Here is a 121896-nt window from a genome sequence, read left to right as displayed (position 1 = left end):
CCTTGACCAGAATCAAACCTGGAACCCTTCAGTCCACAGCGACGCTCTATCCACTGAGCAAAACCAGCTAGGGCTATCATATCATTTTTTAAATGTCTAGTAACTTGCAATAATTTCTTATATCCACACAAATCAACTTAGTACTCTTGGGCAAAGCATTGCTTCTCATTATCTCCTCCCATCCTGGCTTCCTACTATGTACACCAGAGTGCGCTCTGTTGCAATCTTAGCATCCTGTGTGGGCGCCTGGTTTTGACTGTCTCTTTAAGGTACCTGTATTTGCATGCAACAGGAAGTAGGGTGTGGTTTGTTCCTGGGGGAGAAGAAAGTTGTGTGCAGAAAACAGTTTATCCTTTACCCAGAACTAGCGTTACTTTTAGAAGAAAAAAAAAAAAAGTCTTGTTTACAGTTAAAAGAAGGAAAGTTAAATAGCAATAGTGAATATAAACTTCAAATGCTTCTACTAATGATAATAGCTACTATTTATTGACAGCTAACTATGTAGTAAGCACTACACAAACATTACGTACCTTAATTCTGAAGTAGATCCCATTCCTATCCTTATTTCACAAATATGTTGCCCAAGGTCATACAGCTAGCAAGCCAAAACTGAAACCCAGGATGTTTGGCTTCATGCAGACTCATAACCACAAAACTGTAATAACCAAACCTAAATCCAGTGTCCACCCTGAAACCTGAGAAATGGCTGGTTTAGGAAATAAGAATGCTTTGGGCTTATGTGCTAGAAGAAATTCCCTCTATCTTCAAGGAAAACATTTTTTTCTGAAGCACATTTTCTATCATGAGCCCAAACCTGGCACAGGTAGACTGTCCCCTCACCACCCCTGCTTTCACTTTTGCTTAGCTCCTTCAGCTATTGTTCCGATGTTTCATTTCACAAATAAAACCCACAGTTTAGTGAGGGCAATGTTCTATCCCCAATCAGAATGTTTGCCTCAGTACTAAAATGTGAGAGTGTTGTGGGTGTTGTGGGATTACTTAAGAGTGGAGTCCATGCTGTGATCCACTGTGGGAGCCTCGTAACTAGACCCAATTTGACAATTTTAATGGTGCAAAAAATAACACAAGACATAAAGACAGCAGAATCAGCATCTTGCCATTTAGAAAAGAAGCTTGCAATAGCAATGTGACTGCAGTACACAAGTAGAGAACCCTACTAGGTGGTCAGCTGAACATAGGGAACGCCCGTGCCCAGAATTCAGACATAGAAATATGGTGTACAAGGGATATTGCCGCAGTTGCCTGTTGCAGTGTAACCAAGTCCTATAGGCTCACAGAGCCAATTGTGCACGCCTCTTTCCAGCCTTGAGTTCAGTGGCTTATGTTGGTAGCCTGAAATTGACTATGGTAGGAGTAGCTATACCATGGGCAAATGTAAACACTACAAATAAGGGCTGCCTCCCTTGCCCTGTGGTTTAACAATAGCATGCCACTGAAACTACCCCAACAGATGCTTAAAACAGCAGCTATGTATTATTTCTCACAATTCTGGGCTCTGCTCCATATGGTGAAATTGTGGTAAGTCATCTGGCTGCATTCAGCTAGGATAGGATTTTTCAACCTTGACACTACATTTGCTGCTGGATAATATATAGGATATCCCCAAAAATGTATACACACACTTTGAATAATTATAAAGGCAGTGTTTATTAAAATACATTTCATTTTCAAAATTGAGCTATTATCTGTTTAAGTGTGTATACATTTTTTGGGGACACCCTGTATTGTTGGGGAGGTTGTCCTGTGCATTGTATGATTTTAGCAACGTCCCTGACCTCAACTTACTAGATGCTAGTAGTGGCAACCAAAAATATCCCCAGGGGGCAGAAACACTGAGCTAGGAGCTTGGCTGAGACTAGAACATCGGAGATGGCTTCTCATCTTCCAGATGTTTGTAGTCCTTTGTTAAAAATAGTTTATTCTGTAAAAAAACTGAATATGCTTATGATGTACAAAGGCAAATGTTTTGATACATGTATACATTGTAAAATGACACTTGTTAATGACAGTAAGACAGATTTTGTTTAGGAAACTACTACAATGAGGTTCGTAATAGGGGAGAAAGATCAGGCTCAATTCTAAATACAACAAGGAAAAGTGGGAATTTATAGCCAGGGAGCAGGGTAGGGGTCAGTGGATGGAAAATTACTAAGAGGAAACATCAGGAGTAGAGAGATTTTGGTTAAACTGACTTGACAGGATTCTTGCTGAAGGCAGGCCAGGGTGGGAAGGTATCAAGAACGATCTGATGCCAAGAGTGTGTATTTTTGATAAACTGACTTAGAATTCTTGCTAAAATTGTACTAAGCAGACCAAGGACTGAGTCCAAGGTGAGGACCACATCAAAAAGAGGCTCAGCCCGGCCAGCATGGCTAGGTGGTTGAGTGTTGACCTGTGAACCAGGAGGTCACGGATCGATTCCCTGTCAGGTCACACGCCTGGGTTGCGGGCTCAATCCCCAGTGTGGGGCATGCAGGAGGCAGCCGATCAATGATTCTCTTTCATCATTAATGTTTCTCTCTCTCTCTCTCTCCTTCTCCTTTCCTCACTGAAATCAGTAAAATATATTTAAAAAAAAAGAGGACTCAGAAGAGCCTCATTCATGTTTGATCAAGGAGAGAGTCTCTGTCACCTTCTCCATATGGCCTCTCATTGTTCCATAGCCTAATTCATAGTCCTTCACAGCATGGTGGCTGTATTTCAGGGAGTAAAAGCAAAAGCTAGGATGGCAGCTGGAGCAATGGCCCTTTTGCTGCACTTCTGATTGGTCAAAGCAAATCACAAAGCCAGGTCAGATTCAAGGGGAGGGGAAAACCACTTGTCTTAAAGAGAGCAGTAGCAAGTTTGTGGCCATCTTTAATCTATGCAGTACCATATTTGCATACAAGGACTCCAGATCAATATTTTGCAGAAGGAAAGAAAATCTTGAGAGAATTCTATTCACAATCAATCAAAATTACCTCCAGAAACCGACATAACAGTCTTTATTACCGGACTTAAAGGTGAAACTGATTATTTATGTGATGCAAAGGAAAGAACCACATCATATTGAAAGGGTACAAGGCAATATATTTCTAGATTCTATAGTATTTATTATAACAAAGGTTCTAAAGAAGAGATGGAAGTTGTTTCTAGTTATAATATTGGTAAAGATGTCTTCACATTTAAAAAAAGTAGTACTCACTAGGTTGTTGACACTAATTTTTGTTCTTCAACAGAACAATGATAGCATAATTGATGTTTCTGCAATTGGAAGCAGTGTTGTGACTGTTCTACTGTTTTACATTATTTAGAATTAGTATTTATATCATTATAACAATTGGAGTTTATAGAGTTTTAAAGATATTTCCCAATGCATTTTCTTTCTTCCTTATTATTGATTTCAGAGAGGAATGGAGGGAAAGAAACATCAGTGATGAGAGATAATCATTGATCAGCTGCCTCCTGCATGCACCCACTGGGATTGAGCCCGCAACCAGGGTATGTGCCCTGACAGGGAATCTAACCGTGATCTCCAGGTTCACAGGTTGATAGTCAATCACTGAACCACACTGGCTAGGCCCCAAGGCATTTTCTAAAAAACTGGTTGTTTACAAGAGGGACCCACTGTCTGCCTTTTCACTTGAGTTTTCACCATTGCATCAACTCACTTGAATGTTAATGCTAAAAGTAGGTATTTTTTTTTTTTTTTGCATTAGGCACTGTCTCCACCCCCTCCCCAATATTTAGCAGAACTCTAGTTTCACAGATGTTAATTGATTTACATGTAAAGTAATTCACAGGTTGTATATACTTGGGAAATTCTAAGTTGGGAGTAAGCAGGTTTCTTGGGATCTTTACTATATTAATGTAAATTATGACTCATAAAAAACATAGTGTTTTCTAGACTCATTTAACCACAGAAATAGAGGCATGTCTTATATAACAAGTGTTCCTCAGGATACTCTTGGTAGAAATTGTTCTAAGTGGAAATAAAGGCGGAGGAGGAATTTTGAGAGAGAATTCTATTCAAGATCAATCAAAATTAACTCCAGAAATGTGGAGAGCAGCTACAACGTTTGGACAGGTTCAAGCCTTGGACTGATGAGAGGGCACGGTCCTCTTGTGGCAAAGCCACATACAAGTCCCAGCTTGGAGGGCAAAGCCCATCCCGAACAATTATAGCCAAAGGCTATGGTTGTAAGCTTGACCTTATAGTCTGAGCCTGTAGTCCTAGGTAGCTGAGGGATGTGGACTGCAGGAGGTGCAGCAAGTGCTGCCAAAACAAAGCTTGATAGAGTTCTCAGGTGCATGTAATTAAATAGATTTGAAACTTGCAAGAACATTGTAAACATCTTGACCACTCCCTTGTTTTGCTTTGTGTGATCTGACTATAAAATAAAGACTCCACTTACAGGCTGTGTCACTGTTTCCTCATCCAGGTGCAGTGATCCACCTGGCCCCAACTATATTCTCTTGCCTGTTTTCTTTAATCCTTCACCGCCCCTCCTCAGGTTCACCACTGGCTGTGTTGGATGCGGTTCATAGAAACAGGCATAGCAGTACCCTAAGCACTTAAAAAAAGGTGTCCTTGAAGCAGGTCATTGGATCCAATAACGTTTTATACTGTTGTGTTGGTTCTAAATGCCAATAGTTTTTTTTTTTTTTTAACATTGAGGACTGAAACAATTTAAATACAAATAATTTTGCTAAAGTTATTTTAAATTCATTTAATTTAATCACCCAACATCACCAAAGGTTTAGTTAAAACCACAACTTAGAAAACGTTGCTGTAGCCAGGTGGTGAGCATGTGCAAGTGTGAAGTAAAAGTGAGAGTATTGAGTGGAATGAATGCAGGGAAGTCTTTCTTGAAAAAGACTATACTTGATCTGTTTCTTAAAAGAAACATCCTGTTTGATTATTGGGGTCCAGAACAGTGTTGTTGGGGAATGAGACAACAGTCTGAGCAAAGAAGACACCGAGGTTGGAGTAAGCAGGAAGTTCAGGGGTCACTGAGGAAAGGATTTTTTAAATGACTGCATTTGTAGGTTATGGAAATAATGTAAAAGTCAAACTAAAGGCCTGATAAAAAAAGTTCCTAAGGGTACACATTTGAGAAAAATATTAATATTGATTATTGGGAATAGTGAAATGGCAGAGCAGATCTGTGGCATTTAATAAACCCTATTATTTTTGCATAAGTATTCCACTTTTGTCAAAGTTACTTATAATCACAATTATCACTATTTTTCAAAGTAAACCTGTGGGCACAGGAAAGGCTATTTCCAGAAAAAATCTGTACATAGAGATAACATACATTCCTCATGCTATATTTACCTGAAGTGACTTTAGCAGATCAGGCTAACTGTGGCCCAAATGACTAGCTGACCCCCCAACAGTTTAGAAGACAGGCAGACATGTCAAGTAAACAAAATGAACTGAACAAGAATACTGGAACAATGGCCACTTATTCTGACCCATCCCTGAGGATTAGCTTGTCCCTTTTCTCAAGGGTATAAATTATTTAACTTTGATGATCTATTTGTAGCTGTGTTTTATTTAATTTTGCAAAGACCTGTGTGATGGAGTGGGTGACGAATTCTGGGGGAAGGAAACCTTGGGTAGAGGTACAATTGTTTTGAAGTTCATTTCAGAACACACCAGTTGACCAGGGAAATGACAGAAAGAGAAGCCAAGTGTGGATACATAGACTATAGTGGTGTCCTTGGGTTCCTACAGCTCATCACATTTTCCTCTGGAAGCATGTGAGGGAAGAGCTTTCTGTCATCATTTTCCATCTTTCTCTTTAGGTAGTTCTCTCTCTCTCTCTCTCTCCCCTCTCCCCCCCCCCCCCCCCCCCCGCTCTCCTTTAGAAATGGGGGAGGGGCGGAAAGGAGGAAGATAAAGGGGTGAAATTCCACATGGTGTATGAAAGTAGGAAGTGGAATCCTTTAACACCACTTAAATCTTGTTTCTAACATCCTGATTTTAGGAATTTTTTTTTTTTTTTGTAACAATAAATCGGAACTTTTGACCAAGGCTAAAAATAGAATACATGGTTGAGCATGAAGAAGTGACCCAGCTTCTCCTTCTCCTTTCATTTTGTTTCAGTTTGAATGAGAAGGGGATAGCTCACACAATGAACAAGAACAGCAACTGTCTGTCTGTCTGTGAGCTTTGAGCCAATTATGATATTTTTGTGGGAAAGTTTCCAATTCGTAAGTCTCAGTTATGTAGAGGTGGGAGGCAGCTGGTGTGAATGTCTGTCTGCAGGGTACATGCACAATTACTCTGATCCAATATGGCATGACAGCAATGTGCTTATTCAAGAAAATAATTACCTCAATTTTCTTAACCTAAGCTTCTTCATCCTCACCACTTAAAAAAAAAAAAAAGACAAGTAAAACAAAAGAAGAAAGGCCAAAGCCAAAGTCATCAAAAGGTTTTAAGATCCCTCAGCTACCTCTAGTGAGGGATAGCAGTAATGAAATTAAGCTAAGTCTGAACTCATTATCTTTGTCCACAGTTCCTACTCATACTTCCCCCGCCCCCACCAAGTCTCCATTTAATTAACAACCATCATTTCCTCCAGTTTTCAGAATTTCTTGACTTCACTCTCTCTGTCATCTTTCATATTCAAGTGGCCACCAAATTCTGCTGCATCTACCTTCAAAGCATTGTCCATTTATTTAGTGATGTATTTGTCATGCATTTATTAAATACCTACTGTGTACCATGTGTGCTGTGCTAGGTACCAAGGATACAATGGCAACTGAGACAGACAGTTTCTGCCATCACCACACTTGTAGTCTAGTGGGAGCCCAGAGACAAGTAAATAGGCAATTTCGATACCATGTATGCAAGCTGGTGGGGAAGGTACAGGGTGCACATAGGGACAAATCTAGCTTTGGGATTTCAGAGACGACTTCCTAGAGAATCAATGATTTAGCTGAGACTTTAAGGTTTAGAAAAATGTAGCCCGAAGAAGAATGCTTCAAGCATTCTCCATTAAACAAAATTTCATTGGACACTTACTGTGGCTCCACAGTTGGTTAGAACAGTGGTCGGCAAACTCATTAGTCAACAGAGCCAAATATCAACAGTATAACGATTGAAATTTCTTTTGAGAGCCAAATTTTCTAAACTTAAACTTCTTCTAACGCCACTTCTTCAAAATAGACTCGTCCAGGCCGTGGTATTTTGTGGAAGAGCCACACTCAAGGGGCCAAAGAGCCGCATGTGGCTCGCGAGCCACGGTTTGCCGACCACTGGTTAGAAGGATAGATACCATCCTGGCTCTCCTAGTGCTTAGAGGATGTCAGGGGGAGCGGTGGGGGAGTAGACTTGAAAATATAGGCACAAAATATCCAACCAGCAATTGCTCCTGAGTATCCAGCACTCCTCCCTGCAGCTCCAGGCTCTGCTATGGACTCTGCAATGAATGCCTAGAGTTCCCTATTGGAATCCCTGCTTAGGTGAGCATGGATACTCTTCCCTGCCTGTCTCTATATGCTTTGGAACACAGTCACAGAGCCTTTACCGAAAAGTTGGGTTAATTAAAGATCCCACTATAGGTGGGGAAAACTGTACACTGTCAGCTAACATAGTTTTCCCTCCACAGTTCATGCGGAAAAAACCTAATGCATACATTCAACAAATATATGCTAGCTGTTTCATTGGGTGCTCGAGACAGAAAAAAATCTCCTACACTATGGAGCTTTCATTTGAGCGAGGAGATAGAAAGTAAGTAAACATATAAAATGACAGAATAATTAGAGATGGATGAGGGAAAAAAAGAAGGTGATACTTCTGATAGCTCTTCTCAGAAGGCTCCTCAGTTATATCACTCTGAAGGAAGTGACATGTTGGAGTTGGGACCCTGGGGGTGGGAAGGAGCTGATATGCAAAAAGCTGGAAAAGAGTTGCAGAAAAAGACCATGTGCAAGTCTTCCCAAGGGTCTCCTGCCCTTAGGTCATTGCCTCTCATCACAGGTGTCACCTTCTAATCTCTGCCTGCTCACAACGTGGCCACCTATCTCTCAGGACAGCTCAGTCCTATCCGCAGGCTTATTGGGTATCCCCCAAGCGGGGCCTGCTTCTAGGTCACAGGCAACATTTAGTTACATCCTGGGATGGTGAGTCCTGTGTGAATGACTATCACCACTCGTCTGTGATGGCTTCAGGGACCCTGCAGTTCACTGCCAGTGTCTAGAAATTCAACGCTATTTCTGCAAGTATTGAATCGAAGGCTGTTCCTGAAATGGCAACGCTTTTTAATGGATTATTAATCCAAAATCTGAAATCCTTTGTTTTCCGTTCCTGTTCTACCCACCCGCCTATTTTTCCGGACCACGGTTGTGCTAAGCTTCCATTACATGGAAGTCAGGAGGCCACCGAATACCTTCAGATGCCATCCGACTGGCGATCCGGGCCATTTCAGGAAGGGCGGTTCCCGGGCTCCCGGGAGCTGCGGGGGGCCAGGGCGGAGAGCGCCAGGATGACGTCACTTGAAGGTGGCCGACTCAGCGCGGGGCGTGATGTCACGCGGGCGGGCCGGTCCGCCGTGAGGTCACCTGCTGGGCGCGGCCAGGCCGAGTCCCCAGTGACGTCACGGGCGGGGCGGGGCCAGAGCGTGTCAGCGAAGCCGAATCAAAACAAGCCGGAGACCCGCCTTTTCCCTCCTGCCCGCGAGCGTCTCGCTCGTGCCCCGAACCCGCGGCGCCCGCGCGGCTGCGAGCCTTGGTGCCGCGCGCCGGCTCCGGGAAGCCGGGCAGGGCGCGGCGGCGGGATGGCGCGGCGCGGGCCGCGCGGTTAGACGGGTGCCGGGGGAGCCGCCGGCCCGCGCCCTCCATTCTCTCCGCCCCGGAGCCGTCAGCGCTCCGGGTCCCGAGCGGCCGCGCTGCGGGGAGCCGCCTTCGCTGGCCCCGGGCACCGGGACGCTCCCGAGATGCCCAACCCCAAAAACAGTAAAGGCGGACGCAAAAACAAACGCGCCAACAGCAGCGGGGACGAGCAGGAAAATGGAGCCGGAGCCCTGGCAGCGGCGGGCGCGGCGGGCGCGGCGGCCGGGGGGGCCCTGGCGGCGGCGGCGGGCTGCGGAGCGGCGGCGGCGGGCTCCCCGGGCACCGGAGGCGCGGCGGGCACCGGAGGCGCGGGGACTGGCGCCGCCAACGCCGCCGCCGCCGCCGCCGCCGCCAACGCCGCCGCGGGAGCTGCAGCCGCGGGCGACTGTAAGAACGGTAAGACGGGGCGACGGGGCGGGCGCCAACTTCCTCCCCGACGGGGACGGCGCGGTGGCGGGGCCGCGGGTGGCGCGGGCGCTGCGTGGACAATGCGAGAGTCAGGAAGTGCGCACCCCGCCCCTCCGCCCCGCCGCGGCGGCCCCTGCCCGGACCCCACGCCTGACGGCGGCGACGGGTCTGCGGCCCCGGCTCGCCGTCCGCGCCGCGCCCCCGGGTCGCGCGCCCTGGCAGCCTGCGCGCCCCGGACTGCGTGGGGCGCCCGGGTGCCCGTCTGCGGCAGCGCTACCCTCGGGCCCTGCTCCGTGGTGCCCGCGCTCGCCGAGCCGGGTGTGTGCGCCCGGGCCGGAGCGGGAGAGGGAGGGGGGAAGAGCGGCCCAAGTTGAGAAGAAGGATCCGATTGAAAACTTAGGCACCAGTGCGTTCTTCCCCGCGCTCCCCTCGCCCCCCCCGCCCGAGGGAAGAGCCCTAAAAATCCCAGCAAACCCGGGCTGGCTGTGCCGATGGCCACAGGTGAAGCGGCCACAGAGACATTTTTACTGTAGGGCGTGTGTGTGTGTGTGTGTGTGTGTGTGTGTGTGTTGCTCTTTAATCCTGTTGCTCGCTTGAGGAAGGAAGAGAATCTGAACTTGACTTCCGTTCTCAGCCCGGAGTGAAAAAAACAACAAAAAACATCCACTGTGTATTTAATTCTGCTTCGCGTTTTTAGAAGGAAGCCTGCCGCTCGGAGGTGGTGCCCGAGTGCACCTTTGGAGGGGCGCAGACAGAACCGTGCAGATGCGGCCGGGTTGCTGAGGTCACTGCACAGACAAGGTCTTGCCGGAGGGTGCGGGCGCTTCACTCGACTTGGACAGTCCCTGTGGAATGCCTGTGGTCAGCCAGGTTTTCGGGGAAGGGAAGATAGGTAGCTCGGAATGGAAGGAGATGAAGATCTTGATTGCTGGCGTTTGACTTGTAGCTTTCCGTTTTCGAATCCATTCTTTACGTGTACACCAGTCACTTCTTAAAACGGGGCACCTGCCCTTAGAAGGAACCCACAGGGCCGTGTTGCGGGTTAGACACAGACACGGTAGGCCTCCTGGGCTGTGTCTCTGCCATATGGACATAGGAAGTTTCCCCCGATTTAACCGCCTATGTGAATGTGTAGATACGACAGCATTTTGGCCAGGCTGTCTTCCCCATGCCCTGTTGTTTTCCTGGCTCTAAACCTCATTTTGGTTTTGATGTGACAGAGCGGGAGGAAGACAGACTCCTGGCTCAGCCATTTAGAACTTTTGTCATCTTGGGAAGGTCAGTCTTTCTGAACCTCAATTTCCTTGCCTGTAAAATTAAAAAAAAAAAAAAAAAAGAAGTATACTGATTATATTGTCCCCCCTCAGAGGCTTATTGTGAGGCTCAAAGTGTCCTTTCTCCACCCCACCCCTAGTTCTTGTCGTTTTAAAGGCTTGTTAACTTTGGTAAGAGCTGTAGTCGAGTTCCTCAAGAAAAGTAAGTGATAAACAATGATCGCAGTCATTCATTCGTTCAAAAAAGACTAAGCCCTTGCAGGTACAAGTGCCATGTTAAGTATTAAAGGAGATAGTGGTGATCAAGGGAGAGGGCCTCCTGGTCCTCGTGGAGCTTGCATTCCTATTCTGGGGGTGGTTGTGGCTTGTCTTTTTGCTGTTTTTGTCTTTTTGGAAGCTTCACATTAGCTATTTCCTTTTCTTTTTTTGTCCAAAAGTTTAGACCACTTTGTGGTGGTGTGAGGAAATTTTGTTCTTAGGCCGGTGGTATCTCCTCATTTGTAAACCATCTGGTTGTGATGTCCCTTTTAACTCTCCTCTGAAATGGCAGAAGCAGGTATATTTAGCAGTTCTGTATATATCTATGCGAAGGTATGTATTTCTGATTTGGAACTTGTTTTATTAATTGAGTAGGGGGGAAAAAGGGAAGAAATGGGCTAAACATTGCCACACTCAGGGTTAGAGAAGCGACAAACTTAACTTGTATTAGAACTGTCTGCTGAATTTTATGACCCCAGATTCTTGGTGCTGACACGGTGTGAGATCTCAGTGAATGATCCACCTTCATTCGAAGAACTCTTACTGCAGTTGATAAGAACTGAACTTGGATGCTGAGACCTGTGTGCAAAATGGATAAATAAGGAAATTGCAGATGCTTTTCATTTTACCATTTAAAGCTGTGCATTACAACGTAGGGGTGGGAGAAGTAGCATTGGTGAATTTTTAAAGGAAGGGGCAAAAAGGTATGTGCCAACTCTCAAAATCAACTGATAAGGCCCAATTATTTTGATTTTTAAAAGGATATTAATGGGACTATTTTTTAAGAGATATATTTTTATTGATTTCAGAGAGGAAGGAAGAGAGCAAGAATCATTCATTGATTGGCAGCTCCCCCACTGGGGATCGAGCTGGCAACCTGTGCCTGTGCCCTGACAGGGAATTGGAGCATGACCTCCTGGTTCATAGGTTGACGCTCAACCACTGAGCAATACTAGCCAGGCTAATGGGACTATTATGGAATTTCTAAGTAGCAATTTTTTTTACTTAACTGTGATTTATATTAGATTTTGTGATTATGAATATTACAAATCAAACAATTTTTCCAAGGGTGTAGTAAATCTGTATTCTATTAAACTTTAGAAGGTTTATTCTCACTGTTTGAGTCAGTTGTGATCTGCATTGCAAGCATACAGACTTAATGACTTCACTAGAAGTCAATAATATTTATTTGTAGTTGTTTAGAGTTTATAGAATGGTTTCATGTCTTCTTGGGCAGTGTGGCCACCAGGGCAGGGTAATATTAGTTACTCACTGTTTGTCAGTAGGTATAAATAACTACTTATCCTAGAAAAGCAGATTATTAGCTAGGGAAAGCTTAGGGAAGTTTGGTCTGGTTGTAGTTGAAGAAGTTGAACTGCTGCAATTTTCCATCTTGGGTAAGTTGAATATTAATAGTAAGGATTTTGTATCCCAATAAGAAATTTATTAATACATTTGTATTTATTTATTTTAATTCGCACGGGATGATATGTTTTCCTTGATTTCAGAGGGAGAAAAAGGGAGAGAGAGAGAGAGAACATCGATATAAGAAACATCAGTTGCCTTCCATATGCACCCCAACTGGGGATAGAGCCCACAACCCGGGTATGTGTCCTAACAGGGAATTGAACCCTCAACCCTTTGGTGTACTGGGCAACACTTCAACCAACTGAGCCATATAGGGCAGGGCTATTGGTACATTTTTAGATACTGTTCATTTATGTTTATGAAGCTTTTTGCAGGGATTGTAGTAAAAGATGTGGAAGCACTATCCTCCTTCTACATAGTAAACATCTGTCTGCACACACTTTGATTGTAGGTGGACAAGATTTGCCAATCATCATTTTTAGGATGTAGTAATCACACAGTTGATTACGACTATGCAGTTTCATTCTGGAATTCTAGTTCCATTAGACCTCCATTTTTTTTTTTTTTTTTTGCTTCAGGCCTAAAATTATATGAACCCTTGATCATAATATCCCATTTTCAGTGGGCCTGGATCCCAAGTCCTTTTAGAAGTTTCTGTTTTCTGAATGGCCATGGTTTACCACTCACTCCTGACTGCCACCATAAGCCCTGGCCTGCTGAGTCTGCCTCAACTCATTTAACCACTCTTTCTAGGAAATGGAATTAGTTTATATAGTGATTGGCTTTGCATTGGGTAGACCTAGATTCACATCCCGGCTCCTCAAATTACTTACCACGTGGTCTAGAATAAGTCATTTGACTTCTGTGAGCCTCAGTTTCTGCATATTTAAACTGGGATTATAGTACCTATCCATACTTATACAGTAAGATACCTATCTGTATTTACCTACTGTGTACGTAATACATATTACATACTTACATATAAGTATGTATGTTTATAAACAGTGTCTGAGTTATAAAATGAGCTTACTAAATGTTGGCTGTTTGTCTTAGGTCTTGGAAATAGTCTCTGAGATGGAGATTGACGTGCAGGAGGTTTCCTGCGGCTGCTCTTGGCATCATTACTAATGGCGGAGTGAGGGGAGCAGGGCGGGGGGAGGACTTGAACTGTGATGCAGTGATAATGGAGCTCTGGAGCTGGATGGCCCTGCAGAGCTATCTAACCTGGCGGCATGGGGGCAGGGCCTTCAAACCTCCCCTCCCCTACTGACTGGCTCTTTGGACCTGGGCAGCCCTAGGGAAGAGGGTCTGACCTGAAGAGGTCTCTTAGCTGGAGAGCCTCTGTGGAGAGGGACTGAATGGAGAGCCTCTCTTACTCCCCTAGCACTATGGGTTTCCTCACTTAGCGCCATTCGCCTGAAACACAGGTGTGGGGTGATTCCCACGACTAAATAGGCTTCATGGGCCAGGTTGGGAGTTACCAACCACCATAACATTGTTCTGATGGGAATATGTGTTCTGAATTCCATATATCTGTTTACAAATAGATTTTTAGAGCACCACCTGTCCCCTACAGACAATATTTGTGTTTTTGGCCTACGTAGGCCTGTATCTATTGAAAGGAAAATGAAGAATGTTTGCTTTCTGTTTATTTTCTAACCAAGGAATATTTATTGAGGATGTAAAGTATGTAGACCACCATTGTGGTCTTGGGAGACATTTTCTTGCCTTATCTGGAATTTACTTTTGTTGGATCTTGAAAATATCTGCTACTTTTAGATCTTGTCTTTGAAATCCACCTTTGTAATGGGCATTGGTAGAAAATATTGACTAATTCATCAAAGGTTCATCTTGTGCACTTTGTTGATTGTAGTAAGAACTATTCTGTGCTTTGCTAATGGTGTTTTATGCACAGCCCTTACTCTTTCTCTCTTTACTTGTTGCAGGACCTGAGCTTAAATTCTAGAAACTAAACCTTTGATGTTAGCTTTCCTTCAAGTCCAAGAATATATATTATCTGTAAAAAACTGAAAACAGGAGATAAAACTGGGAACTCTCTGCAGCTTAATCCTCCTCTGAGCAATTTAAAGGACTTGAAGGTACCGAAAGGAAAATTTTAGGGGGAAAGAACTGTCCTGATTGATTTTGATCAACAACTCTTTAATATTTTTAAGGGATTGATTCAATTAAAGATATTTTGTCATTTCATTATTTTATAAAATGGGCATTATAGAAGGAAATTAAAAAAAATAAAGAGGATAGGCAAAGTTCTTTTTTACTTTCTAGTCAAACACATAATCCCACCAGTTAGATCACCATTGTTAATGTTTTGATATATATTCTTGTAGCCTTAAAATTTTTGTTCTTACAGTTTTTGAAAAAAGAGGATCATATATTTTACTAGAGGCCTGGTGCACAGTGCACTGGTGGGGGCGTGGCCTGCGGGGATCAGCTCACTGTGGAGCGGAGTAGCAGCTCATCCTGGTTAGCTGAGCAGTGCTCCCACTGTGGGAGCGCACTGACCACCAGGGGGCAGCTCCTGTGTTGAGCGTCTGCCCCCTGGTGGTCAGTGTGTGTCATAGTGACTGGTTGACTGGTTGTTCTGGTCGTTCTGCTGTTCGGTCACTGGGCTTTTATTATATAGGGTAATCTGCTTTTTACACATACAATATTTTGTGGGCATTTTAGCAGAGCCAGAAATTTACTGGTGTGTCACCACTTTTTTTTTTCTTGTTAATCCTCACCTGAGGATATTTTTTCATTGATTTTTAGAGCGAGTGGAAGGGAGAGGGAGAGACACAGAGAGAGAAACATCGATGTGAGAGAAGCACATCGATTGGTAGCCTCTTGCACTCACCCACATGGAGCCTGCAACCGAGGTACATGCATAATGTGTCATCCTATGTCTGCATTTGATCATCCTGCTATTGTTTGATCTTTAGGTTCTGCTGTTGTTTGATCTCTGGGCATTATCCAATTACTTCCTTAGGATAAATTCTTACCTGTGGACTTGCTATGTCAAAGGTTATGCATATTATTATGACTTTTAATACATGCTGACAGATTGCCCTATAGAAAGGTTGTATCAGTTTGACCCTGCTGTGGTCAGAGTGCCCTTTGCTCATGGCCTCACTGATCCCTGGTTCTTACTGTTTTAAAGGCATGCTGGGGAATTGCTAGTACCCCAGAATGTCTCAGCAATAGGCGGGCCTCATTGGACCGACAGCCTGGAGCAGCTGCTGCCACACTTAGGGGGATTTTCCAAGCCTTTATTGATTTCTGCTGGGGACTTATGTGCTCCTTAGTGATTTGGTGGTTAACAGATTCAACAGAATATTTAATAATGCTGAATGATATTTTAGCAGGTGGTCTGAGTTAGTGAAGATAAAAGCATAGGCTTTGAAATCCTGTTTGTACCATTATTCTAATCTTCAGAAGTAAGGCTGAGCATTTTTAAAGTTTTAGTCAAAAAGCATGTGTCTTGAACTGACCTGGGTGTAAACCTTATTTATAAGTGCTACAACTTACTAGCAATGTTACTTTGGGGCAAGTTACTTGATCTTTTTTGGTTTCCATTTTCAAATGCAGCCTTTTGGAGTGCTTTTGAAGATTATGAAAAATATATGTGAAAAATCTTGGCACAGGGCCTGAAAGATATGGTTACTGTCAATAATAGATATATAAATTTTATGATTTTTTTCAACCTTATTCAATAACAAAGGCTGTTAAACTGTGATGCTCTTGAGAACCGACACAGACAATAAGGTGGTGGTGAAGGATCTGTGACTATTAGAGAAAAGGACTGGTATATACAGGTTTTTATTCAAGTACTGATTTAACTACAAATGACCTGTTCTTTCCTCGCTATCTTTCTCTGATCATAGTTTACCTGGAAAAATCAGATTTATTTAATTAAGAAAAGAAAAAGTAAAACGCAAAGTGTGAGAATGGTTACATCTTCACTTCTTCATTCAGTCACTTATCCATCTTGTATACGTTGAGCGCCTGCTATTTGTCAGGCACGTGTTAGGCTCTGGGGTTACAAGGACAAAAGAACTGGGCCTGGGGTTTTGGGCATCGTTGGGAGCCTGTATAGCAACAAGTGCAAGTAGGTAATTACATGTTCTACACAAGGGCAGCTATGAAATAAAGTGCAGGATCTTCTGAGGTGGTAAACTATTGGATTAAATGTGGGGGTTGGATTAAGTGTGAAGATGTGGAGAAGTGAAATGAGCACGTGGAGTTGAAAAGTAGCTGAGAGGAGTTAAGGAACTCTGTGTGTTCCTTAGGGATCCGCCAGAGCTTACTAATGCCCTCTCTTCTCCAGGCAACAGTTAGAATAATTCATTCACTGATTTACTTGTTCCTTTGTTTGCTTATTCATGGTTTTGTTCATCTGTGCACTCATCCATTTACTAAACATTTATTATGTGCTGACTATCTTCTGTGACTGGAAGGATAATGTTGAATTGTACTTGTGAGTATCAGAATCTGCACCCCCCGCAGGCTCTTGGTGAAGCTGGGATAGAGACATGTATGTAAACACCGGAGCCACAATAATGTGCTACGGGTGCCCAGTGGGAAAAAAATCATTCGTTTCCTGGCGGAGGGACAGTTGAGCTGAGTCTTGCAGGAAGAGAAGCAGTTAGCTCTGAAAACAGAGGAAGGATATTTCAATCAGGAGGGAGATGGGAAAGAGCTCTTGAGTTCTGGTTGCTGCCAGGAGTTTGTGGCTGGTTCAAGGTAGGACCCGAGGGTGGAAAGGGAGGGAGCCAGGCAGTCAACTCTGGATGTCCTGTAGCCAGTGCAGAACTACCTCAGGTATGTCAGCAGGGACGAGGTCAGAGGAATCCGCAAAAGGAAATAAGCATAGATTGTTGGCAAGCTAGTCAAGGATCGGCAGTCCAGCCTGCCGTGGGCCCTTGATTGTGGTTTTTCAGTAAAGCAGTGGGCAGGTTGCACATCCTGCTGTTTTTGCACAGCAGGGTGATCGTGTCTCCCAAGGCGGCTGTGTGCAAAGTGTGTCTTCATTGTGGGCACCAGCACCCCTGTGCTTCCCAGCCATAGGAGGTTAGCTAATTGAGGTTAACTTCAGAGAACCAAATGCCAAGGGCGGGGTTGGGGCCAGGAGCACAGAAAGGCTTTTCTCTGGGGGCGAGTAGGGCTGTCCCTGTGGTTTATTTTTCATACTTGGGTGCAAAGTGTATATCTCTGTGCCAGGTTGGACTAATTATCTTGGTTTGTCATTTTGCTTTTATCATCATCAAATCAGTTTTAAAACAATAAACTCTTATGAGGTGGTGGTGGTGGTGGGGAGGTTGTTTTGTACAAAGTGACTGTATGTGTGTTTTAATTCTGTGTTTCAGAACGCTTCCAGTTTTCAGTAATTGGTGAAATAGCAACTTGCTTTATTTAATCAACATGATGTTTTAGCTTGATTGTACTTGAGAGATTTTTATAAACTGACAAAAAGTGAGTAGCATTTGTATTACTTAATAATGGTATGTTCTGATTTATCAGGAGTAGAAAGGGAAAACAAATGATTTCTGCTAAATTATACTTGCGAGGATAATATTTGAAAACAGTTGTAGAAATTAAAGTTAGAAACAAGAAAGATTAAGAGGAAGTTTAAAGAAAAGTGAGGAAAGAGGAAGACATAAAGAGGAAGTGTTAAATGTTAATCATGTAATTGTTTAGACTGTAATCAATAAGAAAGTTAATATTATTCTCATATATACTCATAATACAGTGTATTTCACAGATTTAAATTGTCAGAGAAGAAAAACTTTTTCTCTACCCTTTTAGGTTCAGTATTTGGAGGCCTGTAAATTAAACTGACAAAAGATAGATTGCAGAGAGAAAAGTCAGATTTAATCACAGAAAAAAATGTGACTCATAGGGGCTAGGGGTTAGAATTTGCGGCTTATATACCATCTTCATAGGAGGAGGAGAGGGGAGAAGGGCACTTAACGGGGGTGGGGGGGGGGGGGGCAGGAAACAAATGACCTCATAATAGAAGGGGACGGAGAGAAAGGACACCTTTAGGAAAACAAATAACTTTTTGGAAAGACAAATGGTTCTAAGAGAATAGCTGGGAGATATGACAGTTTTGTGACAATGTGCGTTTCAGTGTGGTGTGGAGACTTATCTCTGGTGATAAGAGTCCGTCTCCCCTGGTTGCTTCTACGGAGGGGATTTATGACAGTTGAGTTCTTTTGAGAGGCCCTTCTTTTTGGCAGATAGAAGATTTCAGGAACTCAAATGCCTTCAGCTCAAAATAGCTTTTAGGCCACAGTGGCATACTCTGGACCCCATCAAAATATATTGCAACTCAAATCATGTTACCCCTATAATAGCAATTATAGATAGTCAGATAGCAAAAGATAGTATCATAGTTCAGGATTTCTATTTTTCATTTCATTGGAAATTTATTAGAAATAGAGAGCCTTAAGGCATATGACTTTATAAAGCTGATAAAGAGGATGAATTTAGACAAAAGTTAGTAGGATATCCAATTGCTCATATGAGTCAGGGAGATATTTGCTAAATTTAAAATGTATATTTTGCCCTAAGGGTAAGCCCAAGTTTGTTGATGCTTTACCTCATGTCTCTTCAAGTTAAAGCACTCAGGAGAATCTTTTGACATTGATGCTGAAACTGAATCACCATCTATTTTAGGTTTCTAAATCAGCATTCCTGAATGTAATGATTATTTCAGTATAAGTTTTAGTAGAACTCTGTTATAACACAATTTCTTATTATTAAAGTGACATTCTCCTTATCATGCCTGACAAAACTCAATGTCTGGGCAGAAATGGAAACAAACTGGGGAATGTACAGAAGCAAGTTCTGGCTATTTTTGATTGGCAGCAGGTGCAGTTTGTAATCTGAGACTGAGCCTGGGATGGTTGGTGACGGTTGTTAATGAACACATACAACGTGCCAGGAGCCATGGAGAGAGCCTGGCATTGAGAATAGGAAGTGTCCTCCAGTGGTAGAGGCAAGAACGTGCACGCCTCAGCTCCAAGAATGTTTCCAATTGGTTTCCAGCTCCTCAGATCTCTTCTTATCCGGCAGCACTTATACACTGCCGTAACGTTAGCCCTGTAGTGATGTGGTCCGACTCTATTAGGCCTTCAGTTTTAGAGGTCCAGGTGAGGTTTTGCAGTACAGAAGCCAAAGAGGTTAGATTCCTGGGTGGTAGGTGTGTTGGCGCTACACAACCCATAACATCAAAATAAAGAAGTGACCATTCCCAGTGATAGGAACGATGCTGGTACTACCATTGCCCTTTATTGAGAGCTTACTGAGGCCAGGTGTGACACCTAGCAGTCTGCAGTCTAGGTTTGAGGACGAGGACACTAAGCTCCCGAGACGGCCGCCTCTTCTGCAGTGAAGGCACATTGGGTCAGGGAGATGTGGCCCGATGCCACAGTTGGATCCTCTTTGATGTTGGATTCGTCTCGACTGACACGCACATGTGCATAAAATACGAAGTTTTTAAGTAGAGGACTTAAATTCAGTATAAAACAGCCAAGGAAGCAATAGAGCCATTTAATGTACTTTTAAAAGGTCTCATGCTTATCATTTTGACACTTGAACTGAAATTTAAATTTGTAAAACAAGAAAACACCTGAGCAGGGAAGCACTTTGCCCACACCTTGTATACTCATGATCTGATTCCTTCTCATGATAGGACTTCTGCTCTTGCAATGGCACTTTCTGTTCTGAACGGGTCACATTTCATAGCTGAGAACTGATTATCTTCATTAGGCTAAAGTCTAATGAAGTGGGACCGCTGATCACAAGGCCTGTGGTTTTTCAGGCTTGGCTGCACCTGGCCAGCCCATTCTCCAGAAGGGGTTTAACCTTTTTATGCTAACACTGGCCCAGCACGGAGTGCTCCTTTCTTCACTCTCCTCAGCATGGATTTTAACCGTTTCTGGATGGATGAAAAAATCCCCCTCCTATTGTTAATTTTATTTGTATCTGTGGGATTTTATGTATACTGCTCGTTTGCATTTTTTTCTGTTTGTGTTTTTTGCCCATTTCACTAATGGGATATTTGGGTTCTTACTGATCTGCATCAGTCTTTGTATATTCAGGATTCTTTTTGAGGTACATTTCCCCCTGTTTTATGGCTTGTCTTTTTGCTGTTTAAGATGTTTTCATTCATTAGAAATGTTACAGTTTTGTATGATCACAGAACATCCACATAGAGAGAGAACTTCAAGAGGAAGATAGGGGAGAGGGCGGCAGGTTGTCTGTGAAATTGCCTGTAGGAAAAGTGGTTGGGCATGGCATACCATTTATGACTGCATTCCCTTGGGCATCAGTGCACAGTAATGCTGTTACACTTGTGAGGGTCTGTTTCCTTTTTGTATTTAATTTTAGAGGCTCTTTCGCAGAGTTGGTTGCAACTCCTGCCACCCTCTCTGACCTCTTGACCCTCAGCTTCCCTGACCACTACTGACCAATTGACAGCCGAGCTTCAGTGCTCAACACCTATCACTTTCTGTACATTTCTAAAATCCCTTGAAGTTTTTATTCCAGCCACTTCCAAGGACTTTGAAACTTTTACATAAAGGCCCATTATTTCCTTATCACTTCTTCTCAACAGCCAAGCTGCAAACGGAGGCCTCTTGTAGGCTAACTTGCCCGTGACCTCCTTTTGATAGCAAACTTAAATGCTGAGTCACAAGAAAGTTCTAGTTTTTCTCATTCTGGCATTTGGATTGAAATTACATTTGTATGTTAATAAAATGAGAACATAGCACTCAGTTGAAACAAGAGTGTATTCCCACCCCGTACATCATGTTGATTTGGTAGCCCTTGTGCTTTTTCAGATGTCTGAGATTCGGAGATTCTACAGAGTGAGATTCGAGGTTTGGTTATAGCTTGAGATCTGCCATTTTGCAAGGCCAAGGAACCTTTCTGAGTTTAAATGTTCTTATCTTTAGAAAGTGGGGGTAACATGACATTGTTTGTGACTAAATCTTTACAAACTGTAGAGATGTTTGAAAAAGCAAATAGTCACGTCAAGATTTGGGGTTTTTAGTGTTTTCTGGTTGGGTTTTTGATTTTCAGTTTGTCGTGTGGTAGTGTGGCTGCTTCCCAGTTTGTAATGAAATGCACACTGTGATTAGCTGGAAGAACCCAGGCAGACCTTTGCTTTCCCCAGTGGAGTTTGCAGCCAATGCTCTCCTAAAACCCTTATTCGGCTTCCTGGGGGGAGCCTTTAGTTTCTCTTTAAGTTCAGATCTGGGAGTTCTTGCTGTGTGGCTTTTCCCAGAGACTTCAGTGCTTGCCTGCTGGCCTCAGGGTAAGTCCAGCTCCTGGAATGAGTTGAGCTTTTCTGGAGTTTCTGAAAAAGACCTTTCTGTCCCCAGCGGAGGGAAGGACTGTGGCAGCTGAAGCCTTGGGGAGGGTTCTTTTTACCCAGTGTAAGTATAGCTGACTTGGGGATTTTTTTGTTGTGATCTGTGAATCATTCTGTACCCAGGTTTCATTATAACAGCAGATTCCACTGTGATTGTAACCACTCGATTAACAGAGCCTTGCTTTTGGTCTATTGTACTACATGATTTTTGAGTAGGTGCCTGCCTGTATTTGTAATCATGACTCAACATAGTTCGCGTTTTGATTCACTTCAGGCCTGTCTGCCCTCTGCTCTTTACCTGCCACTAGGGCCTTATGGAGTGGCAGTTTAAGTATTATTGTAAAAGCATTAAAACGCTTACATATGACTTTAATTTGTTTCCTTACTTCCCTTTTAGATTTTGCATTTTAAATTAGGTTAACGAAAAATGAAAACGGAACAAAGAAGAAAGAAAACAAAACAAAACTAATTTATAGAGGCATACAACAGATTGGTGGTTACCAGAGGGGAAGCGGGTGGAGGGAGGGAGAAGTGAGTAAAGGGGGTCAGTTGTATGGTGACAGATGGAAACTAGACTTGGTAGCAGCATGATCTAGTTCATGCAGATGTCAGTTTATAATGTTGCACACCTGAAACTTTAATAATGTTATAAACCAATGGTTACCTCAAAAAAATAAATTAACAGAATTGTGAATATATCAAACTATTATGGAGTTATACATAGTAATTTGTATAGGCATGTGATACTTGGCATGTGTATATATATCAATGTGTTTATATTGAATCCTTGTTTTTCTTGGATTTGGTTGATTAAAAACAATTTGTAAGCGTCACCTTTAACATACTCATATTTGCAAAATTTCAGTTTGGAATAAATCAGTTTTCCTCATAACTTATTTTTTTTTAACATTCTATGAGCTATATAATCTAAGGAATACTTGGAAGAAGTTTTAAAATATATATATATTTTAGAGAGAGAGGGAGGGAGAGGAATAGAGAGGTAGAAACATCTATGAGAGAGAAACATCAATTGACTACCTCCTACATGCACATTGCTGGGAATCAAGCCCCAAACCCAGGCATGTGTCCTGACTGGGAATCGAACTGGAGACCTCCTGATTCATGGGTCAATGCTCAACTGCTGAGCCACATCAGGAAGAATTTTTAAAGAATTAATTTGAAATGTTTTTCTCTTGACAGATATAGAAATACTATTTAGAATTCATTTGAAATATAATCATATGTACATTTGTATATATTTACGTATGTTAATAGAATTTTATGTAATACTAGTAGCCCATCGCGCGATACCGTGCACAGTAGGCCGCCAGCTGCTTCCATGGGAGCCAGCAGGAACCACAGCGCACCCCCAGGAGCCGAGCTGCTTCCATGGGACCCGGGAGGGACCCCCGCCGATTCTGCAGGAGGTGGGGGGGACCTGCGCTGCCTCCGCAGGAGCCGGGCCCGCCATCTCCTCTCCGGGCCTGCGCTCTGTCGTGGAGGCTGCGGGCTGGCCCCCCCCCCCCCCCCCGTCCCTGTCCGTGTCTGCTCTGGCTCTGGGGGGTCGGCCTGAGCCGGGCGCAGCGACGAAGCAAGCATTCCGCCAGGCCACTCATGCTGCCTGCTGTCAGCAGCCACCCCCCCCCCCCCCCCCCCCCGGGACTGCTGAGACTGGGCGCCGCCATCTTGCGAATATGGGTGCCACTTTCTTTGTGACGGAGTGACAGTTAATTTGCATATTACCCTTTTATTAGATAGGATGGCAAATTCTCTTATGGCCAAATTTCTAGGTATTTCTGCTGTTTTATAAATGATATGTTACTTTTCCCCTCTAGTTTAGAAATGAGTAGTTTTGACTCTTTGGTGATCATACTGTAAAATTATATCTGTGTTCTGTAAGTTAGTAATTGGGAAAGGAATGAATGTCTAGTTAAAAGGACAATACCAGCACGTTGGCCGTTGTTGCTCACATGTTAGAGTGTCGGCCTGCACATGATAGGTCAAAGGTTTGCAGGTTTGGATCCTGGTCAAGGGCAAGTACCTGGGTGGCAGGTTCCAGTCCAGTTGGGTGTATTCGGGAGGCAACCAATCACTGTGTCTCTCTCACATGGATGTTTCTCTCTTTCCCTCCACCCTCCCTTCCATCACTCTAAAAATCAATGGGAAAAAACATCCTCTGATGAGGATTAACAAAAACCCCCACAAAAACAAAAAGCAAACCAAACAAACCAACCCACGACATCGCTGTCTTAATAATCTATCAGTGGGATCTAAACTTTGCAGTAGGAAATGTTATGAGATGCTCTCTTGGCAACAAGTCATATCATAACATGCTGTGTGAGTGTACTTAGATGATGCACTGCTAGGCCAGGACTTAAGACATGACTGGTTTGTGAGTCTAGTTTTCATTTTTACTGAGGTATGTATAAGACTTAGACACGCCTTCTCCTTTGACAAGTCTTTTCCTGTTGCAACAGATTCTGTAACTTGCTTGGTTGCCGAAGCACTGGCCTGCAGTGTGGCCCCCAGGCAAAAGCTTTGTTTTTCTGCCTAATCCCAGCCGAGTGACTCCTAGGGTGGGAGGGATCGCTATATAGCATTTTCTCAGGTTTATTTTGAAGGGAGGGCAGGGGAGCAGAAAGAGTATATTTTTCAGGGAGTTCAGCAGTGCAGTAAAGGTACATGGAAAACAAAGAGAGGGAAATGAATTGAGCACTTTGTGCTGGGGTTTTATTGGTTTAAGTACAGTAGTCTTAAAAATCATCCTGGGAGTTGGTACATTGACCCAGTTTGTTGACCAAACAGGTCCAGGAAAGGCAGGCTGAATTTTTGTTTCTCAATGTCAGTGCTTTTTCTGCTGTTCAATTTGATAGTCTCTGTACTGGTAGAATGCCTTTTCTTAATATTTTTTTACAAGGAAATTGCTTTATTCTTATTGATTGACAAGTAGAACCTTTGCTCATGACTTACTTTTCTTCAGTTTAGCAATTCTATTAGCTTGAGTAGATTTACTTCATTGTCTATCTTTGTTTTTAAAGAGTGCAAAGATTGAGGTCAGGAAATCTTTATATTGTAGTTGGGTTTAAGTACTTGCTTCTTTAACTTGGTTTTCCTTATATGTATTTTCCCTCAATACTCTGATAACGATATATCAGTATCGAAATATAAATATATCATTGTTGACTATAGAGTAGAAATTCTTCTTAACTAATGGAGGCATGTCAGGACCCAATAATATATATATATATTTTATTTTATTTTTTAAACATTTTAAATTTTTTTTTCTTTTTTTTAATTGTTTAAAGTATTACATAAGTAGTACATATATCTCTCTTTTTTTTTCCCCATTGTAAACTAAATATATTCAGTGAATGTTAAAAGCTCAAATTGTTAAATATAATTGAAGGGCTTTTTTTTTTTAAATGTGAAGCTTCCATGTTTATTTGGATAGGGTGGTTTGTCTGAGTAAAAGTCTTGTGTTTAAACCCTACTCTAAGCATAAAAACATGTTTAACTGATTGTAATCGCCATGTACTCAACTTGCTACCCATTTTGGAGCAGTCTTACATTACAATAACATTAGGGAGGATAAACTAAATCAGAGGTTAAGATAGATATGCTTAAGTGAGCTTACTATAGTTCCTATGCTAATTGAAGCAAGTTGAAAAAATATTTTTGTTTTAACTTCCCTTTATATGTCAGCTTTAGTGTCTTTTAAAAAATTTTAGTAGGAGAAGGTGTCTCAAAATATTTGACAAAATTTATTTAAAAGCCTCTTTAGTTTTCAGTTTAAAAGTATTCACCAGTTACTTAAGAAATGATTTTTAGGCACCTAGTAAATGGTGGTGTGGGGCACCAGTGGGATGCAGTTAGTCTTCTAACCAGTCTGTGTCCACTTCTTCTAACCCGCGTTGGATCACTGCTGAAGCTGAGGTTTTGCTTCTGAGCCTGGTGGGCAATCAGGTGGAAGGGAGGAGGCCTGATTATGGAGTTCCTTGGATGTATCCAAAGGACTTGGGACTTTAGTCTGGGGGTTTCTGAAGTGCCTGAATGTGTGTATGAGATAATCATAGTGTAATTTTCAGAAGGCTGATATGAAGGTGGTAGTCAGACATTTTGTTTTTTATCCCCTAAAAGAATTTGAAAATAGTCCTTCTTGCACATTTGATGTCACATCAGTTTTTGTAAAGGTTTACATAAATTTAGAGGGTATAGATTCCACTTAATTGTAAACATTTCCATTTAAATGTATTAAACAGAGTACAAATACATTAACTTGATAACCATTATCAGCTCTTTAAAAATAATGAGAAATTTTACATTTTTTTCTTCATTTTTATTCAGTTTCCCACCAGAATTTGATCCTAAAATAGAGTATTGTCCTGCTTGAACGACTTTTATTGATCATCCTATCATGTTTCTCTTTTAAAAATGTATATAAACTTAAATTTATATTGAGAAGCACTTCTGGAATGGCAGAATAAGGACTTCTAGAAGTCTGTTTCTCCATAAAGACGTTGAGAACACTGGCAAAAATGATCAAAATAACTTTTTCAGCAATCTAGAAATTAACCAATAACCCCAGGAGTGTTCATTCAAGGGAAATGACTGACTTCTTACAGAACAGAACAGTGAGTTTTGTGTATGTTAACTTGCTCTATTCCCACTCCTCCCCAGCTCCCAGTAGCTTTGAAACAAACAGTATAGGAGTCCTCGGAGGGGGAGGAATAGGTGAGGAGCTCCCCCAAAGCCCTAGACCTAGAGAACTGTCACTGTTTGACCTGCATGGAAGCTCCCAAGCCTCATTCAGAGGCTCTATTTGACCTGACTCAGAGATCACCCAGTGGTGAAAGTCCTATCCTTGGGTGTCTGTTGAAAACAATCAGCATCATTGTTTAATATGGCAACTGCCTGCAGCAGTGATACCAGTGGGGGCAAACCAGAGGTGGGCCAAAAACTTAAAGCAGTTACCGGTATATTGTGAGTGAGAGAGGTATATAGTGAGTGAGAGATTGTAGGGGCTTTGAAAAGCTCTGATATATTCCTGGTGCTTTGGAAGACCAGTGTGGGTACCCAGGAAAGACCTGAGGAGGCCCTCATTCTCTCTTCTGGCTGACCTTGAGGCTCTGCAGAAGTAGGAAAGTAATGGTTGAAACAGAGTTGTAAACTATTGAAGCACTGAAGGTGTGCCCCAACACATGCACAGAGCCCCTTGGCGAAGTCGGGGTGGGAGACTTACTGGGGTGGAGGCCTGGATGATCAGAGTACTTAATGCACCTAAAAGACATTTGGATTTACATTTCATGACAAAAAACCTTGTACTGGTTTAATAAGACACACTGCAGGCCAGACTTCCCCACTGGAATCTGATCTAGAGGAGTGTGTGGACCTCATCTATGAAATCTTTCTTAAAACTTGTTTCCCTCAGTAGAGCTTTTGGAAAGTATTGAACAGCAGTGAATTATGGCTTGTATTCTGTGACAGGTACCTGGTCTGCACATGACCCATGTTGCCAGCTAATCATGCAGCCATATGTTTTACCTGTTGGACAGACTAAGGAGGAGGTAAAGTCATTTGTCTTTTGAGCTGAGGCCATTGGGAATCAGAGGTAAGGGGAGGGGCCCACTCCACCATGGCCTTTGGTCTCCAGGTACCATTTGGGCCCACCAGGAGAGAGGAAGCAGGCCAGTGTTTTGGGGATGCTGTGCTGTAACTCAGGTGGTAAATAGGGATCACATATAAAAATATGATTTAGCAGTTTTTATTATAGCCAAGGCGAGGACGCTGACAAGGGTAATAAATCAAGTTCTGTCTTTTTTGGAGTCTTGAAAAATGGGAGAGTTTAACAATGGTCTGGACAGTTTCTCTGCAGTTACATATATGCACACATACATGCACACACCCATGCACATACACATATATTTATTCTGGAGTGCTTTTTCCCATTTTAAGACTCTGAGTTGGTTCTGAGAACTCTGGGTCCTACCCTTCCTTCAGGGTGAGTGCTGTATAGTTCTCTGTGATCCAGCACTCTCACTAAGCTGTGTAGACACTTCAGTGGTTGCCCATGGCTAAATAATACAGACTTTGCAGTATTAGTCTAGTTCAATTGCTACATAAACAACAGTACCAATAGTATATCCAGTGAGTCGAAGGAACTGATTTCCAGAGTTGCCATCTTATGTTATTAACCCTTTGCACTCGCTTGCTTTTTTCTCGATTCCTTTATTCTACTCGGGATTTAATTTTTTAAATACCCCAGATTTTACAAAGCGTGGCAGTAGAATAAAAAACTGGAGTTTCTTTTCATACAAACTTATTTATTTGGATTTTTTTATATTTCAAATTATTGCTACATTCAAAGAGTAATTTTAATCTCGACATCCGAGTACAAAAGGTTAAAGTGTCCAGTGTTCAACAAAATGTATAAGATACTCAAGGAAATAGGAACATAGTATGGCTTATGATCTTCGCCACCATTTCCATCCCCTATGCTAAACTCTGCACTCCGCCCTGGGCACATAACAGGTGTTCAAAAACATCACTTGAATCGTCTCACATTGATTGCTGGCTGTAATTGGCTGATTTTCAGATCCCATGTATTTATTTCTTCTGTAGTAAGTGTTGACAAACCCTGGTGTTTTGTTTTTTTATTTTTTTAAATTCTCACCCAAAGACATGTTTTTATTGGTTTTAGAGAGAGGGAGAGGGAGAGAGACATCAGTGTGAGAGTGAAACATTGATTGATTGTCTCCTGCACAGGCTCCGAAGGGATCGTACCCGCAACCTAGATATGTGCCCTGACCGGGTGGGAATCAAGGTGACCTTTCTGTGTACTGAACAATTCTCCAAACAACTGAGCCACACTGGCCAGGGCTAAATCCTGGTGTCCTTATGTCTCCTAGAACAGGGTTCTGATTAAATAGCTTTTTAAAAAAATATATATTTTATTGATTTTTTACAGAGAGGAAGAGAGAGGGATAGAGAGTTAGAAACATCGATGAGAGAGAAACATCGATCAGCTGCCTCTTGCACACCCCCTACTGGGGATGTGCCCGCAACCAAGGTACATGCCCTTGACCGGAATCGAACCTGGGACCCTTGAGTCTGCAGGCCGACGCTCTATCCACTGAGCCAAACCGGTTTCGGCTAAATGATAGCTTTTTAAAAAAGTCATACATTTGCCCACACAAGTTTATTAGTATCCTGGAAAATTCAAAGGCTTTTATTTTTTTAAGGCAATAATTTATAATAATAAAAGCATAATATGCTAATTAGACCAGATAGCCCAATGACCTTCCTGCCATCCTTCCGGATGAAGCCAGGGCTGCAGGGGCCAAGGGCAGCCACGGGGAGCGGGCCTAAGCCAGCAGTTGGACATCCCCTGAGGGCTCCCGGACTGTGAGAGGGCACAGGCCGGGCTGAGGGATCCCCCCAAGTGCATGAATCTCGTGCACCGGGCCTCTAGATGCAATAAACCTGCTAAGAAAACTGACTTATTCAGAGACTGGGCCACTTTGAAATGTTTCATGTGTGAAGTTTATATTTATAGTTTAAGTTTTGAGAATGTAACTAGTATATTTTTTTGCAGGTGTCCAGATCTCTAGTGACCTGCAGTCAAGTACTGCTCACATTATCCCATATATGACTTTTTTATTGTAACAATTCAGAGGATTTTGATGTCTCATACCTAGTAAATTGGTGTTAAGTCTATCAGCACATGCTGATTAAAAAAATCTGGCTCAACTCTATAGTATTTGCAGATGACAAACTTTTGCTATTTTCATGATCAGTTGTGATGATGGAAGAAATTCAGGGTTCTAAGGTACCATATTGATGTTTCCTGATTCATTCCAGGAACAGAAAAGAGGAAACTGGGGATGCTGGTGTCATCACATCTATGTATAGAGTATTATCAATATTTTCTGTTTCCAAATACTCATTTGTGTATATTCTTCTATATTTTTCATCATTCTGTTTACCCCAGTGTTTGAAAAAAGATGAAGCAAACCTGCTAGACTGGCAAGCTTCAGAACCCTGTGTCGCTGCCAGGAGAAGATGCCCTGAATTTGCATTGATGCCAAGCAGGGAGGCAAGGGCTGACTAGTGTCTTAGAGAATGTGGTCAGAATTCCAAATAGCACTGAGCTCGTCAGCATTCAAAGAGTGACCTGAGGAAGGGCAACCGATAAAGTAAACAGTTGTTGACTGGCAATTGTAATCAAGGCAAAAAACGACTGGGGTTCACAAGGGATCATGAGATTAAAATTTAACTGTTAACCTGGTTAGTGAAACCATAACTCGCTTTTGAGGACTAGTTTGGGTTTAAAATAAATTCAAGTCCTTGTCTTTTCTTTTTGTTTCATAGTTTTCTGTTTGCAGAAAGTATAAGAAGATAACAAGCAATTTTCCTGTGAAAGAGCATTTTGGATTTTCTGTATTAAAGCAAATGAAAGTAAAATGCAAGGGTTTTCTTTGTTCACTGTGGAAATAATATTGCATCTAGAGTAGTGCATAATATGTACACATGTACATGTGTATAAAATTTCAGGGATAAGGCTATATCTAGTTATTCATAGACAAGCTCACATACATAAATGAATATGTGTGCCTTATTTCAATTGACATCTGTTATAAACTTATTTTTCTTACAGTTTTTATATATGAGTATCCTATATAATAAAGATGTAACCGACCATGTAACAACCAGATCACGGATCAGCAGGAGGGTGGGGCAGTGAGCTACAAGCAGGCAGCAGAGAGCTACAGGAGGGGGCAGGGCAGCAAGCTATGAGGGGGGGTGGGGGGGCAGAAGCAGCTATAGGAGGGCGGGGCAGCAGGTGGAGAGCTACAGGAGGGTGGCAGTGAGCTATTGGCTACAAGCAGGCAGTGGAGAGCTACAGGAGGGGGCAGGGCAGCAAGCTATGGGGGGCCAGGGGGAGCGGGGAGCTACAGGAGGCCGGGGCAGTGGGCAGAGAGCTACTGGAGGGTGGCAGCAAGCTACTGGCTCATGGATTCGTGAGCAGGGCTACTAATCCTATCTAATAAAGAGGGAATATGCTAATTGACCCTCATGCTGTCGCAAAGATGGTGGCGACCACAGCCAACAAGGAGGGAATATGCCAATTGGCTGCCCTGCCTTCAAAGATGGTGGCACCCACAGCCACAAGATAGTGGCGCCCCGTCCTCTCAGCCCCACTGGGGCAGCAGGCACGCAGCATGGCCGGGCCCGCCAACCAGCCCCCCAGCTGCCCTGGGCCGGCCTGAGGCTCAGTTAACCAGGGCCAGCTGAGGCTTGTGCTGCCGGCAGTGGCAGCAGCAGAGGTGTGTTGGGGCGTTGCCTTCCCCTGATCGCCAGGTCGCCTCCTGCCCGAGGGCTCCCAGACTGAGAGCTCTCAATATTTCCAGTGTTCATCTGGCACCATACATAGTTATTACAATATTATCAACTATGGTCTCTGTGCTGTACTTTACATCCTTGTGCCTATTTTGTAACTACCAAATTTGTGCTTAATCCCTTTACCTTTTTCACCCAGTCCCTCAGACCCCTTCTCCTCTGATACTCATCAGCCTGCTTTCTGTATCTATGAGTCTGTCTTGTTCATTTATTTTGCTTTTTAGATTCCACATATAAGTGAAACCATATGGCATTTGTCTTTCTCTGACTTATTTCACTTAGCATAATACCTTCTAGGTCCATCCATGCTGATGCAAATGGTTAAGATTTCATCTCCTTTTTATGGCTGAGTAACATTCCATTATCTATATGTACCACAGCTTTTCACACCACTCATCTATTGATTGGTAGTTAGGTTTCTTGTATATCTTGGCTATTGTAAATCACACTGCAATGAACATAGGGGTGCATATGTTCTTTTGAATTACTGTTTTGGGTTTCTTGAGATATATATTCAGAAGTGGAATTGCTAGGCCATAAGGCAGTTCCATTTTTAATATTTTGAGGACCCTCCATACTGTTTTTCATAGTGGCTGCACCAATCGGCATTCCCACCAACAGAGCACGAGGGCTCCCTTTTCTCCACATCCTCTCCAGCACTTGTTTGTTGACTTATTGATGACAGCCATTCTGACAGGTGGGAGGTGATGTCTCATAGTGGTTTTCATTTATATTTCTAAGTTGTTACATTGACATTTCCTAAGTAGCCATCCTAAGAAGACGGGATCCGTTGGACTCTGCAGTTGTCAATAGTGGTATGACCCAGCAGCAGGTTCCGATTATGTGGTCACATGTTTATCACTTGTCATTTCTCCATTCATTGCTTTTTCCTCTGCCTCTCCCCATAGATCTAGTCTCACAGGTAAATATGGGACTCCCCTTTTCATATTTGTTGGAAATGAACTCCCGGATTTGATAGGTGAGGGAGGAGGATAACTTAGAGCCAAGGAGAGGGGACCCCTTGGAAGAAGACGAGGTGGGGTAGATTTGGGAAGAATCCAAGCCTACTTCACTATGTCTTAGTATCACCAGTGAGGCTTGGAGCAGGTGGGGGTTGGGAGGACCTACATGGACCAGGTGGGGCAAGAAGTACTGGAGTGGGGGACTCAGTTGGCTGGCAGAGCACTGAGTGACAGGAGCCAGACTAAGATGTGTCTGAGAGAAGAGCTGAGAGAGAAAGCAGGTGAAATGGAAATAGGCGGAGGCCCAGGAACGAAGGGCAGAGTGAAGCTGAGGGAGCTGAGCCACGGGGAGATGGTGAGAGGTGTGGGATGGGGAGGTGAGCGCCTTCAGGACCAGGAGCTCTCTCTCGTATGCTCTTGTGCTTGGGCCACAGGTGCTTCTCCGAGGAGCCAGCACGGGGCGTGGCAGAGAGGGTAGCCATTCAGGAAAGATGCTGTGTTTGTGGGGCTCCTGGCACCAGTGGGTCAGCATTGGCCTCCCCTTTCACTTCTCTCACCCTTTTCTACAGACTTTGGAAAGGGAAGAGGGAGAGGAGAACCTTGGTACATGTCAAGTACAGGTTAATATGTAGTAGGCAAAACTGATTTGCAAGTTATGGGAAGAGGTGGCAAATGGATTTTTGTTTTGATCATTTGTACCTTCCTTCTTCCAAAAATAAAGTGGCTTTAAAAAAAAGAAGGAATTCTCATCATTTGCAGCAACCTGGATGGAATTGGAGAACATTATGCTAAGTGAAATAAGCCAGTCAATGAAAGAAAAATACCACATGATCTCACTCATTTATGGATAATAAAGAACATTATAAACTTGAACAAAAAGATAGATACAGAGACAGTAAAGCATCAAACAGACTGTCAAATTACAGGGGGAAGGTTAGGGAGAGGTGGGGGAGATAAGAGATCAATCAAAGGACTTGTATGCATGCATATAAGCATAACCAATGGATGCAAAACTCTGGGGGGTGAGGGCATATTTGGGAGTGGGGGGGGGGGTGGCAATGGTAAGATATGTACACATATAATTCCTTAATAAAAAAATTGGAAAAAAATATATGTAATGCTGTAAGATAAATAATAAATGTGAGAATATTAGTAATAGGGGCAATACTATTAGGAAAACAAGTGGATGTCCTGAGTCAATGCAAGAGGTAGGTCACAAATGTGGCTTTCAGATTTCTAGCACACAGAGGGAGGAGGCAAACAGAAGCAGTGGTATGTTCTGCATTGTCCATCTGATTAAAAAAGCAACACCCATCACTTAGCCATTTCTAAGACATTGTAAAATACTGAGCGATGTCCATGACAATACCCTTACATAAATAAAACAAATTTATTGGGTTTGCTCACGTCATGAAAAGCAATCTGTCCAGGGAATGGAACATTGTGGTCCTGGTAACCAGCTCTGTGGCACTTGGCTTCACTGAGGGACAGAGTTTTCCTAGCACAGGAATCACATACCAAGTACCTCTATGGTCCTGGCACATAAATAAATACATGAATGGGGCTCGGGGGCAGGGGAAAGCCTGGATGATCAGAGAGTCCTTGATGCACCTAAAAGGCATTTGGATTTACATTTCATGACAAAAAACCTTGTACTGGTTTAATAAGACACTGCAGGCCAGACTTCCCCACTGGAATCTGATCTAGAGGAGTGTGTGGACATCATCTATGAAATCTTTCTTAAAATTTGTTTCCCTCAGTAGAGCTTTTGGAAAGTATTGAACAGCAGTGAATTATGGCTTGTATTCTGTGACAGGTACCTGGTCTGCACATGACCCATGTTGCCAGCTAATCATGCAGCCATATGTTTTACCTGTTGGACAGACTAGGGAGGAGGTAAAGTCATTTGTCTTTTGAGCTGAGGCCATTGGGAATCAGAGGTAAGGGGAGGGGCCCACTCCACCATGGCCTTTGGTCTCCAGGTACCATTTGGGCCCACCAGGAGAGAGGAAGCAGGGTGACGTTTCGGGAATGCTGTGCTATATGACTCAGGTGGTAAATAGGGATCACATATAAAAATATGATTTAGAACTTTTTGTTATGGCCACATTTTGAATATTTGTGCTCGCAGAGGGGAGGACGTTGACAAGGGTAACAAATCAAGTTCTGTAGTGTTTCAGAGGAAGCAAAAAAAAAAAAAAAAATCCTTTACCATTAGAAAATAGTACTGAAGGGTAACCTGAGTTTTTTTTTGGAGTCTTTGAAAATAGGATGTATCTGAAGTTTTGTTGCCATGTTAGGAGATTGTGATTTGGTTCTGAGAGCCTCTGCACCTACCTTTCCTTCAGGGTGAGTGCATGCAGTACATGGAATGCAGGGTGCGGTGAGTTCTCCCTGGTCCCGCACCCTCAAGATCATGCTTTGACAAGAGAAAATGCAGCCTGCTAATTTATTTCCTAGTACAGTGTGAGCCCATTTTTTGCAAATTGAATTATGCAAATTTTAACTAATGGCATAAATGATATTAATAGAAGCTTCACATTGTGTGCATCATTTCAACGGACACATTTCCCCAAATTATGCATTAAGCCATCTCATATTTTCAAAGCTAGCAGGTCGACTGAAGTATAAAAATGCTCCGTTACCCAGTGGCATCACCTTTTCTTAGGAAAAAACCTACTAACCCTTGGCAGTATGTGAACACTTGTTTTTGTTGTTCTTTTTTTTTTTTTTAGAACTTCAAGGATTTTGGTGACATTTGTGTTATTTTAAAATGAACTGTTATAATTTAGATCATTTTTATAACTTTCAAAATATCCAAGTGTGCTGATATTGGTGCTGAAAATCAGTATGATATGCCATGCTGTCAGTTTATGAGATGCAACTGAGAACTATTAGAACTAATGCTGCTAATACAAGCATCAGTAAAGCACCAGACAGCATGGTGACTGCAGATTTATGTGTTCTGAGGATGCCTTCCCCACACTTTACCCCCAGACTGTGGGATAATGTCTTGAATTATGTTAAGTTTTTCAGGAACACGTCCCATGAATCAAATGCAACCATGCTTTATGAATTCCTGTTACCTAGGCTTGGAAAAGATCACGTAGGTTGAAAAATACATATAACAACGTACTTATTTGTCTGACATTTTTTTTGGCCTTATTATTAAATTCTTTTATTTTAATGGTTTTTATTACAAAAGTAGCATGTTTGGTGAATCCTTCCAGAATGTTTCCCTAGTCCTATACCACATATATAATACTTTAAAATAAATCAGGACCATATTCTTCACTCCCCACATTCCCCCTTCCTTTAACTTAATATATCCTAGGTCTCATTCCCGGTCAGTTTGGATAGATTTGCCTCGTTGTTTTTCACATCCTAAGCCTTTTTTTAAAAAAAAATTTCTTTATTGATTAAGGTATTACATATGTGTCCTTATTCCCCCATTACCCCCCACCCCCCTATTCATGCCCTTAACCCCTTTTGTCTGTGTCCATTGATTAGGCTTATAAGTATGCATATAAGTCCTTTGTTTGATCTCTCCCCCTTACCCCCACCGTCCCCTACCTTCCTTGAGGTTTGATGTTCTGATGGAAGTTTCTCTGTCTCTGGATCTGTTTTTGTTCATCAGTTTATGTTATTCATTATATTCCATAAATGAGTGAGATCGTGTGATATTTATCTTTCTCTGCCTGGCTTATTTCACTTAGCATAATGCTCTCCAGCTCCATCCGTGTTGTTGCAAATGGTAAGAACTCCTTTTTTACCGTAGCGTAGTATTCCATTGTGTAGATGTACCACAGTTTTTTAATCCACTCATCTGCTGATGGGCATATTTGTTTGCCATTGAGGAGAACATATTTAAGGGATTAGAAGAAGAGAATTCTGCTTCTGTTTTTTTAAAACGTGTCAGTGAATACTTATTGAATTGTTTTGTGCATGCTTGTTGTGGGGAAGAAATGTATTTCTTGCACCTATTTACGTGTGGAGATAGGATGGTCACTTCCTGATTGTAGCTTTACTCTGAATGCATTCAACGTCATTTGGTTTTAACATCAGGAGATAGGGCTTTTAATAATTGCTTATTTTATGCCAGGCACTGTTCAAACGGCCTTAACTCCTTTAATCCTCACGGGGACCCTTTGAGGTAGATACTGTTCTTCTGCCTTTTACACGTTAGACAACAGAAGCACAGGGAGGTTGACTTGCCAAAATCTGAGAACGAGTAAGTTGCAGAGCTGAGAGTCAGGTCCAGGTTGGCTGGCTCCAGAGTCTGTGTCCTCATTGCCCAAGCTCTGTGGCCTCTCTGGAAGCTAGAGGTGAAGTTCCTCTTGTCAAACTTCATACCCTGAGCAGAACTTGTTCAGCAAGCAAGGAAATGTGTTCCCATGTAACAGGAATTAAAATATGGAAAAGATCTATGTAATAAAATAAGTGTTCAGAACCCCTAATATTTGCATTTGGTAATTGGCTACCAAAGGAGGATGGAATAGATTAGGTTAAGTTTGAGGAAGTGAGGATGAGGGCCAGGCTCTGCCCCCAAAAGAATTTCAGGGTTGAGTGTAGAAGATCCATTGAGAGCTCATCTGGACCTAGTCAGGCTGTGCTCTCCAGCATGCGGTCCCCTGGAGTACTGACTCTGATTGGGCCATACTTTTCTTCCACAAGATATTTATGAAACACTAATATGGTTTTCACAGTAGTGGGTTTACAAGGATGAAAAGGACCAAGTCCCTACCTCACCCCTCTTTCCCATCAAACTCCCTACCTGATGCTTGCAACTGTTTTAAGAGGGGTGAAACATTTAATTTCATGGGTAAAAAGTTGAAGATGGCCACGCCTGGTTTACAGGGAGCCTGTTAGTGTGAACACATTTGTCAAGGGGATCGTGTTTGTTGGGCAGCCAGTGTAAATGATTACTGTCAGACACTCCCCTTTTAATAGGTGGGGGAAGACTAGGGAGAGTGACAGACTGCCCTCGTGACCTCAGCCTAGTCATTCTGTTGTCCAGACTTTAAACTATTTGAGATTGTTGCCCAGGATGAGGTGAGCCCTGATTATTTTTACTTGGGCAGAGACAAATAGATGAATATTTGATGATGAAGCTGTAAAAACTGGCACTGAGGGCTTATATACATTTTTAAGAACTGCTGACACTGCCTAAAGGAACGTTTTCCCATATTGCTTGTTATTCAAGCTATCACGGCTTAGACTAATGTCCCAAGGGATCTATGTGGCACAAGCCCTTGCCAACGTGGGATTCCCTTCTCCCCTCTCCCCATTAAAGGTTTAGTTGTATCATATCAACCTGTATTCCATTTATGGGACAGCTATTCTTAAGAGCTGGGGGTTTTGCAAAGTTAGAGACAGCTTTCAGGAAGCAATCCAATGTTTCGGTAATACTGCCAGTATCTCATGTGTCATTTTGAATGCCACAACTGCTGTTTCTTACAGTTCCAAAGTCTTTTCCTGTATGTTTTGGTTATTTAGGAAATTTTAAAAAAGGCTTGGCATTATTCATTCATTTATTGACTTTCTAAAAAAACACCTATTGTGTATCTATCTAAAACATTAGATAGAAAAAGTAGAAATATATTGGAGCAATTTGCATTTAGTTGGGGAGCCAGGTACACAGATATAAACTTATGCTGAAGATAGCATAGAAAGGTTTTTATGCAAGTTTACAGTTTACAGTGTGTTTCCAAATATACAGGAGTAGGCAAAAGTAGGTTTATAGTTGTGAGTACATGAAACGGAGTTTAATCTTGTATTATTATTTATCACTTACTGTATTATTTGTATCACAACTAGGCACCTTCTAGATGCCTCTGCAGTGTAGACAGGGGGAGGGAGAGGGGAACCAGGTAGGGAGTTAAGAACCAAACCTCAAAGGAAAACGTGTCTTTGAGGGTAGAGGCCAGCCTACCCCTCGGAAGGCTGTGTGAGATGTAGAAGCCTCGTCAGGAGTTCTCTACTGTTCCCAAGGCCCACCCTGTGACTCACCTAATCCTAGGAGCCTTGCCCTTAGCCTGGAGGTGTGTACCAGGGGGAGGTGTCTGTTGCACATAATATTTGGTATTAAACAAGCCCTTGGCTTTGTCTTTGTTTTTGAGGTCTAGCCACAAGGCCACATCAAAGTGGCTGAGCTGTAAACAAGCAGGGCTGGCAGGTTGGGGTGGGGACTCTTCATTGTGAGTCTTGGAGGGTAGAAAGCAGGTGAGGATGGCTGTGGTGATCACAGACCAGGCTGCAGGGACAGAGACTTGGAGCTCTGCCTCCTCTGTGATCCAGGCATAACTTCTGTTAGAGTTCTCAGCAGGATTTGCCATCTTTCCTGCTTCTAAGACTTGGTACGCAGGAAGTGCTCAGTCTTGGTTTAGTGATACATTTGCAGCTTTTTGGGAAAGATATAAATAGGATTTTTCCCCCTATTAGTCAACTTTTTTTTTTTTTTTATGTGAGAATACCTTTTAAAGAAATATCAAGTCAATCTCAACATTTAAATTTTTAAATTTTGGATATTATGAATGCAAAGTATAGTTAGGGCCTTTTAAAATTTGATTTCATTCGTCGTGGGTTAATCTCACTCTGATTACTGCCATTCTATTTCAGAGACATCTCTTCCAAGTCTCTTCCTCTGAAGGACTGAAGATAAAAGCAACTGAACTTTGTTTAATTGACTCATTAACATTTTAAGCGACACTGAAGGTCATAGACCTGGAGACAAGTTAATTTACTCAGTTTGCAAACCACTCTCCTCCTCCTTTTCTGTACATTCAGGTCTTTTCTCTTTGTCTAGGGTTGTAGATCTCTCTTCCTGTGCTTTGCTTGTCACATAGGTTTTCATGTGCCAGTGTCATTTCAATGCAACTATGTTCGGCACCGGATGTGTGTATGGCCCGGCCCGTGGTACCAGGAACCCAAGGGCGAGTCAGAGATGTCCTCTCTCCTGAGTCATCACCTGGTGGGCACCAGAATGGGGACTCAAGTAAGGTTCAGACCAGACTGTGCTGGTCAGGATGTAGGGGGAGAGGGGAGTCCTGGTGACACTGGTGTCTAGAGGTGGACCTTGAAGATTGGAAAGCAGGGGATGAGGTTTATTTGTGCCAGGCCCTGCTCTAAGCACCACCTGTGAATGGGGATATTTCATCTTTATGACCACCATGTCAGGTACATGCGTTTTTACACAGAAAACTGACACAAAGAAAAGTTAAGTAACTTTTCCGTGAGCTCACAGCAGCTCATCAGTGGTGCTGTTGGGATTCCAGCTCAGGCAGTCTGGTTGCAGAGCCCATACTGTGAATTGCTACACTAGGGGAGTGGGATTTGGACGAATGAAGAGTAAGGATTGTGGATTTCCAGGAGGTAGATGGGGAGGCCACAGTGGTCACAGGCATGGACGGAAACAAGTTGGTTAGGGCCGTTTTGCTGAGGTCCTAGAATCTCACACGGAAGGGGATGATTGGTGGGATAAATAGTATTTGTAATTCAGTGGGCAGTGGTGAGGTTGTGGAGATTATTGAGTAGCTTGCTCCCTCTCCTGCATCTTCAAGCTGCCCTGAGTTTTTGGCATTCATTGCCCCAGCTGAGGAACGTGCTTATGCCTCAGCCTTTGTGTACCCTGCCCATTCTCTTTCCTTCTTTCTACAGTTATACTTGCGGTTAAGGCCTTTCTGGAGGGTCATCTGTACTGCCGCTGCTTTTTTACCGCACCTGTCCCCCATCATCCCACCAGAACTGTCCTGTCTAAGGTGTCGGTGACTGGCTCACTGCTCATCCTGGGGAGGACCTCTCCGTCTTTGTCTTACCCAGCAGTTCCCATCCGGGGGTGATTTTGCTCCCAGGGGATATCTGGCAACAACTGGAGACCTTTTGGGGTGTCACAGTTGAGGGGGTGGTGTGACTGGCATCTAGCAGGGGTGCTGCTAAACATCAGCAGTGCACAGGACACTCCCACAACAAAGAATTGTCCCGCCCCAAATGTCCAGAGTAGTCCAGAGTGAGAAACGCTGATCTTCCCTGGCACCCTGAGACAGTCCAAGCCCCCTGTTCTTACACCTTTTCCGACTGCCTTGATAGAATTCTCTCCTGACTTGTCCAGTGAATTCTCAGTTCATTCCTCACCTGTCTCTGTGGAGAACTCTTCTCTAGCCTTTTAATGTCGCTTCCCAGGATTCTTTCCCACTCTTCACATTCCAGGGATTACACCTCCCTGGCTGGTTGTGTGGCTCCACCTCTGTATCCTCAGCTCCAGCTCTCTTGAGCTCCACTCACATCTTTCTCCACCTCGGTGGTACACAGGCACTTCCAATTCAGCAGGCCCAGACCAGGCCAGCCCCAAGTCTTCTTCCTCACCTGTCCCTCGCCGTCCATCAGCATCTGCTCATCTTCAACACCGGGAGGCGTCTGCTGCTGTCTAGCCCAGACCCCTGTCATTTCTCACTGGGGTTACTGCACGCCCTGCCCCCTTCCTCTGGCCTCCCTGCTTCCAGCCTCATGTCCCACCCTGCCACCAGGGTGAGATTTCGAAAACAGCTCCACCTGAGGGGCTCTGTGGCTCACAATCCTCCTTTAGCTTCTCAGCCACCACAGATAACTTTTTTAAAAAAAATATAGTTTATTGATTTTATTACAGAGAGGAAGAGAGAGGGATAGAGAGTTAGAAACATCGATGAGAGAGAAACATCGACGAGCTGCCTCCTGCACACTCCCTACTGGGGATGTGCCCGCAACCAAGGTACATGCCCTTGACTGGAATTGAACCTGGGACCCTTTAGTCCGAAGGCCGACGCTCTATCCACTGAGCCAAACCGGTTTCGGCAACCACAGATAACTCTTACCCAAGCATGGCATATGGAACCTTTGTGATCAAGCTCAGTGGTTCCCAACTGGGAGCAGAACGAGCCCTCAAAGGGGCCTGTTGAAAACATCATGGATGTTGAAATAGCAGAAACCCAGTGGAACCCCAATCTCCATAAGTCCTGGTGGAAATCTGACACCAGAAAAATTGTACCTTTGGCATGAATGGGCTACTGCGGGATTTGGTCTCTGACCTGGTGTCAGCTGGGAACCCCTCGTCCTGTGGGCTGAAAGTCTCTCCTTTTGTGTTTCTCCCCAGAAGCCCCTTGTGCCACGCCCCTGATCTGCAGCTTCGGGAGGCCGGTGGACCTGGAGAAGGACGACTACCAGAAGGTGGTGTGCAACAACGAGCACTGCCCCCACAGCAGCTGGATGCACCTGCAGTGCTTCTACGAGTGGGAGAGCAGCATCCTGGTCCAGTTCAACTGCATCGGCCGGGCCCGCAGCTGGAACGAGAAGCAGTGCCGCCAGAACATGTGGACCAAGAAGGGCTACGACCTGGCCTTCCGCTTCTGCTCCTGCCGCTGTGGACAGGGCCACTTAAAGAAGGACACGGACTGGTACCAGGTGAAGCGGATGCAGGACGAGAAGAAGAAGAAGTCAGGGTCGGAGAAGAACACAGGGAGGCCTCCCGGCGAGGTGGTGGAGGAGGCTAAAAAGTGCAGGCCCCCGAACAAGCCCCAGAAAGGCCTGAACCATGACCTCCCCCGCCGGCATTCCATGGACCGGCAGAACTCCCAAGAGAAGGCGGTCAGCGCCGGGGCCTACGGGGGCCGCTCCCCCTGTGGCTCCCCCGGCCAGTCCCCGCCCACCGGCTACTCCATCCTCTCCCCTGCCCACTTCAGCGGCCCCCGCTCCTCCAGATACCTGGGGGAATTCTTAAAGAATGCCATCCACCTTGAGCCTCACAAAAAGGCCATGGCCGGGGGCCACGTGTTCCGAAACGCCCACTTTGATTACGGTCCGGCTGGGTTATCAGTTCACAGGGGCGGCCACTTTGACACTCCCGTACAGTTCCTGCGGCGGCTGGACCTCTCGGAGCTCCTCACCCACATCCCCAGGCATAAGTTGAACACTTTCCACGTGCGGATGGAAGACGATGCCCAGATGGGCCAGGGCGAGGACCTGCGCAAGTTCATTCTTGCGGCCCTCAGCGCCAGCCACAGAAACGTCGTAAACTGTGCCCTGTGCCACCGGGCGCTCCCGGTGTTCGAACAGTTCCCACTGGTGGACGGAACTCTGTTCCTAAGCCCATCGAGACACGATGAGATCGAGTATGATGTCCCTTGTCACCTTCAAGGTACAGGTGTTCATTCACCTTGCCTGCTTTCTGTCTGTGGAGAGCTGGGAAGCAAACGAGACGGGCCGCCTCTGTTCCGGCTCAGTGTTAACTGATGGCGCTTTCCGGTTCTAGTCAGGGGCTAGGTCCCATGTGAATATTTCCGCTGTGCCAGGGAGGTGGTGGAGGTCTGCTTCCTCCAATGTCACTGTGCCCCTAGCACAGTTGTCCTGGTGGGTAATTTCATGTGTGTGTTCTATTGCCGTTTGAAGAGAGGATTCCTGGTGTATAGTTTTTCATCATTGGGAGGAAACTTAAGAGAAGAAATTGCATAAAAATGTCACTCACTGTAATATAGTTGCCTTTGAAACCTGTGTTAATGTGCCCAGCAAGCTATGTATCCTCTTTGATCCTTGTAAGCATATGAAAGTAGGAGTCGGAGAGGGTCAGGGTGTTTTTAGATTATTTGAATTAATCTTGACATTTATGAAAGATGAGACTTTCTTGATAGCAACAAAAGGAATGTGGAGGATTATTGGAGACTCAGATACTACGTTGGTGGTGAAGGGTGGGAGCTTATTAATGCTGTGGATGACATAGAAAGACTTAGTGACATTTCAACCGTATGTTGAATGGCAGAGGTGAGCAGTCGGTCAATGCATGTAACACTATTGAATTTATGTAAAGATGGGATGCGTGTCACCTACCTTTATAACTTTAAAAAGTGTGTAAAAAGGCCTGTAGTGAAAATGACATCCCCACCTGTCTTCTTCCTACCAATCCCTGCTATCTGAGTTCCCAGAGACTTTTAAGTCTTATGTGATTCTTCAGGTTTTTACCATCATATTTTAAAACTGTTATCTTCATTCTCCCAATTTTAGATACTACCTATGGACTCTTAAGGTGGATGACTATGTTTTCGTGATCTTCCCCTTTCTCTCAGGATAACATATCACAACTAGAGGCCCAGTGCACAAAATTCATGCACTCGGGAAGGTCCCTCAACCTGGCCTGTGCCCTCTTGCAGTCCGGGAGTCCTTGGGGGATGTCCGACTGGTGGCTTAATCTGATAGTCGGATGTCCTTAGCACTGCCACGGAGGCAGGAGAGGCTCCCGCCACCGTCGCTGCGCTCGCAAGCTGTGAGCCTGGCTTCTTATTGAGCGGCACGCCCCCTGTGGGAGCACACTGACCACCAGCGGGCAGCTCCTGCGTTGAGCATCTGCCCCCTGGTGGTTAGTGTGCATCATAGCGACCGGTCGTTCCACCGTTAGGTCTATTTGCATATTAGGGTTTTATTATATAGGATCCTTGGATAATCCTTAATGTGTTTTTTTTAAACCATTAGTATGGAAATATTTAGTATTGAGCCAAGAAGTATAGGTACTTATATTTCCTATATAGAAGTACCTCTTGTTTTTGTTGAAGTTAATAATTGCTTCACGTTCCATTTGCTTAGCCTTTTTTGAATCTTTGGCTGGTTGTTCTCATTCTCCAGCAGCAATGCAGACCGCCTTTCAAAAACATTTCCACATACCTCTGACATTTTATGGATTTTTTTTTTTTCTAAAAATTTCCCTCATGGAACCTTTCATCTTCTTGCTCCTGTCTGTCCTTACGCACTCAATACCTGTTATACTACATAGTTGCCCTCCTAGGAATTTCTGTAATTCTTTCTTATTTTTTATCTTCTGTTTCCTGGACTCCACATTTTCTTTTTTCCTTGGTTTATTGCCTCAACTTGCTAAACATCCCCTGTGAGCTTTCTGAGAAAGGGAGCATGTAAATAGACGTCTGAAGACTTTGAAAGTCTCATAATATCTTGAGTCTATCTTCACAATTGCTGTTTGGCTGGTTACAATTTTCCGAGTTACAATTATTTTTCCCTTAGAATTTCTAAGGCATTTCTTCATTGTCTCCTGTCTTCCAGTGTTGCTCTTGAGAAGTCTAATATTATTTAATATTACTCTTTTTCCTTTATTCCCCTGAGGGTTTTAAGATTTTCTCTTTCTCCCTAGCATTCTGCAGTTTCACCATGATATGGGTCTTTCTATTTTTCATTCATTGGACAGGGTGCTTTCTTGACTTTGTAAACTTATGTTCTTAAGTGTGGGGAAATTACTTTTGGTTTATCTTTACTATATATGTTTTGGCCCTATTGTTCATCTCTTTATTTTAATTCTGCTTTCTGGAAGATTCCCTTGACTTTATATTCCAGTATTTTTACTGAGTTTAAAGATTTTGTTCTCATATTTATAATTTCTAAGAGCTCTTTTCAATAGTATTCTGTTCTTGTTTCATGGATGCAGTTTCTTTTCCTTCTCAGTGGGGTAAGGAGCTGAAGTTGCAGGGATTGTTCTCAGGCATTTTTTTGAGTTTCACCTAATCCCGTGTGTCGTGTGGCCTTTGTTATAAGGCAAACCACTGCAAAACTTAGTGGTTTAAAACAGTGGTGATTTATAATTTCTCACAGTTCTATGGATGGTTTGGTTAGGATGGCTTCTCCCACACATCTAACAGTTGGCAGGCTAGTTGGCCTCGGGAGCCTCCGCTGGAATTGCTCCTCCCTGTTCTGTAATGCCTTTCACCTCCCAGCGGGCTTGCCTGGGCTTTCCACATGGCATTCCCAGGAGGGCGAAAGTTAAGCGTGGACCTGAGTAACATTACATGTTGTTCATCAAAACAAGTTGCAAGACTAGCCCAGGTTCAGGGGATGATGAAATAGACTCTGCTTCTTGATGGAAAAAGCTGTATAGGCTATTGATTACTTGTATACCCCACTCGTTCCCTTTCAGCACTTCTTCCCACTCTCCCTGTGCTCGCTGTCCAGTTTGATGGTAAACCATGTACATTTCCTCCATCCAACTTCTGGCCTCATAGTCTGGTTTAGGTTTGAGATACCTCTTAGTTTCACAGAAGATGGAGTTTTTGTGTTTTTCTTGTTCTTCATACTGTTTGGGGATAATTTGATGGGGTAGTAAGTTGAAACACCTTTAGTCTCCATTTTTAGGCTGGAAATTTTCTTTATGAAGATGAATGAGGGTACAAGGGTGGAGGGTACATGAGAGTAGTAGTGTTCTTTTTCCATTCATGATGATGGACAAATTCTTTTCACTTAATTCATTTATCAACCAATCAAACTTACGAATTTCATGAGCTGGGTACTCTTGGTCCTTACCTTTTATCGCTTTATAGCCTTAGGATGTATGATGCTTTTTTAAAATATAACTAATTCCCAGGCCTATGGCTCTAGTGCCACAAAGGGACCTAGTAACATCTGGATATTATGAACATTAAGGGTCCTGTAATTTTCAAGGAGCAAGGGGACCCTTTGGCCTGCGTAGTGAGAGGCAATGTGAAGGCATATATCAAAAGGTGGACTGATTTGAAGTAGAGGTTCTAGCCACACCAGGTGTTTGTTGCTAAGGAGAAGAAGCAATATGCAAAGGAATAGTGGTTTAACAAAGGAGGCAGTGAGAAAGCTGGAGAGAACCATTTGGTTGAGCAGAGGTTCTAGAGTGGAGAATGAGTAGCGTTAGATGGAGAACATGTTGTAGATGCACTTTCAAGCTATAATAAAGAGCTCTGTCATGTCTGTCGTGTTCTTTGTGGAGCCTTGACATGTGCCAGTGTTGTTATTGTCACATCTCGGAGAAGTCCATGCAGTCCTTTCTGTAGCAAACTAGTGTAAATCATTTCTGCCATCCGAGTCCCGGCCATGTATTCCCCACAGCATTTTCAACTCCAATAGAAAGGCCACGCTCCAGGCCACAGATTCCTGGCTGCAGCTGATTATATGCTGCTGAAATAACTTATTTTCAGTGCTGGCTGTATGGATGGTCACCCCGTCTCCATGTCCTCTACCCCTCACTGCCCTCCCCAGCCTCTGGCTCCAGCCTCCGTTCACTGACTCTTCCTCTGATTAGGTATTTTTGTTTGACTTGAATATTTATTAAGATTGATCTAATGAGGAAGTTTTTATTGTACTTCTTTTCCACTTAGAACCACAGGTGACTGTCCTTTCAGGAATCTCCACTTTCTGCTTGATCTCACAACCCTAGAGTTCAGAAATGTAAACCTCTCTGTATCTAGGACAATGTATAATAGTAACTGAAACAAATCCAGAGGCTCAGTCCACACCAGGAGTTTGTCTAGAGGTTAAGAGTCGGGCAGATATGAATTGAAGTCTGGACTTTGCTGCTCATTATCTTTATGAAGGCGGGCAAGCTACTCAAACTCGCTCAGTTTCACTTCCTCCTCTCTGAATGGGAATAACAATAATAGCTTCTTTATAGTGTTGCTGTGAAGGTTAAGTGCAGTGCTTCAGGTAGCCTCATAGCACAGTGCCAGACCCTTGGTAAGCCCTCAGCAAAAGCTCGCTGTCAACCTCTTCATTAGGGTCATTGCTACCAACACCTGACCTTTGTCTGTCCCTGCCCCAACCCTTCCTAGCAGCTGCCTGCATGTCTGAATAGTTGAGAATTACAGTAAGTCCAGGAGGGAAAAAGAATGAAGTGTTATCTAGTATCTTTTGGATGCTTGAATTAACATCCTGAAATGTCCCCGGGCCACTCTGAGTGGGAATGGTATGTGCGGCCTTTTATTTTCAGTGCCCTAGAGCCGTGGTCGGCAAACTGGCTCTCGAGCCACATGCAGCTCTTTGGCCCCTTGAGTGTGGCTCTTCCACAAAATACCATGGCCTGGGCGAGTCTATTTTGAAGAAGTGGCGTTAGAAGAAGTTTAAGTTTAAAAAATCTGGCTCTCAAAAGAAATTTCAATCGTTGTACTGTTGATATTTGGCTCTGTTGACTAATGAGTTTGCCGACCACTGCCCTAGAGCAGAGGTGGATAGTATTGCCCGAAGCTTGCACCATCCTTCCTATTTTTGACATGGAGGCCCTCAAGGTTATATTGTCTTTGGCTATTGATAAGCCCCATCCATTCATTCAACATACAATTGTGGAGTGCTTTCCACATTTCAGGCACTATGCTAGACTCAGCCTACAAGGATGAGTAAGACCTAGTCCTCAAAGAGGAGACAAAATGATGTAAAAGATATCTCTGAAGAACTGTACACCCTTCTCCAGTTTAAGGAGCACGCTGGTCCTTAGCACCGAGGAGTGATGGGCCATGGTCTGGCTGAAGGCAGCGAACAGCACATCTATACTAATAAAAGGGTAATATGCTAATTAGAGTGGATGTCTTCTGGACAAAGCCGCAGCAGCTGCCCGGGGCTCAGGCAAGCCCGGATGGTGGCTGCCGCTGCCAGGGCCTGCCCGAGGCTCAGGCAAGCCACGGATGGCGGCTGCTACTGCGAGGGCCTCGGTGGCTGCAAGGGCCAAGGCTCAGGCAGCCGCCGTGTGATAGGGGCGTTGCCTTCCCGATTGCCCAGTTGCCTCCTGCAGAGGGAGGCCAGACTGTGGCTTGGGCCTGCTCCCAGCAGGACATCCCCTGAGGGCTCCTGGACTGTGAGAGGGGGCAGGCTGGTCTGAGGGACCCCCCCCAGTGCATGAATTTTCATGCACCGGGCCTCTAGTTTTGAATAAGAAGCCACTTAGGATCTGGTGTGCTCCTGATGGTAGTTTCTAGCACAGTGGAACTTCCTGATCCCCACACAGAGAGCAGCATTGTTGCTGTTACTCATCACTCCAGCAGATCCTGTGCATTCTGACTCTTTACCAATGATTGAACCCTAACCTAAGCCTTCCATATAAACTGGGTGGCATTGTTTTTTAGGTGTTAATAACTAATGGAGGAATGGGGATGTGACTTTTAAGAGCCCAGTAAATAACAAGACATTGAACTCATTTTAAAACACCACTTACAAGTAAGATATAATTCTGGTTCCTAAATTAGATGTGGTGATGGCTGAGTAATTTTGGGGACAAGGACAGTTAACATAGCAATTTTGGCTGTGGTATAATTCTGGGCTCCCAATGCCAGGACCGACTTTTGACTTTATCATGGGACTTGTTAACGGATGAGAGAGCCCAGGACTACAGACCAGTATTGCTGGTCCAGTCTCTGTGTGCCACCTGTAGGCTTTTGTGCAGAAAGTCCTGTTGGCCACAGGCTGGTTCTGAGCACCTGAGGCTTGGTCATTCGAGTTTGGATGTCCGTATTGGCAATCTGGCAGCATTTGTTTTGGAAAAGTGAATTGAAGCAATATTTAAACTTAAATATTGAACTTAAAGTACATGCTCCATTGACAGTAGTTGGAATTGATCATTTTTCTAAAAGGACAACTTTGGGGACATGTGATATCTACTTTGCTTTTTGTATTTATCCAAATGATAAAATGTTTGCTTATAATTGATAGATGCACCAATTTTTAACCCCCTTTGGAGACAAAAGGGGAATTCCTTGACGGCCACCTCAGCATTGTGTCTCTGTGCACAGGGAGACTCATGCACCTGTACGCGGTGTGCGTGGACTGCCTGGAAGGGGTTCACAAGATCATCTGCATCAAGTGCAAGTCGCGGTGGGACGGCAGCTGGCACCAGCTGGGCACCATGTATACCTACGACATCCTGGCCGCCTCTCCGTGCTGTCAGGTTGGTATTGACCCCCACAGAACGAGCACTGGTGGTGAACATGGAGGAGTCAGAGCCAGCATTGCCGTTACAGTGGGGAGGCGGACGGCCTGGGGAAGGTGCTTTAGGAGTGAGCGTTTGAGACTTCCCCCAGAGTCCAGCAGTGGTGGTGGATGTGCTGCAGTGGTCACTGGACTATGCAGTCACAGAAAGGGATATTGTAGAGTAGTGATTAAGTATGTGGGAAATGTTTTCAGTATTTTAAGTTAAAAAATTCTAAGGATTATAAATGATCCCATTGGTCAAAAATGAACATAAAAAGGAATCTGCTATCTAGTTATCATCTGGTTTCTGGATGTGGGATGCTGAGCGGTTCTTTAGTTTTCTTTTTGCTTGCTTCTATTTTCTCATGTTTTATATAGTTAACATGTACTGAGTTTTTAATAAGCAGAGTTTCATTTAAAAGGAAGAAGAAAGCTTCACTTTTTGTAATAGACAGGATTTCCTTTTAGTTTCCTTCCTGTGAGACCAGTACAGTTACCCAGGACCTGCCTGCCTTGTAAGGTGTTTGAGGTTGACGTGAAAGAGGCAAGTTAGCACTGCTCAGAGAGCATCTGACATTTCGCTGTCACCAGCAAAACGGGGAAGTAGTAACATGCGGAAACATTCAATAAGTCCATAGAAACACAGGAGATAACAAAATCCTTGGAAATACCTTGGTTTATTTCCAAGTGCTTGGAAAAAACAAGCTCTTGTTGTGTAATTCCTTGATCTTCGTGGGTCGGAGAGATGTTTTCTATCACTCTTCAGTGGCCACGCCTGGCTTTTAATAAAGCGATAAACACTTTATTAGTGTACTACATAGTTTTGTATCGTTAGCAAGCTTTGATTTTTGTGAAGAGAATATCCTGACTATTTGCAGTTTATTCAGAAGATACCCTGTGTCGGTTGAATTAAAATGTTGGCAGAGTCGGTATTTTCACCTGTACTTTGTCTATACTAGTGACCTTAAAGGCAAAACAGGGCCATGAGAGACTAAATGGCCATCCATAGCCTGTCATTTAATTCCACAATTGACTACTTTAATGCTATTCTATTCTGTTTAAAACTTGGCCTTAGAAATGAGATATTACAGTCTATCGGTTATCCACGGTAGCAGTTTATAGTACGCACTGGGCCTTATGCCAGCTCACGAGGTGAGAGAAACAAAAGGAAGTGGCTCCTCTCTCTTCACACACACACACCAGAGAGAAACACCTTGTTTCTCTGTCTTTTAGAGAAACAAGGAAATAAAAGCATGGTTGGGCCTGTAATTCATAGCACGTTATCGCTTGGAAGGACCTGGGGGATCTCGTCCAGCCTCCTTGTTTCCCACAGATAACGGAGGCCTGGAAAAGGAGAAGGTTTTACACAAATGCGTCAGAGCGACGAGTAAAACCCGTACCTCCCAGGCTGGCGCTCTTTCTAGTGCACCACTGACAGGCAGTGGGGTCATTTCCTTACCTTGGAGAAAAGCAGGATGGCCTTCTGCACACCCAACCTGTTGGACTTACTGTCTCTTTCTTCCGTAAAACAATTTAAGCCCAGACTTTTATTTTCCGCCCGCCTGCCTACCGAAATACATTTGATTGCTGTTTGGCTTTTAAAAAATCAAGGAACTGTAGTCACCGTGAAGGTGTAAGAGTTAGACATGACTAAGGAATCAAGGGAAGTGTTCCAGTCAGACTTTGAGCCAGACATAAGCAACGATTAGTTATTAGAAAGGAATAACAAGTTAGAGGAAGATGTGCCCGGAACCTCACCAGTACTTACTGTTGCTCAAAGAGATTAGTCAGTTAAGAAGGAGGTTATCTCAGGTGAGAGAAAGGTAGTCCACCTAGTGGCTCGGAGCGTGGGCTCTGATTTAAGCTGCTTGGGTTCAAATCTCAGCCTTTCTGCTTCCTACCTGTATGGTCTTGGGCGTGTCACTTTACCCCTGCGTACTTCAGGTTCCATCTAAAAATTCACAGCATTCTACCCACCTCACCAGGAGTATTTCAGGGACAAAATGAGGTTATACTTTTCTATTACATTTTTGGAATGAATCTAAATTGAGAGCCTGTTGTATTTATCATTTCTGGTTATTCACTTAAGGCCTGTTGGTGAAAACCTCTGGTATTTGCCGCGAGAGAGGCCTGGGCGTGAATGAAGATATACTTACTGTGCCTGGTGGGTTCCAGAAGCCTCAGGATAAATCCAGCACTGCTTCCTGGATTGTTTCTTCTACTTTAGCGTTTTAGGGAAATTATATTCTTATACAGAGAAAATGCAAATATAGCCAGGAGTAGAGTGAAACGTGTATATGAATTTTAAAAATAAACTTAGAATCTTCAAAGAAGTTTACGCAGTTTTGGGTGGGGGAAGTCAGCCTCAGCCACTCTTTGAAATCGAGGGGGAAGAAGGCATGTCCTGTGGTTGGAGACTTTAATGGAGAAATTTAGGGCAGTACAAGTTTACATTTTCTTGTAAGCGGTGGACATATCGGGAGAGAAATCAGAGTTAATCTTTCAGACTAATGAGTACCTGAATACACGTAGGTCTCATGCTTATCTCCTGCTTTGCCTATCCTGTTTTTGGTAATAGAAAGGATACGGCACTAAACTCAGGGTCAGTTTCTCGGCTGTTAACAGTCTTGCCTTTGGGGTCAGATGACTTGGGCAGGTGTGGGAGGCAGAAGGGTGTGGCGGCTCACGTGCCTGTGTTTCCCCCCCCAGGCCCGGCTGAACTGTAAGCACTGCGGGAAGCCCGTGATCGACGTGCGGATCGGGATGCAGTACTTCTCCGAGTACAGCAACGTCCAGCAGTGTCCACACTGTGGCAACCTGGACTACCATTTTGTGAAGCCATTTTCCTCCTTTAAAGTTCTGGAAGCTTATTGATGAAAGCTTTGCTTTGGTAATAGCTCTTTTATCGACACTATTACTTTATTACATATCTTTTCTAGGGAAACATTCTGTGATGTTAATTTCTTTTCTAACTTAAAGGCAAGTTCCTTTGTGTACGTGGTCTGCCACTAAAATGGGCTGCCCCTGCCCTCCCCTGACTCCCGAGTGCCGGTCTGTGGTCCTGGCCAGTGCCGCATGCGCAGTCCTGTGAGTTGGGGTATTGGTTCCCTATCACAAAGAGTCTCCCTTGCAGCTTTTAAGGTGGTGGGGAGGATGGGCTGAGTTTAAGAAAGGAATTAGGTGGTTCTAAACCGAGAGTTTGGTAGGACTTGGGAGCGTACTCTTACTCAAAGTCAACCGTTTAAAGACCTGCTTTAGATCTCTGGGCCGTGGGAAAACATGTGACAGGTGAATGTAAGTCTGTGCCTGGAGCTGATGGTGTGTCAGTCCCTCATGTTTAGCTTCTGCAGCGCACTTTGACGTGCAGTTTACACTCATTGACAGATTATCTGAAAGTCAACATGAGGGCTATTTCCATCACTCTTCTAGTTTCATAGTCAGTTTTCATACTGAAAATAATATCCAAATTATGAGACATATGAGAGCTATTGGTATTGCACATATTTTTAGGTAAAGCTGACCTATAGCAGTGAGAATATACTAAATGAATTTGATGCACATGGATTTAAGAGGGCAAAAAGGTAGAAAACTGTAATTTGAATTTGGTCACATTAGCTCCCAAGGAGAATGCATGAATAATAACATGATTTGGGCAGCACTGATATATGAAGGTTGTACTGTTGAAGTGCCATTTCATGCCAGACCCTTCTCACAGGTAAATCTCACAGCCACAGACCTTACTGGTAATTCTGGGAACCACTCATGGCCACATTTCTCTTCCCCCAAATTGCTGACAGTGACGTTTTACCCATTTAATGCTGAGTTTGCAAAATCAAAAATTTGGCCCTAGGAAGGAAAGGAAAACATTATTTGTGAGGGTATGAGGAAAAGAATAATTTTAACATTTCTGTTTTAAGTGTATTTCATTTTGGAAAAATCACTGAATTTAAGGGATAACAATATGTTTGAAAATAGATCATTCGGAAGATCTCTATGATACCTTTCCGTTGGTGAAAAAAGATGATACTCTACTAGTATGTCTTTATTTTGTCCCCTCAGATAAACAGTTGTTTTTCCTCTCAGAAGTGTTCAGGCATTATTGCAAGTGAGCTTCAGTTCTACATGCAACATTTGATGTTTTGTTTGAAACAACGCAGCCTTAAAAAGAACCCACATGTTAATAGTCTCCATCTTTCAGTTTGGATGATTGTAATTCAGTTTACTGCATCTGGTTTGGTCTTTGATGATCTGAAAAGTGTTTCACAGTGGGGGAACTGCTCAATGCCAATAAGAAGCAGAAAATCATCCTTGGTCTGAGAGCATTTGATGCAACTGAAACAGGTCTATAGGACATAACCTTTGCAAATTTGTCTGTAATACACAGATCTGTGATTGTGGGTTAACTGTTTCCCTGTCGATTCTCATGTACCCAAGTACAAAAGTTTCTCTTGTCTTTCGAGCACCATTTGGCTTTTACCTGTGAATTTAAAACGAATAGTAAAGTATTTGTAGTGCTGTTCTTTAACACACCTAAATTTTTGTAGAGAAATCTGCTAGTATTGTTCTCAAACTTAAGGTTTATGTATAGATTCCATTAAGCAAGTTCCTCAGTGTAAAACTGCTCTGAGTGTTTTGTCTACTGCATTCGTTATTTTCTCCTTAGATTGTTTTCTACTCCCTAAAAAATAAGTATGACATAATTAGGTAAAACTTACTTTTGACCTTTATTTTGATGAAAAAGTTAGGACCCTATGGATGCTGCAGTTACACAAAAGGAGAGGCATAGATAGGTATCCTATCTGAGGATATCTTTGGCCTTCAAGGCATTGCATTCCTGTCTAAAATGGAAAATTTTGTTGATTTGAGAATAAAATATAATTAATTATACAATAATATAGAGAATAAAACTTAATTTGGAAACCTGCTGACCTTAATATTTTCCCCATGCTTTCTCAAACTACTTTGCTCTGAGTACCTTGATGGAAATTGGAATATGTCAAAAAGATGATTATTTTTGTTGTGGTTTGGATATTAAAAGGTATTAGTCACCCAAGAGATCCATCTTCTGTTTTTCTGATGAATAGTGCTCAATAGTCTGGATCACTCACAGTGACTTATAATTTCAAAGCAATTTGTCATCTGCTCTAACTTTTTTATCACTTATTTTTAAGAGTTATACACCTTGAACAAACACAATTATCTACTTTAGTTTAGTGAGAAAACTATTTCTGATGGTCTCATCATTTTCTCTTCAGACCAGCTCAGTTCTCCACTTTCTTCTGGTTGCATCTGAAGCACTTAATATACTGGGTTTTTACCTGAAAAGAGACATTGGCATGAAACTGGGGAGTGGGGTCAGTTATTCCACTCTAATTAAGAAAGAGCTTTCCCCCAGTCTTTATTTTATAGTTTTTATTAAAAAAAAGTTCATTTTCAGAGTAAAAAGTATTTTCATATCTGTTTTGGGGAAGTTAATTAATCAGAAAAGAATATTATTAGTTGTTTAAACCCTAAAACTAATAGATAAACTGATACATAACTGACTAGACCACCAAAACTAACCTGCTGAAATCTTTCATTTTTTCCTATAAGACCACTTCTTAACTTCCCCTCTGTTCTCCTTTGCCAGGTCAGTAACTCTAGATTGCTTTTTTCATTAGACTCATGGTAGCAGCTGTGGAGTAATTTTAGTTGGAGATTTGGTTATAACCTGATGCTGCCTAACTCAGCTCATCTCCATGTCTTGTTGACTTTATTACCCTTCCAGGTAATTGAAAGAAAACATAATGGATGGACATCTTTAAAACCAGCTAAAATGTTTTCTTGTCAAGATGTCTTGGATTGCACTTTTGTGGAGGGAAGACAGTGTAAATAGTTCAAGAAAGTTGGTAAAATTGGAATATTTGGCTATGGAATTGTATGTGATGGTAGAAGGTTTCTGTTTGTGAAATGTATGTAATAAAAATAATAAAGCTTTAGAAACTTACACTGTGTCACTTTATTTTTTGAGCTTGGAATTGTTAACAGAAAAAGTAGCGGAGAAGACTTTCTGAGGTTTTGTTCACCATTCAGGTAACCATTTCACAGTCACTACTGCGGCTAATAAAAACTGACCTTTTTATGCTGTTTGAAAGTGGTTTGTCACAACGTGGTAAGCTCCCTTTGCAATAAAATAAGCATTCTGTATAACAGTTGATTCCCTATGCATAAACTAAAATTATTGTTCTGGTTATAGGGAATTCTATTGAATAGATAGGTAATCCTATTCTACAGATGTTTTCCTTGGTTCCTAGGCCTGTAACATTTTTCGTAATGAAAAGATTTGGTCATATGCTTTTTCATGATAAGAAAATGGAAACTGAATTGTAATTAAACTTCTTGCTGACTTTATGCACTTTGATCAAGTGTAGCTTATCTTTCAAATCTCCTTGACTCCTCACTTCTTTTTTGAGCCCTAACCAGTTACTGAAACATTCAGTAACATTCAGCAAGTATATTTTAAAGCCTAGATATATGCTCAGAAAGTTTTTGTTTGTTTTCCTTTTCAGACAGCCCTCTACAGCCCCATCCCCTTTGCAACATTAGCCTTATATCTGTATCTGTGGGTCTGTTTCATTTTCTTTATTCATTTGTTGTTGTTGTTGTTGTTGTGTGTGTGTGTGTGTGTGTGTGTGTGTTTTAGATTCCACACATAAGTGAAATCATATGTTATTTGTTTTTCTCTGGCTGACTTATTTCACTTCCACAATAATATCTAGGTTCATTCATGTTGTTGCCCTTCATTTAAAATATTCTCAGCCAATGGGTTGAAATGCACACGATCATTAGAACACAGGATAAGATGTGGAAATGTGGGTGAGGAGAGAGCCCAGTCTGCCAGTGAATTCAAAGCCTGTCTTTCCACTTACTTGCTTCCGACATCTGAGGCATGCATTTTGTTCCATTTAAGGGCTCATAGACTTGGGATGTTGTGATTTCTGCTAGTATAATTTATGCCAACAAAATTCCCATGCAGTTGCAAGGAAAGAATAATTCTTACTGTAGTAGAGAGAAAAAACAAAGTTAAACAGTAATTGTTAAGAATTAAGTTTAATGGAAGAAAAATCTGATTTGTTGTCAGTAGTTTCCATTTCTTAAAATCTTGCTAATATTGTTTTGACTTAAATTTGGCAGCAATTAGATCACTAATTATGTAGACCACACTGTTTCTTTAGTAATAAGGAGTTAAATTTTGGAAGGAAAAAAGCTTACCTTGAGCTTTGGTTTGTTTCATGTTCTCTCAGCTCTCCATACCTGAGATAAACCTTATCTAATAAGTGTGAAATATCTTTGAAGATAGTAAAGTGCTATACAGTGGTACTGTACAGTGGAAATAATGTATTTTTAAGGCATATTTTTCTTCTAATGACAGCCTGTAGGATTGTGATAATTACTTTATATAAGCTTGATCTGCTATTGGTATGCCTCAGGGAGAGTAAAAATGAAAATTAACAAAGCACTTTGTCTCACGGAGTTCAGTTTAACAACACTGACTCCATTTGTCGGGGTTCAAATGGGATCGGCCACCACACACCATTTCCTGGTGATGGACCCCATGCCAATGGGTCTGATACACCTGATTGAACATGTAGATCATATCTTAAAATCAAATTTAGAACAACCTAATTACATTCCCCATAAACCTAATAGTGGGAAAGTCATAGCCATAATCGCCACAGAATTTAGAGATGCCAGAATTTAGAGCAACAGCTATGTTTTTGTTGTATTCAGAATAATATATGTTTGTTAAATTTCATTAACGAACTCATTTTAGAGAGAAACTAAGGCCCAGAGAACTTAAATCTAAATAATAAGTTCATGAAGTTAATGGCTAGCTGGGAATTAAGTCTGGATTTCCCCTCCTAGACCTTCCTCAAAATGAGATCAACGAATGGGTACATTGTTTTCAATTGAGAGATGACTTTGGGCTTGTTTTGACAAGGCAGTAAACTTAAAAGGTATAGCAGCCCAGGTGCTAAAATGCAAGTAATTCTGAGAATGCTTGCTGGGGCCCCTGCATGAGGGTGACATGCACTTTTGAAAGTAAGCCTTATTTTTAAGAAAAACAAACAACAAAACAACTAAAAGAAAAATAATATTTGAAATCAATAATTGTCTATCCTTTTTCACGCATTAATTTGTTGACATCTCTTCCCTTTTGTTAAGATCATTGTTTGAGAACTGTGGCTGCAAGGTGACATTTCAACAGTCTACATTAAGAATCCATTTTATTCACCTTGGGATCTGACTTTGAGATGTTTTTAGATTCAGACATGTCAAGCCGTCATATTTGATAGCATTAATCTATCTAATTTGTACAGGGTTTTCCTTTTTGACTAACTTTTCAAATAGCTTGGAGTGTTTCATTTTCAGTTTCTTACTATCTTGTCTGAAGGTCTGGTATCCCAGACTTTTTTGAGTTGTTAAACCTGGTTAGTGTTTATTTGAAATTCCACACAACCTTAGGGGAAAAAAGTGCTGGTTACAGGTTTCTTTTAGAGAATTAATTTTTTTTCATGGTTTTTAGGGGCTATCTTTTGGGCTAATGATTAGTGATATTCCGAGTTATTTCAAAACCATGGCTTGGCAATCAGTGCTTTACATCTTCTTATTATTTTCATCATATTAACAATTCATATATTTTTCTGAAGTTCTGATGACACAGCAAGTGGTTGATGAAGGAAGAAAAGGTGAAGCCCCTCGGCTCGGGTTTATCTCCCATGGCTCTAAAAAGAGAGTGGTTTGGGCAGGAGCGGATGGTGGGAGTTGTGGGGGCTGTTGTGAATATTTCAAAAAGCTTAATAGAGATCACATAACATTGCCCACCACAAGGCTGCACAGGATATCTAAAAGGTCAGTTTATTTTTGGCAGGAGTTAAAGCAACCTTGGTTATCTCATACTGCTCAGAAACACTGGCAGTAGCATATGCCTTTGATGAATAATATATGAGAACACAAATGAATTATGACCTAATAAATGCTGTTTATTTTATAGACATAACCTTTCAAAACTGGTTAGGGTCATCTTAGGTGGTGGTGGTGGTCTTTGGTGATGACAGAGTTGGGAAATGCCATTTTTTAAAAAGTGCCTACTTTTTCTAGTCCTTTTCCTGTGTGATACTTTTGCTTTCTCTTTTCTGTACCTGGCCATCTCTCTTTCCTACCTTGTCCTCCTGCCTTTCCTGTTGCATCAAGTTTCTTAACCACTAGAATGCAGTAAAAGTCTCCTGACAAACTCAGACATGAGTTGGTCAGTAAATTTAAAAAGTTAGTTAAAAAAATAGATGCCTACGGTTGGCACACAGATGGGTAAGTTGATCAACAGCAAGATAGAGACCAGAAGTAGATCCACACTTACATGTATGGCCAATTGATATTTGACAAAAGTGTAAAGAGAATTCATAAGAGAACAAATGACCTGCTTAAAAAATGGGCAAAATATTCGAAGAGATTTCACCACCCCCCCAGAATAAGACAAATGAACACAACACATGATAAGATACTCAACATCATTAGTCGTTAGGGAAATGTAAATTAAAACCACAATGCAATACCACTACACACCTGTTAGAAGGACTAACGTTTAAAAAAGACAATACCAATTGCTCGCAATGATGTGAAGTAATGAGCTCTCATACATTGCCACTGGAAATCAGGTGGCAGCTTCACAAAAACATATATCTATCAGATGACCCAGCCATGCCACCTCTCTGTATTTACCTGGGAAAAAACGAAAACATGTTTCAGGAAGACTTGTTCATGAATGTTTGTAGCAGCTTTATCTTGTTATAGCCCAAAACGGAAACAACCTTCATGTCCATCAACAGGACAATGGATGAACAAAAAAGAAAAAAGGAATATCTGTACAGTAGAATACTACTAGGCAATAAAAAAGAATACACTATTGATACTGGCAACAACATGGATGAATCTCAAAACAATGACACTGAAGTGAAAGGAGCCCGAGGGAAAAAAGAGTATATACTGTATGATTCCATTTAGGTGAAATGCTTATGAATCTATTGTGACACCCTTCCCCCGGGATGATTTATATACCATAAACATTTTATTTAAATTTAACTCAGGAATTCACATATATTGGACAGTTTGGTTCTTTTTTTGTTTTAATGTGTGATACCTGCAGTTGTAGGACCATGTACCTTTATTGCAAACCCCCTTTTGTAATGCATTCTTCAACAGTACTTTCCATAGATTCTCTTTAAAACAAACAGAACTTAAAGATGCACCAGAAATTATATACACACACACACACACACACACACACACACTTATATAATAAAAGGCTAATATGCAAATTGACCGAATGGCAGAACAACCAGTCGCTATTACATGCATTGACCACCAGGGGGCAGATGCTCAATGTAGGAGCTGCCCCCTGGTGGTCAGTGCGCTCCCACAGGGGGAGTGCTGCTTAGCCAGCAGCTGGGCTCGCCAGTGGGCTCACAGCTGGTGAGCGCAGTGGTGGTGGTGGGAGCCTCTCCTGCCTCTGCGACAGCACTAAAGATCAGACTGCAAGAGGGCGCAGGCCAGGCTGAGGGACTGTCCCCCACCAGTGTACGAATGTCGTGCACCAGGCCTCTAGTATATATACATATATATATATATATATATATATATATATATATATATATATATATATAAACTCTAGAATTTTGGGAGAAACAATATGCATATAAAAAATTTCTAGAATTTTGGGATTTTTGTCCCCTAATTGTTTACTCTTATATCCCCTATGTTTCAGTCAACAACATTTTTATGTGTGTATAATTTGCCTTATCTTTTGAAGACATCCTCCTGAGTTATTGAAATAGTGTTGTCTTTTTATAATTATTCTTATTAAATTTCATCATTGCAGTGACAAGTGTAACTGGCATAAACAAGTTTGGGAACGAACAATTAATTTTGGTAAGCACACAAACTTTGCTGGGGAAAACCGAATGCAGACAGACCCTGCCCCATAATGAGGCCACCAGCCACCAGAATTTGTGAACTGAGGTCGTTCATCACACTGCAGTTTTACAAAACGAATTAGAGTCAGTGCATGTGCTGGATTGGGTACGCAAAGGTCAATTGAGGGAGATTGCCACTGCTCGAGCTCTCTAATGATCACTTTCCTCATCTGTAAATATTAAGACTGTCTACCTGTGGGTATTGGTATTATTAAGGTATAAGTGAAGTAATGTAAGTAAAGTGCTTAGTACAATCCCTGGCATGGAGTAGGTGCTGAAAATGTGCCTGGTTATGATCATGTATTTTATTTCAGAAAGCACTCTTATAAAGTTAGGCCAGAAAGGACCTTAGATATTGTCTGACAACACATTTGTTTCACAGATGGGGAGGGGAAAGTGGCTCGGCAGCACACACATCAGCAGCTAGGGCTCAAGGTCTGGAGCCTCACCCAGTGGTAATCCTGAGGCAGCTCTCCTGGGGGCTTCTTACTAAAGGCTCCTGAAAACCTGCAGCGTCTGTAATACTAGGGGTCTTATGTCACTCTTCAGAAAGCTGACCATCTAATAGCTGTGAACACTTTTTAAAAATATTGTTATTGATTTTTAGAGAGAAAGGAGAGGGAGAGGGAGAAAGAGTGATGCCCTGACCAGGAATCGAACAGGCAACCTGTGGTGCGTAGGACGACACCCAATCAACTGAGCCACACCGGCCAGGGCCATTTTTTTTTTTTTTTTTTTTTTAAGAGAACTCTGTGCTTTTCTTGGCTACTTGAGGGGGATGAAGCAGAAGGAGAGGGCTGGCTCTGTTTGCCCGGCTGGCCAAGCTTCACCGGCTTGTTGTAGGTGATGGAGAAGTCGCCAAGGTAGTGGCCAATCATCTCAGACTTGATTGCCACCTGGTCCACTGTAGACACCACCGTCCATCGGCCCACCCTCTCTGGCAGGACGTGCCTGTCCCGCAGGTGCATCTTCCCCACCCGGGCTGCTCCGTGGGCGGTGCCTCCCCCGTCCCGCCCCCCTCCGTGGCCTCGCGCAGGCGCTGGGCAGCCAGTGCGGCTTCCCCCGCAGGCCCAGGCCCGGTTCGGTCCCACCACCGCCCCGTGGGCCAGCCCAGCAGCTGGGGGAGACCCACGCTCGGCAGGTGAGCATGCGAAAGGTCCGCTGCTTCTCCACTCCCACCAGCTCTCGGTTCTTCGGGAAGCGCTGTGAGCATCTTCTAAACCCAACTGTGGAATTTCTGCTTTCGAACCGTCGGCTTCCTCCACATTCCCCCTCCGTGGGCCTGCGAGGCCAGGTGAAACCAGGACGCAGTGCAGCGCTCAGGTGAGGAGGCTGGGAGAAGGCCAAGCAGGTGCAATCGCACTCAGGAGGGCGGCTTGGAAAGGTTGTGAAGGATGATCCCTCTCTTCCCCTTGGTGGCCCAAACAAGCGGCTGCCCACAAGTTGCGTGGTAGTGGCTGGGTTTTTGTTGTGTGTGTATGTGTTGTCGTTGTTGTGTTTTTACCCTGAAGAATGCGCATGAAGGATGGCAGCCGCATTCCTGACATAGTGCCGTGAATGTCACAAGGGCTAACACGTGGAATGCGATGGAAATGTCGCCTCACTCTCCGCGGGCCAGGAGGAGGCCCTTGAGTTGTTAGTGTGTGCTGCTTCTGGCCAGAACCAGCCTGAGGGGGGGGGGGGGGGGGGGGCGGGGGGGCGGTGGTTCTAGGTGGCAAGTTGTACCTGCTGAAATGCTTCAGGGCCAGGAAGCCCTGCAAGGCATCTGAACTCAGCAGCCAACAAGGGCCCAGAACCTGGCCAGAGTGCTGGTCCCAGGTAGGAGGCCTGGGTTTCCGCTGTGCCTCTGACCCACTCAGGGAAATCACTTAACCTGTATGTAGGTCATGCTTTTGTTATGGCATGAAAACACAAGTACAACTTTCTAATAGTCTTAAGTGAGGTTTAAATGAATTAATAGGCTAAGTGTATTTATAAACTGTCCAGTGAGAAATAGACACGCGGGTTGATTGAAGTGAGCAAATCAGTGATGATTCCATTTATTTCCAAATTTAAAAAATAGCAGCTATCCCAGATGCCTTTGCTCTTTGGTGTGAGGCAGCTGTGACTGTCTGTCTCATGTCAGGCTTGATGTGGTAAATGCTCTTCAGTTTAGCATTTATTGAGCACATACTATGTGCAGGGATAGGAGCTAAAGGGGGCCATGATTATTTGTTCAAAGGGCTGAGCATCTTCAGTTGCTGAGAACATCTTTTAAAATGTTGCCAGATTCTACTTTTGAAGTGTCAGCATTCCATGAGAGGTGACAAGTCTGCTTGAGGTATATGCACCTAAAATAGTTCTTGCTGAGAATTACTGTGTTCATCTGTGATCTTCTATCCTAGCACTGAAATTTTAAATGTAGATTCTTTTTTAAAAGAACTAATTGGAAGTATAACAAAGCCTTTGACTATAAGGTTTGCGTTTTTAGGTTAAGAAGAATTGTATTAGATTGAAAAAGTTCAGAAGAGAAATTTCACTCCTGGCAATGCTCTCATTGACATTTTTGTCAGGTTTACTAATGCATATGTGGTACTTGTGCAGGGGAGCAAGAGCTTTTTGAAGAATTGAGTTGGAATCGCCATCATTTTCTAGATGTCTTTAATCTGGTGTCTATGTAGGCGGGATATGGGCTGTGGTTCTGACTCTTGAAATTGGGATTTCGACATTAAGCATTTACAATGATGCTTATTGTAAGATGTACTAATGTTTTATTATAACTTTTGGGGTAAAAACACTGCAAAGGAGGTTATAGGCATATTCTGTTTCTGTTGCTAAAAACTATGATTTCTCTTCAAGCTGATGTGCAAATTTTAAGAAAATATCTCTAGCAAATCATCTAAGCTGTGCAAGAAAGCTTATTCAGAATTGCGAAGTTAAAAAATTCAAAAGAGATGATTTTATCTAAGAAGGATTCTGTTTAAAATAGTCAAGTTGAAGGCGTTTGTTACTAGAATTGCCTCTGTTAAGGTTGGAGCAAGTACTTTGGCACTTAGTTTTCTTGCTTTATACATAATTTTAGTTAACAAGATATTAATTATGAGTCTAAAGATTTCAAAATTTATTATTAAACCCCAAAGAAAGAAAATCAGGTCTTGAAGTACATGTTCTCTGCTGTGGAGATGTACGCAGTTTGAAAGTATATACTTCTGAGTCAGATTTCTAGTTGTCCAAGGAAGTAAGCTCTCAACTCTTCAAAGATAATACTGACTTTGCAGCTGTGGGAGGTACAGGTGGGGCAATGTCAGAGCCAGATAAAAACAGAGGTTTTCAGGATTGCAATGTCAGCATGTAGCAAGGATGATCTTGTTGGGCATGAAGTTGCTCAGATGTGAGGGACTCAGAAGTTGCTAGGCTGTTGTGCTCTGGAAGCCTTGTGATGGGATTCCATGCAAACACCACTGATTATCCTCTCCTCAAGGACAGGGACTATGTTTTTGACATCCTGTATTCATAATGCCAAATCCAGGGCCTTACCCATTAGCAACCTGTTCAGTGAATGGACTGGCAGCTCTGCACACCAGAGACTCAAATAAGCTAGTTGTGGGAGAATTCAGAGAGTTTTTCTTGTCACCTCTTGTGCTATGGTGTACATTATACTGTGCTTCCTGGTTTTACTCTCCGATGCCTGCTTCTCTGGGGATTCCTTTCAGAATGTCAACAACCAAAATATTAAAAGTAAAGAAGATACCTGGATTATAAGAACTAACCTCTGTTCTGGGACTTTGGTAAAAACCACTATATCTCTCACATGTTTAGCATAAAGGTGATCATGTTTAAGATTGTTTAAGTAGTTGAGATTGAAACATTAGAATGAGAGAATGTCAGAAATAGAAGGCACCTTAAAAATCCTCTTTCTCAATCCCCTTAGAGAAAGGGAAACAGACACAAGGATTGCTTAGAACTGAGGCCTCTAGAGCTGGTCCATCCAATACAGTAACTGCTGGCCAAATGTGTCTATTCAAATTAAATTTTAAACATTTAAATTAAAAGCCACATTTCTAGTTTTCAATAGCTGCACATTAATAGGATTAAGGTACTAGAGGAAATCAAATGCTTCCTATTCAGCACAAGCTAACCTTTTTGGTGTGTGATGGCCCACCGCCTCCCTTAGTACACAACCCATAACCACTGCTTTCTCTCCCAATAGTGACATGTATTCTTAATTATTTTCTGTTGATTGAAATAACACTATATAAAGTGTTCATTTCAAAGTTTCTTAATTGTATGTGGTTACATTAGCACAGTTTAGAAACCCGTTTGAGACTGACTTTATCAGTAATCTAACCAACAAAGATCATATCTGTAGGTCTGTGGTTATACATTAAATTTTATTGAATTAACCCAGGGCCATTTAAATGATGCCAATTGTTTGGCCTCTGGTTTAGCGGATACAGTCCTGGACTTCTCAGAAACCTTGATGGAGTCTTTCACAGTTGCATACTAGTAAATCAGATATTTTAGGAATTTCAAATTCTAACTGATCAATTGGTTCCTTTTCTATTTTATTTTACTTTTTGTTAAGCAGGACTTGAACAAATGAACTTTCACCTTTGTTTTAAAGGTTATTTAAAAAATTATGTGTATATACATATAGTACTTCAAGACCCACTGTTTCACTACACTCCAGGATATGGTATCCATGTAGTACATATAGAGCTGCAAGTTTATTTTCCTTAAGCATTTTAACTGTTGACTTAAAATCTTCAACGTTCTTCTCTGGAATTTACATTTAACTTCAGTGATTGTCTTTCTCTCTCTCCCCTTTCACAGCCTAATTTGAGGAATTGTCTGGATTTTCTGGCTGATTTTTTTACCTATTGCAATCTCAATTTTACCCTTACTACTCTAAAGAAATTGCTCTAATCAAGGAAGCCAATGTCCCATTATTGCTAAATACAATAAATGCTTTCATTCCTTAGCTTAACCTCTCAGCAGCACTTGAGAAAGCTGCCCACTCCCTTTTTTCTTGAAACACTTCCCTTGGTTTCCATGACAATGCACTCACCTGGTTTTCTTTCTATCTCTCTGGATGCTTAGCAGTCATTCTCTATCCATCTCTTTAGTCTTCTCTTACTACACACCCTCTGGTAGAGAGGAGACAGGAATTGTACAGCAGTCTGACAGCTCTCTGCAAAGACATCCTCACCCACCAATGTGTCCTTTATCATTCTAATTTTCTCAAATATAGGCTATAGGTAGTTGACAGATGGTGGTTTGAGGCCACCTCCTGAGCAAGTCCTGCAAAGACAGTCCAGCTTCACCCTTTAGAATGTGAGGGTGCTTTGTCACGTGTATTCCATCTTGGGACTCGAGTTTAAGTTGGGGCAACAGACAAAAAAAAAATCCTGTTAGCATGTGTATCTTTAAAAAATGTTCTCATTTTAAGTCTTGCCTTTTATTACAAACTGTTCTTTGTTCTAAATGTTAAATGCATCTCTCTACCCTGTTTGACAAGCTAGACAGCTTGTTGAAATAACATTTTTGTTAATGTCTTAGTTTTTTACATTTTTCTTGATGGACATGTGAATGTGCCCTTGACCAACTGAATTACTAAGCAAGGAATACATATTGAATATTTCCAACAGTCAGAAGGAATTCAAGAACAAATCAGGGTAAATGGATCTAATTATATTTCTGAAATTGTACTGGCATTGGGACTCTTGGGTTCCCCAAAATAGAAATTGAGAGGAAGCCCCAGAGAAATTTCCAGGCAGATTTTATTAAGCTTATGCTCGAGCGCAAGGGAGGCAGCACAGAGGAAAGGAAGGTCCTCTTGGCTGCTCTTATAAGCTCGGAACAAAGTGGGTGAGCTTTTTGAAAAAGGCAGGCTTGTGGAATTTTCCATTTAGGGCTTGGGTGACTTCCTTTTCCAGCTGTGTTGCTTGGTAACTATGTTCATGTGCCTGGGCTGTGGATGTAAGATGAAGGCTGCTCATTAGCACCACCCTAGGAAGATCTTATAGCGGTAAAACATTGGTCAACTGCGGCTGCAGGTCAGTAGTTTCAGCATAGGCAACCTGAAGGGAGATGGTATCAGCTCCCTCTGTATTTTTGAGTAGGGAGTGGAAGGGTCACTCCATGCTTGAGGTCAGTTTATCTAACATTCCTTCTGGCTACCTAGTCTTAACTTGGCTTCTTGGAATTCTCCTTTTCCAGGCCTAAGTTCCTATGCTGTCTCCAGAAGGTTCTTATGTAGTTCAGGGTAGTGCTTAGAGACATTCTGAATATGTGCTTCAATAAGATATTTGATGAGGATTCTCAATAAATTCTGATGAATGTGATAATATTGTCTGGGATGCAAGGAAATTGTGACTGAATGATGGGGTGCAAAATGTAGATTAATAACTGATGTCTAAGTGGAAGAAAGTTTCTAGTGTTGTTCTGTGTGTGTGTGTGTGTGTGTGTGTGTGTGTGTGTGTGTATGTGTGTGTAAGCATGCGTATGCATGGATGTTTCCTCATTGTGGAAGGCAGCCTCGTTGGTAGGTATGAATGTGAGTGGTGGAGCCAGACCATCCTGGGTTTAGATGAGGAGATGTATATAGAGTACATAGCACAGCTCCGAACTCTAATAAATGTTACACACATTTATTACAATTACATCATTAACTGTATTCTGTAAAGATGTATCAAGTGTACTTAGGCAACTTGCAGGTGGCCTATAAAGCATGAGAGATCCTAAATACGTTGAATGACAAAATCACATTTGGAATGATCTTAATAGGTTGGAATGATCATGAGGTGGCACTTGTCAAAGATAAATGTAAAATATGCTCAGAGGTCCCCAAAGCCGGCTCCATGTTATAGGATGAGGATGACATACTTACTGAGAACTTTTCATTCAACAAGGGATCAGGATGTGATATAGAAATATAGGATCTAGAAGGACACTCTCCACTATGTAGCCACTAAACATATGTGGCTCTGTAAAATGAAATTGGGTAAATAAAATAAAAATTTAGTTCCTCAGTTTCATAGTCACATTTCAAGCACTCAATAGCCATGAGTGGCTTGTGGCTACTGAGTAGGACAGCATAAGTATAGAACATTTCCATTATTGCAGAAAGTTGTATTGGACAGTGCCAATCTGGAATGCAGGTGGCTGTCATATCTTTCTACAGTGCACTGGTGAGGCATATGGTTATGTTAGAATTTGAATAACACATTTTAGAGGGTCATAGACCAAATGGAACATGTCAGAGTAGAGGGCCTGGAAAGTGAGAGAACTAAAAACCATGTCATATAACACATGTTGAAGGACCAGGGTGATTAGCGAGGAGAAGAGACAGCACCTCCTATCTGCTAAGTACCACGGCTATCTAACGGAAGAGGAATTAGAGGCCCTCATGGCCCATGGGGTTGACCAAAGACTAATCCGTGGATGTTAGAGGAAGCAGGAATCATTATGCTATGCAAACCCAATATTTTAGAGAGGTTCTGGAGTCAGACAGCCTGGGCTCAAATTCCACACTGTCTCCTATTTGTTGGATGACCCTGGGCAGGTTCATCTCAAAGCCTCAGCTCCCTCATGTGTAGAACAGGATAATATTAGTATCTTCCCAGAGCATTTTGAGAATAAACAATATTACATATAAAACATAGAATATCTAACAAATGATAGCTATTATTATTATGTCATATTCTGGCAGATATGCAAAAGAATCATCAGAGTATCAAATGAGCTGTTGGGGAGTTAGTAATTCCCATCGCTAGAGGTGTTTAATGTGCTGATGACTCTTGGGCAGGAAATGTAGAGGGCACTGAAGCTCTGAGTAAGAGATTGAATTGGAGGAGTTTATTTGTGTGTTGTTTCTGTTGTTGTGTAGTGTTTTGGTGTCTGCACTTCTGTAAGCTTAACAGTTTTAACTTCTAAAAAACATTTGGTTCTCTTATCATCAAGGAAAGGGTACTCTGTTGGGATCACATAGAACTTTACTTTTTTTGTGTTTTTCTACATTTTATTGTTGTATAAATCTTCATAATAACCTAATACAGTTTATTTAAATTTTTTTATTGTTGACAGTATTACAGATGTCCCCCATTCCTCACCCCCTTTACCCACCTCCACTCAGCCCCCACCCCACCCCAGCCCTTCACTGCATTATTGTCTCTGTCCATGGGCTATGCATATATGTTCTTTGGTTAATCTCTTTCTGTCCCATCCCTCTAAGATCTATCAGTCTTTTCCATGCATCCATGTCTCTGGATCTATTTTGTTTGTCAGCTTATTTTGTTCATTGTATTCTACATATGAGTGAGATAATGTGATATTTGTCTTTCTCTGACTGGTTTATTTAGCTTAGCAAAATAATCTCCAGGTCCATCCATGCTGTCATAAAGGATAAGAGGATAAGAGATCCTCCTTTTTTTCCCAGCTGCATAGTGTTTCTTCCATTGTGTAAATTATTGCAGCTTTTTTGTCCACTCATCTGAAGGGCACTTGGTTTTAAGTTTCCTTCCTATATCAGCATCTTTGGTTATGTTAATTTATCTTGTTTCATTTTATGTTTGTTTTTTACCAAGGCTATCCACAAGCCTTGAGCATTTTTGCCTTGGTCAGCTGGCAGTTCCTTGCTGACCTTCAAGGATGGAGCAGGAGGGAGAGGGATGGAGGGAAGGAGAGATGAATGAAAGTTGAGACTCAGCCTCTGTGTTCTGCCCAGTACTTACCAGTCTGTATACTCAAAAAGAGACTAGAAAAGCCATAAGGCCTATTCTCAGAATACTGCTGATGTTTTGGCAAGAATGAGAGCTGGAGTGGCCTTGGTCTTTTGTGGAAGGTACTGAGAAATATCCAGCATGGTGCATGCCTGTTCTCTCAGCAGCTCACCGAATTGCTGAATGTGGATTTGTAGCCCCTGACAGCAGCTCGAAGTGCCCCCTTTGAGCTAAATTATGGGAATTACAGAATAAGGCATATAAGAAAACTCTATCAGTAAGTATCTGAACGATTGAATGGAGACATCTTTCAAAACTACTTCTTGCAAAAAGAAGGGGGTAGGGATGGATGGGAAACATGATGGTTGTATGTTTATGTGTGAAAATATAAATAATGCATAATCCTTAAGTTTCCACCGACCAGGACTGTATTCAAGATAAAATCATAACAAAACACCAGAAACTTTAGCAGGGCCTCAAATATAATTCTCACAGTAGTACCTAAAATAGTTTAGTTTGGTTTGTGAATTTGCTTTCTCCTTTAAGTCTATAAATCTTGCATCCAATATAATACTTCTTTGCCCATTTCCTATCATTTGTTCTTACCTGGTCTCCTCTGAGAGGAGGAGGCACACCTCTACAGCTCATTAGAATATGCTTGGGTGGTGGCCATACACAGTGGCTAAAGCACCAGGGTTTCTCAGTAGGGAAGGGGCCCCCTCGGGGTGTTCAGGTTCTGTCACCCAGCTGCAAATGTGTGAGCACATCACCGTGTGCTGGGTTCTTGACTTGATAGGGTGTTTACTTACTAACTCCTATAAGTATGTGTGTACATACTGTAAGATTTTCTGATGTCATTAGACACTAAAAATATTTAAGAAGATAATTTGTTGGTCATGGTCAGAAATTTGCTATTTGCACTGTAGAGGAGTTCGTGAATCCAGGGAAAGGACTTAGCACTTTGAGAGTTTGTCCTGGCAACATTTTCTGAGAGGCAGGCTGAAAGGATGCTTTGGACACCTGCAAAGCAGCTATTTTGAGCACAAAATTCCATACGTTATTTGTTAATTGGTGACTCAAAAAAAAATTAAAGAATCCATCATGACTTCTTAATGTAAGCTTGGTGACCGTGGTGATAGAACCCAGGGAAAAATGGAAAATCCAGATCCCCAGTTCTATACTTTGAGACATGTTTCCTGTGCAATAAATTGTGGCTGGGTTCCTTGAGTGTATTTTGTCAGTTGTGGAATACAGATGGAGATGTATCATTTTCCTATTGTTTCTCTAGTGTCGGTCCATTCCCACTTTTAGCTCTAGAGTCTACCCGGTGTCTGATACAGGATAAGTACTTAATAACTGTGCTCTGTGTTAAGCTGCATTTGCTGCTTGCCCACTTCTTGTTTGAGTGGAATACAGCCGGGATCCCAATTGCAATTGGGTTTCGTTTGTTCAGAGCTGAATTAACTTCCTTGAGACTTTTCCAGCCTAACCGTGGTAAACAATCACCGAAGTTGGCAGAAGATGAGGCCTACTTAATTGCTATACAAAGGTGGTTTTCAGTCCTGTTGCTGGGTGACAAGCCGGCCTGGGCTGGCCGAGACGCTGGCTGCACCTCTAGTGCTTCAGTAGGTGGCACTCCTGTTCCGTGCTGAAGCTGTTCTGTGATGACGAGGCTGTGGGTTTGGGCAGGCAGGAAAGCAAATCGTCAATTCATGGCAGTTTTTGGGGGCAAGCAGCAGCACAAGCCCATCATCCGTGCGGTGACAGCTGCTGCTGTCTGTCCCTACTTGCAGGCAGTTTCAGAGTAGAGGCTTCTGGATTCTGACTGTGAGAGTGGAGATGTCAAGAAGTGAAGCTGCTGGTCCAAAATAAGCTGGTTAGGAGTCAGTTCTCTGGTTCCCTGTAGACACATCTGGGAGCAGCGTGGAGGCTGGGACCAGAGCGCAGGCTGGTCCTTCCCTTCTGTTACTCTGGTTTGAAACGATCTTATCAAAAAGCCTAACTCTCTGAAGCCCCATCCTGGAATCAAGTTAGTAAAAATCTAGAATATCTTGAACTAGTGACAGAATTGTATTTTTTTATACCTAAATGCTGGCTTCCCCTGGTCAGTCTTGATTTCTAGTGTTCTGTCTTGTTACTCATATAAGAACATTAGCCCTTGTCAGATGGTGCCTCTACTTGGGATTTAGAAAATATGATCACCACACTTACCCTCTATCTCCCGACAGCTGAGTCTCAACCAGTGCTATGGCCTGAATGTTTGTGTCTTCCAAAAATTCATATGTGAAATCCTAACCTCCAGTGTGATGGTATTAGGAGATGGGGCCTTTGGGAGATGATAAGGTCACGAGGGTGGAGCTCCCATGAATGGGATTAGGGCCCCATAAAAGAGTTCCCCCAAGAGCTTTCTTGCCCCTTTTGACATGTGAGGATACAAGCGAGAAGATGGCCATGTATGAAGCAGGGCGCAGGTGCTCACCAAACATTGAATCTGTAGGCACCTTGCTCTCGGACTTCCCAGCCTCCAGAACTGTGAGAAATAAATTTCTGTTGTTTATAAACCATCTAGTCTATGGTACGTGTTGTAGCAGCCCAAATGCACTAAGACAACCAACAGTGTGCCTCCTCTCTCTATCTAATTCAAACTCATAAACTCTTATACAAAGTGATGGGAAACCTTCAGCCATTGGGATTTAGTTTTGCTAGTCCTTTAGTTTGTGGGATGACTATCTGACATGTTATCAAATTTGTCCACATTCAAGAGAGAGGCAATAGCTGTGTCTTTCTAAAATTTAAGATGATAGAAAGGAACTCCTCAGAGAGATGAATTCACCTGTAGGTCATCTCATATGTGTCTGGTAAACACCTGACAAGGATGCTGCACCACCCCTCTTGCAAAGGTAGGATTATTAATTTATCACAGCACATTCTCCTGCTGGGCCATCAGACTTGGCACATGGATAAAACTTATTTATCTGGTTTGATATTTAATATTTTTATTATATTAGACTAGAGGCCCAGTACATGAAATTCATGCACCAGGGGGGGGGGGGGGCGGTTGTCCCTCAGCCCAGCCTGCAACCTCTCCAATCTGGGATCCCTTGAGGGATGTCCAACTGCCCGGTAAGGCCCAGTCCCACAATCCAGGACTGCTGACTCCCAACCGCTCGCCTGCCTACCTGCCTGATTGCCCCTAACTGCTTCTGCCTGCCAGCCTGATCACCCCCTAACCACTCCCCTGCCAGCCTGATCGATGCATAACTGCCCTCCCCTGCCATCCTGGTCACCCTTAACTGTCCTTCCCTGTAGGCCTGGTCCCCCCTAACTGCCTTCCCCTGCAGGCCTAGTACCCCCCAGCTGCCCTCCCTTGCAGGCCTAGTACCCCCCAACTGCCCTTCCCTACAGGCCTGGTCCCCACAACTGCTCTCCCCTGCAGGCCTGGTCCCCCATAACTGCCTTCCCCTGCAAGCCTGGTCCTCCCAATTGCCCTCCCTTGCAGGCCTGGGTCCCCCCAACTGCCCTCCCCTGCAGGCCTGGTCACCCCTAACTGCCCTCCCCTGCAGGCCTGGTCCCCCCTAACTGCCCTCCCCTGCTGGCCTGGTTGCCCACAACTGCCCTTCCCTACTGGCCTGGTCACCCACAACTGCCCTCCCCTGCTGGCCTGATCACCCACAACTGCCCTCCCCTGCTGGCCTGATCGCCCACAACTGCCCTCCCTGCCAGCCATCTTGTGGTGGCCATCTTGTGTCCACATGGGGATGGCCATCTTGTGTGTTGGAGTGATGGTCAATTTGCATACTACCTCTTTATTATATAGGAGGATAATAATAAAGGCCAAAATATTAGCTGAAACAACAAAACAGGTCCTTCATAGTTGATTCTTTTTTTTTTTTAAATATATTTTATTGATTTTTTTACAGAGAGGAAGGGAGAGGGATAGAGAGCTAGAAACATCAATGAGAGAGAAACATCGACCAGCTGCCTCCTGCACACCCCCTACTGGGGATGTGCCTGCAACCAATGTACATGCCCTTGACCAGAATCGAACCTGGGACCTTTCAGTCCGCAGACCGACGCTCTATCCACTGAGCCAAACCGGTTTTGGCAGCATAGTTGATTCTTAAAAGAAACAGCAACTTTAAGGAGATGGAGTCACAGGGCATCATTTAATTTTAGAGCTCAAGGGAATCATGAAGAATCTATGGAATCTTAAAATGATGGAGTGGATGCCCCTCATCACCTGCACCTGGGTGGGTGGCTCCCCCTGCCCCTCCCCACTTTCTTTTGAATTGTTTGTCTTATGGCTTTGTAGGATTTCTGTTTGTATTATGAACACTTATGCTTTCTTGTATTTATGGTGACTATCTTCTCCCTTCTGGTCTTGTCTTTTAATTTTACTTATGTTTAGTTGTTTTGTTCCCTTTAACTTTCTAAGATCATCAGTTTACTTGTATGGCAGGCAATTAATTTGTTATAAAAAGCTCTCACTCTCCTTCCTTTGGGTATTGCTTTAAATTACTCCCAGAATGAATCAGAGGACTTCTGGATCAGTTTCCTAATACCAGGCAAGGCAGCAGCCAGATGGTCCAGCTATGACAGCACAGCTAGTCAATAGTAGATATTTTTGGGAGATGAATTGTATCACAGAAACAAAAATCTCTCTGCGCAAAGAATGAGTCATCGGCATGCTGGTTGACTGGTAGCATCTGCAGTCAACTCTCGTTTGCTATCTCTGACTTAATTAAATCATAAGTGGATTGGACACTTCTCTTTGGCTTTAAAAAATATATATTTATTGTTGAAAGTTTACAGATGTTCCTTTTTTTCCCTTCTAGCTTACACCTGCCCCTCCGCCCCAGGCCTTCACCACACTGTGTCCATGGGTTATGCATTTTATATATAATCTCTTCCCAACCATTCCCACCATCCCTAATTCAGGGAAATGTTCTCGATATTCAGGGGTTTGATTTCAGCTGGATGATAGCAGCGGAGATAAAGCCGACTATAACTCTGCCTCCAAGGCTGCCAACTTTGTTAGAAATAGTGGCCACCTGAGGAGCTCTTCTCATTTAGAATAACCAGAATCAAGTTAACCTGGTTGCTACCACTTCTTGTATTCCCTGCTCAAGCCATGGCTGGTCTGTGTGAAGAAAAGCACTGAGAGTTTATCCAGACATACCCAGAGCCTTGCCTGAGGGTGGGAGCTGTGAGCCAGTGGTGGCTGTCACCTGGGACCGGTGGTAGGTGCAATTATTTCATGAGTCGCTGCCACTACACTTGTAGCCTCACCCACCTGCCTGCTTGTTCAGAAGCCAGATTGTCAGCCAAAAAGGAATGAGCCCGTGACACTGTAAGCGAAAGAGGATTCGTTGTGCAAACAAAAGTCTGTAACAAGACATGATCCTATAAAAAACAAGCTAGTCACAGGACTAAAACCACATCTGCAGTGTTTCAGCTTTTCAGTTCCCAGCCCCATCACACACATGCCATAAACTCACACACAACTATACACACATAGGCTTGTGCCAAGGTATTATGCATAAATACAGTCACATACAATTATAAACATTCACAGAGAACTACATGCATAGAACACACTTTCACAAAACTATATAAACATATATGCACATATTACACACAAGTACTCATTCATACTCTCACATACAGGCATGCCCTCACACACATTTATGGTCACAGACAGATAACCACACAGACACATTTTATAAAACCCTCCTCTGCAGGAACGCAAACTTTTCCACTTAGAGATCTGGGTATCATTTGTAATAAAGGGCTCATAGAAGTTTCCTTTCTGCTTTTTGGTTGCGGAACGTTGTGATTTAGTGGAACCTTTTGGCGTCTCTTGCAGCCCCTTTCCTTGGTAATGAGTCCCTGTTGCATGTAGTGGGAGGAACTCTCAGGCCCCAGTCACATGACCAGGTGCTCTGTTTCTGAGCAGATGGAGCTCAAGGTATGGTGGTCCTGAAATCCTTTGTTTAGCCTTGTCATCCAAGAACCTCACACATAGGAGGCCTTCAGTGTTTGTTGAATAAACCCAAGAATTTGTGATTGCCCCCTTAATGCTGCCTTTATGTAATTAAAAACATTTTTTTTTAAATTTGAGTAATTTCTTCTTTTCTTCTGCTTACCTGATTCTTTTTTTAAAAAAATATATTTTATTGATTTTTTACAGAGAGGAAGAGAGAGGGATAGAGAGTTAGAAACATCGACGAGAGAGAAACATTGATCAGCTGCCTCCTGCACACCCCCCACTGGGGATGTGCCCGCAACCAAGGTACATGCCCTTGACCGGAATCGAACCTGGGACCCTTGAGTCCTCAGGCCGACGCTCTATCCACTGAGCCAAACCGGTTTCGGCCTGCTTACCTGATTCTTAATAAAGGTGACCAAGGTGATGTGTAGATCTCTTAGAATAAAATCCTCCCTGGAGTATAAAGCCTTACAATAAGTTCACAAGTCTCTTAAAGATTTTAATCAGAGACTCCAAAACCCTCAGACATCTGGCTCAAGGTTCTCCTTTTATAGATGTTTGAACTGAGGCCCAGAGATAGCAAGTAATTTCTCCAAATTTACCCAGCTACTTGGTAGCAGAATAGAAACTAACTGATTCCTGTTCTAGTGCTTTCTTCCACTTTTTACCTTGATTGGACTTAACTGGTTTTTCCAGGGGGTTAATTCCTGGATAAGAATGTTAAGAAAACAAGTGAATTAAACCATGAATTTCTGTACTCAGAGTATTACAACAATCTGTGAGGAATTACACTAGTCTAGGTAGAGCGGTTGCTGTATTCTAATCTAGTCTATAACACCGGAGCACTCCCATCTGACATAAGTTTACCCTCATGACTGGGTGTGATGAAAGGCATCTCTGTTGTACTAGGTCTATAAATTTGAACTTTTAGACATAGAATCATGAAGGTGAGACAAAGACACACCTACAGCAGCAGAATTAAATCCAGGTCAAATTTTATACATGTGTGTTCATGTGCACATATGCACATATATGTGCATTCACACACACACACAACCACAACTAGCACTATCAGGAGATGCCCCCAATGAGACTTAACTTCAGGTATTGAGGCCATAACTTACCAGGGTCGAGAAAAATCTTTATTACCATCATTTATGAATGCTATTCTAATGGAGTGCCCTCATGGCTAATATAATGATAACTTTAATTTTCAGATTCTAAAGTACAGAAAAGGAAATTATTTAAATCTTGTGCACATGTAACCCATATATGCAATGTGCCTCCTAAATCCGACTTGCCAGTTTGTGATGGAACAAATTTTAGAGACCAAGGTTATAATTTTTATTTCATATTAGAGGCCCAGTGCATGAAATTTGTGCTCTGGTAGTGTCCCTAGTGGCTGCCAGCTGCTGGCCGGGGCCTCCCTCCCTTCCCCTGGCCAGCCCTGCCCCCTGGTCAAACTCCTGGATGAACTGCCGGTCGAGGGGACAATTTGCATACTATGCTTTTATTATATAGGATTTTTAGTGAATTCTCTACATTTTAAATTACTTTGATTTTTCCTAAATACTAGATTTAACTTAGAGTTGGAGAGGCTAAGGAAATTTTCCTGAAATGATTTCTCTTGTAATAACCTCTTTGCCTTACTGAAAAGCAGCCTCAGTTTTGCAATGAACACGTAATACTTTTATTATCTCAAAAAAGAGAGAGCTATTTAAAAATATGTATCTATACCAGGCAAAAAGAAGGAAAAACAGCCTTAAGGGGAGGGTTGAATCTTTTTTTCCATTCTAGCTAAACAATCCTCTTATTCAAGAATGCTAGGAAATGCCATATTCAGGAAGCCCCTCCCAGATCAGTATGGTCTGAGAAATTAAGCAGAAGGCAAAATAGCTGTGTCTTTTGGGGTCTTTCTAGAGAAAATTCTTGGAGTAGTTAGAGGGACTAGGTAGAGGCAAAATGAGCTGACACCTTCCACACACCCTCCCTTGCTCTTCAGAGTATTTCTCAAGGACACATGGCAGAGCAACCTGTGGAAACATAATCTCATGGGAGGCTGGTACTGGAGAGAAACATCAGCCACGTGATATCTGTCCTCTTCTTGTTAGCCCTGGGCATCATGTTCTATTTTCCTTTCCTTCTTCTTCTCCTCCTCTCTCTCTCTCTCTCTCTCTCTCTCTCTCTCTCTCTCTCTCTCTCTCTCACACACACACACACACACACACACACACACACCCCAAGAGATTTTGCAGAGTGTTCACTCCACTACATTCTACTCAGACAGAGTTAAAAAAACAACAACCAACAGCAGAATAAAACCATAGTCTTTGTTAGGTGTAGTTGAGACATAGAAGTAACAAAAATTAACATAAACATAAATTAAAATTAAAAGATAAAACCATTGCCAGAGCATTTGGTGTGAGAAATACCTTTTTAATAGATAAATTATAGTTATTTCATTTAGAAAACACCAAACAATTTGTGTTTCTGGAAAGTAGACTTGGCATCTCTAGAAATAGTTACATAAAGTTGATAAGGACCTTATTCTTTCAGTTCTTATGAGTTACTAGTGGCCAGGTACATGAATTCGTGCACATTGAAAGGAAATTAATTAGAAGAAATATTTCAATATCGCTATTCACCCGTTCTCTATAATAGAAGTGTCAACCAGATTCATGATCAATAATAACTTATTGAAACACACAGGTGTGATTGGCGCCAGTGAGAGCTTTATATGTATTGTGCGTGTGTGAGTCAACTTAACCTTTTATAGATGTAGAATAAACTTGCTTAATTAGACCTGCTTTCTGATTTAGCTAAACTTTTTCCAGCCCAGTGAAGCACCCCAACTTCTCTTTCAGGTAATTTTCAGCAGTACATATCAACAGGAAGCAGATTATTATTGTAGATCATGCAGGGAGAACAAAGGGTAAAATATTTACATCAGTGTTTTACTATATTCTGTGCAGTGAGAAAACCTGAAGTCATTTTCAAGGACCACCTTTTCTTCTTTTCAGTTGGGTCAAGTTTCTGAGCTTCCTAAATCTCCGTTTTCCAGCTAATGAAAAGAAAACGGATTCCACCGAGTCTCCTATCTACCTACTCCAGGACTTCTGTGAAGATCAAATGAGATGAGGCACAGGAAAATGCTTCACAGACATTTGGTTAAAGTGTAAAATGTTTGCACCTGGCTATAAAGCAAGTCGTGTTCCTGGGCTGAAGAAACTCCAAGGAGGCTAGTTGCCAGGGAGAGGAAGCTGGGCATTGCTACATGATATCATTACCTGGTGCCCACAGTGACTGTTTCTGGGCTGGGCTGGGCTGTGTGCTGCATTTTGTGCCATGGGGTCTTGGCAGCATTGGCTGTGATTTGGTGGGGTGTTGCTCTGGGGTGGTGGCGGGGTCTGTGTCCCACTTAGGGGAAGGTGAGTGTTGCTTTGTGGGCACCAGGTCCATAGTGCTATTTCTCTGTAAAAGGCCAGTGCACATCATGGCAGTTCCTGGGTTGAACGTCTTCCCCCTGGTGGTCAGTGCATGTCATAGCAACTGGTCAGATGGTCAGACATTTAGCATACACACACACACACACACACACACACACACACACACACAGTTATAATTAGTAAGGCATGATTCTAACACAAAGGACTCTAATAAAACATTCTTTGAATATTAAAATAATTCTCCCAAAGCCTAAAGTTTTGCAAATTTCAAACAAGTTATTATATCTGAAACTCTGCCCAAGATATATAGTGAGTAATGTGTTGCTATGAAAGCTTTTTGGATGAAAAAACAAACAAAACTTTGGGTATTAGGATATTTGATTTACTGGATTTTGGCTCCTCTCTTGCCTGTTTCTCTTGCTAAACATTCAGACCGAGACTTTACTATGATTATAAAATCTTAGTCCATTCTTGGAAGTTTATCCTATGTAAGTAGTGGAAAAGGGGACCCTCCAGAATTGTTATGGTGAACATTTGGCTCTGAATTAAATGAATCTTTAAATCTCTAAGACTTCATGTAATGTTGAATTTGGCTGGATACCCTGTGGTTGTAATATGTTAAGTCTTTAAAAATACATGGGTCCTTAAATAGCGATATGCTCCCCCCCACTCGACTAGCATTTTGTTATTATCCTCACTGTCTACTTCAAACAAATTTTATGCAGTTTACAATTCTTATAGCATATGGTTGCTGCCTACAAGCACTTTGTGTGCCTTGGCAGACAGCCACATGTGACACTGAAGAATGATTTCCTGCATGAATAATAGAGGATCTTGCTTTTATCCATTTTTCTACTTGAGTTCAACTTTTAAGGTAGGGCTGGGTTAGATATTTTTTTCTTTCTTCTCTCCTCCTTCCCTTCCTCTCTTCTACCCCCCTCTCTCCCTCTCTTCCTTCTTATTGTTTTTTTGTTGAAGTCTCCCTTTACCCTAGGCAGAGTAACTTACGCTGTTTTTATTATTAGAGGTTCTTGCCAAGCAATGATAATGTAATACTCATATAGACAACCCCAGGTGTTTCTAGCTTTTGCCTTCTCCTGGACCCTCACTTATTTTTCAAGTCATTTTGAGTAGGAACCCATTTTTCCTTTGCTTTGTACTTGGCAGTAGAGAATTCCTGAAAATAGAAACTGTGTTGGTTTGTAAGCCTCATCACTCATGTTGAGACCCTGTTCTGGAAAAATAATAGCTTTTACTTAACAATAATTGAAATGAGAATTGGGTGTAATTTCCTGATGAAAGAAGGAGCAGATGCTTTGAGATTCTACACTGAGGCAGTGACAGCAAGAGGTAGTGGGAAACCCTCTGGAGGGAGAGGTAGGTGACAGGGAGGGAACTGAGGAGCTGGCAGGGCAGGTGAATATTCTGTCTCAAGACCTCTGTATCACAAGAGGCCAGGGGTGAGGATGGCCTCTCCTCATAGCTTCCTGCAACCCTTTCTTTGCAGGAAGCTATGAATAGGCTGGGTTGCTAGGCAATGGGCTAAATTGAGTAGAAGAAGCAGCTAGAAAAAGTGAGCAGTTTACAACTGTGATTTTCCCCCTTTTCTGTTTAGAACCCGTTGTGATCATCTTTGTGTCTATGTACTTTACACAAACTTGCAGTCTAACCCAACTGCTGTTATGTCATTTGATCAATTGGTTGAATTTATTGACCTACCACTGGGTAACTTATTTTTGCCCAACATTACATGGCCTAACTACTTGTGTTGTGAACCCACTACTGATTCATAGATCATTAGTCCCAAGTGCAAGTAAGAGATAATTTTTTGACTAGCATCTAAATATTTTGCATGAAAGAAATTTAAAAAAGGATGAAAGAAATGTATGTAAATATATACATATACTAGTATATGATACACACATGTGTTATATGTGCATAACTGCACATATATATAGATTCACACATATATACATTGTATGCATTTACACACATGTACATATGTACACATATGCATATGTTACAGATATCATGTTTAAATAGAACCTGGACATCCATTACTTAATATATAATTTATTAAACTACATACGGAAATAAATAGAACATCACATTTTCAGTATTTATATATTGTAGTGGAAGTCTTTAAATACCAAATCTTACTGTTGATTAACAAATTGAATTAAGTACTATCTTAATGGCAAATTAATATAAATTTTCTGTTAGCATGTTTTGTTGCCATTTGGGAAAATTATACTATCAACCAGTGATAAATAGAAAAGCTCCAAATTGAGAACAAATAGCAAAGGCTGAATGAGCTCTGCATAACATTTAAAAATGTTTTGATTCTAATTAAGTCTCTTCCATTACACATCCCTAGCCCTTATGCCTCTTTCAGAAGAGTCTGTTACGATGAAGATGTGAAGTCAGGAAGAACAGCCTCCGGAGGCACCATGAGCCTTAGTCTACTTCCTCCATGTTGGTGTCAGCCACTTTGGGCAGCTGGGGTCCAGCTGAGGCCCCTCCTGGCAGGCCCTCAGCTGCTGCTGCTGGCGGAGGCTGCCTACTGGGTTCACATCCAGGTACCCCAGCTGGAACTCTCTCACCTGCTGGGGGTGGTGGAGCAGGACCATTGGCCTCCATCCCCCATAGGGAGGCCTCTACTGGGGACTGTAGGGTCTGACCAGAAGCTTCTGCCTCCAGAAGGGGCTCCTGATCAGCCAGTACTCCAGTGGGGAGACCCTGGCCTTGGGGCTCTGCTCTGGACCCCACAGGGAGATTACTGGCCTTGGGGGAAGGTTCTACCTCATTGCCTCCTTCAGCCCCAGCCTGAGTAGCTGAGGGAGGTGGGGAACTCTCTGAATGACAGGAAGGGCTCAGAGAGGGCTGTTCTGGCTCCTTGAGGGCTATGTCACCACCCCCTTGAGGACTGCTGAATTCTGGTTGGAATTCTTTGGACTGGTCAAGGGTCAACTCTGAATGGTGAATAACCATAAAGGCTGCGGCCAGATTTTTCACAGCATTGTGAACACTATTGGCCTTCTCAGCGTCGGCCTCTTCACCCACGGAAACCGTTGACTCAGGCTCTTCGTCGGAGGTGTGCTGACCTTGGTCATCCTTCTCAGGCATTTTTGCTTCTCTGATCTTTTTGTAGAGTTCGTTTCTCTCTTCTTGTAAAGCTCGACAGAGATTCTCTAGTCTCCCAATTTTCATCACGAAGCACTCATATTCTTTGGCTCTTAATGCTTTCTGTGATTTGAAAACACACACACACACACACACACACACACACACACACACACACAAAACGTCAAAAAGCAAAATTGCCAGAATGTTCTCTGGAGATAAGCAAAACCATTTGTCTAGGAATTTGCCTACTAGTCTCTGGGGTTTGACCACAGAGTGGTGGCTGGACAGACACTTGGTCAGAGGCATCAATTATTATTATTATTATTATTATTATTATTATTATTTGCATTATATGCTAGGTTCTGGTAGAATTTAGGAAAGAAAGATGGCAAAGCCTCTCTCTACTTCAGTCCAAGACATCTAGAATTGTACAGGAATTTTCTGCCTGCAAGACTTTGAGGGAGTCAGTAAATGCATGTGGCAAAATGAATGAGGTAGATTGGGTCTTGGCAGTCAGCAATGCCTTATCTATTCTATAGATAAACTGCTGTATGCTAATCCAGCAACGGTTTGATTTATGTTGATGGATAATAAACTCATGCTTTGGAATTGGTTATAATTTGGGATGAATTGTTACAACAGTAATTATAACCAGAGAAACTCACCACACACTAATTCATGATGCTGGCTGCTCAAACTGTTCGATTTTCCTTCTCTCTAGAAATGTCAGTGTGTTTGTACATGAAATTGTTCCTAATTATTTTACTCCTTCACCCCATCTTTGTGTTACTCTGTGCGCTTTAAGATTTTTTTTTACTTGTTTACATGGAAAGACCTTTACCTATAAGTCCTGCCTCTCGGGTCAAAGGCCATGTATCATTGCCTTTATAGTCTCTAAACCTCCTCAGGGTCTGACATAACACCAGTGTTTAAATGCCTATTGGAGGAATTAAACAGTTTATCTTCATATCTGTCTATAATATAGCATGTACCCTGGGTGCTTGGGCTGGTGTCCTCTCTCAGTATGTTCAAATCAATGAATTAATTCATGCTGTGCCTGTTATATGCCAAGCACCAGGGAAATTCAAAGACAAGTAGGACACTCATCAAGCCTTTAAGGAATTCACAGTCCTGTAGGCCTGCTGCTGTTTTGGGGGAGAGTAGGCATGTGACTTAAGGGATATTAGGCTCTTTAGAAGTCTAGGTAGGATTCTAAATTACTTTGCTCTAATTACTCTATTATAATTTCATATATCACATCCCAGAAGAAATCAGTCCTTTTTCAAAGGTAAGCATTAGGATATAATGTTCTAAGTATGAAAGCTTTGACTGGCCAAGGGGAAGTAAGCTCAGGGAAAAGCTCCCTCACCTCTTCAATCATGTCCAGCAGAGCTTTGTTACAGTTCTCAAACCTGCCCTTCCACGTGGCCGTGTCCTTTTCCAGCTTCTTCATTTTCTTAGTTGTCTGCAGAAATTAGAGTTGTTTTAATATTCATCCTGAAAAGTTAACCTACCAAAGAAGCTATTAGTTCCATAGGCGATGTCAAGGAAAGTCCTTTTGTTCCAGCTGTTGAAGCAAACACAAGCTCTATGTAAAGGGATGGGGAGTGAGCGGGGAAGTCACCATTTATTCCTACGCCATCGAGGTCAGGGGCGGACAAACGTATTTGCACAGGAGCCAGTTCAGGAAAAAGAAAAGTACTTAGGGCCATGCTGTTTTGTCACTGGTTTTTCTCTCTTTTAAAATAAAATAAAAAATAGCTCATCCTTCTCAGGCATTTTCGCTTCTCTAATCTCTTTGTAGAGTTTGTTTCTCTCTTCTTGTAAAGCTGTCTTTTTGAACCTGAAACTGCTCATGATCCTGGTTGTAGGATCTCCTCTCTGCTTGGATGAAGTAAAAGACAAGGCACATAATGCAGGAGCAGTGACCTGGATTTACCACAGCTGGCACTTGCTATATGTGCCAATCTGCCTGAGTCTATGTGCCCTCAGAGGCCAGAGGCTGGGCCCAGCTCTTGGCCACTGGCCTCAGTAGAGGAGCCTCGAGTGTTTTTTGTTTGCTTGTTTTTATTTCTTAATTAAGTTAGTAGTTTATGAACTTTTTAAGGTAATTGAGTTCTTTAGGAATTTGATGAAGTCTATGGGAATACACTCAGAGAAATGCAAATATGCATATCAAATTTTTTGGCTATAAATGAACTCCAGATTAAGAACTCCTACTTTTAATCTTTAAGATTTAGATTTCTCTTTAAGATTTATTCCAATCTTAAAAGCTATATAATTTTAAATTAAAACAAATTTTCGTGCTTTAATATTCATTTTAAAACTCTATAATTAAGTTTTTTTAAATGGACAAATCCCTCCAGGAGTAGGAAAACTGTAATTATTAACAAGTGCTAGTCTCCTTACGTTTGCTCACTGAATTGTGAAATTTATCTTATTATTTTATGAAAATATTTTGAAGAGGAGGCTTTCTACACTTAAAAATGGTTAATGCCAATGTTTTAGAAACACAATTGTGATGCTGATTTTGTTTTGGGACAACACTGAATTAAATAAGATTTAAGTGTTATATCCCACAATAATATGAGCACCTTTTATTTGTAAAAAATTTTTTTTAAAGTTGAAAGCCCTTTTAAAATATGTTAATTTATTTGAACTCCATATTCTCATGAAGGAAGCAAGGGGGACATTGCCTTGAATTGTATTAAAAATAAAACTGAGGGAAGAGGTGTAAGAACACATCAGAATTTCAATTCATCTTCTTATTCAAATACTCTGTCAGTTATATCATACTACATATCTTCTCTTTTAGGAAGGATCTCATAAAATGGCATTTTCTGCTTTAAAATTCTACTCTTGCATATTTATACAAAAGCTTTTTAAAATATATATTTTTATTGATTTTAGAGAGAGGAAGGGAGAAGGATAGAGAGGTAGAAATATCAAAACATGGATGAGAAACATCATCGATCGGCTGCCTTCTGCACGTCCTTTATGGGGATCAAACCCACAACCCGGGTGTGTGCCCTGACTGGGAATCGAACTGGTGATCTCTTGGTTCCTGGGTCAGTGTTCAACCGCTGAGCCACACTAGCTGGGCTGAAAGCTTTTTAAAAACTTTTTTAGATTAGATATATATTTTTTCATTTCAGTATGAACAACATAATGTTAAACTGCTAAACTGCTAGCTCTTCTCTCTCTCTTTTTTTTTTTTTAAGCCATCCATGGACTAGAAAAAAAAAATCTCCCTCAGAATGAAAATGTGTTCTAGTGCTTTGGGGCTCTTTTTAAGATTAATACACAGATATTTACCAATGAAAAAATACAGCCCAAATCTCATTGGCACCTATAAATGTTTCATTACTTCATGAAATGCACTGGAATATCTTAGCAAGAGAAAAATGAACACAATGGAGAATTGCCCGTCAAAATAGAAAATGTCAATATTTTGTGTGGGGTAAGCAGTACTCACTTTATCCATTTCCTGTTTGAAAGTGGCAAACACCTCATTGCTTTTTGTCAGTGTGCTCTGGAACTCTTCAAACCGCCCAGAGTAGAGGGTGAGCTGTAAACGGGAGAGAGAGGATCTATTTTAGGGCTCCTTTCTGAATGCTTCCAGAACACAACAATATGTCATTGTTCATTATTTGTTAAGATAAATGATTTAAGGGAATTCTAATGCAGTGTTAGTAATAAGTTCAGTTCTTTTATTTACTACGAGATTAACCGAGGTCAGTGACTATGACTGAAGTACGTCTTTAAAGAAAAATGAAATAATAAAATAGGTCATTACCACTTCATTGTATCATAAATTTTTACCAACAAACATTTATTGAGCTCTGAACATATGCATGGATTGTATATACAAAAGTATTTGACATGTGGCTCCCACTTTTGAGGGACCTGCAATCTTGATGGAAAGACAATCCCAAAGACAATCTAACTAGTGTTCAGTGAACATAAAGTGCCAATGTAGATAGAGGAGGAGCCATGTTTCTGGGGGAAAGGTGAGCCTTGAACTTGGTCTTGGAGGAAGTGAGAATGTAGACAAGTGAAAAGAAGTGATAAAGGAAATGTGGGCAGAACATGGACGGGGGCTGCTGCCCTTTTGCAGGCTGTGCCACTGCAAGCAATTTCCATTTCCATTGTAGACATTGAGGTTTTGTGTATTTATGAATATAGTGTTCTAGCCAATAGCTGTTAAATGTCTCCTCTCATCAAAATCAGTTTCTTATATCAGTTTCCTGCAGATGGAAATAATGAGTCTGGAGGAAGGAATGCCTTTTTCTGATTGGCACAAAACTACATTGTATGGGTTAGCATTGGCAAGTGTGCGGCTCACCAGGGGAGTGTAGGGAGAAGCCTTTGTGTCTCCACATCCTTAGTTCCAAAGCTTGCCTTTGGGTGGGAATAGAGCAGGACAGGAAAGGAAGGAGGGTAAATACTTGACTGTTACGACAGTCATACAATAATAAAATTTTGTGTTTGAAAATAATTTTAGGATAGCATATTTTGGGTGATTGATTTAATATGGCTGATTTGAGTGATAAAAGTCGGCATTTTAAAATGAGTCTTTGGTAGGTACTCTTGAGTGCCTGGAACAGCCCCAAGTCCTCAAATGGGCACAGAAATGTCTTTTGTATGAAGAAGCAAGCTTACAACACCCAGCAACAAACAAGAAACCAAGATTGCCGTTGGTAGACTGGGATGGTTGGATTATTGGGCAGGTGGCAGGCACCAACTTAACCAGCTGGTGGTACTTGTGATATTTTCCTTTCAAAAGCAGAGAAGAGAGGACCAATTGAAAGCCGGTAGAATGTAGACTTCTTAGTCTTGGAGGTGGGAGTGAGAGGTAGCTTGTGGGAATCAATCCCTAGAACTCATAAAATATGCTTATCTAGAATAGTTCATTCTCAAATGATTCAGAACAGCAGAGTTCTTATTGCAGTAAAGATCAACAAAATGATAATATAAAACCTATTCATTGGGTATAATATTTCCAAAGAAAAGCCAAACAATAGCTGACCATCATTTAAAATCATTCGTTAGCACTGTGAGTATGTGACAGAGTTTGGGTTAGCTCTGGTGGTCTAAAATTTGATTCCATGCATACAGATTAGGGAGGACTGGGTAAAGGGGCACTGGGGAATTCATGGCCAGGGAAGTTTTGCGCGCGCACGCGCGCGCGCACACACACACACACACACACACACACACACACACGATGTATAAGACACTAATTTTATTACCTGTAATGCATTCTCAAAACAGATTTAATTCTGTTTTATTTTTTCAAAGTCCTGGCTGGGATCCAATTAATTTATTTCAGGGCCCATAAATAGGTCAAGCCTCTCAGTTTGGGACTGGCTACTAATATTGCACATGATCTGGTGGCCTCCAGTGGGAGTAACTACCCCCAACTGATCCTTTTCACCCTCTATCACAAAATCCATTTATTTGCATTCTTGGCCAAGCAATCCTATTAACTTCTTTTTCTTGCTTCCTCTCTTTTCTTTCCCAGCTTTTCAGTAATTCCAGCAGAATTACATGGGTGTCTCAGATACTATGGTCTCCCAAGCCCTCTTGCAGCCTGTTAGTTGCAGGTTGCAGAGTGGAGAGGGCAGGAGTGATCGCATGCATGGTCCATCTCACAGAGGCAACCTTGACAGTTCTAGTGGGAGTAACCACATCCACCCCTTTATTTAGGCATAATGTTATTTTTATTCTGTCAATTGGGCTGATTGAGATGACAGACATATCCACAGTGCCGGGAAATAATGTCTTGCTTCATTACCACCTTTTCTGGCCTTTTTCTAATGATTTTTTTCAACTTTTCCCTTTTAAACAATTTTAAATTTTGGTAAAATATACATATCATAAACGTGACCATCTTAACCATTTTTAAGTGTATAGTTCATTAGTGTTAAGTATATTCATATCACTGTGCAACCAATCTCCAGAACTTTTTCATCTTGCAAAACTGAAACTCTATATCCATTAAACAACAACTCCAATTTTCCCCTTCCGGTGACTGTTTTTAATATTCTACTTTTCTTCCTATTTGACCCCATTACCATATATGGCAAAACCTCTATGGGTTATACCTTTCTCAGGTAACCAACTCTAACCCTCCACTTATACCACCTAAAGATGTATACTTCCTGTTTCCTATATGGATATTTGTTTGGTCGTATTTTTCCTCTCACTGCCAAACATGGTGCATGTTTGTTTGGATGTGTCATATTCCTGCACTCACTTTGGTATTACAGAGAAGTGTAGAAGGAACATCCCGAGGTCATCCACAGTACCTCTCTCTCCTGCCAGAGGCAGAAATAGAAACAAACTGTTCTCGGGTTAGTAAACAATAATTGTCTCAACATTTCTATTTTAAACGGGCTGACACACACATTCTTTTAACCGAGCACCAAATTTAATTACAGACATTCATAGCATATAGGGAACAGAACTGTGCTCAGGAATTTTCTTAGCAAACTTGTGAGATTTGATTTGGGAATAAATCCAAATATAATAGTAGTTGCAGAGGACTCTTCTCCCATTGTATATTGATAAGGTGAGGACTTTGGGGTTGAAGGACGATGATTACCCATCTCTAACGGTTTATTCGCTGATCTTTCCCCTCGGGCAGTATTTCGTGTCTGCGTTGCCAGGGGTTGCTGACTTTCCACCTCTACTACCATCTTCATCCTGATCGATCCAATGAACACTCTATTTGTAGTGATGATTGCATCCCATTGATCATCTCTGACATTTAGTCTATTGCCTTGGTTTGTATAATTGAAAGCCAGACATCTCTTCCCTAAGTGAGAATCATGCCCCAAACTGGCAAGCTGTTTGATGGAAAAGTGACTTCCGTCCAGGAAAACACAATCCGTCTCTGACATTTCCCTTACTCAGATGGAAGAAATGAGAACGAAGGCCTCCCCTTCCTATCAGCCACCCGTTTAAAGACACTGTAAACCAGAGGAAGTGTTTGAGTGCTGTGCGAAATAATCTGTGATAGACTTTGCTTTTCAAGGTTTAAAAGTTTCACAAGTATAATATTGATACTTGTCAAGAGGAACTTGTCTAAACATGATTACACACAGGGATTCAGGGCCTTTATATTCTTGACGATTAAGTAGTTATTGGAGTTTGAAAGTGCCTTGAAGACAAAAGAGATAGACAAAGGTGGGTCCTTGTAGAGAGAGCCACGTGCCATGGAAAATGGGGCAAAAGAGGAGAAGGCAGGGTTAACTCAGTTTACGGCTACACTTCTTCAGCTCTGGAAGTTCTTTACATTCACGAACTAGAGCTGAACAGGTTCTTGATATCATATTTCCAGTAGTTCTTAAACTTTTGTGCAAAGACTCCCTTAGACTCATATATCCCTATGTGTGTCCTCACCTATGAAATAGTACTGGTATTTGCTCATATACTAATTAGCATTTTTATTAACATTACTAGAAGCCCGATGCACAAACATTCGTGCTAGAATGGGCTTTCCTTTCCCTGGCTGCTGGCACCGCCTTTCCACTCTGGCCCAGCCCCTTTCCACTCAGGCCCTGGAGCCGCCTCTTTCTGCTCCGGCCCCACCTTCCCACGCTGCCCAGAGGCCCTGAGAGACGGGGGTGGGGCAGAACGCCTGCGTCATTGCCATGGTGATGACACAAGCATCCCGCCCCCATCACTCAGTGCCTGTGTATGCAAATTAACCGCCATCTTTGTTGGGTTAATTTGCATATCACTCCTGATTGGCTGGTGGCGTAGCAGAGGTATGGTCAATTTACATGTTTGTCTATTATTAGGTAAGATTGTTATAACTAGAGTGTAAATTTAATTAGGGAGGGATTTTTGTCTTTTATTGATTATATCTCCAAAACCTAGAAGCATGCCTAGCACTTAGTAGGTGCTCAATAAATATAAGTTGTATTAATTATGTTTATTATGATCTAGGCACTGAGCTAAGTGCTTTGCATGCACAATATGAAAAAAACTGCATATATTTACATATTCATGAACTAATTTTTCTTTTAAACATTTAATCAAATATATGAATAATTGCCATCTATAGCCATAGGTGCGTGATTGAGAACTGATATAATGTCAAAAACAACTACATTTTGGATAGCAGCTGCTGCCTTGTATGCTGTTATGTTTTGGAAATATTGAAAACTAATGGGCCTCCTAGAGGACTCCAGCTTGGGATCATTAATCCATTACATCATCCTATTTTACAGACAAGGAAATTTAGGTCCAGGGAGGCTTAGGTGCATTGCACAGGGTCACCCAGCTTTTCAGCAGAAGAGCCGGGATTCTGACCCTGGTCCCTGGACTCAGGTCAGTATTGAGGGATGAACGAGAAACATTGGCAAGTCTAGAACCCCGGATAGATGCTTTTTCAAGTCTTAGGGGGATATAGGTGGAAAATTAGGGCACACCTTTATGTTTTTATTTTATAGGTCATGTCATCTGAATGAATCACTCTTTAGCCCAGAGTCATATGATATTAATATACTCTTCTCAAGTTCATTCTCTTCATTTAGCAAAGAGGAGTAGAGATTGCTTGTAACATGATGTGAATACTTGCAAGTATTGTCTATTGTACCACTCAAGGCTCTGTGTTGAATAGGGAAGAGATAGGGCCAGAAGCCCTGGCTTGATTCTCTCATGCCATCAGTTGGTGAGGTCACACCTCCTCCCCCTGCCTGGCTCTGGTTAGAGTGCCACCTCTGCCTGTCACCAGCCCCACACTGTGATATGATGGGCTTTGTGACTGCCTGAAGGATGATCTGGAGTTTATGACTCTAGACTTTAGTCTTTTAACTCCAAGTTCCTTCATTCTATTAATAGTTAAAAACTTTATGGCTCTAATGTTGATGTAATTAGTATTTTTACACTATTTTGATATATTACTGGGGGAAAACAATTCATTTTGCATTCAGTACACACATTGGAAAAATGTGCTTTAGGAAGGTTAGCTTTCCAGATGTTATCTATGCTTTTGTCTATGTGTGGAGAGCGGCTTCAGCATTCAGACAGGATCAAACCTTGGACTGACTTGTGGCAAAGCCACATACAAGTCCCAGCTTGGAGGGCAAAGCCCTCCCAACACAATTATAGACAAAAGGCTATGGTTGTAAGCTTGACCTTATAGTCCGGCCCTGCAGTCCTAGGTAGCTAAGGGATGTAGGCTGTGGGGGGTGTAGCAAGTGCTGCCAAAACAAGGCTTGATAGAGTTCAGAGAATAACAACAACAGGCAAGAAACAGATTTGAAATTCACAAGAACATTGTAAACATCTTCCCCTTGTTTTGCTTTGTGTGATCTGACTATAAAATAAAGCTTCTGCTTACAGTCTGTGTCACTGTTTCCTTATCCAGGCACAGTGATCCACCTGGCCCCAATTGTATTCTCTTGTCTGTTTTCTTTAATCCTTCACTGCCCCCCCTCAAGTTCACCACCGGTTGTGCTGGATGCAGTTCATCTATGTAGTGGTATAATTTGTGATTTTAACTTTCTTATTTTTGTTATTTGCCTTTTCTTTTATAATGAACAAGTATTCAGCAGTTAGTGCATAAACATGGACAAGTGAATTGCTCACATCTTTAATGCTGTCCAGTTTGGAAGGCTTCTGATTTTGGCACCTTGTGTGAATTGTTCTATGTGATTTCACAGTTCCTGTAGGACCCTGGGCATTTCTCCAAGCAGGGGAGCCAGAGCCCCTGTGTGGGCCAGGGCAGAATGGTTCTCATGGAACCTGACAGGGAAGGTTTTCCAGGAGGGGCCATGGCCCCAAGGCCTAGGAACGATGGACAGGTCTTGTTTTCCCCCCAAGTCAGATGCTGCATGAGGCTTTATTTTTGATTCTGAAATAGGAATTTCCTTAATCTAGTCAAAAGACACACATGACATCATAAAGCCAAATGAGAATAGTTCCTGACTTGTCTGCCATTTGCCACTGACAGAGCCAACCTCTGAGAGCACAAAAGTTTGGGTGCTGACTCTTATTTTTCTAATTTCCTTTTATTATGAACTAGAGGCCCAGTGCACAAAATTTGTGCATGGGTGGGGGTGTCCCTGAGCCCAGCCTGTGCCCTCTCGCAATCTGGGACCCCTCGGGTAGGGTCTCTAGGCCTGGCCAGCGATCAGGGACTATAGGGCTTTCCTTCCCCCAGATGCTGGCAGCTGGCCCCACCCCTGCTGCTGCCACTGCTTGCCATCTGTGCAGCACTGCCCCTTCCTCCCCCGTCACTGGTCACCTACCTCTGCGGGCAGCAGGTGTGGAGTGCTATCGCTTGGCTGGCCTGGGCCTCCCTCCGTGGGGCGATCAATCACAGGGCCCCCAGATTGATCACCCCGCAGAGGGAGGCCCCGCCCACCTGGCTGGGGCTCCGCGATCAATTGCTGCACAGAGGGTGGCCTGGGCCTCCCTCTTTGGGGCAATCGTGGGGCGATGCCGCGCCCCCCCCCCCCCAACCAATTGCATCGCATCTGCCTTGGCTGGCCTGGCACCAGTGTGTGTCATAGCATGGTCATCTGGAAGGTTGTCCAGACGGTTGTTCTGCTGTTTAGTTGTTCGGTCGATTTGCATATTACGCTTTTATTATTACAGATAATATCAAGCAAGCAAGGACATTTTCAGTATTGACAGTACAGATGGTGCATCTGAACGGTTTACATTTTATTCTTACCTTAGTAGGGTGATGGGGGAAGAGAGAGAGAGGACATATGTATGAACAGGTAGGTGGGAACCTGGACACCAGCTTATTCTCATTGACCATTTTGGTGCCCTTATTTGCATGGATGTTGTTGGTGCAGAGCATTTATTTTTCTTAATAGACATGAAGTTATTCTTTATTTGCAACTCCTGGCCCCCTCTCCCTGCCACAAGCGAGCCCTCTGCAGCCCACCTTTGGTTCACAGCCTCTGACTTGGGGACAGAAGAAGAGCACACCCCATGCATGTTTCCCCTCACTTCACCTGAGCCTGCAGGACTGTCTCTTGTTCCTTCAGCACTTTGGCCTGAAGTTTCCACTCTGCTGCCTGGTTCAGCAACTGTGAGAAGAGAGAATGCAGGAAATGACAGTCAGATTGTCTTTTAAATTACCATTTGGTTATAATTTGCGTATAAAACATAATAACTTGCTAATCCACTCACTCAAGTAATTTTGGGGGAACTTTGTAAAGACTCTAAGAAATATAAGAAAACAACTAGTCTCAGTGGTTGGACTCTCAACTAAAAATTAGTGGTTTTATTTGGTGGGGGAAAGGGGAAATCATTTTCAAGTCAAGCATGAATTACACAAAATTCGACCTCCCACCAAATTCTGGCAGTCCTGCCCACCCATCATTTGGCCTCTGCTTGAACATATCCAGAACATCCCCACCTGGGACACTTTTGTGAATAACTGTTTCTTTATATTAAACCCAAAGTTTGTCGCCTAACTAACCAGTGTTCTCCACCATAGCAGGTATTAGAATCTCTTAGGGAGCATGTCTAAATTCTGATTCCTCTCAGAGAACGTGAATAAGGAAGTTTAGGATGTGATTGGAATCCATACTTAGAGCAAATACCCAAAATGATTTGGATGTTGGTCCATAGATTACATTTTGAAAAACACTGGGTTAGAAATTGACCTATTGCCCCAAATACTGTGTTAGTTTACAAAATAAGGTCCCTCTTCCATAAGGTAGCCTTTCAAATACAATCAGGGCTCTCATAGGAAACAGGATCAGAACTCTGAGCTGTGGGGTTAAATTCAAGAACTTGTTTTAGGCATAAAAATGACACAGACATGTTATTTTTAACTTAAGAGACATGTTCACTTATTTATCCATTTTGATGTAGGGTTTTGGTCTTTTTTTGGGGGGTTATGGGCCTTCATAATGGAACTTAGAAAGGTTTATTTTGTTTTACGAAAATGCTATCCATGATGTGCTATATAAGATTTAAAGTTTTTTCTTTTTTAAACAAAGGTGCTAGAGTGCTAGACCGACAGATACTTGTGAAGCAGCTTGATTTTTTTATTTTGTAGAGTTTTACAACATTCTCCCAGTCTTTTATAGCTACTAACATATAATTTGACAATTGTTTCTTGCTGTTTGCTTATATCTAGTCTTTCGAAAGAAGCATTATTCATAATTTCATAGAAACAACTTTCTTTTCACACTCCTATTTCTTCAGTTAATGTGTGATTCTGTTGATTTACAGAATAGAAATACAAGGATAACCAGACAGAAAAGGTTTGGGAGCAAAGGGCTGATTCTTGGTCAACTCCATCTTACTTATTGGGGGCAACCATGTGTAGACAGTCCAGAGCGGCTTACTAGCCACAGGACTCAACATATTGTGGGCATCAGCCAGCAGTTTGTTTACAGAGAGGATGGTGAGCATCATGAGTTAATCTGGTTAGTTAGGCAGGTGGCTGTCAGTTAAGAAGATTCTCATGTATTTGAAGAAAGGCTGATTTAAATTTTCTTCTTTGTATTTGTCTCTACTGTAAAAAAGTGTCCACGAGGTCCATGTATTACATTTGTAATCAGAACAACAACAACAAACCAATGAAACCATTTTTTAAAACTTGAAGATATCTTTTTTCTCATCTTAGTTAGTCTTTTTTTCTCGTGGCTCCATCTCTCCATTTATAAGATGGGTTTTATATATTTCTCTATACCTCCAGCATGCAGCGAAGGTGGATTATTATAGAAGTGAAGTAATTTGAGTGCTGTGGGGCAGCTGTGAGGTGGAAGGCCCCTCTGGCCATCTGAGCGGCATGGTGGCCGTGTACATGGCCCCTGCTTCCTAAGTGGGTTAAGGAGCCCTGTTGTGCTGGGTGGTCCCTGGCAGAGGGGAGGCAGGTGGCTGCCATTTCTGCCTGGAGTGAAGGAACCCCCCAGCTCTGAAGTGATTTCATCACTTTCAGAGAAAAGTATCAGAGCTAGCAACGGGCTCAGTGACCGGCCAGCTTTGAAGAACCGAGGGGGGCTACTGTGCTTTGACTCAAAACCTGCTATGTTTTACTAAACTGGGATAGGAAAATAGATAGCATGGGAGTTTCTTTCTAAGGCTGGGTCGGTCACCCCACGTCTGCCCCCCAGTCCCCCTCACTGAACCTTTGCCTAGATGTTCCTCTGTCATGTCTCACATATTATTGACCACAGGTACTGATCCTCTAGGAAGCATATTTTACCTAATGGGGTAATTATGCCAACAGTAGAGTATTTGTTTTCTTATATGTATTTCTTTCTTTGAGAGCTAGGTTATAGATGGATTAATAAATTAATCTTTTTATTAAGAGCACATGGACTTCTGATTTGAAAATATTCAGTGGCCACTAGGTTATGTACTCCAAAATTTGTCCTTTTGTTGCTACATTTGAAAACCAAAGTTATTTTTAAATTACTATTCTAACAAATTGAAGTGGTTCTGATCTGATTTTCAGTAAAGGCAAAGCTTGTGATCAATTATTAAATGGCCAAATTCCAATGATTGGCCCATTGACTATGTCTTAAATCTCTCTCTCCCCAGCAATAGATACACACTTCAACTTTTGCCTCTGAAACATGCCCCTGAGTGTGATGTACTATCACAGAGCTTGGGCTTGGGGGCAGAAACACTTAAGTGTACTATATATCTTGGTCCCTTAGCAGTGTGTGGCCTTAATTATAAAACTGCATATCTTCTTTGAGCCTCTCATCTGTAGAATGGCCCTACAGCTGTCCTGGGTATTAGGGTGAATGAGATGTCAGTAAAAGGCACCCCTCAGTTTCTTAAGCCAGAAACTCGGGAGCCAAGGATGACTCCTTTCCTCACTATTACCTTCAGTTCACTGCATTGCCTGCTGGCTTTGCTTTGAAAATATAACTTTTATCCATGTCCAGCTCTCCTTCACCACTGCCCCCCTCCCTAATTCATGCCATCATCGTAGCTCAGCCAGATTGCTGCAGTAGCCTCCTAACTGTCTTCTTGCTTTCTGGTCCCTCTTTAGTTCATTTTCCACCCAGGAGCCAAATTCATCTTTTACAGATGCCAAGCAGATCATGCCACTTCTTTTGCTAAAGCTACCCAGTCCTTTCTCATTATTTTCAGAATAAAATCCGAACTACTCTCCAAGCCTACAAAGCTATACAACTTGGCGCCTGCTTCCCCCCTCCCACTTCATTTTGAAACTGTCTCCCACGGGGTCAACATGTGCTTGCTACCTTAACCTTTTCCTATTTCTAGAGGATGCCAAGCTGGTTCTAGCATCAGGGCCTTTGTCACTGCTACAGACATTGCTACTGGAGACATCCTTCTCAGGGAGGGCTCAGCTCAAGCCACCTCCCCTGCAGGAGGCCTTCCTGGTCATCGGGCCTAAAGTAGGTCCCATCCTTCTGCCCCTTCTCAGTTCCTCCTTATTTCCCTAGTAGCACTTATTGTCTGAAATTACCCTTCCTTGTGTGTTTGCTCATTAATTGCTTGTCTCTTTCCAGTTAGACTCTAGTCTCCAAGGTGGGTCATGACCTTCTCCATCTTGTTCACCACTGTACCCCAGGACCCAGGATGGTGCATGGCATATGACAGGCACTGGGAGAAGATTTGTTGAATGGATGCATGACTGTTTTATGTAGAAAGTCGTTTAGGTACAGTGCCTCCTACCGGGCTGGCCAATTTAGTCTCCAGGGGAGCTCAGGGTCTTTCTCTATCAGTCTATGACCCTGAGACCATTCTCAAAAACAACTTTCTCAGGGTCCTGTGACCCCGAGGCAGACCAGACAAGCACACTGACTCAGATGATAAGTACATATTCCTTTTCGCGTTTGTGTCGCTCCTCTGCTTCCTTCATCATTTCTTGCGCCTGCTCCAGTTTCGCATCCACCAGCTTCTGCTGCAGTTCTCTGTGTTTAAATATTTTATCCAGATGCTAAGGAAAAAACAAAGTGCACATATCAAGCTTGACTTGTTATTGGTGCTGAAAAATATAAAATAAAAAGTAATATTCATATAAACACACATTCTCCAGGTTTTAAGATTTTTAAAAAGAGGGGAATAATAAATGCATTAGCATCACTATGGCTTTGCAGAAGAGCCATGAATTGGTGAAGTCCCCTGCATTTTGCATTCGCAAATGTGGTGGCAAAAGGTGGAGGTGCCAGAACTCAGCAATTAATAACTCGAAAAGGTCCCAACATTATTTTTCTAGAATTGGTAACTATTAGATATGATGCTGGTAATATGCCAGGCAGCACGGACTGTGGTGTATATCATAACAGTACTATCACTTGGTATTTTGGCACTTTCTATGAATATAAAACTAATTTTAAGCACAACATTAATATAGTTTATCATGGTGATGGTCAATTTGCATATTGACCATCCACATCCTCCATGTTCTTGCTTCAAGGATTGTAAGGAAGTTCTGGGGTACCAGCACGTGGCCCTGGATCAGGGACTAAGGCAGGAGCCCCCTGACTTCAAGTCTGTTGCTCTGGTGGGAAGACAAGGCCAAGGGCCTTGAGTGGATATGCAAATGTGCAACTGTGTGCCTCCACCCCTTTTGACCTCTCTGCTAGCTTGGTCAAGAGAGGCTTCCAACTTGACCCCAGTGTGGAGAGTTTCTTGCTCATTAGGAGGCCCCACTGGCAAGAAGACATGTGGAATTATATCCTCTGGCCTTACTTAGAACCAGTCGCAGGAATTTACAACCAGTCTACCAGGCCATTCCCATTTGAGATCTTTCTGACGAGTACGGCTATTTTCTTTTTAGCGCCTTCCTTTTTGCTTTCACCTGGTCCTCCACTCTGGAGCAGTGTTGATCTTCCTGACAAGATGAAATGGTCTCATGGCATTTTGGCTTATTATGAGGAGTTGCTTGATTTACCTCAGTGGTGCTACCACGTGCCTTTGGCTCAGTTGTTTCCTTAGCATGTTGCCAACAGAACCACTTTGACTAAGTTATGTTTAAAATTTGGGTGGGATGAGAAAAGAAATATGATCAACAAAATCCTGATGGGACTTCAGGAGTCTTAAAAACATATTACATATTAAAATATAATTTTGGAATAATTAAAGATCCTCATAGTCCCCTTAAGGTAAACGATTAAAGCAAACCTCTTTTTGTGGCTGTGGGTGATTTAATCTCATAGCCTCTGTTTCCTGTCTATAAAATGTGGATAATATATTATTATCTAGGGCATAAGATTGTTGAGACAATTAAGTGACATTGTATGTATAGTTCTTAGCACATGACCAAAACTAAACTCTGAATCAATAATACCATGATGGTTATAATTATTACATTATTAATACTTGTATTGGCGTGTGGGGTATTTAGAATACAGATCCTTAATGACATGGTGATTCTTAAGAGGGAGTGTATGCTATATTTTTTGGCTCTGTAGAGAGAATTTTAAAAAGGCTAAGGATAACTGTACTCACAGCCTATCACTTTCTATTTATTGCCTTTGCTTCACAGTGATTCCAGTTTTGAAGAAATTCCATATGACTTTCAGCCAGGTATTTCACAATACCATCTGTTTTTATTTGGCTAGTAGAAGAAATCCAATCCTAAATATTAATCAATTGAGAAGGCTGGTCATAACTTTCTTATTAACCACGTTCCCTACCTTCACATCCCAGATCGGGATCTGTATCCAGTGCTTCCAAGTTGTTTGATGTGGTTCTTACCTCCTCTCTGAGCTCATACTGGTCAATGATGCTTTTCAGTTTCTCTGCGAGCTCCGTGTTCTCCTGACACAGCTTCATGTTCCGCTCACTCTGCTGCTCAATCTGGGCCTGGATGTCTGTCAGGGTACTCTGGAAATGATTCGTGATCTCCTTTCTCTTCTCTTCCTCCTCCCGTGCCCGCTGAAGGGTTTCCTCCTGTGGATGAAAATCCTCCATTATACTAGTTTACATGCACCCCGGGTTTATAGGATTCAAGGTCAATGAAAGGAGATTCATGTGCAGGGGAAGCAGGATGTTTCTTCTCGGTTCTCTAGAGCCATGTTGCTCAGCCCCAAAATAAATGTATGAGCAAAGGTTTCCGTTGTGAATACACAGTCACTGAGAGCAGGTGCAATGAGAGCCTTGACTTTGATAGCTGGTGATGAATAGGCTTGTTTTAAAGATGACGGGTGTCTGCGGAGTGAATGAACTGCAGCGATTTCTAACAAACATACAGTCACCTGGTTTTGATCTCTTGGTTGTGGCCTGGGAAAAAAAGACCACTTGGTTTTATTGATAGATGAGACAGGTCATATATATGTGCCTTTGGTTGGTACAGAAAGAACAATAGATCTTATTTTCCTCTATAAAAATTATGGGATGTGAACCACATACTTGCATGACCCAAGTTTTGTAAATATAAAGTGATCGCAATGTATACTTTTCCTTGGTAAGAAAAAGGTTTCATCAAAAAGCTTGAAAAGGAAGCTTAAGATAGCTAGAGATCAATTACAGCAATCAAAAATGTAAAAGGAAATCTTTAAAAAATACGTTGGCTATTTTATTTCTGAAGAACAATCATCCCACGTGTCATGTAGGGTAATTGCAACATTCCATTGTTCATTGTAAATTTTGAATCTGAAAAGAATATTAAGTTTCAAATATACTTTAACTCTAAAATGAAACATCTAATTTCCCCTCTTCAGCTTTGTTAACATTTACAAATTGGAAATTAACTTTTATGTCATTTCTGTTCTTTTTCTCTTAAAAACCAAAACTCTCCTTTCATTGCTAACTACTAACAATGTACCCATATTTCCCCCATATCTATATTGAAAATTGTTTGCTTTGTGATTATTCCTCTCATTCTTTTAGAATAAAAGGGTTTAATCTTGCTCCATCATACCAAAGATAGAGACACTGCTGACAAGTGATATAGACTTTGTAGGATTCCTTTCAGTTCGGATTAATTGTTATTATGAAAGCTTGCTTCATTGTTGGCAAGTGAAATTACACTGTATTTAGTTGCCTATGATGATCAAATTATGTAACAAGATTTTTTAAAAAAATGAAACGATAATTTAAACAGAAGTAATTGTGCAAATCTTTATTATGATAGTAGAATAATGTGATCAAAATAAAAATTGATGCTGAAAGTATATGATCTGGGAATATTTTAATTTATCATCAGGTGTCCTCTTTCCTTTACAATTTTAACATAGTTTCTAACTTTAACATGACTCCTGATATCAGAATCATAATTTATTCATGGTATAAACATTTGTTGAGTGACAATATCTTAGGGATATTGTAGAAGATAGCTGCACTTCCTAACCTGGAAAAATTAACTATCAGAGATCTTATTTCCCTGAATTTTGTACGCTAACCAACAGTTACTCTACATATTTCACTAAAAATGATTATGGCCATTTGTTAAGAAAAATGGAATATATGTATGGTAGTGGTTGTTTTCTCATTGCTCCTAATTAGCTTAGAAACCAACAAGTTCCTAGTCATAGCCTTACAGACCATGATCTGAATGACATTTGCATTTATAACAATTCCATTCATGAATGAAAAAGTCAATGGAAGAAGCACCCCATGCTACTCTGTAAGTACAAGTTTTTCATTGGCAACTGGATACCGAAAGAAGGTATGGGTGTTATGAGGGCATTAAACACACATCAAATCATCATAGCACTCATTTCTGGCCCACAAAGTGGTATCTTGTTTTTTACATTGAATTCTTTTTTAATAAGAGAAAAAAAAATCTAAAATTATCTTATAAATTTTTAATCAATTGATAAAGAAAATGCAATCATTTGAATGGTGTCTGAGATAAAATTTTCTTTATCAAGCACATTAATCAAAGTGAAAATTAAGGCAAAGAAGATTGAGGGTCACAGTCTGAATATTAAGAAAATAAACTCTGCAAGCATCATTATCCACCTTAGAACTGGTGCTGTGCCTGGCACGTGATCCGTAGGTGTTCAGTAAGTGTTTATTTAATGAATCAATGAATTGTTAATTTATATATAGACATACGAGTAGCTTGAACTAGATGATTCCTATAGTCCTTTCCACATTAACATTTTGTGAAATTCTGTTATAACATATCATACTTATTCCTTTACTAAAATAATGTTGCCTAAGATACTTAGCTATTCCTTATAGGGCAGTTCTTTTTCAGTATAATTTGAGGCTCAGATTTATTGCTTTGAATATATGTAGTACTTTGTTGAAATGAGTCCATATTTCAGACTTTCACTGGTCTTTTTCTAAATTAAGTTGAATTGTGAGGTTTTTGTGGGGGTTTTGACTCACTGAAGAATCAATTTTAATAAATACTAGTAAGCGCTAAATGTTATGGTGATGGAAAGAGCTATGCATTCGCTTTCTATATCTTCCCAAGTTTCTATCGTAATAATGATACTAAATTTCATTGTCTGTATCTGGAAGCCATTATTGAGGCTGTGTGAGTATTCCCACAGGGTCCCCTGCCATTGCCACTTCCATCATTCCATCTTTGAATGTCACCCAAACAGACCTTGGCACATTGTTCCACTTTTAAATCCCTTTGTTGATAAATCTTCCCACTGTATCTGGTTAATTTCTCTCCTTTCTATAGAGCACTAGTGAAAGTCAGGAGATTGGTGTAAACACAGAGCGCTATTCCTGGAGCACATATCTTGAGTTGCGGAGGATGCTCCCCTCCCCAGGCCCCCATCTAATCTTATTGTCCTGAGAGCAGTGATTGAAGAGATGCCAGAAGCTCATCTCCTACAACGCATGATTTTGGGCGTTAGAATTCATCACACTGGCTTCCCATTTCCCAGATATCAAAAAGCATTTTTCGAATACGAGGAGACATTATCCTCTTCTATCTTTTTTTCTAACTTCATTGTACAAACTCATCAGTGATTTTAATCTCTCTGTTCCTTTAAGTATTTCCTTTTAAACACATCTAATAATAACTCTCTCCCAGGAATATTGGCGTCTAATTAATACTTGTTTGTCAGAAGTTTTAGGATCTTCCGCTGGAAAGGGGATTGTGGACACATGCAGTATTATCTTGGAGAGCCCTGCATCTTGCTTCATTGAATGGAGCTAGTGTCTGTGTGTAATCAAATTAAGCACACTGCTAGAGGCTTACGCTGTAATTAATGAAACCCATGCAGGCTGAATGAAGTGGTCAGTCTATTATTTTGAGATTGAATAATTAAGTCTGAAGAGCTTCAGTGTTTTCTCAAGTAACTTCTGTTTTCAGATGACTATTGACATTTTGGCTCTCAATTTTGCTTTACCGTGTCAATTAGCTTTGTGTCAATTTAATTCATGTCATGTAGATTTCATTATCGTATAAAAATGTTGCATTTTTACAAGTTTTTATTTTAAAGAGTAGAATGAAGGCCTACCTAAGAAACAAAACTAAACAAGCTCAACATAAGAAAAAGACAAGGGGAATGGCATACATTTTACTAAGGGCCTGTTCTGTGTCAGGCACTATCCGGACACCGTACATATGTGCCCTCATTTAATTTCCCCCCAACCACACAGTGAAGTTCCTATAACCCCCTTTTTATGGATGAGAAAACAGGTGTGGGGAGGTAAAATAATTCATTGAAGGTCACAAGTGAGCAAGTGGCAGGGCTAGTATCTGAACCCAAGTCTCTCTGATTCTGAAACTCAAGCTCTTTCCAGGAGTAGCAGAGGCCTGTGTCTATGTAGCAGGCAAGAAGGTGTTACGCAGGGCCTTGGTCACACATACCTTCAGTGTCTTGTTGTGTCTCTGCAGCTCCCGACACAGACTCTCCAGTTTGCTCCGAGCGAGGATAGCTCTGCTGTGTTCACTTTGTAACTGGTCCTTTTCCTTTTGGATTTGTGCCTGTTTCTTTTGTAGGAGCTTTAATGTCTTTTGCTCAGTGCGATGTTCATCCAGCTAGACAGGGGCGTGGGAATGCAAAAGGAAATGGCAAGAATCTCTTTTGAATTGATAAAAAAGGAGCAAAAGAGGAGATGCCTAAAGATCACTCTGTGGTTGTTTGGAAATATTTCCTTTGTTATTATCACCATCCCTCTGGAATCAAATGATCATCACCAATGTTACGTCTGTAGTACTTGTGGATACTTTTTTCACAGCTTAACATTCACAAGTTTTTCCTTATCATCACTATTATTATTTACCTCTTCTTACTTTTATCTTCTTTTTCATGGTCTAGTGTTAGCTCTCTTGAGTCTCTCTAATGATGCCAGTCAATATTAGAAAGGCATGTTTCAGAATCTGTAAACTGCCAGAAGTCATACTAATTAATGCCCAGCATTGGGGCTATGGTCAATGGTGTGTCTGCTTGGTTTACCTTTAGTTCGCAATACTTTCTCAAAATAAGCTTATAGAAACTATTTTAAAGAGTAGGAAAGAAAAAAAGCAACCTCCTGGTAGAAAGAAGATGAAGTTTGTGGGATGTGATAAAGGGGGAGAAGGCACCCCTTGACTATCTAAGCATTGGCGATTTGCCACCAAAATTTCACAAATAGCCACCGCACAACTTAGCATGATGACTAGAATCTGTAACGTGCCCTGCTCTCTGCCCATCCACACACCCCTCGTGCTTATGCTGAGTAAGTCATGACAGTTGTTTCTGCTGAGCACGGTGGGGCCTCCCTCCCCCGCTCCAGCAGCCTTAACTAAGCATCAGGGACGGCGTGGAAAATGCAGCCAGTGCACCCTGGACTTTCCATCTCAGGATCCTCACGATCTGGGTGGGTTGCCAGATAAAACATGGGACCACTTAAAATTGAATTTCAAATAAATAAGGGATAATTATTTTAGTAAAGATATATCCAAAGTATTGCACAGGACATACTTTTACTAAATAAATTTGTTGTTTGTTTACCTGAAATGAAAAGTTAACTGAGTATTCTGTATTTTTATTTGATAAATTTGGAAACATTTTTTTAATCCTCACCCAAGGATATATTTTTTATTGAGTTTAGAGAGAGAGGAAGGGAGAAAAAGAGAGAGAATAAAGAACACCGAAGTGAGAATCATTGATTGGTTACCTCATCTATGTGCCCAACTAGGGATGGAACTCGAAACTTAGGTATGTGCCCTGACCAGAATCAAACCCACAACCTTTTGGTGTATGGGATGATGCTCCAACTGACTAAGCCAACTGGCCAGGGCAAATTTGGCAACATTTTTATGGAATTCTAATTGGGTTGGGGCAGTTTGAGGATCAACCTTCAGCAGCCCTCAGAGATTAGCACACTCGAGGAGAGTGGATCTCAGATTGACATTCAGTGTGACCACAAGCAAGTGCAGTCCTTTGTCCAGAGCCATGCCCTCTGCTGGACTCAGTCTGATCACCTGAATCACGCTGGTTAAGCCAGGTACGTACTTGTCATAATAATGACCTTGTTGCCCAAGGAAGAGGGAAAGCCCTGGGAAGCCCCTCTATGCTTTAGGACCTAGGTGTTCCTGGTGCCTCACGGAGCCCAAGGCATGAGTCCTGATACACACACGACATGAGTCCTGATATGTATCTCAGTTACCCTATCTTGAAGAAGCATTTGTTCTTTCTGAACTAGATGAACAGGACTGTCACACTTTTTTCAGTTCACAGATTGTTTTACTATTACCACACGGAAATGATCATGATACACCCTTGCCACATTTAGGTGGTGATAGTCATACATGCTATTTTATCTTCATACTTAGGGGAAATATTTACTTATTAGTGAGAATTAACATCAGAAAAAACTAGGCCCACATTACTATAAATATTGATATCCTTCTTGAATTTCAATTGGAAAAATCAATTATATTTTATTATATATTTTTCACGCTCACCTCCTGTTCATAGGATGTATGAGGTCCTTGCACTTTGCATATGTTTATTAGATAGGGGTGAAACGTCTCATACTTATGTTTAGACTGGAAATGATGTATTGTCCTTTCTTGAAATTTATATATTGTTGTTGCCTTTATGCTTTAGATTTTACCCTTTGAATATTAAACCATATATCAGCATTTCTCAGCCTTAGCACTATTGATCTTTTGGGCCAGATAATTTGTTTTGATTTGGGGGCTGTCCTGTGCACTGTTTAGCAGCATTCCTGACCCCTACCCACCAGATGCTGGTAGCACACCCCCAACCCCCGATTGTGACATCCAAAATATCTCCAGACAGATATTTCCTATCGTCCCATGGTGGGCGAAACTGCCCCCTCCGGGGGAACCTGCCCTATGTGATTGATCTGAGTGTCAGGAAGAGGATACCGTACATGTGTTTCATAAGTTGGAAGCGATAATCTGTGCTTGCTCATCAGCCATTTAATGTTGTAGTTTATACAAGATCATACACATCTGAAATTTAGCTAGGTCAGTCTTGCTTTGCTTTAAATAAAAACCCTTAACTCTCCGATAATTTTTTTTATTTTAGTGTGTGGCTTATTTTGTATAATTAGTTCAGATTTACATAATTGCATATGAAGTGACTTGATTAATGAAAACAAACATATTGCAACTGAGTCAACTTCAGTCCGTTGCTGGCTTTGTGGTTTAACAATGCACTAGACACAGTTCTATACACTTGTAACAGGCATATAGGATTTTTATCTGAAAGTTCTCTTGTTCTCTCTTTTGTGTTATTAAATTAAAAAAGTAAAATTGGTGCCAAGAACTAAATCACAATAGTATTAGCGAAGTTGTTGTAACTACATTAATATTGAGGAAATTTGCAAAGAATATTTCTCCTAGCTCATTTCTTAATTTAGTCATGAGGTGTTCTTATTTATTAATGAACTTATCCTTATTTATAAATGAATACCATAGTAGATACTATTACAAAACTCCAAATCTATAAGGATGAATGAGCTGGAGTGGCACTCCAATTCACAGCTTTGAATTTGATGATTTATTCTATGCTAACACTTACATTTCAGACACTTTCTGTATTAATATTCAAACCAGTGAGCAGGAAAATAGGTTTTAGTCTCCAAGTAAAAGATTAAAATTTCTGATAATTTTTTCTTTCTAAAAAGTAAAGTTAATGGTTTTTTGGGGGTCCATTTTCTCCTGTGATTTCTAGAATGCTCTTTGGGGTTTTAACGTTTATTAGACATGACACAAATGTCAAGGTATAGTAAGCAAGGCTTGCATTGAGGAGGCTCTCTGGAAGAGTAACCTCCGTGGGGATGACTGCTTGGCTAGATGGTGAGCAGATGCTGGGAGTTCCCTGAGACCAAGGTGAGCAGCCCTGGCTTATGAAGAAAATATTGGGCAGAGTGGAGAAGTGATTCTTCTTCAATGTACTGCTGTGGGGCTGGAGTACCATGAATGGCTTCCTGTGTGAGTCTGGAATGCCACACAGTCCAGTCAAGTATGGAGCATGGTGTTGGAAACTAAACATGGCATTGGTATGAATAGCTACATTGAAGCGGCAAAGGAAAAATGATGTGGAAAATATTGAAAAGAGCAGGATGGACAGATGAGAATGGGAGCCATATTTTTTGGAAAAATATTTTTGACACCTAACTTATTTTATGGTATTGAAATTGTTCATAGATGGTTAACAGCCAATGTTAAATAAGTTGCAATAAAATTGATACACTGATAGTTACTTTATAAATTTCTACCATTCTTTTGGAAAGCAATATGGCCATAAACACACAAAAACAAAAGGCATTCATACTGTTTGATTTAGTGATCCCAATTCTGAAACTTTTTCCTAATATAAAAGAGAGAGAGCAGGAACAAATCGAATGTGTGATAATGTTCACTGCAGCAAACACTGGAAGGAATTTTAAATGTCCCAAAATTAAAGAACCAATAGGTATGTCTCCTTTATGGAAAATGACAGTGCTTTTACAAAATATAATTATGAAGACTATAAACTATATGAGAAAATATATGCCATATGAGCCAAAATACCAGATTCCAAATTACAGTTGACTCTTGAAAAACATGGGTTTGAATTACATGGATCCACTAATGCATGGAATTTTTCAATAAATACATATAGTATTGTAAATGTGTATTTTACTGATTTGAGAGAGAGAAGAGAGAAACATAGATTTGTTATTTCGCTTATTTATGCATTCACTGATTACTTCTTGTATGTGCCCGGACTGGCGATTGAATCCAAAACCTTGATGTATCAGCATGATGCTCTAACCAACTGAGCTACCAGGCTAGGGAATTGTATTTTTCTTGTCCTTATGATTTCTAAGTAATGTTTTCTTTTCTTACTCTTTTTAAGAATACAGTATATAATACATATAACATACAAAAATGTGTGCTAATAGACTGTTATCAGTAAGGCTCTGGTCAACAGTAGGCGATTAGCAGTTAAGATTTTGGGGAATCTAAGGTTATACTCAGATATTTTATTATGCAGGGGGTCGGTGCCCTAACCCTCATGTTGTTCTAGGGTCAACTGTATATTACCTCATGATGGTAGTTATAATAAAAGGTATCTCTGCATATATAGCAGAACTGGAAAGGAAGATGTATAAATCAAAGTTGTTTTTTTTTAATATGGGATTAGAGATATTTTTACTTGAATTATGTATTCAGCATTTTTCTTATAATGATATGGGTTATATAATGAACAATAATTAAGAAGCATTATTGGCAGAGTTAGGCAATAAGGTAGTCTCTCAGGATTTCAGAAGTTCTGTGAGTCTACTGCAAACCCCTGACTCATAACTGGGATGACAGGACTAAAGTCAGAGTGAAAAGGAAAGAAAACAGGTCACTCAAATTCTACTCCATCCGGTACCTAAGGGGTTTGTGGGCCTGAAGCTCATTCAGTTCTGGAGTTCCTCTTTTTAAAACCAAAAATACATAATGAAGAAAAGAGGAGTATGTCCGGGGCTCAGAGGCGCCCGTGCAAGTGAGAGGCCCTGACTCATAGCTGCTGTGGCTGCCCGGTGAATCTGCCCTTGGGAGCAAGGCAACCCGCTGCCTGGAGGAATTGTTCTGCTGTGTGAGTGGACATAAGTTTCATTCTGTCACCACTTCTCTAACAGAAATAAGCAAGTTAAATATTTTTTAAAGAAAACAAGCAAAAGTGAGAGAGAAGCTCATGGCCTTGCTTCACTTAAGAGGGTGCCACCTCTCAGCTGTGGGCTTTGCACACCCCAGGGTAGTACACAGGCTGCTCATGTCACTCCTTCAGCAAGTTTGGGGAGGGTTCATTGAAACCAGACAGGCTGGCTTCACTGAATGCTCCCCCTTTTCCGCCCTGCCCATTGCAGGAGTACTGGTGAGGAAACAACACACATCCTGGCTTCTCTGAGGTCTGGGAGGGGCTGCCCTTCCTCCAGTAGCCTTGACTTTTTGTGAGGGAGACTGAATGGGGAGGACCTAGAACTGGGCGCAATATGGTTCACATCAAATACTGTGCCATGCGGGGCGGGGGGTGGGGGGGGGGGGTGGGGTGGGGAGGGCTGGAGAATGTAGATCAAAGAGAATAAATGAGTGAATAACTAATTAGTTAACTGAAACTAAAAAGTCATCAAGACTAAATGAGAATGTGTCACAAACTGAGGGTGTGGGATTAACTGAACCCTCTTCCTGAGGGAATCCCCTTCAAAAACCTGAGCACAGAATGGAATGAAAGTTTGCCTTTTGTTTTATTGCAAAGCCAAAAAGAACTTTAAAATATCCAGAATTTTCAGTTATCTGTAATTTTCTGTTCCATCCCCCAAATTGCACACGTACTCAAAGGTGGAGTAGACTCCAGCACTACCTTCTTTCCCCACTCGGCTGCTATTCCTCGGATTTTTTGTTTATTTTTTCTATAGAAATTTTTGCTTTTATAAATTCTAGCTTTGGCTTATCTGAGCTAACCAGTCATGGTCGTAATGATGGACCTAAAAAATGAACAGCCCCCTTTTCTCAGCTCTAACTGAGCCTGAATCTTTCAGACAAAAAGAGTTAATCAAAGATCTTACCAATTCAGCATACTTCTTGAATAAAAAATCAAGCTTTTCTTCAGGTGTTTGCAACTTGTTTAGATTTTGCATTAGCAGGTTGGCTTCTTTGCCTTAAGAGAAAACAAGAACAGTGAACATGTTGAGCTTGAAGTCAGATGATATGGACTAGTCAGATTGTCCATTTGCTAGTTACTATCATTTTCTTCTCCTATAAGAAAGGTAGGCATCTTGGATGACACCTACCTTACGGAGTAAGTGAGGATTAGTTGAGAAGTTGATGAAAGTATGTGCTACAGCATCAGGCTCATGGTAGATTCTCAATATAACAGTAGTTCCCAAGAATCCATTCTTGTTACTCCCCACCCCCCATATTCTAAATGTTCAATAGAATTTTAAATATCTTAAAAATATTCAAAAGAATAAAATAAACTGACTTTATGAAAGAATAGATCACCAATTTTCCCACATTAATTAACTTAAAAAAAGAAAGAAACAAAACAGTCCATCAAAATTTCTGACTACTATGAATCAGCCATCATTGAGTTGCTATAATTCCAGCCCAAAACAAAAACTTGACAGTTTTGTCTGTCTTTTTTTTTTTTTTTTTTTTTGGGGGGGGGGTGTTGCTATTCTTTTAGTACCTTTTTCCTCTCGTTTGGGGGAATCAAATTCTCTTGTTTCTGTGCATGAGCCCATCCTTGACTTTTGGGTGGGAATACCTCTGATCATATTTCCTATCAAGCAGAGAGTAAAATCAATAGGTAAAGAAAATAGACCCATGACATGCAAGGTCTTTTCCAGGCCTTTGTGTGTCTCTTTGGTTACAGGTTAAGCCTTCCTGGGCCTTCCCTTCTCCCTCCCAGGACTTAATCTCTGTTGGCAGTTTCATTTTCTGTTCCCAGTATGGGTTTATGCTACACTAAAAACTCATCTGTTCATGATTATTGAATGGTAATCCTCAGATTCTTTCCACCTCCGCTCCATTGTTCTTCCTTTTGTCTTCAGCTCAAACTGTCCAGTTTGCCTTCCTGTGGTGCCCAGAAATCTTGTCTTTAAGTAGCCATTAGGAGGAGAGGGACCCCGAGGCCTACGTGTACCACTGAGTGTACATTTTCAAAAGTCCAATTAGGGTGGAACAGAGTGACAACCACTCTGTCTAATCAGAATAGGTCAAGCTCCACAGTGGAGCCCATGTTTCTCAATATAAATATGTTTAAGAATATTAACAACTAGAGGCCCGATGTACGAAATTCATGCAAGGGCCTCTGCTGTGGCCCCCGCCCGCTGCGGCTTTGTCCGGAAGGAAGGATGTCTGGAAGGACATCCAATCTAATTAGCATATTACGTTTTTATTATTATAGATTTGGACAACCTTTCCCTCATGACCCAGCATTTCCTGTTTGCTGGAATTTTTGCTTTCATCCCGGATAAGAAGAGAAATCATGAAATTAGGGTTGCCAGGTTAAATACAGGACATGGAATATAGTTGTTCTAAAAAAATTATTTATCTAAAATTAAAATATTCCTAGCCATCCTTTGTTTTTATTTGCTAAATCTGTTAACTCGAATGGCTTCAAAGAACTTTAGGTCTAGAAAGAACTTCAAAGAGCACACAGACAACTGATTCTTAGATAAGAATCTAAGGCCCAGGGAGTCCAAAGTTACATGATTAGTACTGGCAGAGCCAAGGCCTAAATCCAAAGTTTGTCTACTTGCTCTAAATCACTTCACTCCCTTGTGGAATTTTGATGCCAGGGAAGCCAAGAGAAATAAAAGGAAACTATTTTTGAAAAAAAAAAAATGACCTCATTCCTAACAGCTGGTTTTGTCTATCTTTGTCCAGTGAGCCAGTTCATATTAGAGACATAGCCTAAGACAGGGGAGAAGGTGGGTGTGAGAGGTGCCCCATCAGCTCTCCAATCATGGCCTGGAATAACATGCTGTCTTTAAACTGACAATCACTGCTGTTCCCCTCCTCTCCCCCCATGGGCTTTAAGTTATTTCTCTAGCAGCAGGGATGAGTTTGCATGGTACAGGTCAGGCCGTCCTTTCACTCTTGTCTTCAGTTTGGGGAAGGTGCCCACATTAAGACTGCCGTCCTGAGTTAGTGTCATCTGTGAAAGGCAAGACACTGCACTTTTGATCACATTGGGCCCAGGATCCAGCACAGTGCTTGCTCCGTGACAAGTGCTCATCAAATGTAGGTAACAATGGAACAAAACAAAGCCAGCCAGTGCACACTAGTGTCAAATGAATACTGTGTGACTGGCTAGAGGAAAGATAGGTCTTACTGTCACCTAGTAAGGTGGCATTTAGTGTATGCTAGGATAACTTGCAGTGTGAGTATGGACACGTAAAACCATTACATGTCTCGTTTGGGGGGGGAGATAGAAACACTTGAGTGAGTCCAATGGCTCTCTTTTTCCCCCACATTAAGTATCTTTCTCCTTTTTGTTTTCTTTAACTGTGAGAAAAGGGTTGCTTTCTTTTTTTGATCATCACACTCACTGAGGTCTCTTCCCATATGCTGTTATTTTGCATAGAAGAATGACATTCAGAAACATCATCAACTCTTCAAAAGTGATTTCTCCCTTCAACAACAACAACAAAAATCCAAGAAATCAGAATCAGGCATGTGTAGAATTCATAAATTAGCAACACCAGAGAACTTATTTTTAAGCTTTCGTTGATTTTGCTGGACTGGAGTGGTGTATGGGATTATCATAGAGGAGGGGAATACACAAAGAGATTTGCTCATCTTTTAAGAAAGGCTGTAATTATAGTTCCATAGAAATGGGTTCATTTGGTGGCAGTGTTGGTCACAAGAGGAAAAATTACTTTATTCAGCGTCATTTATTGGGAGGGGATGATCTGTCTTCTCCTCAATGTGTCATTCAAAAGCAACGTGGTTGTGAAATTAGTCATAAAGAAAGCAAGGGACTGATCTAAAGTCCTTATTAAAGCTGGGCAAGGCATATGGTGGCACGTGGCCATTACCCTACAGAATGCTCAGTTTGGTTGAAGTCTACACGAAAGAACCACCTGTGCTGCAAGAACAGCCATGTCACATGGCTCTGGCCATTGATGCTATTGTAGACTGCAGGCGTATTGGAATATAAAGTAATTATTTCTACATCAAAGAAACTAAAAGCCTTAAATTAAGACAATGAAGTTAGCTATAGAAATGTGGACTGGGATTTTTCTTAAACTTTTAGCAGCATGATAACTATTTATGCAAATTTTGGTGACAAATTGTATAGGTATAATGAGTGTTCAAAACTGCTTTTTCTCTTGTAAAATTATCTTTAAGAACTTTGGTGCTAAAATTTGGTCTTGAATACACATGTGCACCTATCTTCTCTCTGATTTCCAAAAGTGGTGGAAGAAGCTAAAAGCAAGAAAAAAAACTGTGAATTTTCTTTTCAAATGTTAGACCCAGAATATTTCAATGTTAACTTTGTTTTCCATCTAACATAATTTAAAGATAATGAGTGTAATACAAATAATTCCTGAACACCTATAGATATCTTTTAAGGGAAATATGTATGTATCGATGTATGTAGACAGGAAGGATAGTATAGTTAAATTCACACTGGACTCAGGTTGGGGCACGTGGGTTCTAGAACTGACTGCATAGTTCACCAACTAGTGACTTTTTTACAGACTCTTAAACTTTCTGTGCCCCATTTTTCCTGCCTATAAAATTAGTGGGTTGACTAAATGGATTCTGAGTTCAGCCTTTAAAATTTGATGATTGCATGACTGAAATAGCTTTAACTATTTTTAGCTTGGTACAGATAACAACAACAACAACAAAATAACATTATTTGGTTGACATATTTGTTTACCTCAAATGTTCTGGTCCACTTTTAAAATTTATAAAGATTCTCTTACCCCCTCACTGTTACCTCATATAGTCATGGTTTTTGTTTGCTTTGCTTGTTTTTACTAATTACATCAGTTTTGAAAATACTATCTTCCCTGTGTTTTCTAGTCACATTGTTTTCCATTCAGCTGACATTTTATTTCTCTTGTATTTTAGTGACCTTATTATATGTAATTGGAATTTTGGCTTCTCACTCATTCGGAGAGTGGTTTTGGACTTCTTATTAGTTCTGTTAATGTGTTTAAACTACTAGCAATTCCTTGGCTATAACTATAAAGAAAAACTTCTTAAAAAAAAAAAATCTCTAAGTCTAGTAATGAGGAAATTATTCTAGGAAAAATAAAATAAAGCAAACCTTATACTAAAAAAGAAACATATTAGAAAGAACAGTAAGAAATGAATATATCCTTTCTCAACTCGGTTCAAGTTTAGAAGAGAGTACTGATTATTTTGCTTGAGAGAGATTTTTTTTCTCTTCTTCTACCTACTTTTCTAGACCCTCCTCTCCTTTCAGGATCTGGCCTAAGTTTTAGCTTCCCTGTGAATCTACTGTGAACCTTTCAGTCTCTGCTGATTCTTCTTCCCCATGAATTCATCTGGTCTCCTACCATCTCTTCCAGAAAATTGAGCATTTGTTTCAAAGCAGCAGTTTGTTTCCCTCTCACAGTGAAACTAGAAATCAAGCTAAAATGGATGAAACAGATCATCAGGGAAAGTGGCCATTCTAAGGCAAAGTAAGTAAATGGCTGAAGACACTTTAGAAAAGGAATATTTTCATCAAGGTGCCATTCAGAAAGTAGAATTCAAACTCACCTGTAACTAAAAGATGAAACACATTAAGTGAGCTAAGTGAATGCTCCTCAACCAATATACAGATTTTTTATTTTTATGTATATTTGGTTCTGCAATATTAATAACTTCAGAGCTTCCCCTTGCTTTCATTATGAGTAATCTCACAATCACATCAATTAGTTGAATAACCTCCCTCCCTTCCCTTCCCCTCCCTTCCCATCCCTTCCCTTCCAGTCTTTAAAACTATCTAAGCTTCAGTTTCCCTGTCTATAAAATCAGTGAGTTGACTAGATGGAATCTGAACTCAGAATGGACCTGCAGATCAGCTCTGTTTTTCTCAGCTTCAAACTGATTTCCTATACAATCAGTTATCAACCTAAATACCAGAAGGTATATTTTATCATTGTTTTGTGCTTGTTACTATCTGGTGCTTGTGCAGCCCACATAATGTTAACAGAGAGATGATTAATAAGACACTTGTGAGCCTGGAGGATGGTGTGAGGGAAGCAAGGGGGATACTTTAGATGCTAACAAGGTATGTCATGGTGCTCTCTAATGTGGAATCTGTGTGTGTTTTTTTCAGTTCAGATGCCAAGGAAAAAGTGCCTTTAAAACCTAAGGAGGTTTTAAAATGTTCCCCCAACTGCTCCAGTGTATAGGGTGTTGACTGTGGGCGGATATGCAGCCTCTATAGGACAAATAAGTCCTGAGTGCTTGGGTTGTAGAGACATGTACAAATGTTCCATGAAAGAAGGGTATTGTGGTCCAATACGTTTAGGAAATGTTGAAAACTATGCCCATCACTGTTGGAGATTTTCATTGTTGTATGCTATATTAAAGGTCAGAGAATTCTGGCAGTTAGGGAAATTTTAACTTGGTCTGAAATTATCAATATCCCAAAGTTGGAAGGTTTTGAGTTAGAGAGTCAGAACATTTCAGAACCTTAAAAATACCAATAAAGCAAATATTGCTTGATAAACATGTAATAATTAAAAACTCATCTTTGATCAAGTACATAAATGAAGTCTAAGCATATATCTTCAGGTATGGGTAGAATCCTTTCTAATAAAGAGGGAATATGCTAATTGGCCCTCACGCCATCACAAAGATGGCGGCTCCCACAGTCAATGAGGGAATATGCTAAATTGACTACCCCACCCTCAAAGATGGCAGCGCCCACAGCCAATAAGGAGGGAATATGCTAATTGACTGCCCTGTCCTCAAAGATGGCAGCACCCACAGCCAATAAGGAGGGAATATGCTAATTGACTGCCCTGCCTTCAAAGATGACGGTGTCCACAGCCAATAAGGAGGGAATATGCTAATTGACTGCCCACCCTCAAAGATGGCAGCGTCCACAGCCAATAAGGAGGGAATATGCTAATTGACTGCCCTGCCCTCAAAGATGGCAGCGTCCACAGCCAATAAGGAGGGAATATGCTAATTGACTGCCACACCCTCAAAGATGGCAGCGCCCCCCCTCAGCCCCGCTGGGGCAGCAGGTGCACGGCAAGGCCAGGCCCACCCCCAGGCGGGCCCGGCAGCTCCGTGCACCTGCCTCCGGAGTCCCCCAGTCCCCTCAGCCCCCCAGCCGCCTAGGGCCAGCCCAAGGCGCAGGCAAGCCTCGAATGGTGGCTGCCCAGCCGCCCAGGGCTGCCCAAGGCTCAGGTAACCAGGGCTGGCTGAGGCTTGTGCTGCCGGTAGTAGCAGCAGCAGAGGTGTGATGGGGCATCGCCTTCCCCTGATTGCCAGGTCATCTCCTGCCCCTGAGGGCTCCTGGACTGTGAGAAGGGGGCAGGCTGGGTTGAGGGACCCTCCTCCAGTGCATGAATTTTCATGCACCGGTCCTCTAGTCCTATATAATAAAATCCCAGTGGCCGAACAGCAGAACAACCAGAACGACCAGTCAGCCAGTTGCTATGATGCGCACTAACCACCAGGGGGCAGATGCTCAACACAGGAGCTGCCCCATGGTGGTCAGTGTGCTACCACAGTGGGAGCGCCGCTTGGCTGACCAGTGGGAGTGCCGCTCGGGATGAGTGGCTGCTCCCACTGCGAACCCCGGGCCGATGGGCAGGAACCCGGGCTGTGATCGTCGCCTCCTTGTCCCAGGCTCCTGCTCCTCGCTCCCTGCCACCTCCTCCGGATGCCTACAGGTCACGCAGTGCTGCCGCCGGGCTTGCAGAGCTGACCCCAGAGGCTGGGAGGCAGGTTCATGGCCACCGTGGGACTGAGGCCTACTCTGCCACCTCTCAGTGCTATTGTCCCTGGGCCCAGCCCCAACTGGGTCCCGTGGAGAGGTGAGTGCTCCAGCTCCATGGAAGATGCCGGATCAGGAAGCAGCCGCTTAGAGGGTGGTCCACAGCCGCTCAGCTGACAGGGATGAGTGGTGCTCCAACAGCATGCTGATCCCCACAGGCCATGCCCCCCACTAGTGCACGAATCCCATGCACCGGGCCTCTAGTGATTTAATAAAATTCTCCAAAGAGCTAGATAGATTTTCAAAGAGGACCACAGCTGGCCCTTTATATTTCCCCAGAAGGTGGAGGAAGCACTTTCAGAAGCATCAGAACCATTGCTTCCACAATCCATTTGTGTCAAAATTACTCAGGGTGCCTTGGACCTACCAATTCTGAATCTCTGTGCTAAGGAGCGGCATTTTTGACAAATTCTGTATTTGATTCTAATGCATAGTTAAGTTGAAAAACCATTGATCTAGATGATATGCAGTGCCATTTAATTGATAAAAGGCCAAGAAGCCTATTAAAATCACTTGCAGGCAACTGAAATAATATTTAAAATAGTGGTTACTGCATATTTAGATTAGCCTAAAATGTTGTTGTAGTTGAAATAGTACAATGATTGGAAGAATATTCTGATGGTGTTCAGAGGAATGGCATGCAAGGGTCAGCAGCTTGGACGAATGTAATTAGAGTGGACCCACCTGGGCACTCTGATTCACAAATATTGGTTCTGATCAAACACATTCAATTGAAATTTGGTAACTTGTGCATGGTGGCAAAATTAAAGTTGTGGAATTTTTTTTCTCTTAATTTTAAAAATTATTTGGTAATTATGAGGTTAATACAGATTTTGAAATAATTCATGAACAGAATAGAAACCAAAATTTGCCATCTTTAACTTGACTCTTACTTTCTTCATATCATCCCCTCAGTACAACACATACAAATTCCTATGTAGAGGTAGTTTTAGAGTGAGAAAGCAAAATAACTTTTCTGGTTAGAAACACTTTAAATCATTCACCCTGCATGTGACTTTTCTCTTGTCTTATGGAACGTTTAACAATGACTAATGCAAAGAGACTTTTTTTGAGATGTTCTGGATAGAGAAGGAAAAAATAGCTCTGTGACACACGGCAATTTTATTCTCCTTCCCCAAGTTCTCAAACACTAGAGAATTTGCACATTGGAACTTGGTATTATCTGGGTTAATCTTTTGCTGGATGGGTCAAGTATGCTATTTGAATGTGTCTTTTAGCCCTTTTTGAAAGCATTGCCAGTAGTGGGCTTTAAGCATCACAGTGATGTCCTATGCCAGCACAGACATACTTTTGGGTTGACAGATAATTTGTTACTGAAGTCTGAATCGAGTTCTAGCTACAACAGCGCACAACCTTTCACTCTGCCACATTGTCTTTCAGAAATGAATAAGATGTGATCACTGCCTTTGATAGATTCTACATCCAGCTTGGGAGGCAGCTATATAAACAAATGATTGCTGCAGAAAATTTAATAATGAACTAAGGAACATGATGCTAACTATACCTGGGCATGTCAGGAAACATATCACATAGGAGGTGGCATTTATAGTGAGTGTTTCAGTAAAATTCACCAAGGAGGACAAGCAGAGGAACATTCATATGCAAAGCAACATGCTTTCATTCCTAGCTAAAGCATTAATTCTCTCACCCTTCTTTCACAACCATTTTTGATGTTCCCAATCCCTCATGGCTCTCCTAACAATTTTCCTGCACCTGCTCTAGCACTTACCCTATGTAATATAATTAGTTTACATGTGTCTTTTTCCTCTTCATACCTAGAGCTCCTTGACTAAAAGGCCATGACAATTTAATTATCTTTGTGCACTTAAGCACAGTATCTCATAAAGTGGAAACATTAATAAGTATTTGCTGAACCAATGAAATAATGAGAGTAAAAATATTTTCTGAAGTTGTTGACATTCTGAAATTGACACATTTTTGAAGATCTTTGTTAAATAAAAAATATTTTATTCAGTAATGGGATATATTACTAAGTGATCTGACAATCATTTTATATGTACAAATCCCAACACTTATATTTTGTTTAAATCTAAATTCCACTTGCTTTGATTTAAACAACTTCCATTTATTCATCCATTCATCCTTACAACAAATATTTATTGACCACCTAGCATGTGCTATCCATTGTCCGGGACCCTAGGCCTCTGATGATGTGCAAATACATACACAATCCCTATTCTACCCTTGAAAAGGAGCTAGTGGGGAAGATACCCATTAATGAAATAATCACAGAATAAATGTACCTGCTTCAATGATGATATATGCTAGGAAGGAAATATACATAGTAAGAAAAAAGTAAGACTTCATCTATAGTTCAGCTAGGAAAATGCCGTTTGAGTTGTAAGCCAAATGATGAGGTAAGTGTCCTAATGACTGAACTGGGGAATGGGGACCCATTTCGAGGTAGAAATATAGGATGTAGGCAGGCCCTGTGGCAGGGTTAAAAAACTGCAAGAGAAGATCAGAATGACTAGTTATTAGGCAGCTGTAGAAGTGGTGATGATAGGGGCAGAGTGTTCAGGAAGGGGATGTTGTGGGGTAGAGCGATGTGAGATAAAGCTGGAAAAAAATGGCTGGGGTTAGACCATTAGGGCTGAAAGACTATGTTAAGAATTTTGCTCTTTGTTCTAAGAATTAGATCATTAAGGACAGAGGGGAGGTGGGTAACATGTTGAAAGTTCACTTTAGCTCTATTGAGGGAAAGCAGCTGGAAGCAAGTACAGCAAGAGAAGTGCAGGGAAACCCTGTAGTAATTCCAATATGAGATGGTCTTTTAGTAAAGGTTGGAGGAAGTGCCCCTTTGGAAGTAACTCAAAGAAAAAGCATAATATAGAAGGTGACTACTTGCCTAATCCTTTTAGGATTTTCTTTTCCAATTTTTGCTCTTTATTGCTGGCAGGCTCTTTGACTGCAGGTGGCTCTCCAGAAGCCATGGGTTCTCTCTCGGTCTCTTCAGTGGCTTCCTCACAGTCCCTGTCCCCGTTGTCAGCTGTTTCTGTGTTCTCAGGCTGCTCCTTGGCCTTGGTAGAGGTCTCTTTCCCTGCTGTGCAGGCAGCAGACCCATACGTGTTAATGATGTCTTCCAGTTGTCTATTCAGCTCTTCAGAGATGTCATGAGCCCCTGTTTCAGGCTTCATGTCTGCCTCCCTCGATGGTGCTTGGAGTGGGGTTGAGGAATCCTGCTCACCTGGCTTCCCCAGACCATTTTGACTGGGTAATGATGAACTGCCCCCTGGAGGTGCTGACTGGGGTTCTCCCGAGAGCTGTACAGAGTGATTGGCCTCCATACGGGAGTGGTACCTAGTGGCAAGCATAGTCAGGTTTAATGTAGCGAATCCAGTTGCATGTAAATCATAAGGACATCCCCAAATGAGCACCTACTAATTACAGTTTCTAACATAGAATGAATGTACTTTCACAAACCATAAATATTTCGATTAGGTAGGTAGGAACAGTGGGAAGCTATTTTTCCAAATCGAGTCATACTATTAGCATATTTTTGGTTTTGGTCTTTAAAGTCCAGTAGCATCTCCTATTATTGGCATTAACAGAGTAACTCAAGATATTGTTTTTCATGGCCATATTTGTTATTTTGCTTAGAATAGTCAATATGTGTTATCATTCTCTTAAATAATTCTATGTAGACTTACAATTATTAGGAGTACTTGGATATATACATTTAAAATAATTACATTTCAAATGGTGTTACTTTATCAAAGTGAAAATATTTAATACAAGAGCCACTGAACTTACTAAAAACCCTCATAATAATAATAATGTTTCTTAACTCTATTAATGAAGATTTGTTTGATATGAGTACATTAATATAAATCATTATACTGGATACAGAACATACTTTCTTGCCTTTCTGGTATTTTCCTTTGCCCAGATGAGCAACATATAAGTACCAAAAATGAAAACACTTTTTTTTGAGGTTCAAACTAGTATCATTTTGTGAATAAGACAGAAAATGAGAAAAGGTATAAATTAACAAACTGGTATGGAAACGTGGTGATACTCATAATAAAAATTCTTTGAATTCCTATAATATTTTGTTCTAGTATAAAAACTGACTATCTTATAGAAAAAAAGAAGAGAGTACAACATTCTCAGTCAAGCGTTAGGGTAACTTAATTTTTAAGAAATACCAATGTTTAATGAACAGGGAGGGAATGAACTTGAGAAATAATGAAGATATAATATGGGCTCTTTGGAAATAGGGGGCAAGGAATGAGCTGAGTCAAGGATTCCAGGGTTTCTGGCTATTACCAATCTGGGCTTGCAATAGATTTGGCTTAAGCCTTTAAGTTATGGTGCATTTTATTTATAAAATATAGCTCAGGTGATGCAGCTAGTTAGCAGGATAAAAACATGACAGGATCCCCATAATGCTCAGGTTTTGCTGTGGTGGTGGCATGAAGCACAAACAGAAACACACTGCTCTACACATTGCACGGCTTCCTGCTCCCTTTCTCAGGGCAGTAGATGTCAAATGCTCAAACACCAACAAGGACGGAAAATTCGACGTACAGACATCGCCACCCACTTGTGGCCCTCACTAAGTGCTCGTTAACTTGGAAGGAAGTACCTTTTTTTTTTTTTTCTCTCACCCATTTTATTCTATTTTTTCTTTTTTATTGAATTTATTGGGGTGACATTGGTCAATAAAATTATAGATTTCAGGTATATAATTCTATAACACATCATCTGTCTATCATATTATGTGTTCACCATCCCAAGTTAAGTATCCTTCCATCTCCATTGATCCTCTTCTACCTCCTCCACCCCTTTCTCTCTGGTAATTGCCATACTGTTGTCTGTGTCTATGAGGGTTTTTTTGTTTTGTTGTTTTTTTTGTTTTTGCTTAATCTTTTCACCTTCCTCACCCAGCCCCGAAATCCCCACTCGCCCATTCTAATCCACCAACTTTATTATCTAATGATACAGCAAACAGTTTCATTCTCTTCATCACTGAAATTTCTTTATCCCAACCCCTACTTGTTGGGCACACACATCTATATATAACTGTGCCTCCCCTGAACTTGGAGAAAGACGGGTAGCACCTGCTGTCCAGCCAGAAGCTATTTTAAGCTCTTCTAAAAGGGGCCATGGCATTTAGTGCTTTATCCTTGAAAACCAAGGGAAGAGAGTACTTTAAATACAAACTGAAAACAGTAAACATTTCCTGGCTTAAATCCACATGCAGGTTTTAAAGTGTTAGGGAGGCTTTTTAGGATGTAATAAAATCTAGAGTAAACCAAACTTCAAAGCAATGAATTTAAAACTGACTCTCTCTACGAGTTTTAGTGTGGTTAGTATACATGCAAGTGTTTTGTTTGGACTAGTTTTATTCTCCATTCACCAGAGGCCATCATCATTGATGTTTTTATTTTAATCCCATGAGTACTTTTTAAACTCATGTACCATATTTACTTTAAAACGGAATAACTTAGTCATTGTAAACCACAGAACAACTCAATTCCTAAAAGTAGCCTCAAGATAAATCTATAAGCGGGCGGGGGGGCGGGGGGGGGGAAACAAGGTCAAAGTGCTGTTACTTTTAAATCGTCTCTTTCTAGATTAATTAATTTTACAGCAAAACATTTGTAAATTTTAGCTTCTATACACTTCATTGCCTGCCTTTTTCCTCCTCTGGGAGAGAATTTTTCACTTGTGCTAGCAGTCCCAGCAGATCCTTACACACACATCCTTTCCTGAGCAACACATTTTAATTATAAATAAAACAATGGAAAGTTCTTCAGCAGTTCACTGGCAATCTGCAAGTTTCAAACACCACAAACCACACCCCACGTCTTCTCATACTGCTTGGGTGGGGGGAGTGTTTGTCATACTTACCAACAGGCAAGGAGTTAAGCAGAAAGAGGAGAAGAGAGGCAAAGAGGCAGCAAAAAGCTAGTCAGAACAGCAGTGACAGCAGGAGACAGGCAGGCGGTTGGGTTCTTGCAAGGGAGAGAGAAACCAAACACACACACACACACACACACACACACACACACACACACACACACACACACACACACGAGGCAGCAGGAGAGCAGGGAGGGGGAGGGAGGGGGAGGGGAAAGGAAGGAACACCGTATGACATAGCAAGAGAGAAAAACACCTAAGCTTTGGTAGCTGTCTCTTGGGCAGATGTCTTAGAAAGGAGACACAGCTGGTAGATCTTATCTGATTCTATGTTTTATCCTTTAAACAATTTAAACTCTCAGCATATAGCCCTTTTGCTAGCACACTTTTTCACCGTTGTTCTTCTGGGCAGAGATCAGTTTTTCTTACTTCTTGGTTTATTTCCAGTGCGGTCTATGAATCATCTCCTTTTTTTCTCTTCTTATGCTAGCCTAATTGGGATCAGGTTTCTTATAGGAATCATGGAAAAAGAGACAATGCATAACAAAAAGGAGGTGGTACAACTACTTTAATTCTGATGTCATTGTTTGGTGTGTTTGAAAAATATGAAATTAAAATTTAGAGGGCTATCTTGGCAGTGGGTTTGGGGTCGTCTTCACGTGCACGGAGTCGGTGTGACCCCAGATCCCACGCCTTACTTGGGTAACTGCTTCACGTCTCAGATAAGCCCCTGGGGAAGCAGGTGCTTTTTCTTCCTTAATTGGAGGCTTCCTCACCTTCCCAATCAGCCTTGCCAGGTCTGTCCCACCCTTTACACACCCTCAACCCGCTCCTTAATTCCTTTGAAAAAGAACACCTCCTCCTCATTCACCATAAAATGCTTCTCTTAAGCCTACATCCATTCCCTTTTACTTTCTGTTTCTGGAGAATGTGTTCCCACGCTTTTCCAAAGTGGATTCCTCCATCAGAGTTTCTGCTCCTGGGACAGGTGGGATTTAGTGACACCCTTTGTAGCAGGTAGAATAATGCCACCTGAGTAACGTCCAAATCCTAATTCCAGGAACCTGTGAATATATTGCTTACTTTATATAGAGAAAGGGACTTTATAGTTGTAATTGAATTAGGGATTTTGAAATGGGGAAATTATCCATAACTAGAGGTCCAGTGCGTGACATTCATGCACGGGTGCGGTCCCTAGGCCTGGCTGGTGATCAAAGCGCAGGGGTCTGGCATGGAAGGGCAGGCCCCAGCTGACCTCTGGGCCCTGGGCAGCACCTGGACCCCCCGGACCCCGTGCACCCCC

General features: G+C 41.8%; 2 protein-coding genes across 2 annotated transcripts; one reads left to right on the top strand and one right to left on the bottom strand.

The window, feature by feature from the left end:
* The first annotated feature begins 8660 nt into the window (after nucleotides 1-8660).
* On the top strand, nucleotides 8661-54594 carry HECA (hdc homolog, cell cycle regulator). Its single transcript, XM_054722559.1, has 4 exons — nucleotides 8661-9240; nucleotides 41014-42054; nucleotides 48431-48585; nucleotides 51318-54594. Exons 1-4 carry the CDS (start codon nucleotides 8949-8951, stop codon nucleotides 51480-51482), a joined length of 1653 nt encoding a protein of 550 aa, XP_054578534.1. The 5' UTR covers nucleotides 8661-8948; the 3' UTR covers nucleotides 51483-54594.
* Nucleotides 54595-79814: 25220 nt separating this feature from the next.
* Nucleotides 79815-118019, bottom strand: TXLNB (taxilin beta). Its single transcript, XM_008161893.3, has 9 exons — nucleotides 117574-118019; nucleotides 107764-107855; nucleotides 101573-101743; nucleotides 97546-97740; nucleotides 95663-95782; nucleotides 91860-91934; nucleotides 84353-84445; nucleotides 82247-82342; nucleotides 79815-80997 (listed from the first exon to the last, which is right to left on the bottom strand). The coding sequence occupies exons 1-9, from the start codon at nucleotides 118010-118012 to the stop codon at nucleotides 80209-80211; spliced, it is 2070 nt and encodes a 689-aa protein (XP_008160115.2). The 5' UTR covers nucleotides 118013-118019; the 3' UTR covers nucleotides 79815-80208.
* Nucleotides 118020-121896: the final 3877 nt, after the last annotated feature.

Source organism: Eptesicus fuscus, chromosome 10, assembly GCF_027574615.1.
Source record: "Eptesicus fuscus isolate TK198812 chromosome 10, DD_ASM_mEF_20220401, whole genome shotgun sequence".
NCBI lineage: Eukaryota > Metazoa > Chordata > Mammalia > Chiroptera > Vespertilionidae > Eptesicus > Eptesicus fuscus.
Note: the sequence above shows the minus strand (reverse complement) of the source record. Positions and strands in the feature narration are given on the sequence as shown.

What these genes read in the sequence shown, in the direction of transcription:
- HECA (XM_054722559.1), top strand. Translation starts at nt 8,949, where the DNA reads ATGCCCAACCCCAAAAACAGTAAAGGCGGACGCAAAAACAAACGCGCC. An exon ending in CGCGGGCGACTGTAAGAACG is followed by an intron (nt 9,241 to 41,013) that starts GTAAGACGGGGC and finishes GTTTCTCCCCAG; the next exon opens with AAGCCCCTTGTGCCACGCCC. An exon ending in TGTCCCTTGTCACCTTCAAG is followed by an intron (nt 42,055 to 48,430) that starts GTACAGGTGTTC and finishes CTCTGTGCACAG; the next exon opens with GGAGACTCATGCACCTGTAC.
- TXLNB (XM_008161893.3), bottom strand. Translation starts at nt 118,012, where the DNA reads ATGGAGGCCAATCACTCTGTACAGCTCTCGGGAGAACCCCAGTCAGCA. An exon ending in AGACAGTCCTGCAGGCTCAG is followed by an intron (nt 84,446 to 91,859) that starts GTGAAGTGAGGG and finishes TCCCGTTTACAG; the next exon opens with CTCACCCTCTACTCTGGGCG. An exon ending in TCAAACAGGAAATGGATAAA is followed by an intron (nt 82,343 to 84,352) that starts GTGAGTACTGCT and finishes TAATTTCTGCAG; the next exon opens with ACAACTAAGAAAATGAAGAA.